Genomic DNA, 144,179 nt, shown 5'->3' on the forward strand with positions numbered 1-144,179 from the left:
GCTGCTGCTGCCGTCGCCTCCCGAGGGTCTGCTGCTGCTGCCGTCGCCCCCCGAGGGTCCGCTGCTGCTGCCGCCGTCGCCTCCCGAGGGTCCGCTGCTGCTGCCGTCGCCCTCCGAGGGTCCGCTGCTGCTGCCGTTGCCCTCCGGAGGGTCCGCTGCTGCTGCCGTCTCCTCCCGAGGGTCCTGTTTTGCCTGGGGTCGCTACCAGTCCAGCCATGAAGAAGGGGGGGGAGGTCAGGAGACCAGCTCCCCCAGCCGCACTTTCGCGGCAGGAAATACTGTGGCTGGAGACCACCCCCAAAATTTTTCGGGCCAGAGGAGCTGGCCTGTGCGTGGTCCACTGGGACCCTACAGTTGTTGGGGTGGGAGGAGGACATTCCGCCGTGGCCGCCCCCGGAGACACCTTGCTTCCCCTGTTCCTGGGCTGGGACTGCTAACCAGGACTTTGGGGACTAAGGGGGGAGGTGGCTGAAAAGGCCGTGTGTGCTGCGCACAAGGGGGGGGCATGTGTGGCGGAGTGTCCCGCCCCTATGTATTATTATTTGTATTTTTGTTTGCGGCGCGGATAAAAGCGCAGCGGCTTTTGTTATTGTTTTTATATTTATATTTAAAAACCCCGTGAGGATGCATGACTGATCAGCTACTGATTATTTAACTAGCTGACAGTCATGCATCCTTACCAAACGCGTGCAGACTGTGGCCGAGGGGTAATAAGATAATTAACAACTAGTTAACCCCTCGGCCAGAGTATAAGAACCTGCCGCTGTCCGTGCTGGAGGGTGGAGTGTACAGAGGAGAGTACGGGGAGCGGAGAGAACGAGCAAGGAGAAATAACGACATTTAAAAACAATTCCTAAAACGTGCTGGATTAGCCAGCACGACACTCACTTGTTTGTCTGTTTAGTCGTTTGGCCCTCGTGCCGTTTGGTTTCTGTTTTGTTTGTTTAAATCTTTTGTTTTGTTTTGTTTGTTAATAAATCCACGCTTAGTGCCGTTGCATTCTTCTTCACCCGCCCATCCATTGTTTTGATTCAGTTACTTCCTGGTCCGTGACGTCACCACACCTCATCACTGCGAGCCAGCCTGCCACACTGTAATGTAGGAAATAGCGTTAAAAGTTAATCATGGTGATGTTAAAATATGTATTATCTTAACTTGTTAACTCAAGAAGAACATAAAGTACTCTAAGTAAACATATAAACACATCTCTTCATAATCATACGTGAAGCACGATTTCAAAAAAAAAGAAATAAACCTAGACACTATAGTAGTGCGAAATCTTTCTTTTTAATAAGGTTGTTATCCATACATTAATAATAGCAATTTACTTTTTTTAATGAGTAGAATTAACTCTTATATATCTGTCGGCATAGGGCTACTACATAATCAACCTAAAATGTTTTTCAAAGAAATCCTTACAGATTGATTGTGCTGTAACGCTGGCGGAGTAGCAAGTTCTTACAAATTGCACCTTTTTTAGGTGGGTATACACGAATATGAATGTGTTTTAAAATGAACTGTACAGTGTAATGTGAAGCAGATGTGGAGTCAAATGTAAATGCATTTGTATTTAAATGTAAACTTCTGAACTATTTGCATTTGACTATTCTAAATACATATTTCCATTTGTATTTAAAGCTTCAAATTATTTCTAATGCATTTAAATACTTTTCAATAATATTAATGTTAATAGTTTTTCAGTATAGCTGGTAAAGTTTATTAACTTTTCCATGCAAATTGAAGTACTTTTGAGAACTTAATCTTTATTAAATGCAACAATCACCCTAATGTAGATAGACACATATATACAGTGTCTCTCTTCCTCATTATATGTCTTTTTTTATATATCCTTATCTCATTATAAATTCCTGTAGTGCAACAACCATGTAAAATCATATCACACTGGGCAGCAGTTAGGGGCTCTGGACTCTTGACCGGAGGGTCGTGGGTTCAATCCCAGGTGGGGACACTGCTGCTGTACCCTTGAGCAAGGTACTTTACCTAGATTGCTCCAGTAAAAACCCAACTGTATAAATGGGTAATTGTATGTAAAAATAATGTGATATCTTGTAACAATTGTAAGTCACCCTGGATAAGGGCGTCTACTAAGAAATAAATAATAATAATTATTATTATTATTATTATTATTATTATTATAATAATATCTACCATGGCATACGTTTTTCATTTCTGTATTTGTCCAATCAAGAGGATTTGACAGGGTCCTTTTTAACATGGTACAAATCTTATCCCTTAGTAATACTATATATTACTCCAAGGAATACAATTCATTTATGAAGAATATGGCATTTATGTTAATGTATTGTGTGCAAACAACATGAGATATTTTTTTTTAATTCCCAACCTGAGAACACGACACAATTCCTTTCTAAAAAAAAAAACTTTCGTCTGGCTATTTGTGTTTAATTTTCTTCACCCTATCCCAATTTAAAAACCACAATCCTAAACCTAGAACCTTTTTTAAATAAACATAAGACATGCAGACAAATCAAGGTCCTGTATATACTATTCATTTTTTTTAACTGGCGGTTTTGCCACCTCTAAACTGTAGTAAAGTTACAGATATACTAATATTAAAATGTAAAAATACGACCTTGTCATACTAATATGATGGATGCAGCATGTCATCAGATTATATTACTGAAACATTTTAATTTTGATTAAAGACAGACAACATTTTGATGTGTAAAATAATTTAATATACAGATGTGCTCAAATTTGTTGGTACCCTTACAGCTCATTGAAATAATGCTTCATTCCTCCTGAAAAGTGATGAAATTAAAAGCTATTTTATCATGTATACTTGCATGCCTTTGGTATGTCATAGAATAAAGCAAAGAAGCTGTGAAAGGAGATGAATTATTGCTTATTCTACAAAGATATTCTAAAATGGCCTGGACACATTTGTTGGTACCCCTTAGAAAAGATAATAAATAATTGGATTATAGTGATATTTCAAACTAATTAGTTTCTTTAATTAGTAACGCACATGTCTCCAATCTTGTAATCAGTCATTCAGCCTATTTAAATGGAGAAAAGTAGTCACTGTGCTGTTTGGTATTATTGTGTGCACCACACTGAACATGGACCAGAGAAAGCAAAGGAGAGAGTTGTCTGAGGAGATCAGAAAGAAAATAATAGACAAGCATGGTAAAGGCTACAAGACCATCTCCAAGCAGCTTGATGTTCCTGTGACAACAGTTGCAAATATTATTAAGAAGTTTAAGGTCCATGGAACTGTAGCCAACCTCACTGGGCGCGGCCGCAAGAGGAAAATCGACCCCAGATTGAACAGAAGGATAGTGCGAATGGTAGAAAAAGAACCAAGGATAACTGCCAAAGAGATACAAGCTGAACTCCAAGGTGAAGGTATGTCAGTTTCTGATCGCATCATCCGTCGCTTTTTGAGCGAAAGTGGGCTCCATGGAAGAAGACCCTGGAGGACTCCACTTTTGACAGAAAAACATAAAAAAGCCAGACTGGAATTTGCTAAAATGCATATTGACAAGCCACAATCCTTCTGGGAGAATGCCCTTTGGACAGATGAGTCAAAACTGGAGCTTTTTGGCAAGTCACATCAGCTCTATGTTCACAGACGAAAAAATGAAGCTTTCAAAGAAAAGAACACCATACCTACAGTGAAACATGGAGGAGGCTTGGTTATGTTTTGGGGCTGCTTTGCTGCGCCTGGCACAGGGTGCCTTGAATCTGTGCAGGGCACAATGAAATCTCAAGACTATCAAGGCATTCTGGAGCGAAACGTACTGCCCAGTGTCAAAAAGCTCTGTCTCAGTCGCAGGTCATGGGTCCTCCAACAGGATAATGACCCAAAACATGACCTAAAAGCACCCAAGAATGGATAAGAACAAAACATTGGACTATTCTGAAGTGGCCTTCTATGAGTCCTGATCTGAATCCTATCGAACATCTATGGAAAGAGCTGAAACTTGCAGTCTGGAGAAGGCACCCATCAAACCTGAGACAGCTGGAGCAGTTTGCTCAGGAAGAGTGGGCCAAACTACCTGTTAACAGGTGCAGAAGTCTCATTGAGAGCTACAGAAAACGTTTGATTGCAGTGATTGCTTCTAAAGGTTGTGCAACAAAATATTAGGTTAGCGGTCCCATCATTTTTGTCCATGCCATTGTCATTTGTTTTCTTATTTACAATATTATGTTGAATAAAAAATCAAAAGCAAAGTCTGATTTCTATTAAATATGGAATAAACAATGGCGGATGCCAATTACTTTTGTCACTTTCAATCTCTGTTTTGTTTTTGTTTTTTATACCTGAAAGATGTTCACATTCTGCTGATTCTAGCACAGGACTCTCCTCTTTAATGTGGACAGGTTCCAGTGCTGAGACTTCTTTCTTCATGTAGACAGGTTCTAGTGCTGGGGTCTCCTCTTTCATGGGCTCTGGCTCCAGTTCAGAGGCCTCCTTTTTAATGTGGGAAGTACCTGAAAAGCAGAACAAAATGAATCCTGAATGTCTCTGATTGAGCATAAACCCATTTTATTCAATTTTGCATTCTAACCTGGTGTGCTCATTGTAACATGACATCTAATGCAAGAGGTGCTGGAGGTTACTATGCACTCCTTAAACCAAAAAGTAAAAACTAAATAAATTAGAGAACACAAGCTTAATAAATCTGCAACACAGCTGAAGTGCCCATGGTCTGGTAGTTTTTGATAGCCTATCATTAGGGCATCTTATTTTCGGGTGACATTTTTTTCCAAATTCGGTGAATGCTTTTTAAAAAATTGGGTAGAATTATTTAATGGAACAATCTGGTGAAAATCAGGTGGATTTTTTTTTATTTATTTAGAAAGAAAAAGTTGTCGTCAACAGTTTAAATCCCCAACGTATGTATATTTCCACACATTGCAAACTTTTGACTACATCTCTCTCTCCTTCCTCTCTCTCTCTCTCTCTCTCACACACACACATACATACTGTATATGGAGGCATTTCTCTGTTCCAGTCAAGTTTTATTTTGTAGTGAGTTGTAAGTATAATTGCACACAAAACATACAGGCAAACTTTACAACGTGCTGTTTTACAAAGAGAAACGACTGACTGTTACATCTAAATGCTCTTGGCTTAAACACACACTCATAAAACAAATAACTGGGAAGAAACGTGTGCAAAAACAATTGAAAAAAATATATCTATTACACTAAGAAGCCACATTTTTCTAATCGGTAAATCAGCTTACTGTCATCGGCGCCATTTCTGCTCTGTTGCATTTGAATCACAGACAACTGCGCATGCGTTTATTCATACGCGCCTATTCGGGTTTAACCAGAATGCAGAAAAAAAAGCATTCGGGGGGGGAGAAAGCAGGTAAAACCTAGCTATAATTTAGATTAAAACACTGAGGTAAAGTGGTGTGCGGTCAAGGCTGGCCAGTGGTAGACTCGGAACTGCAGGTTTAGAGAGCGCGCATTGCCGAGCAGACGAAGTGGAAACCGGCGCCATTTCGGATCCAGCACAGTGTGAGCAGTGTGAGGTCCCGCCCCTTTGCTTGAGACAGGGAGGACAGCCAACCAGTCTCGCAAGCTGGGTTTCTGCAGCCAATAATACGCGACGGTTCCAACAGGGCACGCCTACTCCTAGTGACGCTATCATTTCGTTAGGGAAATTGAAGCGTTTGCTTTGTTTATGTTGTGGAGCGCGAAAGTTACTCCTCGCACAAATAAAAAGGACTCTGTAGTTTGTTTTCTTTCTTTATCACTTATATATTATTATATATTAATGTTACGCGAGTCTCAAGCTATAACAGTCAGTGAAGATGGACGTCAGCGTCTCCGTGTCGTTCTTTCAAGACGAGCTCGCCTCTACCATCGAGCACGCAGTGAAAGCGGCTGTAGACACCGTCTTGTGCCAAATCACAAAAGTTGTCGGCGGCAAATTCACTGAATTCCGAATGGAAATGGCTGGAAAGGAGAAAGAGAATGAAAGTCTGAAGCTGAGATTGGAAATATCAGAGAGCGAGTTGAAAGCAGTGCGGGAATGCATGAACGCTGCAGATGCAGACATTAAACAACCTCTCAGAAACATGAACCCCGACTGCAATGAACAAGACTTTCAGAGGAATGAGAACCAGGGGTTATTGCAAGGTTAGATTGATCTGTTTTGTTGACGGTATTGCTTGGTCATTCCGAGTCTTTACATAGCTTCTTAGTCGATTTTATTGGTGAGGCCTTAGTTAGAATTTATCTTGAGCCACTTTTAAATTGCTTTTTTTATGACTCCTGTTAATAACTCAGCTGTACTGTTCTAATAGTACACCAGTTTTCATAGAACATAGTGGTTTATGTTTGTAAAAACCCACCTAGGCTGGGACCAAATCAAAACTTTGACAACCCGCTAATCGCACTTAACAAAACTGTATGTAATAGCGTTTTCTTTTTATGAGTAGCAGAAATAAGATACTTACAAAAAATAAATAAATAAAACGCTATTACATACAGTTTTGTTAAGTGGGATTAGCGGGTTGTCAAGGTTTTGATTTGGTCCGGGTCTCAGTCTTATTAAAATATGGGTATTCTGCTAACTATCAGAAAGGACTACCGTATTCTTTCGAATTTAAGACGCAGCCCAAATGTACCACTCAATTTTAGAAAAAAATAAAACCTCAAGTAAATATGCATTTACAAAGATACAAACTGTTGTATCGTACAAAACTGACACAAAACAGTGTTGTTGTAGAGTAACCACAGAGCTCATTTATTGTGCTGCACACTGTATAATACTTCAGATGGCGTCTCCGTCGTACACACATAAGAACATAAGAAAGTTTACAAACGAGAGGAGGCCATTCAGCCCATCTTGCTTGTTTTGTTGTTAGTAGCTAATTGATCCCAGAATCTCATCAAGCAGCTTCTTGAAGGATCCCAGGGTGTCAGCTTCAACAACATTACTGGGGAGTTGGTTCCAGACCCTCACAATTCTCTGTGTAAAAAAGTGCCTCCTATTTTCTGTTCTGAATGCGCCTTTATCTAATCTCCATTTGTGACCCAAATTAGGTGGTGTGAAATTAGATTTTTTTTATTTAAAATATATATTTCAGTTTAATTTGATGCACCCCTCTGCCATAAATACTTCAGAAGCAATGTTGGATCCAACCTCATTCCCAGCTCACCCATCCTGTAGGATCTGGAAAAAAAGGGTACTGTAACTCGGTGCACTATATCCATTTAAAAATAAATAAATACAATAAAAAAAACTCATGATTGTTCCACCAGAATGGCCCAATGACATCACTCAGTGGAATTCTGACAAGGGGCTGGCTTTGTAGTGGAACCTGGCTGATAAGTAAGTTTATAATTTTGTACAATTTTCTTTCATACAGATCCCAAAGAGAGCCATGCTATGCCTAAATCTGAAGCAGAGGAGGGGCCAAGGATAGAAGCAGTTTATACACTAGAGGAGTCCTTTCACCAGGAGTGGTGTGCAAGTCTAAAGCAGGTTACAGAGCTGACATGTGTTAAAGATGAAGAGGTCCCTCAACTGGAATGTGTTACTATTAAAAAGGAATTCATAGAACAGGAATGTGTCCCCATCGCAGAGGAAGTTCCTACTGAAAATAATGTCTGTACACTTGAGGAGAACAACCAGCTGGGATCCAACCTGCGTGATGATTGTCCACCTCAATTTGAACTTGGATTTAGAGGTAATTATACAAAACAAGCAACATTGAGCAAACTCAATCTTGCAGAAACTGGTTACTAAGAACTGAAGTATGCTGAAGATTCATATTTTTGGTAATTCAACCTCAATTTAAGCGAGGGAGGCTGACCAACCACTATGGCAATGGCTTGCAACATAACTATCCTTGGCATCTGGTAGATGTGCACCCACTATCATGCCTCTTTCAAATGCTGTTAGATCTTTGCCTTTCCCTGTTTCTGGTAGACTGTTTGCAGTTGTGCTGCTCCCACAGCTTTATAGTGGTGCTGGGATCACATGTCTCATCACTGGGTGATGCCAAACAGTCAGGTTGCTAAGTGTACCCAGAAGAAACATTTCAATACAGCACTTATAAAACTGATCTTATACTTTTATTCCTCAAAGCGATATTAAGTGGAGTGGAAATCAGTGACTTGTAAATGTGAGTGATATTAACTGGAGTGTGTTAATAATCAAAGTGATATTCTCAAGCATTTGTCCTTATTGACACCCATTATATTATGCATGGCAAATTTCAATGTGATGATATGGCAATGTGCCCCGCCCCTGTGTGCATTTCTGTGTTTGTATGTTGCGTGTGGTGTGTAGATATGGCTGCACGGGATATAAATGGGTGTGTGCAGCACGAGTGTTTAAAATGTATAATTGTATTTAAGCACGGGGATTGCACTTCACATGCATTTAAAGTACTTTAATATGCAAACACGGGGTTTTCACAGATTAGTTCACGTGCTGGGATTCAAGTGAATAATTAATTGGTAATTGAATCCCAGCCCAATTGTATATATAGATGTACATTTCATTCACTCAGGGTTGTGTGTTCAGGGCGAAGGAACGGGAGAGAGTGAGGAGATAATTAAAGTATAAAAAGCAATTGCTACGTGGTACGTGTTTGTTTAGTATTCGTCCCAGTTTGTTAGTGTCTGTTTATTTTGGCTAAAGTGCCGTGTCCTGAGTTTTCTTCAAACCTTTTTATTTATAATAAACCGCGCAACAGCGCTTTCATTCATTATTTTCACTCGCAGTGCTGTGTGTTCATTTCTGGTCTGAGGTCATCACTAAAGCCAGCCTGTCACAAATGATAATAAAAGGAGGCTGGAATTAACAGGAGTGATATTAACCCTTTGCGGTCCATTTATTAATCGCGCGTCAGGCACGCCAGGAATAATTAATTTTCACACGCGCAGTTAATTTTATACGCGCTGTTTAAAAGTATTTTTTTTCACAGTCAAACGGGTTTAAATGGCCCTGCATATCAACAAAGCACACACTAGGCATCTCCAGCCCCTCCCCAGCCTTTTGTTTGCTATAGCGTTCAGCTGTGTAAGAAATAAATAATAATAATAATAATAGTCGTACATACCGATCGATCATCTCCGGATCACTCGTTTTATCACCAAACTCCTCAATAATGCGATCAAAGTCATTATTTTATTACTATAACATCTGAAAAAAGCTCTGCAAATATCCATGATAGTCTCAGTGCGCTGACGCACTTAGCCAGCTTGTTTATTATGGACGCCCATTATCTGATACCTGATACCATGTATGACTATTCATGAAATACGCCTTTTTTTTTTTTTTTTTTTTTTTTTCCGACTTGTCTCGGCTCCTGTCGCTACCACTCGGCAATTGAATGGTTTTCTCGGCTTTTTCCGGAGAAAAAACGACTAAACACCCGTTTATTGCGTTGCTATAATGATGTCGGACCCAGTCCGACAAAGGACCTGTGAGGAATAATTGCAATGTCGGACCCAGTCCGACAATGGACCGCAAAGGGTTAAACAGGTTTGACTGTATTCTCATCAGAGTTCACTCTGCAGAAGAGCCAGTGTGTAAGAATGTTGTACAATAACCTTTGTCTCTTCTCTTTTTTTTTTCTCTAGCTGCTAAAGGAAATCTCACAAGAGGGGCTACATTTCCCTGTGCTGACTGTGGGAAGAATTTCAGTTGTTTATCACAGCTTCAAATCCACCAGCGCGTTCACACAGGAGAGAAACCTTATCACTGCACTGAGTGCGGGAGGAGTTTCAGTCGTTTAACAGACCTGAAAATCCACCAGCGCATTCACACAGGAGAAAAACCTTATCACTGCACTGAGTGTGGGAGGAGTTTCACACAGTTAGGAAATCTTCAATCACACCAGCGCATTCACACAGGAGAGAAACCTTATCACTGCACTGAGTGCGGGAAGAGATTCAGTCGTTTAGCAGACCTGAAAAGACACCACCGCATTCACACAGGAGAAAAAGTGTGGGAGGAGTTTCACACTGTTACAAAATCTTAAAAAACACCAGCGCATTCACACAGGAGAGAAACCTCATCACTGCACAGAGTGTGGGAAGAGATTCGCACAGTTAGGACATCTTCAATCACAGCAGCGCATTCACACAGGAGAGAAACCTTATCACTGTTCTGAGTGTGGGAATAGTTTCAGCTATTCGTTCCTTGAAAATCCACCAGCGGACTCAAAACAAAGAGAAATCGGATCAATGCAGTGAATGTTTAAAGAGTTTCCATCAGTTATCAAACTTTAATTGACACCATAAAATTCACACAAGATTGAAGCCCTATCACTGTGGGAAGACGTTCAGTCAGTTCCTGGGTCTTAAAGGACACAAGAGAATTCACAGAATTTTAGGCACTTGAGGACACATTGACACCAGGAGTAAATCTGACTAAAATACAGAGATATTTACTGAAAACAAAGTAATAAAGTTACTAAATAAATAGGTTTATTCCTAATCGCTTCAGATCAAAAACTTACACTCATGGATGGAAAATATGAACTACTACATCTTGTTTGGACCATTCATCATCTTGAATCATTCTGATTTTGTTACGTCACATTAGTAATCTATGATGGAGATTGTAAATGTGTCTGCAAGATTCCACTTTCGTCTCATGCATTGCTGAGTCTCTAAATTTTAGGATTATTATATGTAACTCCTCACTAGTGACCAAGTCTCCCAAGTATACAGTTTCATAATGAAAATCAATAACAGATTTTTATCAGTAACCTGAAAATGAATGCCAAAGGTGCATACAAGGAGCTGAATTGAGTGTGGTGGTGTTGTTGAAAATGTATATTTTTGATTAAATAAATGAGCGAGCAGGGATAGCGCAGGTCTGGGGCAGAGATTAGAGGGCTAACGCAGGTCTGGGGCAAGCGTAGCGGGGTAGAGCTGGGGACTTTATACTTTAAAAAAAAAAAAAAGATATTATTTGAATTTCCCGCTGCATGCTCCGATTGGCTATTTTGTAGCGAATGGGCTTGAAACCTTGATTGATTGCTCCCCCCTTCCTCTGTCTGATTAGTTCATTATCATAATCTGGAAAGGGGAAACTTTTAAAACATGCATAACTTTTGCTAAATAATTCAGATTTTATTCCCGTTATTTTTACCCTAAGAAATTACATTTTTTTAGACACCAAACATGTCGGGTTGCGACTTTGGTTAGACATTGCAAACAGTTTAATTCTCTTAGGGATTTATTACCTGGGTTATCCTATACTTGTTAGGCAATTTAAGAATAAAAATGCTTGCATCTTGTACTCATACTGGTATTAAATCAATATGATGTGACATTTGTCTTAAATCTCTAAATCTTTAAGCTACTTTTCTCTCTTTCAGACTCCTCTGCTAAACCACCTCTCTCTCACTAGACAGGTTAATTAAATCACGGAGACGGGTTTGATTAGCCTTTTGTTTCCTGAGTGCCTGGTGCATTCAAGGTGTTACGTTGATCGTTATCTCTAGGCAAAGCTAGACAAATTAGATTAAAGTTCATTCAATGTAGATTCCTGATAATATATAATATCATAACATATAAGAAAGTCCATGACATTTGCAATATATTTGAGATGACAATGTCTATAGAACCTACAATGTTGCATCCTCAAAAAAATCAAGCAGGTTAGTTAGACACGATCTCCCTTTCCTAAAAGCATGCTGACTGTCTCCCAGGATACTGTTACCATATAGGTAATTTTCCATTTTGGATCTTATTATAGTTTCCATAAGTTTACATATAATAGAAGTCAGGCTTATTGGTCTGTAGTTACCTTGTTCGGTTAAGTCTCCCTTTTTGTGGATCGGTATTACGTTTGCTATTTTCCAGTCTGTCGGTACACCCCCTGTGTCAAGAGACTGTTGCATGATCTTGGTTAGCGGTTTGTAAATAACTTCTTTCATTTCTTTGAGTACTATTGGGAGGATCTCATCCGTCCCAGGGGATTTGTTTATTTTAAGAGCTCCTAGTCCCTTTAACACTTCTGACTCTGTTATGCTAAAGTTATTTAAAATTGGATAGGAACAGGTCGACACGTGGGGCATGTTGTCCGTATGTTATTAAGAAAAAATACATTTTCAAAAGTTTGTTAAAATACAGTACTAATACGAATTATATACAGTACTAATATGAATTAAATACAGTACTAATACGAATTATATACAGTACTAATATGAATTAAATACAGTACTAATATGAATTAAATACAGTACTAATATGAATTATATACAGTACTAATATGAATTAAATACAGTACTAATATGAATTAAATACAGTACTAATATGAATTAAATACAGTACTAATACGAATTATATACAGTACTAATATGAATTAAATACAGTACTAATACGAATTATATACAGTACTAATATGAATTAAATACAGTACTAATACGAATTATATACAGTACTAATATGAATTATATACAGTACTAATATGAATTAAATACAGTACTAATATGAATTAAATACAGTACTAATATGAATTATATACAGTACTAATACGAATTAAATACAGTACTAATACGAATTATATACAGTACTAATATGAATTAAATACAGTACTAATATGAATTATATACAGTACTAATATGAATTAAATACAGTACTAATATGAATTAAATACAGTAGTAATATGAATTATATACAGTACTAATATGAATTAAATACAGTACTAATATGAATTAAATACAGTACTAATACGAATTAAATACAGTACTAATACGAATTAAATACAGTACTAATACGAATTAAATACAGTACTAATACGAATTATATACAGTACTAATATGAATTAAATACAGTACTAATATGAATTATATACAGTACTAATATGAATTATATACAGTACTAATATGAATTATATACAGTACTAATATGAATTAAATACAGTACTAATATGAATTATATACAGTACTAATATGAATTATATACAGTACTAATATGAATTAAATACAGTACTAATATGAATTATATACAGTACTAATATGAATTATATACAGTACTAATATGAATTAAATACAGTACTAATATGAATTAAATACAGTACTAATATGAATTATATACAGTACTAATATGAATTAAATACAGTACTAATATGAATTAAATACAGTACTAATATGAATTATATACAGTACTAATATGAATTATATACAGTACTAATATGAATTAAATACAGTACTAATATGAATTAAATACAGTACTAATATGAATTATATACAGTACTAATATGAATTATATACAGTACTAATATGAATTATATACAGTACTAATATGAATTAAATACAGTACTAATATGAATTATATACAGTACTAATATGAATTATATACAGTACTAATATGAATTATATACAGTACTAATATGAATTAAATACAGTACTAATATGAATTATATACAGTACTAATATGAATTATATACAGTACTAATATGAATTAAATACAGTACTAATACGAATTATATACAGTACTAATACGAATTATATACAGTACTAATACGAATTAAATACAGTACTAATATGAATTATATACAGTACTAATATGAATTAAATACAGTACTAATACGAATTATATACAGTACTAATATGAATTAAATACAGTACTAATACGAATTATATACAGTACTAATACGAATTAAATACAGTACTAATATGAATTATATACAGTACTAATATGAATTATATACAGTACTAATATGAATTAAATACAGTACTAATATGAATTATATACAGTACTAATATGAATTAAATACAGTACTAATATGAATTATATACAGTACTAATACGAATTAAATACAGTACTAATATGAATTATATACAGTACTAATATGAATTAAATACAGTACTAATATGAATTATATACAGTATTTCTGTGTTGTTCGTATATAGACGTGTAACATATTTTGTTAAATACTCACAAAACAATGTATATGACATTTGTATCATAACTTTGTACAGGGATAAAAAAAATAAACCTTTGTTCTACAAAGTGTCAGTATCTAGAATCTATTTCCTGTAAATATGTTATAAATGATGTTTCTATGATTTCATATTAGTTCAGTAAAATAATACATGTAGTATAATGCACTCTGTTAATGGTAAAGGCATATTTTATGTAAGGACAGGGAATCACCAACCTGCTTAATTGTGTTAAACTGTATTACAGTATACTGCAGGTTTGATAGACCAAGGCTGACTGAGAAATATGTCTGGGTTTGGTCTGTGGAAAAAATGGCAGCCTTGTCCTGAATACTACTTCCTAAACATGAACACGTTACAATATACTACATTAACAGATCAAGCTTATTATAATTGTTTGCAAAATTAGATGAAAGCGTTCAATACAATCGGGGTAATATATAATCAGTATTTATAAAATCTTGTCCATCTTGTTACTTGTTATAAAAACTGTAACATTGGTTCGATTCCACTATGTAACACAATTTTTGTTCCTGGGTAGTAAGTGTTATTTCCTAAGAGTCCTGCCGACTCCTTATCTAGAGCTCTGACAAATTGTTTCATAAGGCCCAATTTGATGTGCAGTGGTGGCATCAGCACCTTCCAGGGGTCCACCAGTGGCTCCCACTTGACGTTGTTCCTCCCCACAGAGAAATCGGTCCGCTTGGAAGGGTCCACCATGCAGAAGTAGCAGTTGCTTGAGTGGTCAGTGGGTTCCCGCCAAATTCTTGGGATAGCGAACTTCATGGCTCTCTTTTCCCCTCTGTACCATCCTACAAAAATACATTTTTCACCCATGACAAATGTGCAAGAGATTCTCGCAACATTTTTCATATATGATATATTTTTTCAATAACATTGAAAATTGTAAAACATTTTCAAATTAAAAACTTTTACAATTTTACAAATTTTAACAAATTTTATAACATAAAATTCTGAGCAACAATTGTCCATCTTACCTTCCAGAGTTTTTTTTGCAGTGCTCGCAGGTGAAATGAGGTGCCCACGGTTTGTCTTGATCCCCGACAGGCATGCTGAAATATGCCTTGTAGGCCTCACACATCTTAGCAGATGCTTCCACGGAGTAATTTTTCGCTCTTGTCGTGATAAATTGGCCGCAGACATAGCAAAATGCTTCTGCCAGATGCTTGCAGCCTCTTGATGCCATCTCAGAAAAATGCAGATATATATCCACTTAGGCAGCTGGAACTAAACTGAACTGGTGGGCTTAAGGCCCCTGTATTTATACTACTATTTATATTACTGGAAAGTTCTAGAAGTTACTCCAAGTTTACTCAGCACTGAATCTATCTGGAATGTTCTGGAAAATAGGTAAATTTCAAAATATCACTGTCCTGGTCACAAAAGCAAAGTTTGTGGGGAATAATAGCCATTTTCTATACTTTTGAGGCATAAGCAATTAGGAAATAACACTACCCAGGAACCAAAAAAAAAAAAAAGAAATATGAAATGTATTTTATATATGTGTAAAAAAAAAATGTAATGTGAAAAAATGTAGTTAATATGAATGCCACTTTCATTGAACATCCATACTTTTGCACACATAACTTTAACATGCATATATATTGTTGACAGTTTCTATTGTATATTGTTGATGAAATAATATGAAATCATGATCGAAGTTGGATATGTCAATTGCATTATGCTGAATAAATTATTATATTTATTTTAAAAACAAAATCACTTTAATTTATGTGGCAGATTGCTGAATGTATGTAGCACCCGGGAGGGGCACTCGTTCTTTCTGATCAGGGTGGGATCAGCCAGGCAGAATACCAGAAGGAAAATATAAACTAGACAGCACTACTACGTCGGGCAATGAACATCGTTTTATTAAATACAGGTGGTAAACTATACTTAACAAACAGGGCAGATCTAGAATACACAGTCAGGGCAAGCGGTTTGCACTGCCCGTTAATTAAAACAATAACTAAACACAGAATTATAATTTAAAACTAAAGGGCAGTGCAGCTCAATACCTGCATGGAGACGGGGCTCACAAATAAAAAACGGCAATAAAACCAATACAGCACTCCTCTAAAACCCCAATGCCTTTTAGAATACTAGCTTAAAAACACATAGATGACAAAATGGAGACCAAAAGCGCAGGCAGGGAGCTACGCCTTTAAATTCGACAGCTCTTGCTTTCCTATTTGTCTTTCTACCATGTGCTGAAGCAGAGAGCCCCGCACCGGACGAGTGGGAGAGAGCACAGCTGGGGGTGTGATGCCAGGAGAAGCCACGGCGCTCAGAGAGAATCCTGCGCCGCAGCTGCCGCCAGAGAGCTCCACTTCACACCTGCCCCCTGAGTGTCCCGTGCCGCCCAAGAGAAAGTGCCCCACACTGCAGTGAGAGCAGGCCACGCCACCACCAGTGAGAGACTGCACAGCGACACCAGCGAAACAACACCTCCGGAAGAGACTGTCCTGCGCTACCAGAGAGAGTACCTCGTACCGCTAGAGCCCCAGAGAGCCCCGCATCACCATAGCCCCAGAGGGAGCCCTGCGTCGCCATAGCCCCAGATAGAGAGCCCCGCACCGCCGTGCGGGAGTGCTAGTGTTAGTGTATTGCTGCGAGTAGAAGCGCGTTTCGTGTCTCGGCAGTGCTGGCGCGCTGTCTGGGGTGTCAGGTGCACAGTGCAGCTGTATGTAGATGGGGTCTGTGTTGGCTGCACTGTGATTTGTGGTTTTCACTGCTTTAAACTGCATCCTGTGCCGTCTCCATTTCTTCCTGCTGCGGATCAGATACGCTGCCACTACAATATATAGCAGATTGTTAAGTATCTGGAATGTGAATTGAATGCATTGATTGCTAGATTACTATTACTATCTAATCGGATAATGCTTTTAAATGACAATGAGTACCGGGTGCATTTAATATATCTAATGAGTCCTGCTTTCAATACACTCTGATGAAGACAACACGTCGAAACACATCAGCGTACCTGTTTTTACCTTCTTTTAATGAATAAAGTATGAATAATTGACACACTTTTCGGTTGTAGACTTTTATTTAGTATCCATATTTTCTACTAATATATATATATAGAGATATATATAGATATATTTAGAGATATATAGATGCACAAAAAAACCGCATCACTCAAGTCTAATGGATTTAATCAAATATTTTAAATTTAGATCAAACAAAATCACAGATCAAAGAATCATGAAAAGTTTTCAGTATGAAACGTGACACACTGTCAAAATGAACACATTACAAAGTTAGCATTGGGTATGACCTCCCTGAGCATTAACTCAATCCTGCAGCGTTGACGCACAGACCTGATCAGCCTCTGGATAGTCTGCTGTGGGATGTTCTGACGCTCTTCCTGTGCAGCTGCAGCCAGCTGGTGAAGGTTGGCTGGTCGCGGTTGCCCCACTGTTGGCTTGAACAACGCATTAGTCAGCATAACGGTCCTGAGCCGGTGTGGTGACCCTCTGCCTTCCAGGACGTGGCCTGTCCCTCACAGAGCCGGTTTCCTGGTTTCTCTGGACTAGTCTGCTAATTGTTGAGTCCGGGCAACTTCTCTCACAGACAGGCCGCCTTCAATCATGCCGATAGAAGCCGGGCGATCTTCACTGTTCTTGCGTTTAATTAAATCTTTTCAAATGGCTATTTATACAGATTCTTAATCAACTCATTTTGGCAATTTTAACTCAACTCAAATAACAAACACTGAGCACCTGGTGTTTTTATGAAATCACATGACTTGAGCTCAGTATATTGTTATCCCAAGGAACAAATCAACAAACCTATCTGCTCACTATTTAAAATGCAAATAACATTATGTATGTGCCTTATATTGTAAAACTTAGACTGCTGCGTTTTCATTGTGCATCAGTATATATTGTTTCTTCTAACTTGTATCAAAAAAACAATTTGGGCAAAACACACATCATAGCAGATTTCAGTCTCTATTATTAATTTAATATTAATTAGTGTTAATATTTTTTTATTTCACATTTCAACCCTAGGGTGTCATAGTGTGTTGGGTGTCTCTTTCATTAGAGGTGTTCCCTCGTGCAGTTTGAGGGGCAACAGTCATAGGAAACATTGTATTGGTGTATTTTAATATCTTATTTAGTTAAATCAATTACTATACTTTTTAGGGGGGTCCGACTTGAGCCTTGCAGTCTGTGCTAGTTAAGATATTATTTAGTTAAAATCCATTACTACACTTTTTTGGGGTGGGGTGGGGTGGGGTGGGGTGGGGTGGGGGGGGGGGCAGTGTGTGCTAGTTAATGTTTTATTTAAAACACTTGAATTTGAATTGTTTGTATCTAACACAATAATTCCATAAATCTCACCGGTTGTGTATTTCCAATCATTATATAGGTATCAGATGTGCAGTTTTAAAAGAAAAACATGTTATTTTAAATCATTACATCTGTTTCTATTCTCAGTTAAAAGAAATCTGTTTGCAAGCCAGGCTTTCAGAGAGTGTTGCACTTCAACGGCTAATTTCCTGTCCTGAATTAACCAGCTGCTTCCCTTATTGACTGTTACACGCTCTGACCCAGAAGACACTGCTGAGCAGAAATGACTTTGGAAGTGTAACACATTTCAAAGTAAGGGATACAAACTGAGAACTTTCTTTAACTTAGTGTACTGCCAATGAAAATACCTGTTTACTGCAGCATTGATGTGTGTTTGCTCAGATTACAAGGTCAACAGGGAGGGACTTAGCTGCCAAAAGGGTTCAGGAGCTTGAAGATGGGGGCTCTATAGCAGCCTGTCTGAGAACAAGGTGACCAAGGAGGGGAGGATGGAAATACTGCAGACACGTGAAGAAACAGGCTTTTAGCACACTCTACTGGGGAGAAAGAGGAACTACAACTGTAACATAATTACGGCTTCTAGTTTTCAGGTTTTATTTTTGATCACATGATGTCCCTTTAAACATATTTTGAGCCGATTCACTTTCTTAATCACACACTAATTCCCAAAGGAAGTGGTTTCTTTTTACCCTTGTATCTTGATGGAGTTCACAAACGACGTGCATTGATCTCTCCTGATTGTGTTTGAACCTGCGTTTCAATCTGCCTCTAATCGCTGCATTCAGCTTATTAGTTTCCACTGCGTTAGTTTCTAGTAGTGAGTCGCTAATTTAAACAATCTGGTCTTCAGTTAAGGCTTAACAACTATTAATTAAGGTTTAAAGGGAGGGAGAGAGATGGAAAATAAAACCCAAAAACTAGAAGCCCTAATTATAATGGAATAACACATGGACCTCTTAAGAGGTGGTATCTGAGTGCTGTCTAGTGGAGAGGTAGAAGTACTGCAACAAATTATAAAGAGTGTGTGATTGTGTGATTGCTAACTGTTTTGTTCATTTCATTATAAAAATGTGATCACAAAAAAAGCACAAAGGCCAATTAAAAAAAAAAAAAAACTTGCACAAAAAAGATCTGTCTGTATATTCCCATATTGTCTTATTGGTAATCATCCTGTGCCTAACGCTTTTAGAAGAATCTAAGAATGTTCACCTACAATCCAGAATTTTCCAGACTTCTAGAATTAGGTTCTGCATCATCATATTGAAATTTCAAGCACCTTGTAGACAATACTATAATAGCATCAAAGGGTTTGAATACTTTTGAAATAGCATTCTTGGAGTTTTGCAAAAGAAAATTGCTGGAATAAATAATTGTGACTGGGTTTTTGCCTTGTGAGAATGTCCCACCAAGTTAAACCTCTCAACATTCAGCATTCAAGATTTCTCTCCTGTGTGATTTAGTTGGTGTGTTTTAAGTTTATCTGTTCGAGTGAAGCTCCTCCCACATTCATTACAGTGGTATGGTTTCTCTCCTGTGTGAATTCGTTGGTGTCTTTTAAGGTCTGATAAACGAGTGAATCTCTTCCCACACTCAGTGCAGTGATGAGGTTTCTCTCCTGTGTGAATGCGCTGGTGGATTTTAAGCCGTGATAAACGACTGAAACCCTTCCCACAATCAGCACAGGAAAATGGAGCCTTTCCTGTGAAATTTCCTTTATCGGCTAGAGGAAAAAAAAGAGAAGAGAGACAAAGGTTATTGTACAGCATTCTTACACATTCACTCTTCTGCAGGGCTTCCCCTCATAACCATGACCAACTCCTAGAGTGAACTCTGATGAGAATACAGTCAGACCCGCTTAATATCACTCCTGTTAATACCAGCCTCCTTTTATTATCATCACATTGAAATTTGCCAGGCAGAATAATTGGTGTCAAATAAGACAATGCTTGAGAATATCACTTTGATTATTGAAGCACTCCGGTTAATATCACTCGCATTTGCAAAGCCACCGATTTCCACCCCACTTAATATTGCTTTGAGGAAAAAAAGCATAAGATCAGGTTTATATTCAAGTACTGTATTGAACTGTTTCTTCTGATGACATTTAGCAACCTGACTGGATTGATGAGTAGACATGTGATCTCAGCACCACTATAAAGCTGTTGGAGCAGCACAACTGCAAACAGTCTACCAGAAACAGGAAAGGCAAAGATCTAACAGGCAAAGTGGCATGATAGTGGATGCACTCCCAGCGATGGCGCAGTAGCAAGGAAAGTTATGTTGCAAGCCATTGACAATGTAGAATGACCATAAATATGAATCTTCAGTACCCTTCTACAGTTTAGTAACTAGTTTCTGTAAGAGCAATATACAGCTCAATGTTTATTGTTTTGTATAATTACCTCTAAATCCCAGTTCACATTCAGGTGGACAGTCATCACACAGGCTGGATCCCAGCTGGTTGTTCTCCTCAAGTGTACAGACATTATTTTCAGTAGGAACTTCCTCTGCAATGGGGACACATTCCTGTTCTATGAATTCCTCTTTAATAGTAACACATTCAATTTGAAGGACCTCTTCATCTTTAACAAATCTCAGCTCTGTAACCTGCTTTAGACTTGCACACCACTCCTGGTCAAATGATTCCTCTTGTGTGTAAACTGCTTCTATCCTTGGCCCCTCCTGTGCTTCAGATTTAGGCATAGCATGGCTCTCCTTGGGATCTGTGTGAAAGAAAATTGTACAAAATTATAGCTATTACTTACCAGCCAGGCTCCTCTACAAAGCCAGCCCCTTGTCAATTCTATTGAGAGAGGTCATTGGGTCATTCCAGTGGAACCATTTATGAGGAGGTGTTTTTTTTAAATTTTAATCAATTTATTTTTAAATAGATATGCATCCAACATTGCTTCTAAAGTATTTGTGGTTGAGGGATGATTAATGCCCAACTGAAGCTGAAATATACACTACCGGTCAAAAGTTTTAGAACACCCCCATTTTTCCAGTTTTTATTGAAATTTAAGCAGTTCAAGTCCAGTGAATAACCTGAAATGGTATAAAGGTAAGCGGTAAACTGCCAGAGGTTAAAAAAAAAAGTTTAGGTTACCAAAAACTGAAAAATAATGTACATTTCAGAGTTATACAAAAATGCCTTTTTCAGGGAACAAGTAATGGGTTAACAACTTACAGCTGTTCTGCAGCAATGGAAGTAAATTAAGCCTTGAAAGTTGATGCTAACAATTCCTACAGGTGTCCCAACTTTTGTTGATTACTTACAAACCCTCTGTCTGTATAAAAGCAGTGTTGGAACAGACTGTGTTACTACACTCTCTTAAGCATTATTTGGACAGTATTGTACTGCAGGAAGTAGTATATTGCTCTCATAATGGTGAGAAAAAGGCAATTAACAAAGGAAGACAGACAGACCATTATAACCCTTAAAAGTGTAGGTCTTTCCTTTAGAGAAATTGCAAAGAAAGCCAAGGTGTCAGTGAGTACAGTTTCCTACACCATCAAAAGGCACTTGGAAACTGGAGGAAACTGACAGGAAGAGGTCTGGCAGACCCAAAGCCACAACAGAATCAGAAGACAAGTTTCTGAGAGTCAACAGCTTGCGTGATAGGCGGCTCACAGGACAACAGCTTCAAGCACAGCTTAACACTGGTCGAAGTAAGCAAGTCTCAGTTTCAACTGTGAAGAGAAAACTTCGAGCTGCAGGTTTAACAGGTCGAGTGGCAGTAAGAAAGCCATTGCTAAGATGGCAAAATAAGAAAAAGAGGCTTGCCTGGGCCATGAAGCACCGCCAGTGGACTACTGAAGACTGGAAGAAGGTCTTATGGACTGATGAATCAAAATTTGAAATCTTCGGTTCATCGCACAGGGTTTTTGTACGCCGTCGAGTAGGCGAAAGGATGGTTCCTCGGTGTGTGACACCAACTGTCAAACATGGAGGAGGAAGCGTGACGGTCTGGGGCTCTTTTGCTGGATCCAGAGTCGGCGACTTGCACAGAGTGAGTGGCACGCTGAACCAAAACTGCTACCACAGCATTTTGCAGCGCCATGCAATACCCTCTGGTATATGCCTAGTTGGTCAGGGGTTCATCCTACAGCAAGATAATGACCCAAAACATACCTCCAGGCTATGTCAGAACTACCTTAGAAGAAAAGAACAAGACGGTAGGCTTCAAATCATGGAATGGCCAGCACAGTCTCCAGACTTAAACCCCATCGAGCTGGTTTGGGATGAACTGGACAGAAGAGTGAAAGCAAAGCAACTTGCAAGTGCAACATTTGTGTGAACTTCTTTAACAGTGTTGGGAAGAACTTTCCGAACAATATTTGATTTCCATTGTAGAAAGAATGCCACGAGTGTGTTCGGCTGTTATATCTGCGAAAGGTGGCTACTTTGATGAGTCAAAAATTTAGATTAAATTTTGTTAAACAAAACGATTTCATGATTTCTTTTTTTATCTCCAATTGTTTATTTGTTCTATGCTTTAATTTCAGAGATTGCGACATTAAACTGCGTAAATTTCAATAAAAACTGGAAAAATTGAGTTGTTCTAAAACTTTATTTTAAATAAAGAACATACACATTTTCATGTATTTACATTTTTGTTTTATCAAATAAAATATGTATTACAGTCAACCATCTTTAAACTGCCTGGTAAGGGCCATGGGCAAAAACGGGTAATAAATGAGGGTGGCGTTATAGTGAGGGTCAAAAAAACACACACCCCCACACCCTTCCATGTTTGCAATAAAATCAAACGTTTTATTTTTTTAGTTGTACAATTACAGTATCTCCAGGCCATTTTAATAAAACATTAATCTTTTTTTAAAACTACAGTACTAGTTCTTAACATAACAGTAAGTATACTAGTGACGTTTTATCATCTTTTCCCATCTGTTACTTTTGAGGAACAGTTTAAGTCAGCCTTCATTTGTGCAAAACTTGCACGTAAACAACAAGCCTCTTACCGTAGTTTTTTATTTTTTTAACTGTGGTTTATAAAAGTCACTTATTTTAGACTGCGTCAAGCCTTTTATAGGTTAAACAAATCAACCCGTTCCATCAAGGTAAGCCATGGCTCAAGTTCCATGATAAAAGTGTAAGGAGAGCTTTGCTCGGGGCTCAGATTCACCTCAGTGTAGCCCAGAGCATGAGAATCTGTCCATTGAAAATGATTATTTTCTGAGCCACACAAACACATATATTTGACACTGGCATCTGCACTGCCTTCAACTGTTTATGTTTTATTTCTCCATACATGTATGTATTGGGATGGGTCAGTAGTCAAATACACGAAAATACCAAAACAACTATTTGAATAGCAGATTACATATTCGAGAACACAAATAAAAAGCCTTCTATAGTAGCTACTAATTAGAAGCAAACGCGTCTTTTTAAAATGCTGGCGCTTGACAAGTCAGTCTCAAGTCAGAAGCTGTTATTTGCATTTTAACGTAACGACCCTAATTAATCATGCAATACCTGTAACAGCAAAATCCTACAGTAAATGTATTCTGTTTGACAAAGAGACTGTACTCAATAACTGAACTTGAATCTGTGTTTTTGTAGCTTTATTACTGGGAATGTGTGGATTTTGTCAGTAAGCAGATTAGTCAACTGACAGAATGGAAACCTGTATAGTTTAGTTAGCTCTTCCAGAAGGAGTTAGGTTTCGTTTGCTTTTCCTTAAAAGTATCAAACCTACAAAACAAAGCGCAGTGTTTGACAAATAAACATACAGGTATCGCCCTGTTTAAAAATACAGGAGTATTGTTGCAGTGTGTTGTGTCCACCACCATCGGCATCAGGAACCAAAACTTAAAAAAAATCAAAAACGTATCTGAAATATATTTGCAGGCAAACTGTTTAATCAAACATGAAACCTCAATTTGCTGCTGTAGATTGATATCAAAGGTCACAGATCATTATCCTAACCAGCGCTCCTTCTAAGCTTTTTAGATACTGAGAAACTTGCCGTTTTGGCTGAGAAACAGTAAATTATCAGTGAGAAACCTTCGGCCACGCATTAACCCTTTTAATATATTTTTGTTGCATTTATACAATTTTGAAACAATATTCCAACACAAGTAACTCAACAATTTTACAATTCGTTTTAAATTTAAACCAGACATTTACTGTGGTTCTGCCTCTGATTTTGAATCATCCTCTGATATATGGATAGATAGAGACATTTATTTATTGATAGAGACAGTGCCGTGAAAAAGTATTTGCCCCCTGTCTGATTTTCTGCATTTTTGCACATTTTTCACATTGTATCTGGTCAGATTTTTTTGTGGGTTGTAGTATTATACAGAGGGAGTCAGAGAAAAAATGATACCAAAGTTTGGTGTTTCTTTCATTTGTTTGGTGTGCAAGGTAATCAAACATGCAATCTTCAGGTGTGAAAAAGTTATTGCCCCCCCTAGTTAACTCAACCCAATTAAAGGGATAATTAGGGCCAGCTGTTTGAGTACTTTGGTTAACAACCAGGCCTGATTTGGGCCAGCCCTGCCCAATATAAATCTGACTAACTTTGGTCCTTACCATCAGAGTGAAGTTGTCAGCACACAGGTTCTAGACTGAGGCACATCATGCCACGAACAAAAGAAATTCCTGAAGACCTCCGGAAAAAAGTTGTTGATGACTATCAGTCTGGAAAGGGTTACAAAGCCATTTCTAAGGCTCTGGGGCTCCACTGAACCACAGTCAGAGCCATATTCTCCAAATGGAGAAAGTTTGGGACAGTAGTGAATCTTCCCAGGAGTGGCGACTCTGCCTCGGCTAAATGAGTCAAAAGTGGAACTTTTTGGCCAACATGTGCCCCGTTATGTCTGGCGAAAACCAAACACTGCATTCCACAGTAAGAACCTCATACCAACGGTCAAGCATGGTGGTGGTAGTGTCATGGTTTGGGGATGCCTTGCCATCACTGAAGTTTTGGAATGGCCAATGGACTCAAAGTCCAGACCTAAACCCCATTGAGATGTTGTTGCAGCACCTGAAATGAGCAGTTCATGCTTGAAAACCCACAAATGTCACTGAGTTGAAGCAGTTCTGCATGGAGGAGTGGGACAAAATTCCTCAGCGGCGCTGTGAGAGACTAATCAATAACTACAGGAAGCGTTTGGTTGCAGTTATTGCTGCTAAAGGTGACATAACTAATTGAGTCTAAGGGGACGATTACTTTTTCACACGGGGGCATTGGGTGTTGCATAACTTTCTTTAATAAATAAATGAAATATGTATCAAATGTTTGTGTTATTTGTTCACTCAGGGTCCCTTTTATCTAATATTAGGTTTTGGTTGAAGATCTGATAACATTCAGTGTCAAAAATATGCAAAAATGCAGAAAATCAGACAGGGGGCAAATACTTTTTCACGGCACTGTAGATAGATAGATAGATAGATAGATGACAATAAGTGTATGATTTTTATGAAGCGTATATGTACCTTTATGAAGCCTGTCTGAGATCTTATCATGAATGCAGCCCTGTCAGTAGACTGCATGCTTAACTGGCAGCCTGCATATAATTGCTTTATAAAACACTGGCGTCTGCACTGCCTTCAATTGAAACCACGGATAGGGCTAATGATTTTCCATTTTTGGGAATAGCAAATTCTGTTTTTTCCCCACATTTATCAATGTATTAATAATTAAACATGACATTTGAACATAAATATAATTTTGATAGTTAAAATAAGTAAATTAATAAATATTACCACAATTATTTATTTTTTATTAAAGCCAAGAGTTTTTTTTTTTTTTTTAATAAGACTCTTGCTGCTGTAATAGTAAGTAATGTACCTGAAGACACCTGTCTTAATGTTCACAGACATCACTGGCTCATTGCTGGCATTAAAATAAGCATTATTTATTAGCAGACACCCTTATCCAGGGCGACTTACAACTGTTACAAAATATCACAGTACAAAGTACCGCATTATAAAATATCACATTACAAGTTATCACATTACAGAATATAATACAGGATAAGCAGTTATATGAAAGTACAATACGATCACATTCAAGTAAGAGCGAAATAAAGAATACAGTAACTTATAAGAGCGAGTTTGACTAAGAGCAGTTAAAACTTACAGTAAATATTTTCTTACATGAGTAAAGTCCAGTAAGAACACGTATGTATGATACATGGATGAGAATGGTTTCAAATAAGAGCAATTACAAAAACGTGAGTACGGTTACATAAGAGTAAAATCAAATACAAGATACAGCAAGTAGTTACAGTTTGGAGCAGTGGGTGAATACGGCAAGATCATCCGATTGTAATGTAGACGCTTTATTGCTTCTTTGCTAATTCTGCCTTGTTATTTGCTAAATTTAACTAGAGGTGTCTCCGGACAGAGAACTCTTTATGAAACGAACGGTGTGTAGTGTCGTGGCTACACTTTACACAGCAAAGCCATCAATGTGCTTTAGGAATGTATAGCTAGAAAAATAGCTTTGATCTCGTTTCTTCATCGTTAGATAATATAATTTAAGAAACGGCCAGAGTTTAAAATTCCTAATAGTAGCTTTATTAAAGGCAGGTAACATGGAAGGAAATAAGATAAACCATAACGAAAACACAACAGAAAGATTGCGCTTCACTTATTAGTATTCAATTATACGACGAGTTCAAAACTGTAAAACACCGAGCAGCACTCTCTATAGAGGCAGGATCGCCAGACGCCTGCTTCCCGACCTGAACCAGTAGATCCGCTGGCGCCCGAGCGGGCTCTGCACAGATATGACGTGCTTTAACAATCAGTGAATCAGCTACAAGACAATCTCAAATTCTTATCAAGACCTCACCAACAAAAGTGACTAAAAGTTATTCAAACAGTTGGAATGATCAATCTTACCTTGAAATAACCCCTGGTTCTCGTTCCTCTGAAAGTCTTGTTCATTGCAGTCGGGGTTCATGTTTCTGAGAGGTTGTTTAATGTCTGCATCTGCAGCGTTCATGCATTCCCGCACTGCTTTCAACTCGCTCTCTGATATTTCCAATCTCAGCTTCAGACTTTCATTCTCTTTCTCCTTTCCAGCCATTTCCATTCGGAATTCAGTGAATTTGCCGCCGACAACTTTTGTGATTTGGCACAAGACGGTGTCTACAGCCGCTTTCACTGCGTGCTCGATGGTAGAGGCGAGCTCGTCTTGAAAGAACGACACGGAGACACTGAAGTCCATCTTCACTGGTTTTTAGTCCAGCGGAATCCAGTTGCTGCAGAAACACGCGTTCTGGTTTTATGTGGTATTTGTTACTGGGGAATTCCCATTAAAATAGTCCACACTTCTTCTGGAGTGATATCTATAGACAAACAGACTCGTCTTACTTAACAAGGAGTAAACTTTCGTCTTTCAGAATCCTGCAGAGTTTTGCTAATACTTAAACGCGTTTGTTTTCTCAGTAAATAATCACATTAAAATGTTCCAGCTACGACAACACGCGCCATTCTGTTCTCAAATTAAGAACTGTATCGGAACTCCAGGCAGGTAATAAACACATGAATATATTAGAAAAACATTTCAATCCAACCTAAATATTTTAAACAAGTGATCAAATGCTATAATATCACCAGTAACTGCAACCATGTCTCTCCTGCATAAACAAAGCGAACTGTTCCTGTATTAAAATAAAAACATCACTGCTAGTGGGCGTGCCTGGTTGTAACCGTCGCCTATTGGCTGGAGAAACCGACTAGTTTGCCAAGAGTGTGGGTGCGTTCACGGAGATCATTGTGCGCAGAATCCGACCAGTTTAGCCAATGATCTTCTAAGAATGATCTCCGTGAACGCACCCATTGGCTGCGCAGAATGATCTCTGTGAACGCACCTGTATAACTGCAGGCCGGAGGCGTGCTCTGTGGGAAGCTTTGCGCACACATCTTTAAAAGGCGTTACACCCCTATCACGTGACAATTGAAAAAAACACAAGCAGCAGCTCGCTGTTGCAAATTATTCTCTTAACGATCGGGTCCGTGTAACGCTTATGATCACTTCAGTTTTGCTTTATGGTTCTGTTTGTCTGTATGCAGTCACAGTAGCCTGTCTGCACCCTTTCTAACCCATGCAGTGTGAACGGTTCTGTTTGTCTGTATGCAGCGTCACAGTAGCCTGTCTGCACCCTTTCTAACCCATGCTGTGTGAACGGTTCTGTTTGTCTGTATGCAGCGTCACAGTAGCCCGTCTGCACCCTTTCTAACCCATGCAGTGTGAACGGTTCTGTTTGTCTGTATGCAGCGTCACAGTAGCCCGTCTGCACCCTTTCTAACCCATGCAGTGTGAACGGTTCTGTTTGTCTGTATGCAGCGTCACAGTAGCCTGTCTGCACCCTTTCTAACCCATGCTGTATGAACGGTTCTGTTTGTCCTCACAGGAAAAAAGCTGATTATGAGGGTTGGGATAAACATTTTAGAAAACCCAAAGATCAGAGATGCCATTTTAGCTCAGGTGGTGTACACTGGTGCTTCCACACTGCTGTTGTGTGTCTCTTCACTTTGACCGTTTCACACGCTCGCTTCAGAGGCAGGCTGCCTGCCGTCTCTGTCTCGTGTGGTTCAATGGGATTTTCTATCTCAACACATTTTGTGTAAGTGGTCATCAGTCACAAACGCAGCGCAGGCTTTGTGTCTGTGTATGCATGTCAAAGGAAATGTATATTCCAATTAAAGCTCTTTATCATCCATCAGTAAGTAGTTTGCTTACTTATGTTTATCAGTTGTAATGCTAGTCTGTCTATTTTACAGCAATTTAGTGTGGGCAGGTGCTCCATAAAAGGGGTTATTATCTTGAGAACGAATTGAAATATGAGATGGGACATACTTTACCAGTTTTCTCCAGCAGACAGATCAATGGCCTTTTTATTGTAATTCTCTTTATACATAGGAGACCAACATGACATGAGCATTAGTCAACCAATATCACCTAACATATTAGGAAAGATATACATGCTTTTGTTAAATATCTTACAATGTCAAATTCCCCTAAAAAATACCTTTGATCACCATTAAGCAGTTTTATTTTTAATTAGCAACATGCCATGTGTCATTCAGCATCATTACATAGAACAGACATGGGTTTCCCAGCTCTGAAATGTGTGTAGATGATTTACTGGGTTTGCTATGAAGGGCTGAGAGCCTGGCTGCTCTGAACAGCCTCTTGTGGTTCCCAGCTCTCCTCCTGTTCCTGTGTTCTTGTAACATGGAGTCTGGTGCTTGTTTCAGCTTCCAGAGCACTTCTCCAAGGACACCCCGATGGAAGGCATGAAGCTGTGCTGGAGAAAGGAGGATGGGAAGATTTTCCAGAAGCAGGAGGAGGAGGAGGAGGAGACATGCTCTAAACCCTGAGGCAGCAGAACCTGACCAGTACACCAAATTCATTGGCTTAGACTAGACCTGCTTTTAGATGATTAAGCTTGCCTAAAGCGATACTTTACATCTACATTATCTGAATGGTTAATTTCGTACCTGTTTAAAATGCCATTAGGTGTGTTCTGAATCATTCTCAATTGCTGTTTCTGCTCAGATTCCCTCAGAATCTGGGATTTTGTATTGAGATTTTGCATTGACTAGCTCAGAGTTTCATAAGCAAAAACACCATTAATGGTCATTTCTAACAGAGCTCTTAAAATAAACAAATCCCCTGGACCAGATGAGATCCTCCCAATAGTACTCAAGGAAATGAAAGACGTTATTTACAAACCGCTAACCAAGATCATGCAATAGTACCGACAGACTGGAGAATTGCAAACGTAATTACAAATCCCAAATATTGTGTCTGTTTTGGCAAACACACATTTTCTCAAGTTAGCTGTCAACCGGGCTACCCTTAGAGACTGAAGGACGGACGTTATCCTGGCCAAATGCTCTCACCAGGTGGAGCTGTAAATCACCACATCGTCAATATACGCTGCCGCATATTCATGATGTGGATGTAAAACCTGGTCCATCACTCTCTGAAATTCAGCGGGCGCACCATGTAGCCCAAACGGCATGGTTGTGAACTGGAACAACCTTTCAGGAGTTGAAAATGCGGTTTTCTCTCTAGAACTGCAGGTCAAAGGGATCTGCCAGTATCCCTTCGTCAGGTCCAGAGTGGAGATAAACCCAGCAGTCCCCAGTCTATCGAGAACGTTTGGGCAGTCAGATCTGTGAAAATAAAGTCCCGGGCAATATATATAGGCTCTACATTTTAAATGAACTTTTTAATCATGTACCTTTGATACCGTTTTCAGTTTAACGGGGTGTGACTAAAACCTGTCCGGTACGGTCCGATACACTTTTAGTCACGCGCTATACTGTCTGAAGCCCCGTTAGTCCCGCCCGGTACTATCCGATACACATACTAATACATATTAATAATAGATCGCTTCTTACAGATACAGATGTATATTTACAGATTATTTGATATATTTTACATGGCCTAGTTTTTGCAGTGGCAGAACTCCAAGTAGGAACGTTGCGAACACTAGCTGTTCATGGTTCTGAATGAGAGGGAGATGAACCCACTTATCTGTTTACATAATTAATTAATTTGTATACATCTGTTATTTATTATTCATATTTATTCATATATATATATATATATATATATATATATATATATATATATATATATATATATATATATTACTAACTTTTCAGTAGGCTACAATACATAACATCTGCACAGTAAAAAAAATGTATGTGACGGGGTTGCTCACGTCAATTTAATTAGGCACGTTCTATTGTCGTTTTATTTATTGATAACGATGGTTTGTAAATCTAGTGGGTGATGCTAAACTTTTGGCAGTAGCTGCAGGTTAGTCCCCATTATTATTATTTATTTCTTAGCAGACGCCCTTATCCAGGGCGACTTACAATTGTTACAAGATATCACATTATACATTATTATACAGATATCACATTATTTTTACATACAATTCCCCATTTATACAGTTGGGTTTTTACTGGAGCAATCTAGGTAAAGTACCTTGCACAAGGGTACAGCAGCAGTATCTCCCACCTGGGATTGAACCCACGACCCTCCGGTCAAGAGTCCAGAGCCCTAACCACTACTCCACACTGCTGCCACACCATTATCGCGGTCTAACTTTTTCTGATCAGTTAAACCAATTACAGAGACCCTCTGCAACAAGATCACCTTGGTACAGATTTGCAGGATTTGTAGTCCGCATTTTACTGGTAATGCTGCAATTGACCCCTGCAGAAAACAAAACAGTCCAATCCGTTAATAAAACAAACAAAATAAAATGACCCGCACATTCGCAGCGCGACCCGCAGTTTTGGAATACAAAGCAGGGAGACGAAACTGGCGCCATTTCGGATCCACTGTACGGATATTGTGGAAAACACAACGCAGCAGTGACCAGCATGGCGAACCCTGGTGTCCAGTTTCATTACAGCCTCTTCTCGCCATCCCGCCCTGCCTAGACAGGGGGGTCAGCCAATCAGTTTCGCAAGGTGGGCTAAGACTGTTGCTGCAGCCAATAGTACGCGACAATTTCAACCAGGCACGCCCACTACCAACGCTTTCCTTGCCTTAGGAAATGGAAATGTTTGCTTCGCGTAGGCTATAGAGAGAGGGGAGTGCAGCTGCAGCTGATTGTACAGCATTTTATCACTTGCTGTTTAAAGTAATAGGTTGGGTTAAAATGTTTTCTAATTATTTATAAGTACATGCATTTTTTTGTTCGTTTATTACCTGCATTGAGTTCTGAAACTGAGTCCCTTTTTCTGAGTGGAGCGCGAAAGTCAGTGGAGCACCAGAAGTGCGGATTATATATGAATTGAAATTATTCATTAAAAAAAGACTACATTAAAATCAAACAGGATTCCGCTACTCGAGTCTCAAGCTAACAGTCAGTGAAGATGGACGTCAGCGTCTCCGTGTCGTTCTTTCAAGACGAGCTCGCCTCTACCATCGAGCACGCAGTGAAAGCGGCTGTAGACACCGTCTTGTGCCAAATCACAAAAGTTGTCGGCGGCAAATTCACTGAATTCCGAATGGAAATGGCTGGAAAGGAGAAAGAGAATGAAAGTCTGAAGCTGAGATTGGAAATATCAGAGAGCGAGTTGAAAGCAGTGCGGGAATGCATGAACGCTGCAGATGCAGACATTAAACAACCTCTCAGAAACATGAACCCCGACTGCAATGAACAAGACTTTCAGAGGAACGAGAACCAGGGGTTATTTCAAGGTAAATATATTATTATTGATTTTTATGTCTGGGTGACTGTTGGGTTCCTGATGCCAATAGACACAACACACTGCAACGATACTCCTGTATTTATAAACAGGGCAATACCCGTATGTTTATTTGTCAAACACTGCAATTTGTGCCTTAGGTTTGATACCTTTAAGTTAAATAAAATAAAACAAAACATAACTCATTCTGTGACAGCTAATTAAGATCTATAGATTAGAGGTCTGATCGGGCCAACATTTAAAACCCGATCCGAACCCTGACTCGACCAAACTAATCCCAACCTGACCCGAGCCCGAGCATTTTCAAATATTTGCATACCTGACCCGACCATCTCCACAAATATAATTCCAAATATATACGGTATTTAAACCTAGTACCTTCCGTGTAGTCTATTCCCAATTTCCCTTTAAAACGTAAATAAAGAAACAAATCCTTCTCAATTAATCATGTATTATGTACTTCCTTTCCTAATAAGGGAACACTGCATGATTTAAAAGAGTGATTGAAAACGAGACGTGTGTTTCAATTGAAAGCGATGGTCTCGAGGAGTCGAATGGGTCAAAGTGCACGTATGTTTTCCTCTAGAGGAATTCTCACTTTTTTGACTTCACTACTGTGTTGTGTCTTTTTTTCGAATAGCTCAGGATGCTCATATAGCCTTCATCCATGTATTATTCATATGGGGACGGCGATGCGTACCCCTGGGGGTACATCAAAGGGTCATAGGGGTTATGCAGGATGACTTGGAATGCAAAATTAAAATAAAAAATGAACTTGAATTGACTTTCTCTAAACCGCTGTGCATAATTATTTAAGTTTGTTCAGCAACTCAAAGGTTACAGCCCGAGTATTTCAAATTTACCATCCACCTCTACACCTGTGATTTAGATTGGGAGAATTTCCTCTCTGATTAGGTGTGGCTGTATTTTAGTGACAGAAATAGTGGCTGGTTGAATTTGTTTTTGGAGTACATACAGATATATAAAAATATATCTATCTTGCTAGAAAAAGAAATTAAGGAAGAAAACAGTCTGCAGAAAGTGCAAAGCGACACAGAGTCCCTTTGGATCATTTTTATATTGTCTTTAATAAAAAGTTTATCATTGCTAGCTCTTATAGTTTAATCTTATTGATGCTGTAAACACACAATTATGCGGAGATGGGAAGCAAATGGTAACAAGATAAACATCTACAGTGGATTATTTATAATAACTTTGCTCAGTAGAAAGCAAATCTGTGTTTCTGATGATACTGTCTTTTTATTCTGTGCATCCAAAGACTTCTTATTAAAAGTTAAGGATTACTGTTTTGATATTCTGTACTCAACCAGCAGTTGTCAGTCCCAAACTGTTGTGTCATAGATTATATGTTAAATAAACAGGAACAAGTTCTAATTAATCGGATTATTCTGCCGTTTTACTGCAGATGTGGTACCATTCAGTAGTGCGAAAATTGTAAAGGGTACATGAGCTGAAACCTACAGACAGAAGGGGTACAGTTTAAAAAAAATAAAAAAGAAAGATTGAAACAATATACTTCCCCTCTATAGCTTTTCCATCTACTTCACCACACCGGTTATACACCACCTAGTGGAGGCATTGATCACCCCTCTACCACAAATACACCCAGCTCAGGGTAATGTAACTGGGCACACTAAATAAAACTAAATAAAATAAAAAATAATAAAAAAATTGTTCCACTGGAATGACCCAATTACACCTCCCAGTAGAATTCTGACAAGGGGGCTGCCTTTGTAGAGGAACCTGACTAGTAAGTAAGAGTTATAATTTTGTACAATTTTCTTTCACACAGATCCCAAAGAGAGCCATGCTTTGCCTAAATCTGAAGCACAGGAGGGGCCAAGGATAGAAGCAGTTTACACCCTAGAGGAGTCATTTGATCAGGAGTGGTGTGCAAGTCTAAAGCAGGTTACAGAGCTGACATGTGTTAAAGATGAAGAGGTCCCTCGACTGGAATGTGTTCCTATTAAAGAGGAATTCATAGAACAGGAATGTGTCCTCATCGCAGAGGAAGTTCCTGCTGAAAATAATGTCTGTACACTTGAGGAGAACAACCAGCTGGGATCCAGCCTGTGTGATGGTTGGCCACCTGAATGTGAACTGGGATTTAGAGGTAATTATACTTTGGTCATTCTAGCTAAATCTACCCTAACCACTATGTCAGTGGCTTGCAAGTTGCAACATACCTGTCTTTGCTACTGTTGCATTTACAAGATGTGCACCCACTATCATGCCTCTTGCAAATGCTGTTAGATCTTTGCCTTTCCCTGTTTCTGGTAGACTGTTTGCAGTTGTGCTGCTCCCACAGCTTTACAGTGGTGCTGGGATCACATGTCTCATCACTGGGTGATGCCAAATCCAGTTGGGTTGCTAAGTGTCACCACTTCTCAGACTTTGTCATAGTGAGCCTCCCAACGCTAAGAACAAAAACAATTGCGCCTCCCCGTTGAACTGACAATGCTATATGTTGCAAGAAATTGAGTAATAAAGTAGAAGGGTTGTGATCAATATAGTTATAATGAGTATGCGTTTCAAAGTTTCATAGTTATGAGTATTTCATAAAGCACCTTTTCATGTTATCTTACGGTTCAAAAACAGTACAAATCGCAGCAACTAAAACAAAACTGCACAAACATTTCAGGAAATCATAACATCAAACAATATTAGATTATGTCAGTATAATATCCATCAGTCCTACCTAATCAGTGGGAATGGGTGTGTTTGTTTCCTTGCTGTACAAAGTAGTAGAATTCGGGGTTGCAGTGCAGAAAGGTGGAGCTGCAAGTCATCTTCCACTGAAAGATGGGAGCGATACTTTTGTTTTCATTGCGGTAGAACAATTGCATGCTGGATACTGTCAACTGACAGATCACCACACTGTTGCACAACGTCTTCCAGTGTTGAAAACATGCAAACAGATCACTGCTGCATACATGAAGACCACAGTTGAAGTTTGTTAATGAATGCTTCTATCCGATCATCGGCAATGAAAACATTTGCATCTCGTCCCTGAAGTGACACATTGAGAGAATTCAATCGCTAGAATATGTCGGCCAGATACGCCAACAAGGCAAGCCAACGAGTGTCACTGAAATGTTGTACAGGTGGAGTGTTACTATTGGCAAGAAAAATGTGGACTTCCTCGCGCAGTTCAGAGTTTTGTCAGTGCTTTCCCCCTGGATAGCCAGTGAAATTCTGCATGCAACAACTCTGTGCAGTTTGCCCTCATCTCTTCACATAAAATGGCAAAACCCCTTGAATTAACTGATCGTGTCGTTTATAAAGTTTCTCTGCAATGGTAAGGACATCAGCTCCTCCGGCATCATCTTGGCAGCCAGTGCCTGTCTGTGGATCATATAATGAATCCACACTGTCACGGGACCCACATCTCCCGTGTCACAAGCCCGCTGTGCCGTCCTGTCATAGAATGGGCACCATCGCTGCAAATTCCAAAACAACGTATATACGCCAATAGCTGCGCAGCATTCGATACATCGGTAGAGTGTATCTGAATGGGATAATATGAGCTCTGACTAACACACTGTAAGAGCTGCTCTTTTCCATCAGTGGCCATCTCTGCAATACAGCGTGCAACTATGTCATTAGAGAGCAGGATCACGTCTAGCTGTGCCGCTGCTTTCTCTCCTATCATCATCGCACCTATGTTGTGCAGTTTACCATCTTTAGCAAAGAAACAAGGTAAGAAGCCTCAGTAGCTTTCATGTTAACAGTGCTGTACACTTCAATGATATTTTTCTGCCGTTAACTCACTCAGCTTCCTCTGAAAAAAGTTAACAGTTTTAGATGCCTTGTTTCCAGATGCCGTCGTAGTTTACATGGCCTCTTACTGTCAATTGCCAGAACCTCTCCACATACAAATAAACTTTATCATATTTTTGGCTTCTGCATTTTGCTGGAACGTCTGCAGCTGCCGTCTGTTTATCTTGTGTTGTACGTTTTCCTCCCTTTGTCACAAAACAATCCATTTCTGCTTCTCACTGTGTGGAAGCCCTTCATATGAATTCATGTGTAAGAATGCTTTACAATAACGTGTGTCTCTCTTCTTTAGTTTCTACAGCAGGAAAACACGACTCCACTCCATCACCCCACTGCAAAAACTTTTCCAGCGGCAAACTGCAGAGCAAGAAACACAGAGAGATGACACCCCAAGAAGAACATCTTAAAACATTGAGAGTTAAAATTCCTTCTGTACAAGCACTATTTGTTCTGGAGAGTATAGAGACTTCAAATTCTGTGTGTGTGAACAATTCTGAAACCCGGTGCAACTTGAAGACCTTGCCTTGTTCTACTCAAGGGGAGAAGAGTTCCCATCAATTAGGCTCTCCTAAAACTCACAAGGGAAATCACACAGGAGGGACTCAGTTTCACTGTGCTGATTGTGGGAAGAGATTCAATTGTTTATCACTTTTGAAAACACACCAGCGTGTTCACACAGGAGAGAAACCTCATCACTGCACTCAGTGTGGGAAGAGATTCACACAGTTAGGACATCTTCAGACACACCAACGAATTCACACAGGAGAGAAACCATACCACTGTAATGACTGTGAGAAGAGTTTCAATCAGTTACAAAATTTAAAAACACACCAACGAATTCACACAGGAGAGAAACCATACCACTGTAATGAATGTGAGAAGAGTTTCAGTCAGTTACAAAGTCTCAAAAAACACCTACGAGTTCACACAGCAGGGAAATGCTGAATGTTGGGAAAAATTTCAGCTGGTGGGACACCTTAAAAACCAGAACATTTCATTAAACCCTGGCACTGAAGAGATTAATGTGAAAAAAAAAAATATGTATAGTGCACTTAAGTTAAAAATCTGCCAGGACTTTTTTGTCTTTGTTTCAATCTAGGGGAAGTTCTCGGGAAAAAAAAAAATCCGACCTGTATTTGAAAAATAAATCCTAATCGAACATTTATTCCATCTGCTGGTAATAAAAGCCATGCATCTTCCACAGAGAAGGGTGAATCTTAAAGATAAATACGGGTCACTGAAAGTTCACCATTTCCTGTCTGCTGAACACAGTAACTAATGCCTATACTTGACACAACTGCTGAACCAAGGTGTAAATGCTGGGCTTCTCTTTACATCCCTTCAGGCTGGACCACAGAGCAACGACCATCACAGGATTGTTAATCTTCTTCATAAGAGTGCTTTATTATTTCAAAAGAGACTTTTGCACATCCCTCGAAGTCATAAAGGAAGGTAACTGTGATTTTGTGCTGCATAGCTTAGAATTAGGATGCTGTTTATTATTTATTTCTTAGCAGACTATAATTGTCTGTTTAAATGCTTGTAATGATAGTTGTGTTCTAAATATGTGTAGGTGATATTTGATGTAGGTGTTTCTGAATTAGGGGTGTTAATTGATTAATCACACCTGTGGGCTTTGATGGATCAATCTGGTCTACATAAGTGCAGTATCCAAAAATGGGTTGCGAAAATGAAATTTTGAAATCTGGTGAAGGGTACTTCTAAAGCCCTTGGCAAAACTGCAACTGGAAGGTATCCTCAGTACTTCGCTATCTCAGAATGAAGGTAGTGCTTTTCTTTCATGGCAGTACTACAAGTGTATTGTATCATCTTAGCCACAAGTAAGTTGATTTTCCATTTTATTCAACGTATTTCTTTCAAATGGTATCAGACAATTAACAGCTCTATCGTACTGATTTAACTACAGTGTATATCTACGGTCCAAAAATGCAATTAATCAGTCATGTAAACAAGAGTGAGTCAAGTGAACAAATACATCTTGACATTCCAAACAATCAGACCTACCTTCTCCTCCTTTTTTGCTTTTAAAAACACTATACACCTTTTAAACCATCCATTTGCAGTTATCCCTCCTTCCTCTTCCAATGAAACATTGAAATTAAAGAGCCAGGTGTGAGCCTCTCAACCCATGAACCAACACAAAAATTGTTAGATTCGGCCATTCTAATATTAGAATATCTTATGTGTTTAAGTACAAATATATGTTCCCAACTGGGCAAGAACCTGATCCTGCGAAAATAAGAAATGGATTTTTACTTGCAATACCTGCATATGTGGTGGACCAACTAAACCCCAGACTAACAACTTAATTAATACATTTCCATCACATTAATATATTATAATCAAGTGAAAAATTGTGAATGCAATATTTTAAAATGTGGAGATTGAAACATACAGAATGTTTTTACAGTAATTTGGTTTGGATTGCAAACTGGTAAGCTGTATGTATCCCAAGTTCTTACGCATCCTGTATTTTGGACCATTTTATTAAAAGGTTGAAAAATTGTTTGACTTAATAAATGTGAAAAATGTTGGAATGGCTCCAAAGAGACCTATTGGATTTCACAATTACAGTTTTAAATGAGTTGTTACCTTCCTTTTCTTATGATTTTACAAATGAAAATTGAAATTAAACACATTGCATTTAAATATCTCAGCTAGTTTAGGTGGTCAAATAAATGAGAAAACAGTAAATCAATATAAATTGATGTCTGCCAACAAAAATATGCAAGTCATTATATATAAGAACATAAGAACATAAGAAAGTTTACAAACGAGAGGAGGCCATTCAGCCCATCTTGCTCGTTTGGTTGTTAGTAGCTGATTGATCCCAGAATCTCTTCAAGCAGCTTCTTGAAGGATCCCAGGGTGTCAGCTTCAACAACATTACTGGGGAGTTGGTTCCAGACCCTCACAATTCTCTGTGTAAAAAAGTGCCTCCTATTTTCTGTTCTGAATGTCCCATGATTAAGCCTGCTTCTGAGGGCACAAATGCTATTGGAATGTGGATACGTTACAAATTAAATAAATAAAAAAAAATGATAGTATTTTTCGTGATTTTGTCAAGAACTAGGTTTTGTTGCGGCTGATTACATTTTGTTATGCAGTCTGTTTAGAATTACGCCAGCCTGCTGCATTCTGCTTAATGTGACTGGAGTTTGCAAAACAATGCGCTACCGGTAATATAAACCATAATGTACAAACTGACTTGATCAGAAGAGTTAAAAAATGAGCTCTTTGTAAAATGTTATTAAATGTTTCTTTGTCCTTGAAAACGATGTCTCCTTGCTGTAGATAAGTCTCCCACATCACCTTGCCTTTAACGCCTGCTTTTCAGAGTTCTTAAAATAATCACACAAATAGGAGGCCCGCAATTACCGGCACCTTTAATAAATTAGATGGAATATTTAATAGACCTCATTTGCAAAATCCCATCCCAATTTTAGCGGTTTCGTTCAGAAACGCCCCAGAATTACATATGCATCAAGGGCTCAAGCGCACAGAGACATTGCCCCTGCAAATCATGTATTAATTGTGTGTTTATGCCATTGCATGTGTTTTATAAATCCCATCCAAGAATTCAGAACCCCCAGCGCCTGTTTTACGGTCGTAAAACATGCGCAATCCTTTTATAAATCTGGGCCTCAGTGTTTCAGGTCCCAAAACACGGTTCTCCAGATAAAGGAATGTCCCACGAGAGATACAGGAGTAATCTGTCTCCATATGAAGACCTTTATTCCCCCCCAGTAACTATTTACATGATCTGGAACACGCTGAAATATAAAAAAAGGCACATAAATTACAAAGTAAAATCCCAAACATTTTTCAAAAACTATTTATGTATTAACTTTGCCATGAAGTGTATACCTATGACTTTAAATAACTATTGACCTTGTGGTGTGGTGTTAATGTAAAAGTCCAAATTTGAGGAGAAATAAATACAGTTCTCCAATAATAGACCATAAACAGAATGAGCATTTGCCTCTTGAGGTCAAATAAATAAATCAAATAGTGAATAAATAAATACATAACATATTACATAAATACACACACAATGGTAAAAGTGAGTAAATAAAACAGTAAAGAAATAAGACCAATAAATAGATTTCCTTCCTTCCTTCCATCCACCCACCCACCCACCCAACCACCCATCCATCCATCCACCCACCCATCCATCCATCCATCCAACCATCCATCCACCCACCCACCCATCCATCCATCCACCCACCCAACCACCCAACCATCCATCCATCCACCCACCCACCCACCCACCCATCCATCCATCCACCCACCCATCCATCCATCCATCCAACCATCCATCCACCCACCCATCCATCCATCCACCCACCCAACCACCCAACCATCCATCCACCCACCCACCCACCCACCCATCCATCCATCCATCCACCCACCCATCCATCCATCCATCCAACCATCCATCCACCCACCCACCCATCCATCCATCCACCCACCCAACCACCCATCCATCCATCCACCCACCCATCCATCCATCCATCCATCCACCCACCCATCCATCCATCCATCCATCCAACCACCCATCCATCCATCCATCCATCCATCCATTAATTAAAATTGGAGTTTTAAAGAATGGTTCTAGTTTACTTTTCATTAACATGAATTTATAGAGAGGGAAAAAACATTTTTAAATAGATAATTACAGTAGAAATTGATTTCTGTGAAGTTACACCCATGAGGTGCCAGCACAGTCAGAGCCATTTAATCTCCAGTTGAAATCTCTATTTATAAAACAGAATGTTGGGATGGTGCACGCTGATTGGCTGTTGAGGGTTTCTTACCATACAATTCTATAGTACTGTACGATGCACGCCGGATCTTAGATTTAACTAGTCAACAACTTAATGACATCGAAGAAAATAAAAGTTCTTGGGCAGCTGGTATTTTTATTGATTGGATGAAACATAAAGAAATGATAATCGACTTCAACAGTAAGTCTTAAAAATGTAAACGGTCTGGTATGATAATTCTATGCTTCAGTGAGTAATTTGGCTGGTCAAGAGTATTCAATTTTGTTATAGCCTCCGTGCTGCTCGTCTCAATCGCTCCTAAACAATGCTGACATAAACCGCAATGACAGCCTGTTAGCGACCAAGTATTTAAAAATGGCCATAAGCTTCTTCAGGTCAGTGGTAGTAATGCGTGGATCGGGAACTTTGTCTTTGCCGCCTTTTCTGTATCTCTTCATTATCAATAAAAATACATGATTGGCATTTTTAAATGCTTGGTCACTAACACTAACATTGCGGGTTATGTCAGCTCTGTTTACAGAGTGATTGAGACCAGCACTTAGAAACTTTGAAAACCTCCAGTTTAATGTTTACAATAAATAAAACCGTTTGAAGCACTATTTTGTCTCCAAAGAGGAAGGAATATATTAAAAACATTTTGAAAAATAAAAGCACTTTTTTATTGTATCCATTTTTAGAAGCGGGATAACACTCCAGGGCTTGCGTGTTGTGTTGCTTCACTTCGTGCCTCCAACCAAACTACAGCAGTATGTTAATGCAACACAACACACGCCCTGTCTGTGGTGTATTATGCCACAAGGGTTAATAAATGTTGTTGTATTCTTTAAGAATACGTAAGCCGCTGTTTGGCTTCGTGTGATTGGCTCATGGACTCATCTAAAGGTATGTTCCCGTGCTTAGCGGTAGTCTGAGCTTGACTATTGAAATAGTGAGGTCTGTAATGGAGTAAATAAAGTAATTACATTTTGGTGAAACACATCTCTGGACTTTGTTGTTGTTTTTTTGTGCACATAGATGAACCCAAGATACTAGACTGTCATGTTTCATCCCTTAACTTTACAAGTTGCTGTGTTGAGTGCATGTGAGCACAATACACGAAACCTTCAGTAAAGAATACACTGTAGACACTCCAGATATATGACAGAGTTTTTTTTTTTAACTTGGAGATATTCTCCATGTATGCATTTTCTTTCTGCTCTTGTGCTGAGTTTTTAAGGTCTCAAATTTTGGGTTTGCAATGGGATCTATAAACTATGTTGCACTTCCTTTCCCTAATTATGTAACCTTTCCACGGACCACTTGAAGGGAGTCGGTGGAATACTAGTGATCCGCGGACCACAGATTGAAAACCACTGATCAAGATCAGTTTCTATAAGGGTAACGTTATTTGCTTCTTTGTAAAACAAAACATACTACAAATAAGCTGCAAATAAAATGTCTCTTGCTCAAACATTCTAACTTGACTATAAACACCTGAGCGTACTCCACAATGTTTTCAAATTATTATTATTTATTTATTAGCAGACGCCCTTATCCAGGGCAACTTACAATTGTTACAAGATATCACATTATTTTTGCATACAAATACCCATTTATACAGTTGAGTTTTTACTGGAGCAATCTAGGTAAAGTACCTTGTTCAAGGGTACAGCAGCAGTGTCCCCCACCTGAGATTGAACCCACGACCCTCTGGTCAAGAGTCCAGAGCCCTGACCACTACTCCAGTAGAATCATGTAGAATCTACACAAGCTACTCCATATTGATAAATTACAAAATTTCATATATAATATAAGTAAGATTTACAGGGAAAAGCAGATTAATCTCAGTTGCATAAGTATTCAAACCCTACTGCAGCCCTAAATCAGCTCATGTGCAAATGATTTGTTTGGAAGGTCACAAAATTAGTGAAATGGTTTCAACCTGTGTGTACTCAAAGGGGTTTAACTTGCAGATAATTTCCCTCAAGTATATAAAGATTTTCAAGCTGCAACTCACATAGTGATCCAACAAAGCAACCATGAAGACCAAGGAGCTTTCAATATAAGTCAGATACAAAGTGGTAGAAGGGTACAAGAAAATTTCAAAGGCGCTGATTATCCCTCTCAGCACAGTCCATCAATTAAGAAGTGTAAGATGCATCATACCACCCAGACACAACCCAGATCAGGCCGCCCTCCCAAACTGAGCAGTCGGGCAAGCAGGAAACTGGTTCGGGATGTCACTCTGAAGCCAACAATGACCGTGAGAGATCTGCAAAGTTCTGTGTCTGAGATGGGAGTCAGTGTTCACACATCAACAATAAGCTGGTCCCTACACAAAGCTGGCCTGTATGGATGGGTGGCAAGAAAAAAGCCATTACTCAAAAAGCCTCATCTTAAAGAACATATGGCGTTTGTGAAAAAGCATGTAGATGATACAGCAGACATGTGGAAAAAGGTTTTGTGGTCAGACGAGACAAAAATTGAACTTTTCAGTCTAAATTCCAAGCGTTACGTCTGGCGCAATCCCAACCCTGCATCACCCAGTCAACACCATCCCAGCTGTCAAGCATGGTGGTGGCAGCATCATGTTATGGGGATGCTTCTCTTCAGCAGGGACTGGGAAGCTTGTCAGGATAGAGGGGAGAATGGATGGTGCAAAGTACAGGCGAATCCTTAAGGAAAACTTGTTTGAGTCAGCCAAGACACTGAAACTGGGGAGGAAATTCACATTTCAGCAGGACAATGACCTGAAGCACAAAGCCAAAGCCACAGTGGAGTGGTTGAACAAGATGAGAATTAATGTTCTTGAGCGGCCCTGTCAAAGTCCTCACTTGAATCCAATCGAAAATTTATGGCGAGACTTGAAGATTGCAGTCCATCGACAATCCCCAACAAACTTATCAGAACTGGAGCAATTTTCCTGTGAAGAATGGGCAAACATGTCACCATCCTACTGTACAAAGCTAGTAGAGACCTATCGACTCATAGCAGTAATTGCTGCAAAAGGTGCTTCTACCAAGTACTGACTTAAGGGGCTGAATACTTATGCAACCAGTAAATTTCATTTTGTACATTTTCTTTACAAGTTTTGCTGACATTTAACCTCCTCCTCATATGACAGTGTTCAGTTTAACCACTACAGCTTTGAATAAAAAAGGTTGTTTGAAAAACTGTGCATAAATTATTTGTAATTCAACAAAATGTGATATTATTGGTAGGGGGTGAATACTTCTGCAAACCACTGTATAGAAACACAGTAAATAAACCAACTTGCACGAAAACTGGCAAACACAATAGTGCATCCTAAATATATTACCAATGTAATATGTCATGGCGTAAGGGATATGTGAGCAAGAACATGAATAAAAGAACACATACAAAATAAAATCATGAATCATCTTACCTTCCGTGCCTAGAGCAAAAACAGGATCCAAAAGCTCTTCATCCTCTAAATCGGGATCCTCGCCCCGCTGGCGTAATCACAATCACTCCCATTCTCCAAAACTGAAACAAAGCGAGATCGTTTGCCGAATTCCATTTTACAAAATTAGCTCTCTCTGTTTTTACTCCTAACGACAAATACATCCAGGTTCAAAGTTCATCGAGCATTGCCTTCAGTCCAAAGTATGCAATTGAAAAACAAACGAGACAGCACTGTGAAACGACGTGGCCCGAAATATTCAGGCCGGTCTTGAAAGTGTTAAAGATCGATTAAAGGTTGAGGGGTCCAAAATCAACCAAGTTTTGACCATATAGCCTTTAAGAACATAAGAACATAAGAAATTTTACAAACGAGAGGAGGCCCCATTCAGCCCATCTTGCTCGTTTGGTTGTTAGTAGCTTATTGATCCCAGAATCTCATCAAGCAGCTTCTTGAAGGATCCCAGGGTGTCAGCTTCAACAACATTACTGGGGAGTTGGTTCCATACCCTCACAATTCTCTGTGTAAAAAGTGCCTCCTATTTTCTGTTCTGAATGCCCCTTTATCTAATCTCCATTTGTGACCCCTGGTCCTTGTTTCTTTTTTCAGGTCAAAAAAGTCCCCTGGGTCGACATTGTCAATACCTTTTAGGATTTTGAATGCTTGAATCAGATCGCCGTGTAGTCTTCTTTTTTCAAGAGTGAATAGATTCAGTTCTTTTAGTCTGTCTGCATACGACATGCCTTTTAAACCCGGGATAATTCTGGTCGCTCTTCTTTGCACTCTTTCTAAAGCAGCAATATCCTTTTTGTAACGAGGTGACCAGAACTGAACACAATATTCTAGGTGAGGTCTTACTAATGCATTGTAAAGTTTTAACATTACTTCCCTTGATTTAAATTCAACACGTCTCACAATATATCCGAGCATCTTGTTGGCCTTTTTTTATAGCTTCCCCACATTGTCTAGATGAAGACATTTCTGAGTCAACATAAAATCCTAGGTCTTTTTCATAGATTCCTTCTTCAATTTCAGTATCTCGCATATGATATTTATAATGCACATTTTTATTGCCTGCGTGCAGTGCCTTACACTTTTCTCTATTAAATGTCATTTGCCATGTGTCTGCCCAATTCTGAATGCTGTCTAGATCATTTTGAATGACCTTTGCTGCTGCAACAGTGTTTGCCACTCCTCCTATTTTTGTGTCGTCTGCAAATTTAATAAGTTTGCTTACTATGCCAGAATCTAAATTATTAATGTAGATTACGAATAGAGAGGACCTAATACTGATCCCTGTGGTACACCACTGGTTACCTCACTCCATTTCGAGGTTTCTCCTCTAATCAGTACTTTCTGTTTTCTACATGTTAACCACTCCCTAATCCATGTGCATGCATTTCCTTGAATCCCTAGTGCGTTCAGTTAGAGAATTAATCTTTTATGCGGGACTTTGTCAAAAGCTTTCTGGAAATCTAAATAAACCATGTTGTATGCTTGGCAATTATCCAGTGTCGATGTTGCATCCTCGAAAAAATCAAGCAGGTTAGTTAGACATGATCTCCCTTTCCTAAAACCATGCTGACTGTCTCCCAGGATATTGTTCCCATATAGATAATTTTCCATTTCTTATCTTACTATTTATGATCTTATTATAGTTTCCATAAGTTTACATATAATAGGTCAGGCTTATTGGTCTGTAGTTACCTGGTTCGGTTTTGTCTCCCTTTTTGTGGATCGGTATTACGTTTGCTATTTTCCAGTCTGTCGGTACAACCCCTGTGTTAAGAGACTGTGACATGATCTTGGTTAGTGGTCTGTAAATAACATCTTTCAATTCTTTTAGTACTATTGGGAGGATCTCATCTGGCCCAGGGGATTTGATTATTTTAAGAGCTCCTAGTCCCTTTAACACTTCTGCCTCTGTTATGCTAAAGTTATTTAAAACTGGATAGGAACAGGTCAACATGTGGGGCATGTTGTCCGCGTCCTTCTTTGTAAAAACCTGTGAAAAGTAATCATTTAATATATTTGCTATTTTTTTTTCTTCATCTATGATTTTTCCATTTGTGACTCTTTGACATTTAACCTCCTCTTTGAATGTTCTCTTGCTGTTATAATATTGGGAAAACATTTTGGAATTGGTTTTAGCCCCCTTAGCAATATTGATTTCTATCTCTCTCTCTTGGCCTTTCTAACTTCCTTTTTGACTTGTGTTTGCAGTTCCAAGTACTCTTTCTGTGTGCTTTGTTTTTGGTCCCTTTTAAACGCTCTATAAAGTGCCTTTTTTTACTGAATATTTTTTTTAAATGTTAACCTTTAGGTGTAATTCGGTGGACGCTGTAGAGGGCGCTCTCTCACTGAGCTTCCAAGTATTATGTTTGTATTTGGCTTCTCTAGCTTCCCTGGCAGCTCTCAGTGGGGGCGGGATTAGCCACACAAATTACTTCCAGGTGAGGGGGGGGGGGGGGGTGCAGTTCAGTTTCAATCAAGTCCCAGTCTCTCTGCCAATAGCTCGCACCGCTCTAATTGGTCAGGTAAATAGAAAGGGCGTGACCAGAGCAGTATGGGCAATCCCATTAGGTAGCTTGCATGTCAATCTCTCTTTCTTTTCTTATTTATACACCCAGCACTGCTTCCACCCTTTGTCTGTGTTTGTTTTTTGTCCTCCTCCACTTTCTCTTATTTCTAATACCGCTCCGTCCGCACAGGGATCCCTCTGGGGGGGGACGTGATTTTCACTGCCCCGACCGACCGGGTCGGCCTCCTGCCGTCACTGCCGTCCCTGCGGTTCCTCGTCGGCTAGAGGGGACCCCCGGCCACAACTGTTCTGTCGCAGCTCATGCGCTAGCCTCACCAAGGCCACAGCCTTGCTATCCCATCTACCTCGTTTCTTTTCAGGTCCGAGCACCTTTCTGCCCCTTCTGGTTGGCCGAGTCCCCACCTGCCGAGCCGGGCCCTGCCAAGGGAGGGGGTGGGGGGGGTTCTCTATTTTCGTCTTTCTAACGCGGACCCGAGACTCTTTATCCTAACTGTCCACGCCGCCCAGCTGCCAGCCACGCTGCCTGGGGATGCTGCACTGAGTAGTGACGGATCTATCCCTTTGTCTTTTATGTCTCTCATCGAGAGTGTCTTTTATGTTTGTCCTCTTATTCTCCTTGTTCGTCCAGCAGCTAAGAGACTCCGCCTGGTTCCGACCTGGACTGAGAGCTTTGTCCTTATTTTGTTCTGTCTCTCATTCTCAATAGCCGGCCAGCAGCCAGAGGGCGCTGCCTGACCCGGTGAGACGTGAGAGGTCAGAGTGTTATATGTCGTTGTCTTGTCCAGCTCTTCTCACCTCAAGCTATCCAGCTTTATGTCTCTAATTCCGTGTTACAAAAGCACCCCTGTTCCTCAAATTTAAACCCCCCTTATTCTGCACTAATCAAGCCCTTGTAAGTGACCAGTGAATTGATCTATTAAACCATTTTGGCCATTTTGTTTTAGATTTAGATTTGTCTACTTTTGGGATGTAATTGTTTTGCACCTCTAGTACTACACTTTTAAAAAACAGCCATCCTTTTTCTGCAGATGTTTTCTCTATTTTACTCCAAGCTACTTCTGTTAGTCTCTGTTTCATACCTTCGTAGTTTGCTTTTCTAAAACTGTAAACCTTAGCTTTAGTCATAACTTTGGGGGTTTTAAAAATCACTTCAAATGAGACCATGTTGTGGTCTGAGTTTGCCAATGGTTCTCTGACCTCTGTTTTAGTTATTCTGTCTTCATTATTTGAAGAGACTAAATCAAGGCATGCCTCCCCTCTAGTCGGTGCCTTGACAAATTGCGTTAGGAAGCAGTCATTTGTCATTTCCACCATTTCAATTTCGTCTGTCGTGCTCCACACCAGGTTCTCCCATTTCATACGGGGGAAGTTGAAATCCCCCATTAGTATGGCTTCTCCTTTTCTACATGCATTTCTATTGTCATTGTATAACAGATTATTTTGCTCAGCGTCTGAATTTGGCGGTCTATAGCATGATCCTATTATTATGCCCTTTGAATTTTTGTCCATTATTCTGACCCATATTGATTTGGCGTTGTTTTCTTTGTCCTGATTTAACACCTGGGCTTCAAGACAATTTCTTATGTATAGCGCTACCCCTCTGCCTCTTCTGTCCTGCCTGTCTTTCCTATACAGTGTGTACCCACTAATATTATATTCGTCTCCATCACTCTCAGACAACCAATTTTCTGTAACACCTATCACATCGTAGTTACTTGTTAGATCAGCCTGAAAATTTTAATTTGTCATGAACCCTAAGCTGAGTTTGGTGTGAATTGTAAATGATAGGGTGTTGATGCAAATATTTTTCAGGTTGATTTGTCATGGAATGCCCTATTTACCATGTCAACACGTAATCGTAATATTTACATAATTTATTTTGTAAATAATTGTATACTGTCATTTGTATTTGTTTTGTGTTATGAATAATTCTACCTCATCTGAGGAAGGTTACACAGAACCCATCCAGTGTTCCTTCAAACTGAAAAAGGCAAGGGTGGTACAGTAGAATGCAGCAGGCAAGAAATGGAAAGGGGGTTTTAAATGAGCAATTAAAGTGCTGTAGCCCAGAGTAGTAATGACTTGAGTCCCTGCAAGAAAAGTCTTGACTTAAGTCCCGGCTGAAAAGACTGGACTCAACTCGAGTCATACATGGGGTTTCCATGCGGTTCAATTTACACGTGAAATGGAGATGCGTGTGCACGTTTGGGAGAATTACTCGGGTAAATCAGGTTTTTGGCTGAAAAAAATGGCCAGACGGATAGGGTAAATCTCATTTACTCGTGTAAATGACAAAACACACGGGAAAACCACGCCCAGTTTCGCATGGAAACCCTCATTTCACGTGTAAATGTTTATGAGCATGTTTAACCTTAACTGTAAATACTCCAAGGGAGCAGGTCAGTTGTTACTGTGAATTCCAAGACGGCAGAAAGTAGTGGGTGATGGGTGATTTTATGGTTAGCAGGGGTGTCGTTCACATTAATGAATGTGGCGGTCTTTTTTTATTATTGTTTTTTGCTGTGTCTGGTATAGGGCTCTGGACTCTTGACCAGAGGGTTGTGGGTTCAATCCCCAGTGGGGGACACTGCTGTTGTACCCTTGAGCAAGGTACTTTACCTAGATTGCTCCAGTAAAAACCCAACTGTATAAATGGGTAATTGTATGTAAAAATAATGTGATATCTGTATAATGTGAAATAACGTATAATGTGATATGTTGTAACAACTGTAAGTCGCCCTGGATAAGGGCGTCTGCTAAGAAATAAATAATAATAATAATAATAATATATCTTGTGGGTTTACAGTTCTGTATAAAACCACTTGCCACGAACTGCGTTATGCATTTGTTACAGTATTAAAGCAGCTGTTAGAGAATACCCTTGCTGTAAAAACTACGGTAAAGTTAAACACGAAGAGCAAGTGAGCTGCATAACTGAATTAATTCCTGTCCTTTTTTGATCCCAGCTATGTCCAAAGACAACGTGTGTCTGCCCTACACGTTAATAAATCTAGTTTGTGAACTGGATCTTATAAGCCAGCTCGATCGCCCAAAACAGCGCAACATACAAGTTGTCCTCACAGAACTGACCAAATAAAATTGCAAATAAACGTATTGATTGTGTTTTATTTGTTTGCATCATTAATATTTAACAAAGCAGTAAATCCAACATGACTTAAAAGAAAGAGCATCTCTGACAGCACGAGCCTCCTCAATTTGAAAAACAATTTGGTTAAGAGCAGTAAAGGAGGCTGTGTGGTCCAGTGGTTACAGAAAAGAGCTTGTAACCATGAGGTCCCCGGATCAAATCCCACCTCAGACACTGACTCATTGTGTGACTCTGAGCAAGTCACTTAACCTCCTTGTGCTCCGTCTTTCGCGTGAGACGTAGTTGTAAGTGACTGTGCAGCTGATGCATAGTTCACACACCCTAGTCTCTGTAAGTCGCCTTGAATAAAGGCGTCTGCTAAATAAACTAATAATAATAATAATAAAGCACATTATTAACCAAGCAGGCACAGGGTATTTTGCTTCATTACAGCAGCTTAGATTCACTCGTGTACCAGTTCTCTGCACATGGAAACCACATTTTCACAAAATGTCACTAGTAATCTTCAAAAACAGCACGAGTTCTTTACGCATGGTTAATTTACATATCAACCCCCACCTTTCCCATTGATTTGCATGACATCGGGTGAAAAGCCCGGTTTACGCGAGTAAAATAAACTGAGCGAATGCAAACCCAGAAAAGCATTTCACACGGGACGTTTTTCTATGGAGTAGACAGAGAGAAGAACGGCAGCAGAACTATGGAGTAGACAGGGAAAGAAATAAGCAGTCTGCATCCTGCCAGCACTGAGAAATGCCAATCAATAATTATTTGGTATTTCTTATCAATCAATAATTGTTTTTTGGGTCAATCAACAGATTTTTATTTACGTAAGCTTAAAACTTCAATGCCATAGAACAGGGGGTTAGTGTTTGCTGTCTGGTTTAATGTACATTGATCTATAGATATACTATGTTTTTAAAAATAAATAAATAATTGAAAACAAAAACAATTTGCGAATCCAAACTCATGTACAAGCTTATAAACTTAAATGCTTTGCACACAAAATTAAACGTAATAATGCACTGTACAAGAAATGAACACAACCCTCTGGAGCTTTAATAATTGTATTTATTTTTTTACATTCCGTATCCTTCTACAACCACTAGCATGGCAGCACATGTACAGATGATCATGAAGCTGTGCACAATCATCTTTGTTTTCCAGAATTCCCAAATTGAGTTAATCAGCTCTAGACATGTTTGATTAATTTAAGGATTCAGGACAGATGGTTTAGAGTTAGTTTGGTTAAAACACTTTGCTTTTTTTAAAGAATAAATTCATAAAAACAAAAATGGGCAGACCAAACCACAGCAGCATGATTTTGGGAATAGGCACAATAAACATTGCCAGACAAATGGAGGTTGAGGACGGAACTGCATTGTTTTCAAAGATTTTTTTTTAAGAAGTGGTCTGTGGATTTTGACATAGTGGGTGAACAGATCAATTATTACATCAGCAATGTGTTAGTTTGTGCTGCTGGGTTATGTTGCATGTGTTTATGAAACAGCAGCTACAATACCAGTCTTTTACGTTAGCAAATTGTACGTTGATGATTTTATTTGGACAAACAACTGGGATTTTATTGTGCTAAGTATAGGTGGTTAAAGGGCTTATGGTGTGATGTGTTTTGTGTGAAATATTTTAGCTATTTTTTTTTTTTTTAAATGTATTTGTGAAAAACCCTTTATCTGAAAATAATGAAAAATACTTCTTTTCTAACACACATTACAATGCTAAACTCTTAGCCTTTCAAAATATATTTCTTTCTGTCATATTAATCAAGTTAGGTTGAGTTTATTGATTTTGAACTGGAGCATAGATGTGCGAGGATGCAATGATTTTAAACTCTGATTTGACCTCAGTTGCATTACTTGGACTGTTTTCCTTTGTAACTGATGTGTTTTAAGGCCAAGAAGGAAGATCTCTATATGAATTATAAAATTTAATGACACAATTTCCTTTCACATGGTAAAGGTGTCTGAAAAAAAAAAAAACTATCAGGGAGTTTCACTATTGAGAAAGTGAAAAATTGTAAAATTGTAAATACAGGGTTAAATGCATTCTTTTGTTTTGTGGTATCCATTACTGTACATTCAACCCAATTAAGCAGAGGTAACAGGGCCTCTGTACGGTCACTAACAAAATCTGCTTATAAATAGGCCAAGGAATCGTGAATTCACTGAAATTGAGACAAAACACAAGGACCTTTAACAGTGAACATCAGTCAGGCAAGTATGACCACATTACTGTGCATCTCAATTTTGTATTTTTAATTGAAATGTTCTTTTCTTTTTACTTGTAGATTGCTGATCTCCTGTAAAATGAATCTGATTAAATCAAACTGTCTTGAACTGTCAGAACTAATGACTTGAATTGATTTGAGCCAGATAGGTGACTCGACTCGAGCAAACTCTCTGACTCGATTCAAGCTTGGCATGTCAAAGACTTGACTCTACCCCGTGACTCGACTCCCAATTTTTATGACTCGATTACAACACTGCTGTAGCCTAACGTATCATAAAGGTATTAATTGGCTGTCCCAGTTAAACGAGAGGCAGTTGAGACGACCTTAGTCACACTTTCTTGATTCTTATTGAAAAGAAAAAGAATGAAATCGCATCACATTGTGATGAAATGTTAAATACATAATTTGAAATACAAGTCGCTGTTTTTTTTTTATTCTTAAACAAAATTAAATAGCACCTGTGATGTTGACACGCAACTTTCTTTGCAACAGCAGCCTGAGAAACCACAGGAGACTCCTCCTTCTTCAAGAGTTCAATGTGGTTAACGCAATTTACACAAATCACAGCGTAATCACGTACTCACTGCACTGTGCTATGCGACCTGTCTTGCTCTGAAAAGCGATCTCCATTCATCATTTGAAAATACTGTATCCCAATTAAATGACAGAAATAGCATTGGGATCTAATTTAAGCAGCAATCCTGACTATCGGTATCCCGATTGGGTGGCGCAGACTGTACACAACAATTTAAGATGGTGTCCCTTTCTGTGTCCCCTAGATGTTTTTTGATTTCCATTGAGAAAATACATATGGGGGGAGGGGGGTTATATTGCAGTCAGGGTCTGGCAACAACAAAACTGTTTGAGGTGTGAAGTTCAGAATTGACCAAAGCTTAGCACTGACTTGAAAGAGCTGGAGACTTGGTCACAAGTAGGGAGTTACATAAAATAATCCTAATGTTCAAACTAGGAAACTCAGCATCTTGCAGACACAATTGCAATCTATTCCATAGATTACTAATGGGACGTAACAAAATCAGAATGGTCTACAAGATGATGAATGTTCCAAACAAGATGTAGTAGTTCATATTTTCCATCTTTGAGTTTTTGACCTCAAGTGATTAGGAGTAACATCATTTATCAAGCATGTTTATTCTTTTGTTTTCAATCAATATTTCTGTATTAGTCAAATTTCGACCTGGTGTTTAGGTCCTCAAGTGGTTGAAATGCTGGTGAACTCTCTTGTGTCCTTCAAGACCCAGTAACTGGCTGAAATTCTTCCCTCATTCAGTGGAGGGATAGGGCTTCACTCTCGTGTGAATTGTACAGTGTCTTTTAAGGTCTGATAAGTGACAACCTCTTCAGACATTCATTACATCGATAAGACTAATTTTTGTGAGACTGCTGGTTGATTTTCAAAGAACTTAAATATGTGAGATCACATTGAGATCAGTCATAAGGTTTCTCTCCTGTGAGAATGCACTGATGTGATTGAAGACTCCCAAATCGTGTGAAACTCTTCCCACACTCACTGCAGTGATAAGGTTTCTCTCCTGTGTGAGTGCGCTGATGTGACTGAAGACTCCCTAATCGCGTGAAACTCTTCCCACACTGAGTGCAGTAATAAGGTTTCTCTCCTGTGTGACTGCGCACATGTCTTTTAAGGTTTGATAAACGACTGAATCTCGTCCCACACTCAATGCAGTGATAAGGTTTCTCTCCTGTGTGAACATGCTGGTGTCTTTTAAGATTTTGTAACTTTGTGAAACTCTTCCCACACTCAGTGCAGCGATAAGGTTTCTCTCCTTTGTCAGCGCGCTGGTCGATTTTAAGGTGTGATGAATGACAATCAGCATAGGGAAATGGAGTCTCTCCTATGAGAATAAGAGGAAAAAAGAGAATAGGCAAAGGTTACTGTATAGCATTCTTACACATTCACTCTTCTGCAGGGCTTCCCTCATAACCATGACCAACTCCTAGAGTGAACTGTGATGAGAATACAGTCAAACCTGTTTAACCCTTTGCAGTCCATTTATTAAGTGCATGTCAGACACGTCAGGTCCAATTTATTTTCATACGCACAGTTAATTTTAGACGCGCTGTTTAAAAGTGTTTTTTCCACAGTCAAATGGGTTTAAGAGGCCCTGCATATCAACAAAGCACTCACTAGGCATCTCCAGCCCCGCCCCACCCTTTCGTTCGCTATAGCTTTCACCTATGTAAGAAATAAATAATAATAATAATAATAATAATAATAATAATAATAATAATAGTCGTACATACCGATCAATCATCTCCTGATCACTCGTTTTATCACCAAACTCCTCAAAAAAGCTCTGCAAATGTCCGTGTTCACTGTGCGCTGACGCACTATCAGCCAGCTTGTTTACTTATGACTGCCCCGTTATCTGATACCAGGGCCATGTATGACTATTCATGAGATACGCCTTTATTTTTTTTAATTTTTTTTCGGCTTGTCTCGGCTCCTGTCGTTCCCACTAGGCCATTGAATGGTTCTCTTGGCTTTTTCCGGAGAAAAAACGACTAGAAACCCGTTTTTTGCGTTTCTATAATGATGTCGGACAGTCTGACAATGGACCTGATAGGAATAATTGCAATGTCGGACCAGGTCCGACAATAGACCGCAAAGGGTTAATATCACTCCTGTTAATACCAGATGCCAGGCTGAATATAGTGGGTGTCATTAAGGACTAATGCTTGAGACTATCACTTTGATCATTAACACACTCCAGTAAATACCACTCACATGTACCAGTCACTGATTTCCACCCCACTTAATATAGCTTTGAGGCATAAAAGTATAAGATCAGGTTTATATGCAAGTGCTGTATTGAAATGTTTCTTCTGGTGACACTTAGGAACCCGACTGGATTTGGCAACACCCAGTGATGAGACATGTGATCCCAGCACCACTATAAAGCTGTGGGAGCAGCACAACTGCAAACACTCTACCAGAAACAGGGAAAGGCAAAGATCTAACAGCATTCAAAACAGACATGATAATGGGTGCACATCAAGCAGATGCCACAGTAGCAAGGAAAGTTATGTTGCAACTTGCAAGCCATTGACATTCAGTTTAGTAACTCATTTCTGCACGGTTAACAGGCAGCTCAATGTTTCTTGTTTTGTATGATTACCTCTAAATCCCAGTTCACATTCAGGTGGACAATCATCACACAGGCTGGATCCCAGCTGGTTGTTCTCCTCAAGTGTACAGACATTATTTTCAGTAGGAACTTCCTCTGCAATGGAGACACATTCATGTTCTATGAATTCCTCTTTAATAGGAACACATTCCAGTCGAGGGACCTCTTCATCTTTAACAAATGTCAGCTTTGCAACCTGCTTTAGACTTGCACACCACTCCTGGTCAAAGGACTCCTCTTGTGTGTGAACTGATTCTATCCTTGGCCCCTCCTGTGCTTCAGGTTTAGAAATAGCACGGCTCTCTTTGGGATCTGTGTGAAAGAAAATTGCACAAAATTATAGCTATTACTTACTAGCCAGGTTCCTCTACAAAGCCAGCCCCTTGTCAGAATTCTACTGAGAGACGTCACTGGGTCATTCTGCTGGAACAATCTATGAGGTGTTTTTTTATTGTATTTTTTTTTTTTAATGTACAGTATATAGTGTGCCCAGTTACATTGCACTGCTTTAAATTCCCCAATAAAAATAATGTACCCTCACTAGAGCAAACCTCACAACAGCTAACGAATACAGTGAGTGTCCTCTAATAACAGAACCAAGTCAATAAACTGTTTACACGCAAGAGCTTGACAGTGGAAGTGAACAGCGAGCTACCAGGAAGACAAAGGCCAGACCTGCAGGTGTCTGCTTGAGCTCACTTGGCACCTGGCCAATAGATACAAATCATGAATGATGGCCTCTAGACTTCTACCTTTCTAGACACTACAGGATGGGGAGCTGGGAATGAGGTTTGATCACTGTGTCTAAAGTATGTGTGGTAGAGAGGTGATCAATGCCTCAAATTGAAGCTAAAATTATTTTATGTAATTTAGAAAAATAAATATCATCCACATTTCCATGTTTTATATTTTTGTGTTATCAAATAAAATACGTATTACAACTCCTAATGACCTTCTGTGTTATTTGCCTTGACTCACGGATTGTATCAAAGTAAACCTCTCAATTATTTGTATGTGTTAGACTGGAATTAGAAGTGCATTTTCTGTACAACTGACCCTTAAACTTATCATTAAAAACAGTATTCTAAATACCTATGGCTAAAGGGATGATGTATTTTCAGGGTATGTATCAAGTTAAAAATAAATTATTTATTAAAATACTGTAACAAAATCTAATACAGTAAGTGGTGTATAACCGGTGTGATAAAGTACATGGAAAAGTGAGAGGGGAAGTATATTGGACCCTGCATAACCCAGTCTATACTTCAATGCCTTAATAGTTACAGAGCTTATAGTTTAAGTCTTCAGCGAACCAAAGACAGCTTTGCGTAATTTACTGGGAGAAGGTCAATATAAAAGGCCTGTGTGGCTGTCCTGACAGGGAGACTGTATTACTGAATCACTGAACTTGAATCTGTGCTTTTGTAACTTTATTATTTGTGAATGTTTGAATTTTGTCAGTAAGCAGATTAGTCAACTGGGTCATTTTCCATGACAAATCACCCCAGAAAAGTTGGATTTTAAACCCTACGTCTCCAATTTACACCAAACTTGGTTCTTAGGGATGTTTCAGGCAAACAAGCTCAAATTTACATTTCTAGACTGATCAGGACAAGGGGTCAACAGTTATAGAGGGGTGAGAATGTGGTTGATGGGAACCCCCCTTAACGTTGACCAACCTTTTACTCAAAAACAGTTAGTGCTACCGACTTGTGGGAAGTGTCATTTTATTGGAACTTGCATGGTAAATTCAGGTATAAAAATACATTTAAAAGAAAAGAAAATGAAGTTACACCTTGTAACAGGGGATGTGTTACGTGTGTGGGTAGTCACTGGAAAACACTGACACAGACAGAGCATTGGTGTTGATACGCCATGAATTTCAACACAGTGCTGACACTAGGGTACCAGCAACGGCAGCCCTAATGTCACATTTAATAAAAAAAAATAAAGAAGCCAAAACAAAGTTGAAAATAAAAGTTTGCCACACAAAATGATGAACGCTAGTCCCAGGAACCTACTACTCTACAGTAACCCTCTCTATACCGTTTTGGGTTCCACATTCCCTAAACTGACCTAGTTCTGTTCTGTTGCTTCCGAAGTACCGGCCTCCCCGTGTCTCCGGGCTGTTCCGACGGTCCTGGCTGGGCAGCGCCTCCACAGGCACCGTCTTGCAGTTAAAGAGTTCTGTGGTATTTCCTGCGAGCGGACGCTCCCCTCCTTGATGTAAATAAACACACTTCTTTCCGCGCCCGTCTGTGTATCAGATGGCATTGCAAGTGCCCCGAGCTGTGGCACAGCCGCTTTTTGAGCTCTGTGCAGCATCCCTGGGCACACCTCTCAGCAAATTCGGACCTCCCGATCAGCACAGGTCTGGGTGAGCCAACTGCTCAGCTGGCCACTTCGCAGCTGATTTCTCCATGGCACACACACTTGCGCAGGAGCCAGCGACGCAGATCCCTATCAATCACCTTAACAAACTTTTTGACCTTTGACCTTGGGGTGAAACCCCAAAAATAAATATTACCAAGAAAAGGTCAAGGTCTCAGCTTCACCTGTGCAAAATTTCACAACGGTAATATTTTTGGTTTGCTTTGAAAAAATTAAAACCTAACCTGCCCCCACTCCCCCATTTCTAAGAAACCTGAGGGCCAGATTGTAACCCCTGAGGACATGTAATCATTCTGGAAGACAGCCTTCGACAGCATAACCTCCATCTTTGTATCCAGAAAAGGCATCCGGAAAAAATGACAAATTGAAAAAAGTGACATTTTGAAATCTTACTGCATGACTGTCATGGCTTCGGGTAGACTTTTCCGATATAATTTTGTTGTTTCTTTTATCACATGATGTTAAATACAAACTCTAAATTGTGTTCATATATGTTTTTTTATCCTAAAATTCTAGGTGATGCAAAACTTTTGGTCACAGTTGTAGGCTGCTGGTTGACAATAAAAAAATAGAAATTATGAATAAATTAATAGTTATTATTAGGTTAAACTGTGCTGTTTCTTCTGTGGCCAGTAATTAGCATTATATATGAATCCTAAGCAAACTTACACAGCATCCTACACTTTGGCCTTGACTTAAGTTTTGTGGCCTTAGTGCCCTCTACACATGTAGTTAACTGAAGGCCATTTTGGCCTTGCCGTTTTTGTTGCCAATTTAGAGTCTTGCAATAGGACTATAGGTTTGTTTAATTTACTAGCCACATTGTACTCTTTACAATGCATCACTGTACCAGAAGGAGAGGCATTTAAGGCTGCATTCATACTGGTATCAATGTGTTTGCTGTTCACACGCATCTGTGAGCAAAGGGACCAAGTTAATTTGGTTGCAAGCTGAAGTTTGTGTTTTTGGTACTTTTCCATTTTTTTCAGGACTGAGTTCGTTTGTGTTCACAATGTAGTTTGCAAGTGCACTCGGCTCGTTTATATGGTCTGTGAACCAGATGTTTACAACATCCTGCAAGGTATCTTTAAAGATAGCAGCTATTGAAGTATTGATTCATTTTTAATACCATGTTTTAGATTCTTACCTATTGCTGTGGAAGAAAGCAGGGGAAAAGGGGGAGTACTTCACTAATTTAATTAATACATTTGTTGAATGACGTGCAGTAGGAGAATAGTGCAGTATTCAGTTTCGCAGCACTGCACTGTTCTCCAACTGTAGGAATTCACTTGAGAAAAGACTGAATATATTGTACTATTTTTACTGAGTTTTGTCCAGTTGTTTGGCTTAGATTTTGGCATCTGACAATTTATAAATTGGTGCTTTAGTTTCTCACACTGTGCATGTATTATATGGAGAATAATTTGTGACAAAATTCAAAAATAAACAAAATAGACAAACTAAATAAATACATCCATAAATAAAAAATGAAATAAATAAATCTAAATACATTACATAGAAAAATACATTAAATAAAGAAATATTTATTTAGTTTATGTATTTATTTAGTTTATGTCTATTTGTTTATTTTTGAATTTTGTTCAAACCTTTCATAATGGACCACCATCACAAAGCGCTTTAAAAGATGCAGTAACAAGAAAATCCATAATACTTTGAAATAGAGAAATGCATAATACATGCTATACAGTAAAAAACAATGCATAATACATTAAATACAGTGGAATTTATGCATGCTAGTAGCATAATACATGAAATAGTAGCAGCAACACAGCAGCTAATAGCAGATATCAGGCTTAAAGAGCATGGAAAGCAAGAGAGAACAGGTGGGTCTTGAGAGCGGATTTAAAGCGAGCGACGGTGGGAGCATCACCCACCAAAGCTGAGAGAGAGCTCCAAAGAGTCAGAGCTATGAACCTAAATGAGCGTTCTCCAAGTGTGGTGCACTTTTGCTTGGGGGCCAGAGTCGGAGGACCTCAGCTTGCGGGCAGGGACATAGAGGGGTCAGCAGGTTGAGGAGGTACTCCGGACTTGTGTGATGAAGGGCATTGTGGGGGAGTATGACCAGTTTTCAAAGTAATCCTGAACTTTACAGGTAGCCAGTGCAGCTGGGCAAGATGGGGGGTGATGTGTTCACATTTTTTGCATCTGTCAAGGATCCTGGCAGCGGTACTCTGAACTAAATGCATGACAAAGTATCTCCACATCCGTGAGGGAAAGGTAGGGACGGACTTTGGATATGTTTCGAAGATGGTAGAAGGAAGATAGGTCAAGAAGTAGGACACCACAAGTGACTGGGTTTGCGACACCACTGCATCCAGCATAGAAAACAGACTGCATGCATCCGGATAGGCAAGAGGACATCCAGGAGAGACAGGTTCGAGATGCCAGCATACCTGCGAGATGCCAGCGTAACTCGGGCAAGCTTAAGGGCAGCAGGGACCAAGCCTGAGTCCAGGAACAGGTTGAGAGTGTGCATAATGGAGGGAGCAAGATCAGAAGATCAGAAGCACAGAAACTGACAAGGTTAGTTGGCCAGGGGTCCAGGGGGCATGTGGCAGTAGTTGATTTCAATAGTAAGCCGAAGACATCAGCAATGGAGAGAGGAGAGAAAAAGAGGAGAGGGCAGGAGGGGCAACCAAAGGAGAGTCAAGGTGGTCAAGTAGTAAACTGGGTTTGAGGTGGGCGAGCGTAGAATAGATGCTGTCAATTTTGTTCCGAAAGAGTAGAAATCATAACAGATAAGACAGGAGGATGAACGGGAGATGGATCTGTTGGTGGCTGGATGTAGGATTTGGTTAATGATCTTAAAAAGAGAACATTGGGTTTACCGCGTCCCATAGTTATGATTTCAGAGAAGTACTTCACCCTGGGCGCGGCAAGCGCATGCCTGTAGCTCGCGAGATGGTCGGTCCAGATCTCTGTGAACTGTTAGTACAGACACCCTCCACTTGCGCTCAAGCTTGTGGCAGGCAGACTTAAGCAATCGAAGTTCGAGGGTGTACCATGGGCAGTTTCAATCTTTCTTGACTGTTTTGGTTGTAAGCGGGGCAACAGTGTCGATGATCTGAGTAAGGGTGCATTGTAGAGGGTCACCGCATCGTCAACTGAGGATGGGAGAGTACCAGTTAGAGGGAATGCAGAGACACATTCTGAGAATTTCAGAGGATTCAGCAGATTCTTTGGGACGGAAGGTGAGAACAGTATCAGTAGCGGAGGAAGGAGCAGGGAGATTAATATTAGCAGTGATTAAGAAATGGTCAGAGAGAGAGAGAGAGATTTGAGGAGTCAAGGCCCTTGGTGATGAGCATACCCAAGGTGTGTCCTCGGGTGTGAGTGGGGACGTTGACAGATTGAGAGAGCCCAAGACAGTCCAGAAGACTGTTGGTCGGTTACTAGGGGGGAGGAAGGCAAGTCAACATGGATGTTGACGTCACCTAGGAGTAGGATTGTCAGTAAAAGTGCAGAGGAGGAAGAGGAATTCTGAAAACTCTGCAATAAAAGGCAGAGTTACTCTTAGGTGGACGGTAGACAACAGCAAGGGTGAGGGACATGGGAGAGGGGAGCTTGATGCTCAAATGAAGAAAAGGCAGGCAAAGATAGAACTGAGGAAGCGAGCACATAATTATCAATAAAAGCAATGCCCCCGCCTCGGCCAGTGAGGCGAGGTTTGTCAAAGAGGGAATAGCCCTTTGAGGTGGCTAGATGCACGGAGTGCATGTCGTTTACAGAGTGCCAGGTTTCAGCAAGACAGAGAAGATCAAGACTGGTATCAGTTATAAGTTCGCTGAGCAGAGATTTGTTACTCAGGGAATGAAAATTGAATGCAACGTCTGTGTTCTACTTATATTCTATTCATGTCTAGTGTTTTATTTTTTTTTTAGTATTACTGTGCAGGACCCGTTTTAAGACTGTTACCTTTATTTTAAAATGTGCACTGATTAATCAACTAATGCCCATAAATTAACCAATCAAATATTTTAATCGAGTGACAGCCCATATATATATATATTATATATATATATGGGCTGTCACTCGATTTCCAAGCAGGTAACATTTATGTTTTATCTATGCCAGAATGTGGTATGGATGGCTTGTGGGTGATGCACAGGTTTAATAATTAAAATAAAAGGTTTGAACAAAACACTACACACAAACAAACAAAACGGCACGTTGGCCAAAACAAAACAGATAAACAATAAATGAACACAAAACACCAACCCCAAACAAGTACTGTGCAGGTCCTTCCAGCACGAGTAGCAATTATTATCTTTATTTATTTCTCCTTCTCTTTCTCCAGTTCTCCACTCTGAACACACCCCACCCCAAGTGCGAGAACGATGACTGTTATGCAGCTGTGCCCCCGGCACAGTCTGCACGTGAACTACTTTGTGACACACCCGTGCCCAACTACAAATATACTCTTCAAATCACCCGTACTAGGTAACCCAAACAATACAAAATACACACAGGGGAGGAGGGTACCCCACCACACAAAAACAAACAGTCTAAACATCAGCTCAACGCAAGTAAAATATTCCAAAAATGGGGCAGACAGCAGGCAAAACAAACAGCACGGTTTTGTCTTTGTTGCGTTTAGCCTGGGCAAAAAAGGATTGTGATCTCTCCCGTTAACCTGTAACAACCCCTAAGACACATTTGACCCTAGAATCACTGTAGTGCTGTGTATGTTTACCGAAGCATGATTACTGTTAGCAGACACAGTATCCTGCTTTCAAGAGAGAACAGTAAAGCTTGTATGTATTTATCTACAAAAACATTTTTCTAAATTTAGTCGTTGCCAATTATTAGTTTTTTTTTATTATTTTCTCCCCAATTTGGAATGGCCTAACCGCCACCACTCCTGCGCTGACTTGGGAGGGCGAAGACGAACACATGCGGTGCTCCGAAGCGTGTGCCGTCAGCCGACCACTTTTTTTTCACACTGCGGACTCACCATGCAGCCACCCAAGAGCTACAGCGTCAGAGGACAATGCTGATCTCGGGCAGCTTACAGGCAAGCCCGCAGGCGCCGGGCAGGCTACAGGGGTCGCTGGTGCGTGATGAGCTGAGGACACCCTGGCTGACCTAACCCTCCCATCCCGCGGGCGGTGCTCGGCCAATTGAGCGCCGCCCCCTGGAAACTCCCGTCCTCAACTCGCAACGTCCAGACTATAGGGCACATCCTGCACTCCACGCGGAGCGCCTTTACTGGATGCGCCACTCGGGAGCCCTTGCATGTTTTATCTACAAGAAAGAGAAACAGCTTCTATAAAAGTCGTACATTATCATTTAAAAAAAAAAAAAAAAGTAATGTGAAACTCTACCTGTAGAGTGCTGTTCCTTCGTGAGGTTCTCCACACAGGAACTATTCAAAAGACCCTGCAGCTCACTCATGGGCCGGCACCCTAAAACACTGTGCATTTGTTCATAAAACAATTTTTTTTTGTCTGTTCCCGCTCCGATTGTTGCCATCTTTACTTTTTCTGTGGTCAACCCACAGTTTTTTTTTTGTCCCAGCACAGTTGTGTGTTCATGTGAATCTGTTTATCTGCAAGGGCTTTTTCTACTTTTTCATAGACTCGAATATTCCGCACAGCGCCCATTAATTGATTTTGTATTTCTGAGTCCACTCGCGGCCAGCCATGGCTGTTAAAACAGTGTTTCCACTGCTGGCCGCAACAGCCCTGGCCGGCCTCGGCAGGTTTTTCTGGCACGCTTTGCTTTATCGTACCTGATGTGGCCAGGCTGATGACAAAGGAACTAGGTATGTCATCATGTAGCAGGAAGGCGTGTCCTTATATGAACCAGAAACTTATAGAACAGAACATGTGGTGGCATGTGGGAAAATGAGGAGACAACATTTTTGTAATCCGTATGGGCTGACTCGGAAATCAAAAATAATTAATGGGCGCTGTGTGGAACATTTGAGTCCATGAAAAAATAGCAAAAGTCCTTGCAGATAACAGATTCACACGAACACCACAACAGTGCCGGGACAAACAAAACTATGGGTTGACTACAGACAAATTAAAGACAGCAACAAATGGAGCGGGAACAGCCGAAAAACATTTTTTTGTTTTATGAACAAATACACAGTGTTTTAGGGTTTCCCTGCCTTGAATAGTTCCTCTGTGGAGAACCTCACGAAGGAACAGCACTCTACAGGTAGGGCTTCACATATTATCATTTAAAAAAAAATGTCATTTATATAAAGCTTTTAGTAAACCAGAAGCTTATAGAAGCTATTTTTCCTTTCTTAGATAAAACATGCATGTGACATTTTTGTAGATAAATATGTAAGCTTTAATGTTCTCTCTTGAAAGCAGGAAACGGTGTCTGCTAACAGTAATCATGCTTCGGTAAATATTCAGAGCTCTACAGTGATTCTAGAGTAAAATGTGTCTTGGGGGTTGTTACAGATTAACAGAAAAGATCACAATATTTTTTTGCCCAGGCTAAATACAACGACAAAACCGTGCTGTTTATTTTGGCTGCTGACTGCCCCCTTCTGGAATATTTTATTTGCATTGATCCGATGTTAAACATGTTTGTTTCTGGCATCGATAAAAACACTAATGCTACCTGCTTGGAAATCCTGCATGCTTAAGATGCGTTCCTTGCTAGTGGTGCTTGATTTATGTATTGTTTTTAATGGGATGTTTTTAACATGGGAGTGTCACAGGATGTCTTTAGTGGTGATGTCAGACCCGGAAGAACACAGCACACAGACAGGACTGGCGAGTGATGAAATCGCGCCGATGTGTCGGTTTATTGTAAAATAAACAGATTTAACAAGACAAAAACACTTTGTAAAACAAAACGGCGCGGTGGCCACAACAAACAAAAACAAGTAATATGCTGGTGGCAAAACCAGCATACGTAGCAATTGTTATTTTAATTACTTCTAGTTTTTACCCTCCTCTCCTGACCACACAACCCTGAGTGAGTGAAACTGATCCTTTTTATACAGCTGCACCGAGACTCGATTGCTAATCAATCATTCAATTGGAATCTTGGTACATCTGCACATGAACTAATTGTGCTCCCTGTGCTAACATCCTAATACCGACTTTAATCTGCACGTGGAGTGATTGTACATTTCCCCATGCCTAAATACAAATATACACTTTACATTACCTGTGCTCCATAACCCACACTCTGTGCACCACTTCAATAATACATATAACAGACAACATTAACACGCCACATACAACATATAACACAAACTAACACACAGGGGTGGGGCACCCTGCCACAGGGAGCTCTCAGATTCACTTTCAATCCGTCTTCTTTTTGGTTTGGAAAATTGGGTCTTGAGAATGCTGTATGCAACAGTGTATAGCTCGGGCAGTTTTTATTTTCCTAAACTTCTACTACTACGGGTTTCTTTAAAATGCTGCACAATTAATTCCCATAATCCCCCAGTGACCTGATGATGCAGGACAATAACTTCTAGGTAAGATTTACAAACATAACTAGTAATTTCTTATAGTCTGGAAAATTAATTACACTGGTGCAATATTAGGACAGTGAATCGAGTTATTAACAGCACTCATAATAAGCACTTTAAAAGTGTCTTAAGGGAAATTCTAACTAAGACCTCACCAATACCGACTAAAAGTTATTTAAAGAGTTGGAATTATCAAGCAATACCATAAAAAAAAAAATCTTACCTTGAAATAATCCCTGGTTCTCGTTCCTCTGAAAGTCTTGTTCATTGCAGTCGGGGTTCATGTTTCTGAGAGGTTGTTTAATGTCTGCATCTGCAGCGTTCATGCATTCCCGCACTGCTTTCAACTCGCTCTCTGATATTTCCAATCTCAGCTTCAGACTTTCATTCTCTTTCTCCTTTCCAGCCATTTCCATTCGGAATTCAGTGAATTTGCCGCCGACAACTTTTGTGATTTGGCACAAGACGGTGTCTACAGCCGCTTTCACTGCGTGCTCGATGGTAGAGGCGAGCTCGTCTTGAAAGAACGACACGGAGACGCTGACGTCCATCTTCACTGACTGTTAGCTTGAGACTCGAGTAGCGGAATTCTCTTTGACTTTATTGTATTTGTATTTACTTTTTTACTAGAGAATTAACATTCATATAAAATCATGAATTATTCTGGTGTGATAAATAAGGAGTAACTTTCGTCTTTACGAACCCAGCAGATGTCTGCTTGAACTTAACGCGTTTGTTTTCTCAGTAAAAAGTCATATCGACCAGGTATTAAACATCTCTGTAAATATGACTCACACGCTCCTCTCTGTCTGAGTTCTTAAATAAAACAGAAAATGACCGTCTCGGAACACCGTAAAGATTATACATTAACAAAAAAATAATAATAAATCAGCAGAAAACATTTAAACCCAACCCAATACTTTAAACACCAGAAGCTACAGCCACCTCTCTCTCCCACAACAGCATATAAACAACGCAAACGTTTCAATTTCCTGCACCAAATGAAAGCGTCACTAGCAGCGTGCGTGAACGTCGCGTATTATTGGCTACAGAATAAACCCAAAACCCAGCTTGCGAGTCTGATTGGCTGACCTCCCTGTCGAAGCACGGGCGGGATCGCGGTGAGGAGGTATGAAGCAGGATACTAGAGGTCGCCATGGTGGCTCTTACTACGGTGTGTTTTATTATACAATATCCTGTGTCGATTCACAACGGCGCCAGTTTCGTCACTCTGCTTTGTTGTACTGCGCTTGTTCAATGTGCTTTGTATTCCAAAGCGGCTGCGAGTGTGGGGTTATTGTATTGTATCTGACTTATTAACACATTGGACTTTGTTTTCTTTTTTAAAATCGGAATGTTTTACAAAGTGACGGTTTGTATGTGAAACGGAAGTCTTGAGATAGACTGAACAAAAGAGGCAACAGCAACTTACACCGATGCAGAGCGATATACAGCGAGAGAGGTAAGCAACACTTTTTCAGTCATGCTACAGCACCGTGTACCAGTGCTTCCCAACCCCGGTCCTGGGGACCACCTGTGTCTGCTGGTTTTCATTTCAACTGAGCTCTATTACTTAACTAGAACCTTAATTGAAATGATAATTAGCTTAATCAGACCGTTTTAATTGTTTTCAGCTCTTAACAGTTCAAGCATAGTTCAAGATACTTATAAAATGTTACAGCTAACTTGAAATCTGGAACTGTTCAAGAGCTGAAAACAAGTAGAAAGGTCCAATTAAGCACATTATCATTTCAATTAAGGGTCTAGTTTAGTAATTGAGAGCTCAGTTGGAATGCAAACCAGCAGAGACAGGGGGTCCCCAGGACCGGTGTAGGGTTATTTTCAGGTACCTTGTAAAACGTGGCTAAATAACTTCCACTAAGAAAGCAGGGGAGTGCCCATTCAAATCGGGTACGTTTTGCTGTTTTCTGTCTTTTACATCTTTTTAAATTGAATGATGTATCATATTTTCCAGTCTTTTGCATCATTGTTAATTATTATTATTATTATTATTATTATTATTATTATTATTATTATTATTATTATTATTAGTTTATTTAGCAGACGCCTTTATCCAAGGCGACTTACAGAGACAAGGGTGTGTGAACTATGCATCAGTTGCAGAGTCACTTACAACTACGTCTCACCCGAAAGACGGAGCACAAGGAGGTTAAGTGACTTGCTCAGGGTCACACAATGAGTCAGTGGCTGAGGTGGGATTTGAACCGGGTACCTCCTGGTTACAAGCCCTGTTCTTTAACCACTGGACCACACAGCCTCCTATAATAATGTAATTTATCATATTTTTCCACCATTAAGAAAACAGTATGTAAATATTTATCATGTACAATACATTGGATCTTGTACATTTTTTTAGTTGTGCAATGCGATGGACTCATTTTGTCTTGCTCATTGTGAATATTTTTTTCTTTTTATAGAAATTGATTGTCTGTTTCCAGTGTAAGTTTGCAAAAAATAAAGTATAATTAATGGTAAATGTACCACTGTTTGACAATAGGAAAACACCCATCAGATCGCAATTGATTGCACCTGTACCAAAATCTGACAGCGTATCACTTTCAATGTGACAACTTATTGCTTTCTGACATTACATGGGTCGAGTTTTGGTATGCATAACACATTCTTCCGATGTACCACGTTCTTACACTACACCAGGGTTGAAAACCACAGCAGTATACTTAGTGTTCCACATTAAGTTTTTATCTTTAAAAACATTTCCCAGGAATTTGTCAGTTTATTTTACATATATTAAAATAGGGATACAATAATTAAAATAATTGTTTTTAATTGAAACATCAGTACAAATTGGGGACACAAATCTCAGTATACACACTTTACATGTGGAATATGATGCGTAGCAGTTCTGGTTTCTGATTTAAGTTTAATGTCCCTCTACCTGGCATGTATGATGAAGCAAAATCTGTGCAAATTGAAGCCACATTGTCCCAAGTTGGTGCTTTGTGAACATTTAGGCAATCGCTGTGCTGAAAGAACTAGTACCTGCAGAAGGTATGAACATGACATCAGCACAAAACAAGCCAGGTTTATTCGCTTTGAAATCATAAAAAGAAAAGGAACTGGACGGTGGCAGCCATCGGGAGACACGTCAAAAATCACACTAGACATTTTGTCAATGCGTTCCATAAGTTTACCAACTAAAGCATCACCATTTTCTGTCAAATATTTACAATTAAGATTGTCACCGTTAGGTAGTGTTTTAGCGGATGGACAGTACTGTCGCTCGAAGACACCAATATACCTCTCTGCAATAAACAGTGGCTGTCCAGCAAAGCACAGCACTCTAACTCATTAACAGTCATTCTGCGCTCTCTTTTATTAAAGCGCATGTAAAAGCAGCAGAAATGGATTTCTTGTCTCTCAGTTCACTTTCTTTTTTTAGTTTAATGTGTTGCTTATATTTCAGTATGTTCTTTCATTGTCAGCACGAACATGCACCTCACTGAAGCAGTATTTTGTGTCCTCTGCCTCATCTGACCCACTTCTGCTATTTTTGCTTCTTGTATACTTCAGAACATTTGTTTTCTTTTGTATATTCATAAACTGATTTACATTTTCACCCAATTCCTCAGCCACTAAAAACGATAGGTTACGAATGTAACCACGGTTCCCTGAAAGAAAAGATGACCACCAAAACAATACTTTTGGGATATGCCTGCTTGTCAGGTATTTACTGAGCATTTTATATCAAAGCTGCTGATAGGCCCCTCCGTGGAGTGACGTCCTTGGTCCCGCCTCCTGGGGTAATAAATAGTCACTGCACGGAGACTTCAGTCTCTTTTGCATTGAACCCACGAATGCGAGTGATGCGACTTCGCAAGATGGCGGTCATCTTCTCTTTCAGGGAACTGTGGTTACATCCGTAACCTATCATTCCCTTTTAATTCGAAGATGACCGCCAAAACAATACTTTTGGGAAAGTATACCAAAGCCATTGCGAGGGAGAATGAGCGGACAGCACATGAGGGACGTCTTGCTACCACCATCTAGTGTTGGTGGTGTGAGTGTGCAACCTCAAGGACCCTTGTGCCTAATGAAGGCATAGAGGGATCTACCACATTAAGTTGGTAGAATCTGGTGGATGTACGTGGAGTAGCCCAGCTAGCCGCAGTACATATATCGGTCAATGAGGCACCTCTAAAGTGGGCCCATGACGTAGCCACACCTCTGGTAGAGTGAGCGGCCACCCTCCCAGGTGGGGGTAGGCTGGCATTAGTATACGCAGTCGAAACCGTGTCTACAATCCAGTGAGACAGTCGCTGCTTAGAGAGGGCTTGACCTCGGGTCCTTTCACCGTGACAGACCAAGAGCTGGTCAGACTGACGCAGCGCTCTCGTTCTATCCATATAGCATCTCAATGCCCGAACCGGGCAAAGGGAATTCAATCTCTGATCCGTCTCCTCAGCAAAGGGAGGGGGGTGGAAAGCCTGTAGTTCCACTGACTGATTCAAGTGAAAAGCTGTAATCGCGTTAGGGAAGACAGCAGGGTTTGTGCGCAACGATACTCTGTTTCTATTGTCCGAAATACGCATACAGGAACTGTGCATTCACAATGCCTGTAGCTCATTGACCGGCTTAGCGGAGGTGATTGCTAATAGAAAGGCTGTCTTCACAGAGAGATATTTCAGCTCTATGGAATGTATAGGCTCAAACGGGGCCTTAGTGAGAGCCTCCAATACCACGTCTAGACTCCATTCTGGGAGGGCGTCCTTCCTAGAGGGATGTAACCGCCGAGCACCCTTTAGAAAATGGGTCGCTAGTATATGGGCACCCGGGGATACTGAGTCAATGGGGACATGGCATGCTGATATGGCTGCTAGGTACACTTTCAATGTAGAGGGGGATTTACCTGCCTCTAACAGATCTTGCAGAAAGTGTAAAATAATTGCTATAAGGCAATAGATGGGATCATGACCTCATTCTAAATTGGTCATGCACCAATTTAGAAAATACATCCACTTGTAGGCAGAACCTGAGAACCTGAATCTCCTGGGCCATCTAGGGGCCACCAGGAGAACTGTCGACTTGTGCTCCGGAATAGGTATAGACGGGAAAGCGTACAAAAGCGCTTTGGGCCATTCGTGCGCTAGGACATCGACGCCTAGTGGATCTCCACAGCTGCGGAGGGAGAACCACAGGGGGAAATGGGTCGTCTCTGCCGTGGCAAAGAAATCGACCTGGGCTTCCCCAAAGCATTCCCAAATGCGCTGCACCACCTGAGGATGCAGTCGCCATTCTGATGGGTGAGGACCCTCCCTCGTGAGGAGGTCAGCTGCCCAGTTCACCACTCTTGAGAGATGGACTGCCCGGAGGGACAGGAAGTGCTTCTGTGCCCAGATCAAGAGCCGAGAGACTATGCGAAGCCTTCCCTGGTGGTTCACGTACGCAACTACCGACATGTTGTCCATGTAGACAAGGACATGTTTGTCCTGGAGCAAAGGGAGGAAATGTTGCAGCGTGAGGTGAACCCCTTTCAGCTCTCGCGCATTCATGTGCAGGGATGTCCAGTGACCCGACCAGGGTCCACGGACTCTGCCTTCCCAGACCACCCCCCAACCGAAGTTGAATGCGTCTGTTGTCACCATTGACGGTTGTGTAACACTCCCATCCTTACGCCTTCGCTCAGGTGAGAGGCTTGCCTCCACCAGCGTAGTGCTTCCCAGCATTGGCGAGACATGGTCAGACAACGTTGTCTGTCGCGCTTGGGGTGTAGCCGAAAGGCATTGAGCCATGCTTGGAGTGGGCGCATGTGAAGTAACCCCATCAGACCCATCAGACCCAGTAGTTTTTGGCACAACACCAACTGTACTGTGGACCCTTGTTGAAACAGGGCCAGACAATTGCAAATGGCAGCTACTCTGTCGCCTGACAGGTAGGCTTGCATCGTAAGGGAATCTAGCCAGAGACCCAAGTTGGCATCGTTGAGGGTGAGACCCAGCCTCGACAGATGCTGTGTCACAATCGCTGTGTGGGCAACTGCTCCTTCCTGGGACTGGGAACAGATCAACCAGTCATTCAGGTAATTCATCACCCTGATTCCTTGCAGCCGCAAGGAAGCTAGGATGGCATACATGCACTTTGAAAATGTGTGGGGGGCTAAGAAGAGGCCGAATGGCAGCACAGAAAACTCGAAGATGCTCCCCTGAAAGGCGAAGTGGAGATATTTCCTGTGCGCTGGATGGATAGGAACATGAAAATACACGTCCTTCAGGTCCACTGTTGTAAATCAGTCGCCTGGCCGGACAAACTGGAGGATGTGGAGATGTGTGACCTTCTGGAACCTCCTCTCCCTCAAGAACCTGCTGAGGTGTCTCAGGTCTAGGATGGGGCGAAGGCCGTCGTCCTCTTTTGGCACCAAGAAGTATCTCAAGTAGAACCTCTCTCTTTGAGAGGTGTGTTCTACGAGACGGATGGCTTGTTTTAGAAGTAGTGTTTCTACTTTTCTCTTTAATTTAAATTACTCCCCTCTCCACATCTGTTCTCCAGTCAACGAGCACACAACCAGAGGGAGTGCTTCATGCTTCTATATATACAGTTATGCTAGGATTCAATTACTTATTAATTATTCACTTGAATCCCAGCACATGAACCAATTTGTGTAATCCCCGTGCTCACATACTATTACATACTTTATCTGCACAGACCCATTTATATCCTGGGCACCAATATACACCAACATTAACACACCACACACACACGGGCAGGGCACACTGCCACACACACACAGACACTCAACAGCATGCTGGAGTGTAAGGGTCTTTTTCTATTTAATTTTTTACTGTAAGCAGTAATGAAGAAACAACAGTAACTAACAACCTGTAGGGACATGAGGGCCGCGCGCAGCGAGAGGGTGTGCCGAGGTCGCCCAGAGTCCTCGAGTTAAGAGCGGTGCTCAGCCGGGCTGGGTCTCACTGGAGGATCCCAAGCACTTCTGTGTTTTCTGCTTTCACTGTGCTTCTTCAGAGACTCTCTTAAAATCAGTTTTCCCTGCAACAACTGGCCGTGCTTTAGTGCAAAACTCACAATACATGTTTTAACGTAACCAGGGAATTTCATGAAGCACACTTGCTTTTTCTGCTGTGAAGGTGCACTTTCCGTCGGTTCATTGTCTGAATCGTCTATAAGCTGCCGGGCAATAGAATCATCATCAACAAATTCTCGTCTCTCACTCATGCACGGCACTTTAAAAGACGTTGGTGTGTTTACGTGTTACGTATGAGTGTAATGAGTGTAATGAATGAAAAAAAAAACAAAAAACACACGGCTCTGCTTGTTGGTGTTTTCAAGTTTTTTTTTTAAAGGTCAATGTTGGTTTAGGAGCCAGCGGCGCCTAACATAGAAAATACTGTCGCCGAAAATATTTTTAAGTGGCGTTGCTGCAGTCTGGAGCCCTGTTGGGATTACCTTTTGAAACATTAAAATAAAAACCACACAAAGGAAAACAGGCTTTATATTGCACAGAATAAATTATGATTTATTTATAAACTATGATTTCCCAGTGTTATGTCCGTATGACCAGTCTTCGGGGAGAATTTGTCATGTGCTTAGTGATGTCATTGATGTCATAACAAGTAACGGGAAACATGCACATAAGGGTGCAGAGTTAAGGTTGCGTGGCTACCTTAACATGCAATTTCCTTTTGGACTTTTGCAATCAAACCTTAACGTTACTTTTAACTCAATTTTTGCCATTGAATATGTATATAATCTTTTAATTATAATTATTTTAAGTAACAGATATGATAACAGTTATAACAATAACATTTTGAGAAACTAAAAGCAATTATGAATCATCAAGCTTGTAGCAACATAAGTAGGCTAGCAGACTTCGCCCCTCCAAATAAACTCGCCCATGATTGACATGAAACAAAGAGCATATCAAAACCATTACAATATTAGTATCGGGCAACAAAAACGTTATTATTATTATTAGTTTACCTGATGCCTTCATCCAAGGCGACTTATCAGTATTACAATAGAAAATACAATATTCAGAAATATTCAAAAGTTTTTAGTGGTGGTAGTGGTAGTGGTAATGCTACCAACCATCCCAATTTTCCCGGGACAGGCCTCATTTTAGTGAGTATGGCCCGGTGTCCCCACAAGTTTAGTAAAATCGTAGCCCCACATGCATGTCTTTTGCAAGTTTCTTCAGTCTGTTGCAGCACACAGAGGAATTCATATTACAAAGGTGCAGCAGATATCAAGAACATTTCAAATAAGGCTTTATATTGATTTTAAATATGATTGGATTAAAATATAATATTGATTTCTAAAGTGCGAGTTCTGTGGAAATTCAAATAATAATGCTTAATATGCAGTCTGAAATACAAACAAAGTCTTGTCTCCTTTTCTTCAGTGAGAACGGATTAGCCTTGCTCAAAGGAAGTTTCTGAGATGGAAGCAGCTCACATCAGCCCAGAGCTTCCTATTCGATGGGTTGTTTCTGCAGACAGGACTGTTGAGATCAAGGAGGAAGTGACTGAGCTGGGGTGTGACCAGGCCAATGAATGGATCCTGCAAGAGGAAACACCACCTTCTAGTATCACTGAGAGAGGTGAGGGAAACTGGAATGCTAGAAATACAGGAAACCAGTACATTATTTCTGTTTTTGCTTCATTTTATAGAAGAACTACATTCCTCTATAGTTTAACCTTCTGTGCATTTTACTTTAAGAAAGCAGTTGCCATTCCAGTTTGTTTACATTTGCATTCAGATTAATATAGGGTTTAATGTTTAGGCCTACATGACCAAATGAATGTAAACACCCTCGAACATACTCTCTTGCTTATTTTAATCAGTTTAAATGAAGTCTTATCTCAGCATGATAAAACCATGTTTTGCTTCTCAAAAATAGCCTGCGTCTTAAATTCAAGTAAAGTATAGTGATGCATGTATTACAATCGGCAACAAAAGATGTGACTACCCGAGTACACAAGCAGCAACGTGACTTACTGACAAGAAAAGATGAACCAAAACATTAATGCCTGATCTTGAATCGTCCATGACATACAGGTAGCCATTTTCAAAGAAGAGTCATTAGCTTCATGAGGAATTCAAAAGATAATAGTTTACAACTTCAGCGTTTCTAACAAACACTAGCAACTTGGACAGATCGGACATGCTGATCAGACCCCTGTATTTTTCGACATGCCAAGCCATACCACAGTTCACAAATTGGGAGAAAAACAGGTCTCCATATGCGTATGTTATGTTGTGTTAGTTGGTATAGTTCTGACTGTTGTGTTTGCGATCAGTGCTGCTGTGGTTGCTGTGTTACATGCCGTCTGATGTTGTTGTGGAGTGTTGTGTTGTGCTTGCTGTTGCCAGGATGCGTGATGCTGTAAGTGAGTGAGGGGTGGGTGTACGACAGAGACACCATCATAAGTACTATAGTACACAGCACAATAAACAAGCTCCATGGTTAATCTAAAACAACACCGTTTTGTACGATACAACAGCATAACTGAGGTTGTAGCTTTGTAAATGCATATTTTATTTGATGTTTTATTTTTTCTTCAAATTGAGGGTAGTAAATTTGGGCTGCGTCCTTAAATTCGAAAGAATACAGTATGTTTAGACTGATTGCAGGTGTCGGCAACTTGTCCATACATGGACATGCATGTCCCTGGCAGTGAATACGTCTAACACACACACACGCATGTAATTGTATATAACTTCCATTATGTTTGTCCGTGGACAATATATATATATATATATATATATATATACAAAATAATAGTTACTAAATAATAGTAATTATTTTAATAGTTTAAAATAATTTTGCACAGGACAATTTTTCAAAGGTAGATATCAATGTTAGACAGCTCAGTCAGTTTCCAGCCATTAATTTCCAATTTCCAACCATTAATATCTCGACAATGGTAGGGGGTAGACTGATGTCATTTGGAACATAAATACTTTGTGACATTTTGAATTTACTTGTGCTAATGAATGCCCATACCAATTTTCAAGACATCCGAATGAGCAATTCTCAGGATATACTGCAGTCAATACAAACATACAGGCATCTCTTCTGTATCCCTGTAACCGGAGAGAAGTGTAAATGGAAATTTTACAGAAGCTAATGAGGTAGTAAAATAAATTTTAAAACCACTGTTAATAAAACATATTAACAACATTCAACAGCAGATGATGAGGGGAGCAGTGAAAATGTAATTGAAAATTGATTTCACACCTCTCTATTATCATTGCTTAGTGGAAATTGTCCTTGTTAAGATGTTGTTGCTAAGGTTTTAAATGAATTTTCTTACTTATCTTGCCATTTTCACTGCTCCCCTTATCCCTTCATTCTACCCTGCCCATCACATCGCAGTATCTCTGCTAAAAGCCTGACCTGGATGCAGCTGAGTTATGGGTGGTTTGGCATTTCCTGATTTTCACTGCTCCTCTTTCATTGTTCACTTTTCCTTGGTAAAGGTGTTACAAGGCTCACCTTTGACCTCATGGTAGTTGAAATAGGAGTAGACTGTTGTGGATATGGCTGCAATGAGGGAGCATAATTCTAAAAATGTGGGTAAAATAAATGGGCACACTCAATATTAAAAATGTAAAATAAATAAATACACAGGCCATCTCCCTGTGAATTGTTCCATCAGAATGACCCAATGACAAAGGGCAGGCTTTGTAGAGGAGCCTGGCTAGTACGCTTAGAGTTAAAAACGTGTAAAATTCTTTCACACAGATGCCAAAGAGAGCCATGCTATACTTAAATGTGAAGCACAGGAGGGGCCAAGGATAGAAGCAGTTTACACACTACAGGAGTCATTTGATCAGGAGTGGTGTGCAAGTCTAAAGCAGGTTACAGAGCTGACATGTGTTAAAGATGAAGAGGTCCCTCGACTGGAATGTGTTCCTATTAAAGAGGAATTCATAGAACAGGAATGTGTCCCCATCGCAGAGGAAGTTCCTACTGAAAATAATGTCTGTACTCTTGAGGAGAACAATAAGCCTGGATCCAGCCTGTGTGATGATTGTCCACCTGAATGTGAACTGGGATTTAGAGGTAATTATACAAAACAAGAAACATTGAGCTGCCTGTTAACCTTGCAGAAATGAGTTACTAAACTGTAGAAGTGTGCTGAAGATTGACATTTTTGGTCATTCCAGCTCAATTTAACCTGACCACTATGCCTATGGCTTGCATCTGCTAGATGTGTACACACTAACATACCACTTTTGAATGCTGTTAGATTTTTGTCTTTCCCTGTTTCTAGTAGACTGTTTGCAGTTGTGCTGCTCCCACAGCTTTATAGTGTTGCTGGGATCACATCTCTCATCACTGGGTGATGCCTATCCAGTCGGGTTGCTAAGTGTCACCAGAAGAAACATTTCAATAAAGCACTTGCATATAAACCTGATCTTATACTTTTATTCCTCAAAGTGATATTAAGTGGGGTGGAAATCAGTGACTGGTAAATGTGAGTGATATTAACTGGAGTGTGTTAATAATCAAAGTGATATTCTCAGGAATTTCTGCCTATATGACACCCATTATATTCTGCCTGGGGAAATTCAATGTGATGATAGAAAGGAGGCTGGTATGAACAGGAGTGATATTAAGCGGGTTTGACTGGATTCTCATCAGAGTTCACTCTCGGAGTTGGTCATGGTTATGAGGGGAAGCTCTGCAGAAGAGCGAATGTGTAAGAATGTTGTACAATAACCTTGGTCTCTTCTGTTGTTTTTTTTTTCCTCTAGCTGCTAAAGGAAATCTCACAGGAGGGACCCCATTTCCCTGTGCTGATTGTGGGAAGAGTTTCAGTCATTTATCACAGCTTAAAATCCACCAGCGGGTTCACACAGGAGAAAAACCTTATCCCTGCATTGAGTGTGGGAAAAGATTCAGTCGTTTTTCAGACCTTAAAAGACACCAACGGGTTCACACAGGAGATAAACCACATCCCTGCACTGAGTGTGAGAAGAGATTCAGTCGTTTATCAGACCTTAAAAGACACCAACGAATTCACACAGGAGAGAAACCTCAACACTGCACTGAGTGTGGGAAGAGATTAGGTTCTTTATCACAGTTTACAATCCACCAGCGCATTCACACAGGAGAGAAACCTCATCACTGTACTAAGTGTGGGAAGAGTTTCAGTCATTTATCACAGCTTAAAATCCACCGGCGTGTTCACACAGGAGAGAAACCTTATAACTGCACAGAGTGTGGGAAGTGTTTCACTCGTTTGTCAGACCTTAAAAGACACCAGCGGGTTCACACAGGAGAGAAACCTTATCACTGCACTGAGTGTGGGAAGAGTTTCACACGATTAGCAAGTCTTCAATCACACCAGCACATTCACACAGGAGAGAAACCTTATCACTGTACCGAGTGTGGCAAGAGTTTCACGCGATTGGCAAGTCTTCAATCACACCAGCGCATTCACACAGGATAGAAACCTTATCACTGTGCTGAATGTGGCAAGAGTTTCACATATTTAAATTCCTTGAAAATACACCAGCTGACTCACCAAAATGCGAAATCTTATCAATGTAGTGAATGTCTGAAGAGTTTCAGTCACTTACCAAACCTTAAAAAACACCATGAAATTTACACAAGAGTGGAGCCCTATCCCTGCATTTAATGTGGGAAGAAGTTCAGTCAGTTACTGGGTCTTGAAGGACACAAGAGAATCCACAGAATTTTAGACACTTGAGGACACATTGAAACCAGGAGTAAATCTGACTAAAATACAGAGATATTTACTGAAAAGAAAATAATAAAGTTGCTTGATAAATAGGGTAATTCCTAATCACTTCAGATCAAAAATGTACACTCACGGATTGAAAATATGAACTACTACATCTTGTTTGGACCATTGATCATCTTCTTGACCATACTGTTTTTGTTACGACACATTAGTAGTCTATGAAATAGATTGTAATTGTGTGAGCAAGATTCCACTTTTGTCACTTGCATTGCTGAGTCTCTTCAAGAACATTAAGAACATAAGAAAGTTTACAAACGAGAGGAGGCTATTTGACCCATTTTGCTAATTTGGTTGTTAGTAGCTTATTGATCCTCACCAAACAGCTTCTTGAAGGATCCCAGGGTGTCAGCTTCAACAACATTACTGGGGAGTTGGTTCCAGACCCTCACAATTCTCTGTGTAAAAAAGTGCCTCCTATTTTCTGTTCTGAATGCCCCTTTATCTAATCTCCATTTGTGACCCCTGGTCCTTGTTTCTTTTTTCAGGTTGACATTGTCCATACCTTTTAGGAATTTGAATGCTTGAATCAGATCACCGTGTAATCTTCTTTGTTCAAGACTGAATAGATTCAATTATTTTAGCCTGTCTGCATACGACATGCCTTTTAAGCCTGGGATAATTCTGGTTGCTCTTCTTTGCACTCTTTCTAGAGCAGCAATATCCTTTTTGTAACGAGGTGACCAGAACTGAACACAATATTTTAGGTGAGGTCTTACTAATTCATTGTAAAGTTTTAACATTACTTCCCTTGATTTCAATTCAACACTTCTCACAATATATCCGAGCATCTTGTTGGCCTTTTTTATAGCTTCCCCACATTGTCTAGATGAAGACATTTCTGAGTCAACATAAACTCCTAGGTCTTTTTCATAGTTCCCTTCTTCAATTTCAGCATCTCCCATATGATATTTATAATGCACATTTTTATTGCCTACATGCAATACTTTACATTGTTCTCTATTAAATTTTATTTGCCATGTGTCTGCCCAGTTCTGAATGCTGTCTAGATCATTTTGAATGACCTTTGCTGCTGCAACAGTGTTTGCCACTCCTCCTATTTTTGTGTCGTCTGCAAATTTAAGGAGTTTGCTTACTATACCAGAATCTAAATCGTTAATGTAGATTAGGAATAGCAGAGGACCTAATACTGATCCCTGTGGTACACCACTGGTTATCTCGCTCCATTTTGAGGTTTCTCCTCTAATCAGTACTTTCTGTTTTCTACATGTTAACCACTCCCTAATCCATGTGCATGCATTTCCTTGAATCCCTACTGCGTTCAGTTTGAGAATTAATCTTTTATGCGGGACTTTGTCAAAAGCTTTCTGGAAATCTAAATAAACCATGTTGTATGCTTTGCAATTATCCATTTTCAATGTTGCATCCGCAAAAAAGTTAAGTAGTTTAGTTAGACACAATCTCCCTTTCCTAAAACCATGCTGACTGTCTCCCAGGATATTGTTACCATATAGGTAATTTTCCATTTTGGATCTTATTATAGTTTCCATAAGTTTACATATAATAGAAGTCAGGCTTATTGGTCTGTAGTTACCTGGTTCGGTTTTGTCTCCATTTTTGTGGATCGGAATTACGTTTGCTATTTTCCATTCTGTCGGTACAACCCCTGTGTCAATAGACTGTTGCATGACCTTGGTTAGCGGTTTGTAAATAACTTCTTTCATTTCTTTGAATACTAGTGGGAGGATCTTATCCGACCCAGGGGATTTGTTTATTTTAAGAGCTCCTAGTCCCTTTAACACTTCTGCCTCTGTTATGCTAAAGTTATTTAAAATTGGATTGGAACAGGTCGACATGTGGGGCAGGTTGTCCGTGACCTCCTTTGTAAAAACCTGTGAAAAGTAATCATTTAATATATTTGCTATTTTTTTTCTTTATCTGTGATTTTGCCATTTGTGTCTCTTAGACATTTAACCTCCTCTTTGAATGTTCTCTTGCTGTTATAATATTGGAAAAACATTTTGGAATTGGTTTTAGCCCCCTTAGCAATATTGATTTCTCTCTTGGCCTTTCTAACTTCCTTTTTGACTTGTGTTTGCAGTTCCAAGTACTCTTTCTGTGTACTTTGTTTTTGGTCCCTTTTAAACGCTCTGTAAAGTGCCTTTTTTCGCTGAATATTTTTCTTAATTGATCTATTAAACCATTTTGGCCATTTTGTTTTAGATTGAGATTTGTCTACTTTTTTGATGTAATTGTTTTGTGCCTCTAGTACTACATTTTTAAAAAACAGCCATCCTTTTTCTGTGGATGTTTACTCTATTTTACTCTAATCTACTTCTGTTAGTTTCTGTTTCATACCTTCATAGTTTGCTTTTCTAAAACTGTAAACCTTAGCTTTAGTCATTACTTTTGGGGGTTTAAAAAATATTTCAAATGAGACCATGTTGTGGTCTGAGTTTGCCAATCGCACTCTGACTTCTGTTTTAGTTATTCTGTCTTCGCTATTTGAAAAGACTAAATCAAGGCATGCCTCCCCTCTAGTCGGTGCCTTGACAAATTGCATTAGAAAACAGTCATTTGTCATTTCCACCATTTCAGTTTTGTCCGTCGTGCCCCCCATCGGGTTTTCCCATTTTATATGGGGGAAGTTGAAATCCCCCATTAGTATGGCTTCTCCTTTTCTACACGCATTATGAATGCCATTGTATAACAGATTATTTTGCTCAGCGTCTGAATTTGGCGGTCTATAGCATGCTCCTATTATTATGCCCTTTAAATTTGTGTCCATTATTCTGACCCATATTTGTTTTCTTTGTCCTGATTTAACACCTGGGCTTCAAGACTATTTCTTATGATAGTGCTACCCCTCCGCCTCTTTTGTCCTGCCTGTCTTTCCTATACATTGTGTACCCACTAATATTATATTCGTCTCCATCACTCTCAGACAACCAAGTTTCTGTAACACCTATTACATCGTAGTTACTTGTTAGTGCAGTGGCTTCAAGTTTTAACATTTTGTTTCTGAGACTTCTAGCATTTAGATAAATACATGTAATAGTTGTCTTACCTGAGTTGTTGCCCTTGTTTTGATGTGGTCTCCCTTCTGTTTTTTTGTTTTCTCCCCCCTTTCTAGCTTAAATGCTTCTGTACCGCCTGAAGGATCCTTTCTCCGAGTAGATTGGTTCCCTTTCTGTTTAAGTGCAGTCCGTCCCACCTATATAAATAGTCCTTGTTGTAGAATATGCTCCAATGTTTAAGAAAGGTGAAACCTTCCTGTGTGCACCACGATTTCAGCCATGCATTTTGATTTTGTATTTCCAGCTGTCCATATGGTCCTTTGCAAGGTGTCGGCAGTATCCCAGAAAATACCATCTTGTCTTTTAATTTCCTTCCTCGCTCTCTGAATTTGTTTTGCAGGGTTCTTGGTCTGTCTTTTACAATGTTGTTTGTACCGATGTGGACGACTACTACCGGGTCGTCTCCTGTTCATTCTAGGAGCCTGTCCACATTCTCAGTGATGTGCTTGACAGAGGCTCCTGGAAGGCAGCACACTGTTGTAGTAAGGGGGTCCAAACTGCGAACTGAACTTGCTGTGTTTCTCAGTATGGAGTCTCCAACGATCATGACCTCCCCTTTTGCTGCCTGGCCAGCACTGTTTATAGGGTCCTGGATGTTGTTTTTTTCATTCTCTTGATGTTGGTTTTGGTCATCTGAATGTTGAAGTGGCTCAAAATTGTTGGATGTCTGGATTTCTCGTGGTTGTGTTTGACGACGTTTGTCTTTTTCCCTGCTTCTGCCTATCTGAACCCAGCTGTTTCGACTTTCTTCCACCTCCGTGGTGGCTTTCAGTCTGCTAGGGGTGCAGACTTCCATGAATTGTGGGTGTGTCAGCTCCTCAAGCTCCTGTTGCTGTCTCATTTCCTCCAGCTCCTTTTCTAGCAGGCTTAATCGCTGAAGCAAGTCCTGGATGGTGCGGCACTTTACACAAACTTGGTTTTCTCGGATTTCCCACATCATGCAGTTGTCACAGATTACTGGCTTGAAGACCTTTTTTTTTTTTTTTTTTTTTGGAAGTTTAGTTTAGCTTCTACAGCTGTCAACCTGCTTTCAACTGCTCCTAACTGCGTTGTACTTGTCCACGACTGTACTTCTCCCACGCTGTCGCTGGGAACACTGCCTGCCTTTTGTTTGTTTGTGTTTGTGCTGCGGGCTCCGCCCCTCCCCCGTGTCTCAGAACAACACATAATTTGAATAAGCTGCTCCGAGTTTCAGAAAAATACATTCAGAAAAATACATGCAGCTGTAAGGCTTTAAGCTGCAATGTTTTCTGATTAAAGCAACTCCAGATTTAATTTAAAGATGCAATTCCTCCTTTCTGCTTCTAACTGCGTTGTACTTGTCCACGACTGTACTTCTCCCTGATATAAGTTACAAATAGAAACAGTCCCAATGGTGTATATACAGTTATGGGTAATGGGGATTCTCCAGGTGTAAATGTTTGCCAGTCCATGTTGAAGCCTGGCAGGTTCCATATGCGTGCTTCTGTTTGTCTTGTTGCTCTACAGTAATACATTATTGATAAGTTAGGCTACAGCACTTTAATTGCTCATTTTAAAACTTATTTCCATTTCACATCTGCTACATTCTGCTGTACCACTCTTTATTTCGTCTGTTTGCTCGTGTTCTGTATTTGTGCTGTTGATTGAGTTGGACAAGAGGCGTCTTTGTGTTTGAAGGAACAATGGATGGGTTCTGTGTAACCTTCCTCAGATGAGGTAGAATCATTCCCAACACAAAACACAAAGACAACAGTATACAATTATTTATAAAATAAATTATGTCAATATTATTAAGTGTTGACATGATAAATGACAGATAACTCAAAAAATACTGGCTTTAACACCCTACCATCTCTGATTTACGCCAAACTCAGTGCTCAGGGTTCATGGCAAAACAAAAAAAGCACATTCACGTTTTCAGCCTGATCAGGTCAAGGGGTCATAGTTGGTTGATTTTGAACCCTCCAACTTTAAATCGATCTTAAACTCAAAAACTGTTTGAGCTGTGTTAGGTGTCCTTTTTATTGGAAATTGCATGAGCAATCCAGAAACTCATTTAAAATCGATCATATGTGATTGATGACCTTTCATGTCATATCTCGGCCATCAATCACCGATCTTTTTTTTTTTTTTTTGCGTGGGTCATAGCCATGACTACGGGCCATGTCTCCATATAATTGGTTTAGGGCTCGGATGGGTGGGGCGTGCAATATTATAATTACGAGGACGCATCGCAGGCGCCACCATTTCAGGTGAGTTCACTGCAGATTAATTTTGTTATTATTAGTTTACTTTTTCCATGTTCTCGTTGTTTCTGTGTGTATATGTGTGTAAAAGGATGCAGAGACATTATTTAGCTGTAGTCATTTATTATTATTATTATTATTATTATTATTATTATTATTACGCTATTTGTTTTTTTATTATTAGTTTACTTTTTCTTTGTTTCTGTGTGTGATTTATTTATTCTAGTTTTGAAAATAAAATGTCGACCCAGGGGACTTTTTCAACCTGAAAAAATAAACAAGGACCAGGGGTCACAAATGGAGATTAGATGTGGCATTCAGAACAGAAAATAGGAGGCACTTTTCTACACAGAGAATTGAGGGTCTGGAACCTGCTCCCCAGTAATGTTGTTGAAGCTGACACCCTGGGATCCTTCAAGAAGCTGCTTGATGAGATTCTGGGATCAATAAGCTACTAACAACCAAACGAGCAAGATGGGCTGAATGCCCTCCTCTCGTTTGTAAACTTTCTTATGTTCTTATATTGAAAGTTTTCATCTGATTTTGCTAACTATCATAATAAGCTTGATCTGTTCATTTAGTATAGTGTAATGTTTTCATGTTTAGGAAGTAGTACTCAGGGTCGGGTTGCCACCTTTTCCACAGACCAAACCCGGACATACCGTATTACTTTGAATTAATGCCTCACTCAGATATCAGCTTTTTAATAGAGGCCGTCCTCAAATAAATGCCGCTCTCAATAAAGAAATGTAAAGGTATTTTTTTCTACTCCTGCTCAAAAAATGAAAAGAAACTCTGTCTATGTACATGACACCCCCGAAGAGACTGCAACCTCAATCCAGCATGTAATACAAACTAATGTACACCTGCCTTAGTAAGCAAATGTTATTTTATAGTACAGTCCCGACAGACAACCCAAGATGAACTACTTACAGCACAGCAGTCCTTCACATCCCTTTTTTTCCAGCAGAGTTCAGTGCCAACACAGCAGGGGATAAAACAAGGGCTGTCTGTTTACCTCATCGTCAGCTTGGATGGTGAAAACTTAAACTCAGAGGAACTTAGAGCTTTGCTGTCTATCTATTACTCATGTAACAGATAGACTTAACATTGTGTCAATGTGTTGATAGTAGAAATAGCCAGAGTAGAAGGGTCTTATGGAACAGACAATGTAAGGCACATGGCTGTGCTTGTGACCTAACTCCACCTGAAAGAAATCCAGCAGTGTAATTTTCACAACCATTTAGTCCTGCCTTAATAATATCATAGTCCGAGAAGTTGCTCCTCTCGGTGTCGTTATCTACTGTGTTCAATGCCATTTAAAGCATCCCGACTCTGTCTAAACACAGAATATTGTATTTATATTTATCTAGGTTAGGTTGAGTGGAAAATCCTAGGGATGAAGAATCCAGTCACTTATTTAGCAGTTACAAACACGCATTGCAAATGAGTGAGTGGATTCAACTGTATTCCGTATGTATTTTATTTTGTATTGAAAAAATCAGAGTGGGGCCAGAACGTGGCACATCGTCAGAATGTGGAATGCGTACCAAAACGCGACCCGTGTAAGGTCAGAAAATTGTATGCCGTCAAAGTGGTATGTTTGTATTTCAAGTACTTAATGCGTGTGCCAGTTTACGCACCAGTACCGTTTTTCAATATATACCCTGTGCACTAGCTTTTCTGTTCCGTACCACACCATGGATAGTTATTGCTGTGTTACCTGTTTGACAATGTGGGCAATAAATAATCCTTACACTATCGGTGCCAGTGACGTAGCCAGTGGGTGGTTTTAGGAGTTTGATCTCCACATACATACAGCGCTTGTTAATTTATTTTATTTTATTTTTGTGTGAAAAAGTGGCCTTGCATCTTCAAAAAATATTAATACTTACATTTCTGTAAACTTTTTTTCATACAATGTAGTATGTTGAAAAGAAACTCACTTTCTCTAAAACTAAACATTTCTAAACAAAATACTTCAGACTGACGTGAACATCTTTTTTAAAAAAAAATACAATGTCATTTTGAACACGGTAATAAAAACAATTATTTGACATGCTGATGTTTATATATTGTTGTTCACACACACACTCTGCTTTGCTACGCGGCCGGTGTGAAAGCATGCATAGTACAGTATTAACTAAGTTTTGTACTCTAAAGTAACATTTAAATGTGTCAGTTGTCAATAGTCTTTATATTACTGGTTTTTGTGTGCTATTTGCTCTTGTGTATGTTGATGTTGCTAAAACTACATTATTTGGTGACCTTTCCTTGAATTTTTTTTCTGCAACTCGCCCGTGAAATGTGCTGTAGCCTACTGAAAATAACCGTGCCAAAATCATAGCCTTACCTAGAAGTACTCGACAAGTTTGCAATGAAAAACAGGAGATGATTTGGGGATCTAAACATCAGACAAGGTAGGTTATTCTTTATGTTATTTCATTTGTATGTTTGATAACTGCAGAGTAGTGATGAAAGTGATTGTGAGGTGAAATATCACGGTTCTTAATAGGGCGATTATGAGAAACAAAATCCTGGCTACACCAGTGATCCGTGCACTAGAGCGGATATTTTGAAAAGAGCTTTGAAATAGACTTTAAAGTTAAAGTCATTTAGCAGACGCGTTTATCCAAAGCGACTTAGAGACTAGCGGGTGAACTATGCATCATGTGGTCATTTACAACAGGACTGAGTACAAGGAAGTTAAATGACTTGCTCAGGGTCACGCAGTGTGTCAGTGGCTGAACTGGGATTTGAACCCAGAACCTCCTGGCATCAAGCCCTTTTCTTTAACCACTGGACCACCAGCCTACCTTTTTGAAATTGATTTAAAATGTTGTTATTTATGAAAATGTGCTAATGTTTGTATATTTGGGCTTGCTTGAGTTAACATGGACATTTCTGAATCTATTAGTTTTTGGCAGGGGCTACCTGAGCAGGTATAAAGGCCAGAGCATTGAGTATGGAGAGAGGGAGAGAGGGTTATGCTATTGAAACCTGACAGTGAAAAGCTTGGTTGCTTTTAGGCAAGACTGTTTCTTCAGTCCTGCATTACGAGGTTTATTTTTCATTTGTAAATAGTTATAATGTTTGTGTTTACTGATTTATTTGCTTAATAATAAAATCATTTTGGATTGCAATCTACAGCTTCTGTTCCTGTGTACTTCCTGCTAACACCTAAGATCAGACCCTGGGCATCGCCACATTGTGCGTGTGAAATGCTGTCAGGATGTTAGCAATGAAAATAAAAACTTCAGGTGCATTATTTAAATAGTTGCACCAACACGTGGGGACGTGCAACGTTATAATTTTTGGAACCTCACTACTTACTCTTGTGATGTAGAAAGTACAATTTATATTTGCTTAAATTAATATATAACTATTGAATCTTTATTTCTAAGACATCTCTGACAAGAGATCTGGATAAACTCGTTTAGGAAAAATAATGCCATTTGGTAAGCGAAATCGCCTTAACTTTGTTAAGATGATTTAGATTGTCAACATAATTAAGTATCGACAATAAAATCCTAGATATGAAGCATCGTGTCTCCGCATACGTCAAAAATAATAGAGTAATACTGCCATCTAGTGGATGATGGAGATGGTTGTATTCAATGGTGAATTATGTTGACTGTTATAAGAACGATATTCTTGTTAACTCTTAAATTTAGAAACCTAGAAAATAGTGTATTACAATCCTTACTTAATCACTAAAAATAGTTTATCTTTCTGGAAATTAATTAAAATTTAATTAAAACATTATGTGACTTGTAGGATATACAGTATTTTACTGTGTGAAAATACGTAAGGGAAATAGAAATGTAATTATTAAGTAAACATGAATAACTTAAAGTTATTTCACAAAATAGTATTTTTAACTGAATGTATTTTCTGTGATTTTACAATCTTTTGTTCAAATGAAGAGGGGGAAGGTATTTGTTTGATGAAGTTATGATGTCATTTGCTTGCATTACCTGATGGAGAGTTTACCAATGGAATGACTAGCAGAGTCAGCCAATTGACTGAAAATAATCCGAGATACACCTATTCTCAAATGTTATAAAAATGCTTGCAGTGTAGGATCTCTATCAAGAACTCTCAATGAAAAACAACATCAACTTCACAGACTCTCTTCCATCCAGACGTGACCTCTTCCTTCTTGAATGTTCTCTCTTATCCATCCAAGTCTTGGAGACCCTTGTAGGTCAGGAGGATTTTAAAATCCACTTGAAGCCTAACAGACAGCCAATGCAAGGCTTCCAACACAGGTGTAACGTGATCCCTAGAGCGGGAGTGCATCTTCCTAGATCCATCAGAATTGGGTACTCGTGGTCTTGTATCTGCAAATGAATGCACATCAACTGTATCCTGTTCTTGCTCACAAGATTTTGCTTCTGTTTGAACATCCCCTACTGATGTCACCTCAAGACATCCAGCTGCAACTACCTACTGAGACCAGATCCCTTCTGCCTGCAACATGGGAACCTTGTTGCATAAACATTAAATATAAACTCTACTTTTCATATTACTTCAATAGGTGCACAGATTAAGCATATGATTCCTCATCTAAATAATGTTTGTTGAAATGTATATTAATCCAAGTTATTTGGAATTCAAAAGGCTATATGAAAGCATTTCTGACTTCTGTAACGTATGGTACGAATTGAGGAGTGATGCAATATTGACCGTTAAATATAATTTCTTCTCACATAAAGCTATTTTGACCAGCTCTTTAAAATTCATTTCTTCTCACATACAGCTATTTAGAATTCTATTTTGTGTTGTTTGTCTGTGCTATAATTGAATTGATGTAGTTACACTTTTAAACCAGTGTCTGCGTTTGTTTCTGATCTGTTACTACACACTGTACTAATTAATAATCCAGTCTAATATTTTATCGATGTTCCATTTTCTCTAGGATTGACAGATCTTAACTCAATGGACATTTCAAAAGCAGCGTTCTACGGGCCAAAACCTTTATTTAAACGACTATCAGCTGCAGTGCTGCCAACTGGGCGGTTTTTCTGCAAGACGTGGCTGTTTTTAATGACGTTTTGGGGGAAAATAACTTTAATTTATGGGGTTTAAATGTGAAACAACTAAATAGGCTTTTAAATTGTACAAGTCTTTACTTTATCATTAAACGCAGAATGAAGATCGCTAAAATGAGCGCACAACATTTTAATAAATGACTAGTCTGTATTAATGTTAATACAATTACGAATATTGATTATATTGCATTTATTCTTTTTTAAATTAATCGCTTATTAAAATGTTGCAGCCTCATTTGCATGCAGTTTCTGCGTTCTGCATACAAAACATTATTTGAGAAGTAAAAAATAAATAAAAAGTAATTAACTAAATGCAATCTTACCGCTATTACTACTTCTTCTTCTTCACTTTCTGCAGTGCTTTCTGGATCACTGTCAGAAAATTCTGATTTAGCAGAATCGGACTCCAGTGTTTCTATCAACAATCCATCTAATCGTCTTGCCATCTCGAAATGAAATTCTGTAGAGTGGAAACTATCATTATTGTGTGCACATCAATTTCAGTACATAAACAGGAAACATACACAGCATATTCTATTATCAAAGCAGTATTTTACAAACAGTAAGAACAGATTAAACAGTGTTAAATAAAACTACAAAATGCTAACTATAAGCAAACATAGTAAAATTGCAATGCCATAATAAAAGTTTATTCTCAGGATCTGTATAAGCAATAATGGACACGATTCTCAATTATTTTCTTAAAATAAATAAAATAGTTCACTTCATTATTATCAGTAATCATAAAAAAACATAAATGATATAAATGAATCAATTAAAACATTACCTGCTTATCCACTCATTCCGTGTATTTATAAATGCTGTAAAAACATTTATAATACAACACAAGACAGAATCAATGTTCTATATAAATTATAAGTCAAATACATCAGATTCATAGTGTTTTTCCACTTTTCTAACAAGTTCCTCTGATGTCTTCTCTCTGCGCGCTGCTGAAAATGTTCTACGGTCTTCACAATTTAAATGCCCCCCTCAGGGAATGCAATTCAACCCCTCCCCCTATCCAATGATATATGTTTCCAACCTGTACAGCAAAGTATGGTGGCCCATTAAGCCAATAGAATGAAGCACTTTTTTTTTTTTTTTTTACTGTGTTTACCCAACCACGGGCCCAGAAAGGCACTGCAGTATGACTGTGTATACACAATCACAGGCCTTAAAGAGGACGTTTTAACCAGAACTATGTTTTAAAAAGTTTTTTGTAATGAATTATCGCAACATAGAAATCCTCAGGTCAGAATATGATGGGTGTCAATAATAGGGACAAGTGCCCAGGTATAGCACTTTGATTATTAACATGTGGATTAATATCATTAACTGATTTCCACCCCACTTAATATAGCTTTGAGGCATAAAAGTATAAGATCAGGTTTACATGCAAGTGCTGTATTGAAATGTTTCTTCTGGTGACACTTAGCAACCCGACTGGATTTGGCATCACCCATTGATGAGTCATGTGATCCCAGCACCACTATAAAGCTGTGGGAGCAGCACAACTGCAAACAGTCTACCAGAAACAGGGAAAGGCAAAGACCTAACAGCATTCAAAACAGACATGATAGTGGGTGCACATCTAGTAGATGCCACAGTAGCAAGGACAGTTACATTGCAACTTCCAGGCCATTGACAGTGGCTGGGCAGCCTCCCTTGGTTAAATTGAGGTGGAATTACCAAAAATACCAAGTGAACTTAGCGCTTTTCAGGGGAAACGTCCTCCAATTGTTTCTCTTTCACACTGGATGTGTGCGGAGTACACTTGGAAATGTACCGAGTACACTCCCATCTTTTCAAGTGTACCGAGAACACTTGCCTTTCACATTACACATCTGCAATAGTACTGAGAACACAAGAAAATCACATGATCTCCTTGAAGTGAATGCTGGGAAGTTCTACAGCCATGGAGATAGTCCTGATTTTGTGTGCTGCCCTTCTGTGGTGTTTTGTAATAATATCAAGTTGGTCATAATAAGGACATTTTGAATTAATTTCTGGTGACTCCCCACTCCTTCGCAGTATGTCCCTGGTTTTAATGTAGGAACAGCGTGGTTTTTAAAATTTTGCTCTGCATTGTTCAGCAGTGTGGTTAAAGCCCCGTTCTTTCAGTCGACTGGAAAACTCTTTGAACACTTAGGTGTTTTTATGGGTATTGTCAAGCAGCATTTGTATATGGGTATCTACCCAAATTTTAAGAGCTTCGACTCTTCGGAACTCCACAACATCCCCCTGTAGGTTTTCAAACTGGGGTACGCGTATTAAAAAGGATTTATAAAAAATTAAATAAATAAATAAAATAAATAAATATCAATCCCTAACTCCTGGGATTGGATTCCCTACTCCTCCAGACCTATTGAGTGTGTTCATATCATACAGCGAGTGCCCATCAACAAGCTGTCTGGCAGCTGATTCGCATGCACTAAACACTAACATGGAAGCATTTTGCTAAAAGTCATTTTTGACTGCATGATATAAATGTGACCTTTCTACTTTCATCAAATTTAGCTTTTGGAAATATTCACTTCAAAACAATGTGCTTATTCTGGCTGGATTCGATACTGCACAAGACACACACAGCATTTTAAATGCCCAGCTCAAGTGTTAAACGATAACACTCGAGTTACATAAATAAATTTAAAAAAAAAACACACCACACACATTTTCGATATTCACAGCTCCGCATGCTACCTGATTTAAAACAAAAAAAAAAGCCTGCATTTGTAAATTTTAAATTGTTTTTATGCAAAATGCCCCGTCTGTTTTCTCTCTACACTTCTGCATTTGTTGGAAGAAATGCACGACTTTTGTTCAGAATTGTTTTCTGATTTTGTTTTAAATTAGAACTCTAGGTTTTGTTTTTCAAAAGCATACCCTGTTTTTGGACTCGTGTTGCCGTACTTACTTACTGGTCTGGATTTTGAAATCATTTTACATGCATTTTTAGTTTTAATTTCATTTTATTAGTTTAACAGTTTTCCCTGAACAGTAATTGGCTGAACTCCAGCCCCTCCCCCTGCCCCGTGTGCCTTCTGAGACAGCAAATCGAGGCTTGTTTATTTTATTTTTTAATGATCCTCTTAGATTTTCTTGTAACTTGAAGTCCTATTCGTTCATTTTAAAATACAGAATAACATACCCTTGTGTGTGGGCTGCATTGTTTACTAATCAGGATGTAGTTTTACTGAAATCTGATAAAAAGCAGGCACGTCCATCATATTGGTAGGTAAGCATTTAAAAAAAATATATTTTCAGTTAATATCAACAAGTACTTAAGCCTAGTAATTTCAGAAAATATAATTTTCTGTTTTCATAGGTATATTATGACCCTATCTCAGATGGGGGCACGTGGTAGACTAGATTTTTTGGAAAGGGGTACGGGGCCGAAAAAGTTTGAAAACCACTGCAATAGGCTATACAGCATGGTAGCTTTCTCTGGTGGTCTGCATATATTTTACTCTACTTATTTTACCATAAAATACCTGTCTATTCCTTTCGTGCCACCAGTCTAAATGGAGCTACACCTGTGCTTTTGCAGAGATGTACCGTTCTAAGATGTAACATTCCCAGGAACGTTTAGAGCGTTCACACTGAAGGGCAAACGCTCCGAACTCAAAACATCCTGTACCGGGAAACGGAATATCAGCCCAGTGTTAATGCGCCTTTAACACTAGAACCACCATGACAGTGTTTTGAAGCGTTTTAACAATGAATTAAAATTTCTCTACGTTTGTGAATTTCTCGCACATGTCCGTTCTTAAGTGTTCTAAATATTAAACACACATGGTTTGCTGCAGAATCATAAACATGAATAAATTATAAAACACCAGAGCAGCTTTAACTGCACATTGAAATCAAAATATAGCCGACAATTTAGTCTGGCCTTTGTAATACAAAGTCATTATGAAAGAACATATTATAATCCGGTTGAGTGCTTGAAACACTGATGAAAGTCATTCTACACATCAATCATATATTATTATTCTAAGCTCACTGCACAGATCAATTGGGACTGATGCTAAACGAAAGCCAGAGACTGTTGCATTTTACAACGCAATGAAGTACGGTGTGGATATACTGGATCAAATGACACGGCAGTATTCTGTCAAAGGTGGTACTCGCAGGTGGCCTGTGGCTGTTTTTTTTTATAATGTTTTGGACCTGGCTTTTGTTTTGTATAAGGAGTGCACCGGGAACACAATCTCCCAGATGGACTTCATTCTGCAGCTAGCCCTGGAACTACGACAGAAACATTCTGATCAGAGAAATGCAAACGCCCCTCAACCTTCAGCCACAGCTGCACCCACTGGCACATGGAAGAAAAGACAAGGCCAGGCTGCTAAATGCAACAGAAACAAAACACTGGAAGCCTGCGCCCGTTGAGAACAGGCAGTCTGTGGCACATGCACTGGTAAAGTTGAAAAGCGTGTTTTCTATGTGGATTGTACTAATCAGCTGTAATAGGTGTGCCTTTGAACTGCGTTCCCCTCAAAGCGCACTCATGTCGCTTGTTATTTTTATTTTACAGTACTTTTTATTTTACGCTATTTTTATAACTAGTATATTTGTAATAATTTTGTATATACAGTTTTACACCTGTTTACACAGTAGTTTATTTTGTAATGTTTATTTTATATGTAATGTAACATTTTTAATGTTTTTTATATTTATGTATATGTGCTCTTTGTGAAAAAAAAGTTTAATTTTCAATGTATATACAGTGTTTTTGCTGTGCAAATGTTATATAGGATGTTCATAAATAAAAATATTAAGTTGTATCTGATTGTTTGTTTTTTATATCGAAGCTGTTTTAAAATAGACGCCAAATGAACCGCTGCGGCGGTTGTAACTAGTCAAAAATGTTGGCGATTCTAGTGTTAAGCAAACTTCTAGAGTTTAATAACCAGTTTCTAAAAGATTAATAGTCAGCTCAATAGTTTTTGTTTTGTATAATTACCTCCAAATCCCAGTTCATATTCAGGTGGACAATCATCACACAGGCTGGATCCCAACTTGTTGTTCTCCTCAAGTGTACAGACATTATTTTCAGTAGGAACTTCCTCTGCAATGGGGACACATTCCTGTTCTGTGAATTCCTCTTTAATAGGGACACATTCCAGTCGAGGGACCTCTTCATCTTTAATAACTGTCAGCTCTGTAACCTGCTTTAGACTTCCACACCACTCCTGGTCAAAGGACTCCTCTTGCTTGTAAACTGCTTCTATTTTTGCCCCGTCCTGTGCCTCAGATTCAGAGATACAATGGCTCTCTTTGGGATCTATGTGAAACAAAATTGTACAAGATTTAAACTATGACTTTACTAACCAAATTCCTCAAAAAAGCCAGCCCCTTGTCATTGGGTCATTCCGGTGAGAAAAAAAATGAGGGGGAGGTGGTCTTTGTATTTATTTAGTTAATGCAAATTTTAAATATAGTGTGTCTGTTTATTTTACCAGCGTTTTTAGAATTGTATTCCCTTCTCACAGCAATACCAACAACAGTCTACTACTATTTCAACTACAGGAGGTCAAAGATCAGCCATGCTGGTGTCCACTTGAGCTTATCGGGCACCTGGCCAATAGATACAAATTAAGCAACAGAGAACAATGGAGTGTACATTACGTGTGCTTTGAGGATTGCGAAAAGGATTGTGGGACGAGACTGGAGTCCTTCAATTTACTTTTGCTGTCCTCAAATCACACCTGGGATCCTTCAAGAAGCTGCTTGATGAGATTCTGGGATCAATAAGCTACTAACAACCAAACAAGCAAGATGGGCTGAATGGCCTCCTCTTGTTTGTAAGCTTTCTTATGTTCTACACCCCAGTGATATTTATTGATATTCAATCATTTGAACCTAAGCTACACAAAATTACCTTTAAAAAAATAACAAAACCCACCCATCTAATTTTTGTTGTGGAATTTTGACTCTACTGAAAGAGCTAGCAGTTAAATTCAAAAGCACCTGAGGCACCAGTTCCAAAGAACAATCAAAACATAATGTCTGTCTGCTATGCGGATTTTCATGACAAGTATAGAATGTAGTGGTACACTGTTTAATGAGAGGGGATTGAGGCTACTTAAATATAAACATGGACACCTGTAAGGGTTAGTGTAACAGGGAGAGATCTGGACTGGCCGTCTGACGCATGCACGATGCTGCAGGAAGGGGGGCGGCAGTCCCGTGGGATCTGCCTGCCAGTCATGGCGGTGACACGGAGAGGTGGGGAAGAGGGTGTGTGCGCTTTCCCCCTCTCTGAGTGGCTGGGAGGTGGGCTTTAGTGGGATTGCTGATCTTATAAATTAATACTCTGCTGTTTCCTCAGATCTGCCCCTTTAGACCGGAACGACGAGCAAGCGGTCTCGTTTGATCAAAGAAGGACGGGAGGGAAAAAACCTTCCGGACAGAAAATTAAAGACAATAATTTAAAGCCAGAGAGAGAAAGTGGGGAATCCTTGGGCAGCCCCTGACACTGTTAAAGAGTGAGCTGAGGAATGGCCGAGAGTAGGACGGAGACCCGGGTCGTACGAATAGCGGCGACTGGGGGAAAATCACGCTGCGAAGTGCAGTACATTTATTTTGTAGTTTTCATTACTGTGTTTTATTTTCCCTGTTTCTTTTTTTCATTATTTTTGAGCACCTGCGAGTGCCCTGAACTGTACTGATTACCCTGCCGTGGTATTCCCGTTGGTTCTGGATACCATAGTTGGTAGCCAGACCACGGACAACAGCGCCCTCTACGGGCTCAAGTCAATTAGTGCAACTCACAGGAGTGAAAATAAATCTGAGCACCTGTGTGGTGTTTCCACTATAGTTTCTGTCTCCCGTGTCATTGAATACCGACCCCTTCCACAGTTAGCTAGACATATTTCTAGTGGAGTGTCTGAGTATTTAAAAACTCCTTAGAAAAAAAAAACTGTTAAATTGTTATGGTTTAGAACATTCATTACAAATAAGTACACTAAAATTAACTTTAATGGTGCAGCTTGAAGCAACAAATCCAATCCTCATTTTTGCACTGTGCAGCTGGTACAGTACATCTGTGTGCGATGGAAACACAGGCGGGCTCAATGGTGGTTTGAAAACCTACATGTGTGTTTTGTGAAGTTAAAATGGGGTATAAAACAAAATCAGTTAGCCTGAATGGGCGCGTTCACCGTTTGCTCACCTGGCGACACTGTGGTCACTGAACTGTTAAAATCAACAGGTGACACTCAACAAACTGTTGTTAAACTCAACAAGGAGCCACCACTCACCAGGCTAGAAAGCTGGGGAGATTCACCAAAAACAACATGGAGACTGTCAATTCCAATTAAACATTTTAGTCGACTGACGGCAAATCATCAAGAAATGGTAAATAACAGAAGTCCTCCATTAACTTATGAACTTTTTTTTATTTCAATTTAAGTAGTCAAATCCAAAGCAAAGAAATCTGAGTTTAAGTTCATGGAGTTTGTAAATCACACTATTTTTTATTATCTAACCCTTTGCATTTAATGTCATAGCAATTAAAAAACATAAAAAAAAATCATCACAATATTTGTATGAAATGTACTATTAAGTTTCATTTAGCATTTTACGGACGGACTGCACTTAAACAGAAAGGGAACCAATCTACTCGGAGAAAGGATCCTTGAGGAGGTACAGAAGCATTTAAACTAGAAAGGGGGGAGAAAACAAAAAAACAGAAGGTAGACCACATCAAAACAAGGACAACAATTCAGGTAAGACAACTATTAAATGTATTTATCTTAATGCTAGAAGTCTCAGAAACAAAATGTAGCTACTGCACTAACAAGTAACTATGATGTGATAGGTGTTACAGAAACTTGGTTGTCTGAGAGTGATGGAGACGAATATAATTTTAGTGGGTACACACTGTATAGGAAAGACAGGCAGGGCAGAAGAGGCGGAGGGGTAGCGCTATACATAAGAAATAGTCTTGAAGCCCAGGTGTTAAATCTGGACAAAGAAAACAACGCCGAATCAATATGGGTCAGAATAATGGACAAAAATTCAAAGGGCATAATAATAGGAGCATGCTATAGACCGCCAAATTCAGACGCTGAGAAAAATAATCTGTTATACAATGACATACGAAATGTGTGTAGAAAAGGAGAAGCCATACTAATGGGGGATTTCAACTTCCCCCATATAAAATGGGAAAACCCGATGGGGGGCACGACGGACGAAATTGAAATGGTGGAAATGACAAATGACTGCTTCCTAACGCAATTTGTCAAGGCACCGACTAGAGGGGAGGCATGCCTTGATTTAGTCTTTTCAAATAATGATGAAGACAGAAAAACTAAAACAGAGGTCAGAGCGCCATTGGCAAACTCAGACCACAACATGGTCTAATTTGAAGTATTTTTGAAAACCCCAAAAGTAATGAATAAAGCTAAGGTTTACAATTTTAGAAAAGCAAACTACGAAGGTATGAAACAGAGACTAACAGAAGTAGATTGGAGTAAAATAGAGAAAACATCCACAGAAAAAGGATGGCTGTTTTTTTAAAAATGTAGTACTAGAGGCGCAAAACAATTACATCCCAAAAGTAGACAAATCTAAATCTGAAACAAAATGGCCAAAATGGTTTAATAGATCAATTAAAAAATATTCAGCGAAAAAAGGCACTTTACAGAGAGTTTAAAAAGGACCAAAAACAAAGCACACAGAAAGAGTACTTGGAACTGCAAACACAAGTCAAAAAGGAAGTTAGAAAGGCCAAGAGAGAGAGAGAAATCAATATTGCTAAGGGGGCTAAAACCAATTCCAAAATGTTTTTCCAATATTATAACAGCAAGAGAACATTCAAAGAGCAGGTTAAATGTCTAAGAGACACAAATGGCAAAATCATAGATGAAGAAAAGAAAATAGCAAATATATTAAATGATTACTTTCACAGGTTTTTACAAAGGAGGACACGGACAACATGCCCCACATGTCGACCTGTTCCTATCCAGTTTTAAATAACTTTAGCATAACAGAGGCATAAGTGTTAAAGGGACAAGGAGCTCTTAAAATAAACAAATCCCCTGGGCCGGATGAGATCCTCCCAATAGTACTTAAAGAAATGAGAAGTTATTTACAAACTGTTAACTAAGATCATGTAACAGTCTCTTGACACAGGGGTTGTACCGACAGACTGGAAAATTGCAAACGTAATACCGATCCACAGAAAGGGAGACAAAACCGAACCAGGTAACTACAGACCAATAATCCTGACTTCTATTATATGTAAACTTATGGAAACTATAATAAGATCTAAAATGGAAAATTACCTATATGGTAACAATATCCTGGGAGATAGCATGGTTTTAGAAAAGGGAGATCGTGTGAATGGATAATTGCAAAGCATACGACATGGTTTATTTAGATTTCCAGAAAGCTTTTGACAAAGTCCCGCATAAAAGATTAATTCTCAAACTGAACGCAGTAGGGATTCAAGGAAATGCATGCACATGGATTAGGGAGTGGTTAACAGGTAGAAAACAGAAAGTACTGATTAGAGGAGAAACCTCAAAATGGAGCAAGGTAACCAGTGGTGTACCACAGGGATCAGTATTAGGTCCTCTGCTATTCCTAATCTACATTAATGATTTAGATTCTGGTATAGTAAGCAAACTTGTTAAATTTGCAGATGACATAAAAATAGGAGGAGTGGCAAACACTGTTGAAGCAGCAAAGGTCATTCAAAATGATCTAGACAACATTCAGAACTGGGCAGACACATGGTATTACATGCAGGCAATAAAAATGTGCATCATAAATATCATATGGGAGATAGTGAAATTGAAGAAGGGAACTATGAAAAAGACCTAGGAGTTTATGTTGACTCAGAAATGTCTTCATCTAGACAATGTGGGGAAGCTATAAAAAGGCCAACAAGATGCTTGGATATATTGTGAGAAGTGTTGAATTTAAATCAAGGGAAGTAATGTTAAAACTTTACAATGCATTTGTAAGACCTCACCTAGAATATTGTGTTCAGTTCTGGTCACCTCGTTACAAAAAGGATATTGCTGCTCTAGAAAGAGTGCAAAGAAGAGCAACCAGAACTATCCCGGGTTTAAAAGGCCTGTCATATGCAGACAGGCTAAAAGAATTGAATCTATTCATTCTTGAACAAAGAAGACTACGTGGCGATCTGAACAGAAAAGCCAGAGCACATTTTATATGTTTCCTTTAAAATCACTCTTCCTCCAGCGAGTTAGAGGACAGATATCAAACTCCAGTGCACTAGAGTGGCCATTTTGCAAATAGCTTTGAAACAGATTTTAAAATTGAAGTGTAAAAAGTTGTTAACAATGAAAAGAGAAATTACAGGCAGATTATTTAAACAGTTGTAGCAACACATGGGGAAGTATAATGCTATATTTTTCGGAACCCCGCTACTTACTCTAATGTACTGTATTCCCATATTTTCAGCATTCCAGTTTCACTCACCTCTCCCAGCGATACTAGAAGGTGGGGTTTCCTCCTGCAGGATCCGCTCATTGGCCTGGTCACACCCCAGCTCAGTCACTTCCTCCTTGATCTCAACAGTTCTGTCTGCAGAAACAACCCATCGAATTGAAAGCTCTGGGCGGATGTGAGCTGCTTCCATCTCAGAATCTTCCTTTGAGTGTGGCTGATCCGTTCTCACTGAAGAAAAGACGACAAGACTTTTAGCCAGAAAGTTTGTAACTTCACACTGCAGATAACGTGCTGCCGAACTCACACTTTAGAAAATTGTATTATGTATGAATCCCATTTTATTAAACTTCACATATCAAGCATCATTTTTAATTATCCTGATATTTACTGCACCTTTGTAATATAGATTCACTGCAACAGGCTGACCTAACTCACACCATAGTAATCTACTATGAAAATGTTTGTTACATTGGGTAAACCTTTAATATCAGACAAATGGTTAAAATGTATGAGGAGTTATGTTAAATATTCCGGGTGAAATAGTCCTCCTAACTCTACACTGCCTGCCTCTGTTTCTATAGCACCACAGCGCTGTGCTGTGGATATTACTGTAAAGAGCTATTCACACCATAGCATTAATTTACTGCAGTTTTTTACATTTGACGTTTCGCTACTATTCTTGTATTCAGACTTGTGAGTCAAATATCACAGGCAAGGGGAACGTCTTGTTTTGGAGGACACCAAAACATGTCCTGCCAAGCCATCTTTTGTGTCTGCCGCCATTTCCCGAGTCGGAGTTGCAGCGGTGATCTGGGATAAAAATAATAATTAGGCATTCCAAATTGGGGCAGAAACAGGGGTAAAAATCATTGGCGATGACCAAATAAAAAAAATAAAATAATAATTATGGGAAAATATGAGAATTGTAAAGTAAGCACTATTGGTATGTTAAAATAAACACACCGTTTTGACTACAAGTTTTTGTTAAATGTCCGGGTGTGGCTTCTATAAAGTGCATGCCATAAGATGTACGCTACGGTTGTGAAGGACTCGCTGGTGACAAGGTATCTGTGACAAATTAAAAACAAAAATCAGAATGCATGGAAATGAATGCGTTCGGTAGTCCTATCAGTGCTTCTAATTTTGTTGCCAATAACATTGTTGAGATCATTTTTTACCAATACAGCAGCCGATCTGACACACAGTCTCCCAGTCGCTCTCACATGCTCCATTATGCTCCCTTTTTTATTGGCAACCCGGGCTCAGGGTGCCCATTCACGCCACACACACCCAACCTCTGCCTGTGAGAAGCACCTGCTTGCAGGAACCGAGGTTCACCACAATACGTTGTGTAGGCCTTACTTTACCCCAGTGAATTAACTACAAACAAACAGATGCTAAACAGCAGTTCAAGTTAAACGTTGTTTTGTTTATTCCCGAAATAAATAGTACATGAAGTTGACACCACATTATTTTCTTTGTACTTTTTTCCCTACACCACTACTTGCCATTACCATTTCTCCACAGTAAACAGTGGCTATAGACATGTTTTCATAAAGTAATAACATGAGGTTTACTTATGCCTTTTTGTAGTTGAACAAGCAAACGAAAAGTGAAACTTTATACACTTTAAATAGAACAAATGTGGAAATGCCGTTGTAGATAGTGAACAATCCTTGACGCATTCCATGTGAAAAAATAAAAGGATTTTTGATAACAGTACCAGTGTTTACAGAAGCTGTAGGACTGTTGAAAAAGTGGAAATGCAATTTATAAAATTGTTTTTTAAATCCATGAGACGTAACACTACAGATAAGAAAGACCACTCCACCCTATCAAAATCTTTGTCTACATCCACGTATATTACTAAAGCTTGCTGCCCTTTACCTCTAAAAGCATCTAAAACTGTGGTCTGGTCTGGATAAATGATCCCTTCCATTACACTGGACAAACGATCAGCTAGAATGCAGACTAATAGTTTCCAATCTGTTTGGATAAGTGCTATTGGACAATAATTACAACAGCACAGGGGGTCCTTTCCTTCCTTATGAATTGAAGTGATGCGATGCGAGAGAAGTTCAAAGTCTGGTAATTGTTGGTTATCAAAAGCATATTGAAAAACACTGACTAAATGGGGAGCCAATATTTCCTTGTTAAGTTTATAATATTATGCTGAAATTCCATCTGCTTTAGGAGTTTTATGGCACAGGAGTTTATCAATAGCCTTCAACCCTTCTGACAAAGAAACAGACTTTCAAGACAACTTGCTTGGACTTCTGTAATCTGGCTTTATTTAAAAATAAATCAATCCGCATTTTACTCTTCAGATAACCTTCATGGTAGAGTTTCTTGTAAAAGCATTTAAATTCTTTATTAAAGAAGAGAAAGAACTATATCCATTAAGGGTTTCCAATACATAAACACCCAGCCAGAAATACCCAACACACTGCAAGTCTTGCAGTCAGACAAAAACCAATTCCTACTCAGGAAGTAAATATGAAGCTAACTAGTGTGTGTGTGTGTGTGTGTGTGTGTGTGTGTGTGTGTGTGTGTGTGTGTGTGTGTGTGTGTGTACATATACACACACACATATATATATATATATATATATATATATATATATATATATATACACACACACACACACACATATATATATATATATATATATATATATATATATATATATATATACACACACACACACACACATATATATATATATATATATATATATATATATATATATATATATATATATATATTATACACACACACACACACACACATATATACATATATATACTAGTGACAATATTAAATTAATTTTAAAAAAAATAACAGTCCTTGCTATTATTTTTGTTTGTCTAGATTGCCTATTATTTTAAACGATTAACTAACAGAGTTATCTTTTATACTTTTGAAGATACCTTTCTCACAACTTATGAAGTATACACCCTGAACATTTTCAGTTTTAGAGCTACACATTGAGGCTGTTTGACCCCAGCTTCATTTTCAGCTCACAGAATTAACTTGTAATAATTTGGACACACTTCAAATCTGGAATATTATTATTTATTTCTTAGCAGACACCCTTATCCAGGGCAACTTACAATTGTTACAAGATATCACATCAGCAGCAGTGTCCCCCACCTGGGATTGACCACACGACCCTCCGGTCAAGAGTCCAGAGCCCTAACCACTACTCCACACTGCTGCCCATATAATATAAAAGTCAGTCTCTAGCTGTGGTTTTCAGCTTGTTTTTAAACTGTACACCACCTATGGAGGTTCCAGTCAGGTACCCCTTTAAAATGTGTGTATCACAGTTGCAATAAAAGGCAGAATAATGTATTTAATTAATATAATTGTTTCTGTGTATTAAATGTATTTATATATAACGTATGCCACAACAGTTTGGGACTGACAAACTGTTGGTTAAGGATAGGATATCAAACAGTAATTCTTAAAGCCTTTCGTTACAAGTCTTTGGATAAGCAGTAAGACAGTATTTGGGAATTTCTTCGGAAACACGTGTATTCGCTTTCTATTCAGCAAAGATAAATACCGGCGTTGTAACCAATTCTGAATCCTGTATCCGCTGACACACAATGCACATGCGTAAAATGAGAGCGGCCTCCACTCCTGTCTGAGGTGACTCACGGGCGGTGGACACCGCAGCAGTTGTCTGCTGCATTTTGCAATCTGAAACAAAAACGCAACAAATGTGAAAAAACGCCAAGTTATCAAAAGTGCCCAGCTATTTAAAGTGGAGATATCAAAAACACAAGCCAAGTTTCAAGAAACCATTGGGGCAACCTTGCCCAGCACAAAGCAAATAGGCACAACTGTCCAAGCGGTGGGTGTCAAGGTTTCCCCAGTTGTTTCTACTAACTTGGTTTGAGTTTTCCATGCAAGTTCGATCCACTTTTATTGTTTGGGTGAAAAGAAACCAAGCATGTCATTTAGCAATCTTTAATTCACATTGACCAGAATCTTCAAAAACTTGTGATCACAACAACTCAAAGTAAACTATACATGAGCAGCTAATATGAAGTGTTTTAGTAGCAAATCCATCACATATACCCAGTGGTTCCCAAAATGGGAGGTGTGAAGCAATCCAAGGGGAGGAGGCACGAGAAACATCCAAAAAAACACTTTCTTTTATTTAAAATGTATACGTGACATGACGTTCTGTAGATGGCACGGGTTGATTCTATGGTAGTATAACGCTCCCAAAATTTCGAGGACCTTTGCACAGCCTCAGTAAAAATGCCTATTGGCTCACACACACAAGGGTACATTTAAATAACACACTGTCCAATCACTCAGACCCTCAGTCCCGCGCAAGCAGCTGACTGGCGAAACCGAACACAAATCACAGAGTAGCCACGTGACACCCTAGGCAGCACGCCAGCACTGCCTAGGCACAAAACGTTAGGTTACTTACCATAACCCTGGTTCCATGAAAGAGAAGACGACCACCAAAGACATTACGTATGGAATATGCCTGCCCATTGGGAAGGTATCGCTGAGCTCTCTATACCAGATAGGCCCCTTCCTGGGATGATGCGCTCGGTCCCGTCCACCGAGGGTATAAAACTACTATCCAAAGGAAGCCATTTCTCTTTTTCCTTCTCAAGACGGTACATTAAGACCTCTGTGTTTAGCTGAGCGTATTGAAAGAAAAGAGCTTCTCGAGTCGAATCGGGTCGATTGTATTTCCCTTGCATTCGTGCTGAAAGCTGGCTCGCCGCTTTACCAGACTCAATGACTTTGAAAAGACAGATTATTTTTGCCTTTCTGTCTTTCAGTGTGATCTCACCTATACTATCTTTCCAGGTGTTGCTGTCTGCTTCAACTCGCCCACCACGGCTTCGGCTTTGTGTCCTGCTGGTATGGGCAGGCATATCCCATACGTAATGTCTTTGGTAGTCCTCTTTGAATTGAAAGGGAACGCGCTTTCACTCACAGTCTCACGCAGAGTGACACGCACAAACGGCAGGGGAAGACAGGCCAGCGCACAAACACACACACACACACACACACACACAATACCTATACTAACACTCCCACTCCCCTCCCAGCGTCCAGTCCCAAGCAGTCCAAACTGACCCGCCGTTACAATACGTTTTCATAAATCGGTGTTTTTCTTGCGCAATGGCAATGGCAACACCTTTCCGAACCCCCGATGTAACGATTCATAGCTGCAGTACTTTTCATGTATTTGATGTCATGGGCTAGAAGAATTGGAGATACTTCTGTTTATACATTCACTGTTTGGCAACAGCAAAGTTATTTTCCTAATGTTTTCGTTAGAGAAAAAAATCCAATGTAGTACTGTTTTAATGCCAGTACCATATTTATCCAATAAGTTTGATCCTATAAGCCACCCGTAGATGGCAACATTTAGCAAAATAAGAACATAAGAAAGTTTACAAACGAGGGGAGACCATTCAGCCCATCTTGCTCATTTGGTTGTTAGTAGCTTATTGATCCCAGAATCTCATCAAGAAGCTTCCTGAAGGATCCCAGGGTGTCAGCTTCAACAACATCACTGGGGAGTTGGTTCCAGACCCTCACAATTCTCTGTGTAAAAAAGTGCCTCCTATTTTCTGTTCTGAATGCCCCTTTATCTAATCTCCATTTGTGACCCCTGGTCCTTGTTTCTTTTTTTAGGTCAAAGAAGTGGGTTGACATTGTCTATACCTTTTAAGATTTTGAATGTTTGAATCAGATCACCGCGTAGTCTTCTTTGTTCAAGACTGAATAGATTCAATTCTTTTAGCCTGTCTGCATACGACATGCCTTTTAAACCCGGGATAATTCTGGTTGCTCTTCTTTGCACTCGTTCTACAGCAGCAATATCCTTTATTTAACAAGGTGACCAGAACTGAACACAGTATTCTAGATGAGGTCTTCCTAATGCATTGCAAAGTTTTAACATTACTTCCCTTGATTTAAATTCAACACTTCTCACAATATATCTGAGCATCTTGTTGGCCTTTTGTATAGCTTCCTAGGTCTTTTTCATAGTTCCCTTCTTCAATTTCAGTATCTCCCATATGATATTTATAATGCACATTTTTATTGCCTGCAGTACCTTACACTTTTCTCTATTAAATGTCATTTGCCATGTGTCTGCCCAGTTCTGAATGCTGTCTAGATCATTTTGAATGACCTTTGCTGCTGCAACAGTGTTTGCCAGTCCTCCTATTTTTGTGTCGTCTGCAAATTTAACAAGTTTGCTTACTATATTATTATTATTATTATTTATTTCTTAGCTGACGCCCTTATCCAGGGCGACTTACAATTGTTACAAGATATCACATTATTTTTACATACAATTACCCATTTGTACAGTTGGTTTTTTTTTACTGGAGCAATCTAGGTAAAGTACCTTGCTCAAGGGTACCGCAGCAGTGTCCCCACCAGGGATTGAACCCACGACCCTCCAGTCAAGAGTCCAGAGCCCTAACCACTACTCCACACTGCTGCACTATACCAGAATCTAAATCATTAATGTAGATTAGGAATAGCAGAGGACCTAATACTGATCACTGTGGTACACCACTGGTACCTCGCTCCATTTTGAGGTCTCTCCTCTAATCAATACTTTCTGTTTTCTACATGTTAACCACTCCCTAACCCATGTGCATTCATTTCCTTGAATCCCTACTGCATTCAGTTTGAGAATTAATCTTTTACACGGGACTTTGTCAAAAGCTTTCTGGAAATCTAAATAAACCATGTAGTATGCTTTGCAATTATCTATTGTCGATGTTGCATCCTGAAAAAAATCAAGCAGGTTAGTTAGACAAGATCTCCCTTTCCTAAAACCTTGTTTTGTGTATGATTGTGCCTACGTTGGCACGTATGCCAAGAAGCATGATAGCTACATATTTGCTGTTTTCAACTTGTCGTTTTAGTGAATACTAAATCAGTGAAGCCCAATATTTCAGCATTTTTGAGAAGTAAAAATGCTCTGGTAAACATAACAATCACACTATGATGGTCGTTGCCTGTTGAGTTGGGGGGGGAGACGTCTATTATATATACGGGCAGCAGTGTGGAGTAGTGGTTGGGGCTCTGGACTCCTGACTGGAGGGTCGTGGGTTCAATCTCCAGTGGGGGACACTGCTGCGGTACCCTTGAGCAAGGTACTTTACCTAGATTGCTCCAGTAAAAACCCAGCTGTATAAATGGGTAATTGTATGTAACAATTGTAAGTCGCCCTGGATAAGGGTGTCTGCTAAGAAATGTAGTAATAATAATAATAATAATAATAATAATAATAATAATAATAATAATATGACGATGAGTGGTTTTTGTGTATGATGCGTATGACTCCTCCCATGTGTATGATGCGATGACTCCACCCAAGTGTATGATGCATAAGACTCCTCCCATGTGTATGATGCATATGACTCCTCCCATGTGTATGATGCGATGACTCCTCCCATGTGTATGATGCATATGACTCCACCCATGTGTATGATGCGATGACTCCTCCCATGTGTATGATGCGATGACTCCACCCAAGTGTATGATGCATAAGACTCCTCCCATGTGTATGATGCATATGACTCCTCCCATGTGTATGATGCGATGACTCCTCCCATGTGTATGATGCATATGACTCCACCCATGTGTATGATGCGATGACTCCTCCCATGTGTATGATGCGATGACTCCTCCCATGTGTATGATGCGATGACTCCACCCATGTGTATGATGCATAAGACTCCTCCCATGTGTATGATGCGATGACTCCTCCCATGTGTATGATGCATATGACTCCTCCCATGTGTATGATGCGATGACTCCTCCCATGTGTATGATGCATATGACTCCTCCCATGTGTATGATGTGTATGACCCTCTCTCTTTGGAAACACTCTATTCCAGGGGTGCCCAATCCTGGTCTTGGAGGGCTGATGTCCCTCCTGGCTTTTGTTGCAACTGTGCCCTAAATTACTCAATTGGACCAATCAAGCCCTTATTAGAAGCTTAATTGGTCCAATTAATCAATTTAGTATACAGTTTGAACAAAAACCAGGAGGGCATCGGCCCTCCAGTACCAGGATTGGGCACCCCTGCTCTATTCACTTTCTATTCAGCAAAGTTATTATAAATAATACAAAACAGTCTGCACTGTAAATGTTTATCACATTTACTTACCATCTCAGCATAATTATGTGTCATTTCATATATTTAAAATATCAACAAAATTAACCAAGATACAACTATAATAATAACATTGATAAACTCCTTTATTTGTATTTATTTATTTATTTATTTATTATTAAATTCAACATAAAAATGATCCAAACAGATTTGGTATAACTTTCTGTCGCTTTGCACTTTCTGTGCTCTTGTGCTTTCTTCCTTCGTTTTTCTTTTGCAAGTAAGAAATGTATCCATTTCAACCAGCCGCTATTGCTGTTACTAAAAATGCAGGCACGCCTAATAATAAAACAAAAAATGTTAAAGTATGAATATTGTGATTGTTATTTATGTTTACCAGAGCATTTATACTTCTAAAAAATGCTGAAATATTGGGCTTCACAGATTTAGTATTCACTAAAACGACAAGTTGAAAACGGCAAATCTGTGCTGGACTGTAGCTATCATGCTTCTTGGCGTATGTGCCAACATAGACACAATCATCGACAAAACAAGAACACTTTCACTACTGAAAATACTTTTCGCTGTACTTTCTAATCATATATTTAAATCGTGATCATAGATTAAAAAAGATTCATTTTATAAGCTAAGCGGCTCAATACAGCATACATTTCTCAAATAATTTGCTTGTTAATAACTTAACAATATCTACAATTTCCAAGCTTACTACATTTATATTACATTCAGGGCAGCAGTGTGGAGTAGTGGTTAGGGCTCTGGACTCTTGACTGGAGGGTCGTGGGTTCAATCACAGCTGGGGGACACTGCTGCTGCACCCGTGAGCAAGGTACTTTACCTAGATTGCTCCAGTAAAAACCCAACTGTATAAATGGATAAATGAATAATGTGATGTCTTGTAACAATTGTAAGTCGCCCTGGATAAGGGCGTTTGCTAAGAAATTAATAATAATTTATGTACAGCCTCATCTGCCATATTTGAACATTCTTCCCACTTTTTGTTCCGCCTTTAACGTAGAGAGTTCTGGGACTTCAGCACAAAAACACTTCCGCAGAAGTCAGCTGTTTTGTACACTCAGTCGAAGGGTGCAGTGAAGGGTGCATAAAGCTCCCTTCACTCGTTCCCTAAGGAATTGGGCCACCCCTTAAGATGGTGAACATAGTACTTCCCTCAAGGGAAGGTAATGAGTGAGCAAGGGTGCGGTTTGGGACAGCGCCGCTGTGTCCCAAATCGCATCCTGTGCAAAGTTTAGTGCACTACTTTGTCCATTGGCCATCTTGTAGAGTGTCCCAATGCTTAGGGAGCACGCAAAGTGGACTTTGATGCAGCCTAAAATGTCCATCTCGGCACATGTACAAGTGATGTGTACTCGAGGTGCAGATTAAACCAGAATGCATTGTTTTTATTTTCATTACCATTAGAAAAATGGTGGACAGACGTGTACAAAGGAAGTAGATTTATTTTATATGAAGCATTATATTTTTCGAAATTATAAACAATTATAAACAATGTCTTCTGTAAGAGCGTCAGCCCAAATAAATAAATTATTTTAAAGGTGAACTATTAGGTACTTAAAATGTTATTATTAATATTATTAATATTATTATTATTATTATTATTATTATTATTATTATTATTATTATTATTATTATTATTATTATTTATTTCTTAGCAGACGCCCTTACCCAGGGCGACTTACAATCGTAAGCAAATACATTTCAAGTGTTACAATACAAGTAATACAATAAGAGCAAGAAATACAATAACTTTTGTTCAAGTGTGACAAACCAAAATTCATTATTATTATTATTATTATTATTATTATTATTATTATTATTATTATTAATAGTCCGTACTTCTATTCATCCAGCGGGAGAAAAAAAAGTTTTGAAAGGTTACGCTGTTGTTTAATATGGGGACAATGATAAAGGGACCGGCGATGACTTTGAAAGGCTCATAAAAATGAAGATCTTAAATGGGCATATGTTCTCGGGGGGAAAGAAATGCGGCAAAACACGGATAGAAGGAAGAAAAACGTTTTGTTTTGATTTATGCATTTATCATTTTTATAGTAGAACCTACTGCTTAACAATACAGTAATAATGTAGAAACTGTTAATTCAATGTAATTCATGTTAGGCTATAAAGCTACGTTTTTAACAGATGTATGTTATTTTTTTATTATTATTTTCCCCCTTGTGATTGATGGAACTCTCAATTACCCCTCCTGTTCTATTTGGTTCATTCATTATGGAGGAATCTCCTCAAGCTCAAATTCAGGTATTCAGACCAGCTCAACAGAAACCCTAAATCCACCTCCTAAAAGGAGAAGGACAGATGTTTGGGATTTTTTTAATGGCAGAGGCAGAAAAGGAGGAAAAAGAGTGGCCAGCTGAGGAGAGGAGTGAGATTTTTAAATTTGTTTGCTCAATTAAGTGTGATTTTTTTAAAATTAAAAAATGTAAAGAAAATACATTTCTTTGTATTTTTTTTAGTTACATTTATGAAATCTTGCATCTTTAATTCCATTTTTATGTTATGGTAAAGGTAAAGATTATAAGATATTAGGGTACAGAGTCAAATTGATTTTATTTGACCAAAATTAATATTTTGATGAACAGGTTTTCATCAGAAAAAAGATGAAATAACTGCCTTTAATCAAACACAATTAAAAACAAATAAACAACAGGGAGCAGTGAGCACCAGGGAACAGCACAGGGATCTTTTTAATATAGAATGAACACTGATACCAGGATCTGTTCCATGTCAAACTTATTTTTTATACAAATACTTTCATTACTTAAGTTTTTTTTAACACATTTATATTATAATAAGAACATAAGAAAGTTTACAAACGAGAGGAGGCCATTCAGCCCATCTTTCTCGTTTGGTTGTTAGTAGCTTATTGATCTATTTTTTTAGCCTATTTTCTGTTCTGAATGCCCCTTTATCTAATCTCCATTTGTGACCCCTGGTCCTTGTTTCTTTTTTCAGGTCAAAGAAGTCCCCAGGGTCGACATTGTCTATACCTTTTAGGATTTTGAATGTTTGAATCAGATCGCCGCATAGTCTTCTCTGTTCAAGACTGAATAGATTCAGTTCTTTTAGCCTGTCTGCATACGACATGCCTTTTAAACCCGGGATAATTCTGGTTGCTCTTCTTTGCACTCTTTCTAGAGCAGCAATATCCTTTTTGTAACGAGGTGACCAGAACTGAACACAATATTCTAGGTGAGGTCTTACTAATGCGTTGTAAAGTTTTAACATTACTTCCCTTGATTTAAATGCAACACTTCTCACAATATATCCGAGCATCTTGTTGGCCTTTTTTATAGCGACCCCACATTGTCTAGATGAAGACATTTCTGAGTCAACATAAACTCCTAGGTCTATCTCCCATATGATATTTATAATGCACATTTTTATTGCCTGCATGCAATACTTTACACTTTTCTCTATTAAATTTCATTTGCCATGTGTCTGCCCAATTCTGAATGCTGTCTAGATCATTTTGAATGACCTTTGCTGCTTCAACAGTGTTTGCCACTCCTCCTATTTTTGTGTTGTCTGCAAATTTAACGAGTTTGCTTACTATACCTGAATCTAAATCATTAATGTAGATTAGGAATAGCAGAGGACCTAATACTGATCCCTGTGGTACACCACTGGTTACCTCGCTCCATTTTGAGGTTCCTCCTCTAATCAGTACTTTCTGTTTCCTACATGTTAACCACTCCCTAATCCATGTGCATGCATTTCCTTGAATAAATGTCAGTTTTCAGACAACAATCCATTATTTTAAAAAAGTGACTCCTGTAAATGACACAAAGTGTAACTGCAAATAAAGCATCTTGATAAAAAGTAGAATTTGAGTATACAGTGTCTCTTTACAATGTATTTTATTTTCTTATCCATCCACATGAGGGCACAATGCCTTAAATATTTAGAAAGACAGGCTGTGCAGATATACGTATGTATTACATACACAAATATATATGACTTATTTTATTTTACTATATTTTCATAATAGAGACTATTTGGTTTACTGTCTAAGCTAAGTACATTATCCGACATTAACGATACCTACGTGGCACACTTTACAACCCGGTTTCTCAGAGACGTTGGATTCAGTGGCCAAGAGTTGAGTCGCACAGTGAAGAACTTATCTGAAGCAGCAGAGAGGAGCAGCAACTGGCTGTGGTTGAGACAGAAAGATATACGGGTAAGTAAGCTGGGCTGAGTTGAGTGGAGGATGGTGGGGGGTGATGCTGGGACGCCAGAATCTCCGTCGAGCCCTCTTGAGGTGTCGTGGGCTAGTCAACGAAACACCGAGGATGGAAGGTGCTCACTTGAAGACCCCAGAGATGTACCCTACTTAGCTCAATCCAGACGGTTGTCATGCTGATGCTCTGGGGTGACCGCACTGTGGTTGATCCCCGGAGCCAGCATTGCAGCCGTTGTGTGTGCTGATGCGCTAGGGAGGCAATAAGCTCATCCTTGGAGCCAGCATTACACTTCAGCCATCAACACCAGGCAGAAGGATATCTATTATTATTATTTGTTTATTTAGTAGACGCCTTTATCCAAGGCGACTTACAGAGACTAGGGTGTGTGAACTATGCATCAGCTGCAGAGTCACTTAAAATTACGTCTCACCCGAAAGACAGAGCACAAGGAGGTTAAGTGACTTGCTCAGGATCACAATGAGTCAGTGGCTGAAGTGGGATTTGAACCGGGGATCTCCTGGTTACAAGCCCTTTTCTTTAATCACTGGACCACACAGCCTATACATATCTACATCATCATATGGAAGAAAATGCACATGGATGGAGACACAGATGGATCACAGTTTACTGTAAAGCTAAGTCTTAGTTGGTGCTTATCTTGGCGAGAGCCAAGTTCAAACCAGTTTTAACATCTACTCTCATGTAATGGAAATCAGCGTTAGTCCATTTTGTTTGTCTTTTTATTTTGGCTCAAAGTGGTGTGTGCTGTTTTGTTCAATTGTTTTATTTTATGTGTGTTATTAAAACACGCAAGCAAGCACATTCACATTTCACTCGCAGTGCTGTGTGTGTTTCTTCTGGGTCTGACATCACCCCTACAGCCAGCCTTTTCACACAGGTTGTGGAAGGGTGGTGGGCAATTCACTGACAGAGAGACAGAACTTTATTTGTAACGCCGCTCAGGTGCACTGATTTATTTTTTACCCGCAGAGGGTGCTGTTGTCCGTGGCCTGAATACTGGTAAACAGGACCACAGGGTTCCCAATAGTAATATACAGTCCAGTGCACATACAAATGCTCAAAAATAATAATGAAAACCAAAGGCGAAAGAAAAAGGGAAAAATAAAACACAGTAATAAAATGACATAATAAAGGTGATGCACTCGACAGCATTACCCCGACCATCGCTATCCGCACGGTCCACGGTCCTATGCTCACCTGTTCCCTCAACCTGTGGATACTGTTCAGGTTCTACCAAATTTTCCCCGCTCCTAAAAATTCATTTTCTTTTCTTTTCAATTAATTTACTGTTGTGCTCGTTCTTCTTCGGCCGTGCTCGCGCTCACGCATGCGCCAGACAGTCAGCACAGATCTCCCCTGTTACACAGGCATTGAGCCAATACCCTGTTTGGGGAAGCAGATTCTGAACTTTAGAAGCCCCAGTGCCTGAGGTTGCAGATGCTGCTATTGCACCGCAGGTCAGACAAAGCCTTATAGATGTTTTTATTTCCTTAGTATTCACTCTCCACCAGGCTGCTAAAAAGCCTGAGGGGTTTGGTCATCCTCCTCACTTGGGCTGCTGGACATTTTACATTTTTGTGTGCTTTTGTCTCGTTCTTTTTTTGTGTTTCAAAATGCCATGCGTTCACTATCACAGATGCACAGGTCCTCTTTAAGGGAATGTTGAATCTTTATTGGTTGTAACCTTACTACCCCACTGTGCTTTGATTGTCTGGGCACACGATTCATTATTTGATATGCGTTAGCCCACTCTAAATCATGTTTTCTTGTGCTATCACAGCGGTTTTTGCCCTTGCGAAAGTGGCTGCGAACATATTTGCTAAATAAGGACCATAGTTTGTTGTGTAATGTCATGTCATGAAGATTTGGAAAGCCAGCACCTGTTTGACTGTTGGGAGGTGAAACTGCATGCAAAGAGGAAAACAAAATAAACTTTAGTTTTGATATTAAAGTAATATAAAAATAACTGTCAGGTTATTTTTATATTACTTTAATATCAAAACTAAACAATAAGAGGGCTACACAATAATAAAATAACACAGCGCAGATCCACTGTGCAAATGAAGGCTTGAATACTATTCTAAAAGGAAAGGATTAGACCTGTTCCTAGTTTAATTTCTGTTAATAACTGTCAATGTCTTCACTGACGCGGAGAGGCAGAGTTAAAGTGCCTCTTGTTTTAGTAAGGCTACCTAGCCCGGTCTTACATTTACGTATGCAGAGCAGCATGTTAAACACAGATAATGAGCTGCCATAAATTCAGGAGCTATTCACGAACGAAGGACAAGGATTTTGCCTATGCAAAAATGACCCAAAAATTCTGCCGACTGAATGCTGCCGCAAAGCGGAGAGCACAGGCAACAGAAGCTGTGTACCGATTTACACTGGCAGATATTTAAGGTCCTGTATATCCAGAACGTGTTAATGCAACGCTATGATTTATTTTGGGCATAATTGTAAGTAGACTAAGATAAAAAATAAAATATGCTGAAATAATTTAGTTTCAATTTAAAATAATAGTTTATACGTGTCCTACAACAAATGTAAAGCCTACAACAGCATGGTTTGTTTTGCATTACATCTAGGATAGGCTAAAAAAGATTGCTAGGGATTCATTTGATTTTACTGCTGTACTGTTTAAGACTATTGAACATATCTATATTTTTACATAATGTGTACAGAGAACACAATGTTATTTTAATATGCCCTCGTATTTATTAGGCTATTAATGTTTTTACTAAACAAACATACATCAATTGAAAACATACACATTCATATATAGTACTTTAATTAATTAATGTCAAAATAAATATACATCGAAATATATTAATAACGAACTAACAAATAAATAAATAAATACAGAAATAAAACCTCTTTAGACAAAGAAACACCTTCCCAAAACATGAATAAAAAATTGTGAAAAATGTAAATATATTCTTAACCTCAAACAAAAAAACAAATTGAACAATTGAACTCGGATCTGGAGTTGTAGTCCTGAGAGCTATGAGTTATTCAGGTACGCTGGAGTAGTGGTTCGGGCCCTGGACTGTTGACCAGAGGGTCCTGGGTTCATACAGTAAAAACTCAGCTGTATAAATGGGTACCAGAATTTGTATGTAAAATAACTCATTGTAACTCGCTTTGGAAAACAGCGTCAGCCAAATAAATGCATGTTACAGAGAGCGAATGAATCCTAGTCAACAATCTCACTCCCAAACTGTGAGGGCGCTGTATAACAGGAACAGTGTGCCCCGGACTGGATGGTTTGGCAGTTCATTCCAGGGTCAGTCGGAAGCCGGCCATCCAGGAAGGGGGAGGAGTCCTAATACCAGAAGTCATTGCCTTAATACGGTAAGCGATGTGTCAGTCATGGTTTGGAGGATACGTGATTGCACTAGCTATCGAAGGGGGCGTGACTACGGGTATTTCAGGGGATGTGACGAAGCAATCTGTTCCTTTGTTATGGTTACTGCAAGGACCTGTTAAGGAGACCAAGTGTAAACGTACCGTGAGTGTTTCGTGTTTTGTTTGTTTGTTCTAACTGTTGTTATTTGTCATTGTTAGACGGCTAACACTAACCGGGAGCTGTCGCTACGAGCCAGCACCAAACCCGGACTGCACTGTGTCACGATCGTTGTCTTGCACCACACCTGCACAAAGAACACTCACTGTCTGGAGAAGTGACCGTGTCTGTGTTGTGCGTTATTATTAAAAGTGTCCTATTATTTCGGGACTGAAACTCTTGTTTTGCACAGAGCGATCCACATGGCTGTGTAGAGCCTGTGCGTATTATTTAAGTGTTGACATGCAACCCAGCCAAATAAAGAGCTGTTTGATTGTGAACTATCTGTGATTTCCGGAGCACTGCATCACTACTGCAAACCAGCCGTTCACAATGCATTATTATTTTTATTATAAATAAGCAAGATCACCATAGTGCTGATAAAAAACCCACCCGAACTGACCTTTATATCACATACCTTACGATAAATACATACCTTTATTCATAAAACTGCCCATTTGGGATGAAAAGGATGCCTGGAATAAAACTACGTATAACAATACTACTGAAAAGCCAACCCAAACGACCTTCAAATACCTTTATTGATCAAACAGTGTTAGAAGCAAATTTTAACTGTTTGACACAATGTTACAAGATTCATCACCACTGTAATTAAACATAGTTACTCAAATTGTAACTAAACCTAAACAGTAGAGTTAATATTACAACGTATTGGAATCTGTGCATTTGATAGATTATGTAACATATGTAAGCTGTGTTTTTTAGCACATCTCTTCCTCGGATTCTGAGGTTTTGGAAGGTAACTTCTTGTCTGTATCAGAACATTCTCTGACAGCTTCAACTCAGCTTCTCTCTATCAGGCATCTCTGTAAGATCCAAACAGGTGCTTCCCGAGCAAGACAGCATTATATGGGGCAGTGTGGAGTAGTGGTTAGGGCTCTGGACTCTTGACCAGAGGGTTGTGGGTTCAATCCCAGGTGGGAGACACTGCTGTTGTACCCTTGAGCAAGGTACGTTACCTAGATTGCTCCAGTAAAAACCCAACTGTATAAATGGGTAACTGTATGTAAAAAAATAATGTGATATCTATCTATCTGCGTCTGCTAAGAAATAAATAATAATAATATAATGTGAAATAATGTGATATCTTGTAACAATTGTAAGTCGTCCGTGGATAAGGGCTTCTGCTAATAAATAATAATAATAATAATAATACCACTACCCACCATCCTGTTGATCTAAGCAGCCAGAAGATACCTCTCTTGAGCAACCGTATTTTAAGGACTGCACTCTCAACAAGCTGATAAAGACCATCCTTAAAAACGTCAGTGAGATAAGAACATAAGAAAGTTTACAAACGAGAGGAGGCCATTCAGCCCATCTTGCTCGTTTGGTTGTTAGTAGCTTATTGATCCCAGAATCTCATCAAGCAGCTTCTTGAAGGATCCCAAGGGGAGTTGGTTCCAGACCCTCACAATTCTCTGTGTAAAAAAGTGCCTCCTATTTTCTGTTCTAAATGCCCCTACAGCCTTTAGGTAGGAGCATTCAGAGCCTTTCAAAATGTCAAAAAGGACTTTTACAACTGGAAATTTTCAGCTAAGAGATCACCAGTCACCGCTGACTGAAACAAACAAAGCCTTTCTGAAACAGTTAATCAAGCCTTACTTAAAGATGTATTAGTTGTAAATTACTATAAACAATGCAACTAAATACTATGTGTATTTTTGTTAACCCTTTGAGGACTGTAAGAATTCTAACATTCTGAGGGCCGACTGAGAAGACTTTACTGTAGAGCATGTATCAGACCAAGCATCTACTTAAAGTGTACAGTGTGATACATTTCTAAAAAGCTGCTGCTCTGCAGATTACTATATAAATAATTTGCATTTTTACCTTTTTGAGATGTCATTGGCAGGGTTTTAGCTTATTATGCAAGTTAATGTATATATCTATTTAAAACAGAGTGTGAGATACATTTTTGAAAAGCTGAGTGTTTGTGTTACCCAACTAGAAAGCAAAACAAAAAGTAGAAAAAACATGCACATCTTTGTCTTTTTTTAATTGCTTTAAAAATATTGAATTCCTAACACATTTTCTGTATACTTATGTACATCCATAATAATACCTGAGCAACAGCAAACATAAAACAAATATTCTGATTAACAACTTTTGTTTCAGAAAAATACTTAAAAGTGCACTTTGTAAAATATTTTAAAAAACACACACACCACATTTTCAATATAAATAAATAAATACTAAATTATAATAACTTATAGCTATACAAGTAATATACTACATTGTACCAAATTCATAAATGGCAAAATGAAAAAGGAACCAATAAGGTTAAATAAATAAAATAAATGGTAACACCGACAACAGCAAAGTCTGATGCAATAGTGTAAGCGTAACACATTAGCCTACACTAAACAATTGGACAATGTACTATCCTTATACATATTAGTCTATTTATAACCAGGGCTTATTTCACATAACTAACATCTACTGAAAACTAAGCAAGCAAAAGAGGAGCGTTCACGGGCTCATCTACTTCAGAATCTTCATATCAGTGTGTGACAGGATGAGTGGTGCTGTGCGGAAGATATATAATGTCCAGACTGTTTCTCCCAAAGAAATACTCTTATTTTTACAAACAAAAATAAGAGTAACAAACAAACCCAGTCTCCAAAAACTAAACAATAAGTCACTCCACAACCACAATCCTCCGTGCACGAAAATGTGCTCTTCTTCTCTGGGGATCGTGGTGCGTGCGCTGTGCTGTGTTGTGTTGTTCTGTGCGATGAGGGGCGTGCTCTGGGGTTAGTGCTGGCTGGTTTAGTGGCCACAGCCTCCCGTCCTCCTGCTCCTCTGCGAAAACACAAACAAACACGTAACAAAACAAAGACATATACCAGCTCCGGCTGGTCGCTTTAGTTTCTCAGCGCAAGGGGAGGTACTGAGGTAGCTGCTTCCCCTTTGTACCCAGAAAACTCCTCCCTGCAATTAACGTGATGCCATGGTTTCTCCAATAGAGGGCTGCCCCGCAGCTGACTGCAATGGAATCGTCCTGAGTACTCGCAGCTACGCGCCCCTCCTAATATGGTTACCTTCCGGTTTCCACCTACCACCGAGGTGGCAGATCTAGGAGGCAGCTTACCTTCCCCCTTACACAGCGCCCTTTCTAGTTGGGAGGGAGATTTACAGCATTGACCCTTTCTCTCTGAAGAAGTTAGTAATTCTGGAGATATTCTTCTCCTTCTGGCATTCATTCCATCGATATCTTCTATACAAATGTCTCCTACTGTATTTCTTTTGGATCAGTAAGTGCTCTGGGTCTTGCAAAATGATTTAGAAACCTCTCCAGTAAAGCATTGCACTTTGATGCCATGGTCTACGGTAATCGCGAGTAAACACTGCAACTGTAGATACTGAAATGCTGCACTGCATCCAAAAACTCTATTGGTTAGGAGCTTTAGTGAAATACATTGTGGTTGGTTTGTCATGCCTGAAGTTTGTCAAACAGATATTTCATGACAGTAAATGTTTTGTTTGTTTTATAAACATTTTAGGCGATCTAGTATGCTGTCAGGTAATTCCTTGTACTCGTAGAACGCATTGTGGTCGCTGAATTGCTCGGCAGAAAAAAAAAGTTGCTAAAAAATGAAATAAAAAAATTGATCTTGAACTACAGACCGGACTAACTTTTGTTTGTTTGATTGTCTGAAGTCTGACGAAGGTTTTTATGCTAATTTGAAAAAGAAAATAACACAATTGTCACCGCGTAGAAAGTAATTATGTCATTGATCGAATTCGATCAAAATTATAATGGGCCATCTTCAAAGGGTTAAGGGATGTGCTGAAAACTAAAGGCTTGTAATTTATGTTATGAAGATTCTTAGTTTATGTACTTTTCACGCCAAAGGATAAAAGAGTGAGTTGTGATTTTATGTACAATGGCTTAGTGATACACTGTAACAGAAAGCTGTGATTTGCCAATTCTTTAAAACAATCAGATAAACATTATTCCTATGGCAGTTCTAGTGTTGAATGTGAGTTACTGAATGGTTTGTAAAACCCAACTCTCTTGGTAAGCTCGCTCCCTATAGTTCGGTGTACTGGCAAAAGCAAAGCGCTACCGTTATATTCAGGTGACACCACTCACACTCAGGGTGTGGCAGGTAGTGCCACGGGTTCACGCATATTCCTGCAATGCAGGGTCCATCACAAATTCTGGTGGCAGCAGTGGGATAGTTAAAAAAAACTATAAAGTATAAGTTACAGTATAAAAAGAATACATAAATAAATAAAGGGTGTGCTAATCTTGCATAAGTGTAAGCATTGTACAGGCTTTTGGCACTGTTGAAGGTGATCACTCTCCTGTTCAAGAGTGTAGGGGAGGTGGAGGTCTCTCGGGTCCTGTCATCATGCCTGATGCGTTCACCGAAGTTGATCAGGAATGTGGGGAGACTGGGTAGAACATTTTGAAATGGTTGCTGAGATTAGTGGGTGGGACAACCCTAAAAAATTAAATTCAAGTCATTACTACTAAAGGAAAGGTCTGTGAAATGAATAGCAGACTACCAGCTGGTGTTAAAGATTTTGAATCACTCACAGAAACCATGAAAGAAGTGCTGGAGCCGCTTGCATGTGCTGACTGGAGCAGTAAAGTGCTAGAGATTATGATATGCTCTTCAACGTCTTGTTTTAAAAGCTTTTCCAATGCAGATTCTCAGATGCAGGACACCCTGGCGAGGGAGCAGTTCATCACTAATATCGGAGGAGGAGAGCTGAGGATCCAACTCAGGACTGCCAAACCGAAGGACCTAGTGGAGGCAATAACCCAGGCAACAGCTTGGCGTGCATAGGGGTAGAAGCCCAAAGGTCCAAACCGGACCTGTCAGTCAGTCTTCTGGACAGAAACTGAGCTCCAGGTTTGCTGGCTATGTGGTAGCTATGAACACCTTAAAAGGGAGTGTCCTCAATGTGAACACCAAATGAAGCAGGGAAACTAGCACTGGCAGACACTGCGGGCCAGGAGCGTGCCAGCAATTGTAAGGCCCAGCCTAAAGAAGTTATACTTGCTGAGGTATTATCTGAGCGGGTAAATTGAAGACATACCCTGTATGTTTTTATCGATTCTGGTGCTCGAGTGTCCGTTGTCCACCCTCATCTGTGGAAGAACACCACCAAAGATAATGAATGCTCTTTGATGCCATTCAGTGGGACAATCAAAGTTGCAAATGGTGAAAAGCTGAATGTGCTAGGGACCGGGAAGGCTTTCATTAACATTGACAATCTGCAGTTTTAAGCACTGTTGCCCGCTTTTATTTACAAATAAACACAAAACAAGACAGACAAAATACACATTAACAAAATAAAAAGGCACAAGGACCAAATCAAAAGGTCTATACAAAAACCCTCACAAACGTAAACACACAGGACACAGACACAGCCACACGAACATCCACCAACACCGACATTAACTCCAACACTAACCAAGCTAACACCCGTGATCACCCTATTTATATAACTGTGGCTGGAGCCGTAAATAATTAATTAATTAATTAATTAATTAATTAATTAAACAATTCACGGCTCTAGCCACATTCGCACATGATTTTAACTCCCTCCCTGCCCCCCAATATCCTCCCCCCCCCTCAACACACACACACCCATGCACACTGCCACCAGGCGTTACTAGGAACTGGTATTTTAATGCAGTAGGGCACTGTATTGAATTTTAAAGACTGCACTTGTACTCTTGTTGGCAAGAAATTCCCTCTCCTGAAAAAGAGAAAGATGTATGTAAAGTGTTTGCAGGTCAGGATGTAACCATACCGCCCCGTGAAATAATTGCCTGGAATAAAAGATGACTCCAGTGTCTTGGTTTCATGGACCATTGGGAAAAGCCAACATGGATGTGTACCAGTGAGGTTTATGAATCTGACTTCCGAGCCTCAGGAAATATTTGCGCTTCACTTTTCAAGGCACCACGTACGAGTTCTGGGTTGAGACCGTTGCGACTGGGTGTGCAGTGGGTAGCACACTTTGGGTGGCTTCTTGGAGTGTGTCTCTATTTCAGAGTTGTGCCACTTTCCCTGCTATGTCGGCTTTCTGTTTCTTTTCGGCTCTCAGCCTCAGGATTGTTCATGATTGGATTGGTTGTTTCACCTCTTGGTGGCTGTCTTTGCGCTGATGTTTGATTCAGCATTCTCTGGATTATTTGTAGGTATTCTAGTGGAAAGTCTGAGTTGAAATCTGCCGTGTTAATATCTGCTGCCTTGTCTTTTGGAGGTTGTGAGGCTCTGTGTTTCACTTTCTCAAGAGCCTCTGTTCTTTGTTCTAATTTTGCATGGAGCCTGTTCATTGTAATGTTAAAACTTTACAATGCATTAGTAAGACCTCATCTAGAATATTGTGTTCTGTTCTGGTCACCTCGTTACAACAAGGATATTGCTGCTCTAGAAAGAGTGCAAAGAAGAGCAACCAGAATTATCTCAGGTTTAAAAGGCATGTCGTATGCAGACAGGCTAAAATAATTTAATTTATTCAGTCTTGAACAAAGAAGACTACACGGCGATCTGATTTAAGCATTCAAAATTCTAAAAGGTATAGACAATGTCGACCCAGGAGACTTTTTCGACCTGAAAAAAGAAACAAGGACCAGGGGTCACAAATGGAGATAAAGGGGCATTCAGAACAGAAAATAGGAGGCACCTTTTTATACAGAGAATTGTGAGGGTCTGGAACCAATTCCCCAGTAATGTTGTTGAAGCTGACACCCTAGGATCCTTCAAGAAGGTGCTTGATGAGATTCTGGGATCAATAAGCTACTAACAACCAAACGAGCAAGATGGGCTGAATGGCCTCCTCTCGTTTGTAAACTTTCTTATGTTCTTATGTTCTTATTTCCTTGGCTTGTTGTTGCAACAATGCGATTAGTCTATGTATTTTTAGACCAGGAGACAGCCCTAGTTATAGCTTAATTCTCACGTCGATTTAGCACTGTGACCATGCCAAGCTGTTTCATAGAATTCATTATATTTTTCTATTTAAGTTTTATTTATTATCTTGGTTTGTTTGTACACTCCACAGTAATTGAGGCAGGCAACCTATTTTACATGCCTTGGCACTCTGTCCTGCAGTTCAGTTAAGAATATGTTTGGATTGCTGTACGGGTGCCAACCTAACTCAAGCCAATTTAAGTCTGGGCTATGAGACAAGAGCCATGAAGTTTCCACCCACAGGTGTTAAAACATTTAATCAAATTTTATTTCATGGTACTTAGAGGAGTAATATTGGAATAAATAGAAGGTGTCAATGCTTATTGTCAACAATCTATGCAATGTTGCAGCTTTTTAGATTAAGCATTATTATTATTATTATTATTATTATTATTATTATTATTATTATTATTATTATTATTATTATTATTATTATCATAGCTGCAAGAAAACAGAGCTGCTATCTCACAGCTGAGGGTCAATGGTATTGATCGGGCTAATTTACCATTTCAAGTGAAACAAGTGAAGAAACACTGCTTTATTTTTCTGAAATGTATTTTGCAGTAGCACTGTGATCGCAGAATCTGCCTGCAAGACTCTCCTTACTTGTGTACCACTTGACATTCTTGTAATAAAAACTCCTGAAACTGAATTCTGCTTGTGACTGAATTCTGCTTGTAACTGTATTCTGTACACATAATGTTTCCTGTGTTGTGTGCTGATGTGAGTAGGTGTGTTATGTGAGTCTGCTTCGCCGGCTAACCTCTCTCCATAGCAGCCTGCCTGCATGTCCGTTTTGCGTGTGTGTGTGTGTGTATGAATGTGAGTAGATATCGATGGGCCAATGGGCGATGAGTAGGCAGAGAAAGAGAATTTTTTTTTATAAAAATCAAAAAAGCAGTTTTACTGCTTTCGCTGCACCCTGTTGTCTGTCTCTTCATTGACCGCCAGAACCCCCCGCACATAGCCGGCCACTACAATATATTTCTTGCCACTAAGCACAAAATGAAGTGTTTTGCAATATTGATTCCAAAGTGCTTGTATATCAGGTTTTGCATGCAATGACATGTTGTGTTGCATTTCAGGGTTGAGGGTGGGGGTGTAAGTGGCCCGCAGGTCATTTGGCTCACCATGAAATTGAATTGCCGACCCCTGGCCTAGATTGTTCTGCAATTCATTCATGGGTACCTAAAAAGCCACGCTTGTATTAAAATATGTATTAAATTAGCGTCACTCTATTATTGCTGCCATCTATTATTATTATTTATTTCTTAGCAGACGTCCTTATCCAGGGTGACTTACAATTGTTACAAGTTATCACATTATTTTTTATATTCAATTCCCCATTTATACAGTTGGGTTTTTACTGGAGCAATCTAGGTAAAGTACCTTGCTCAAGGGTACAGCAGGAGCAGTGTCCCCCACCAGGGATTGAACCCACGACCCTCGGGTCAAGAGTCCAGAGCCCTAACCGCTACTCCACACTGCTGCATCTACTGACAACCCTAGGCTTGAGCAAATTCACTGACAGGATTTGTTTTAAAGTATGAAAACATGAAAAAGAAAAATAAATTGGTTCCATGAATTTGTTAAAAAAAGACAAATACAATTCTTAAAAGCAGTTTACTGCAAGACTAATATAATAGATCAGGGGTGGCCAACCCTGGTCCAGGAGAGCAGGTTTTATAGGTAACCCTTAAATCATCAATTTCTGAAGAATGTAAGTTGTTGATCAATTTAGCAAGTTAATTTGTTCAATTCAACCAAGAGTTGTCAACTCTGTCCATGAGAGCTGCAGGGTGCTCAGGTTTTTGTTCCAAATTATCTCTAAATTACTTAATTGAACAAATTACTACTTAAATTGAAACAAATACTACTTAACTAGTCAAAATGCAATTGTTCCAAGTCTTTAGAAATTGATGATTAAGGTTTACCTATAAAACCTGCTGGATTGAGTCTCTCCACGACCAGGGTTGACCATCCCTGTACTAGATAACGATGTTCCAGACGTCCCAGTGGACAGCACTGAGAAATGTGTTCAACTCATGGACTTCCGATAGACTGGTTCATCAATAACAACAAGAACATTATAACCACATTCTACTGGTGAGAGCCTTGCACTGTCACTGCAGGATTTGGATTCAGGTATTAATTATAATAATTATTATTATTATTATTATTATTATTATTATTATAACAACAATAATATGTATTGAGAAAAGTAGCCTGATTTGCTACCAATATTTAAAACATGTATGTACAAAACATTTTGAAGGAATCATTTTTATATTTAAAACATGTATGTACAGAACATTTTGAAGGAATCATTTTTATATCATTAACCTAAAGTGCTGGTATTTTAGCTCCTTTAGTAGACTATAAGGATCAGATTTGCTGAAGCTATGGTTCTGTAGGAAAACCTGTACATGTATGTATATACGTGTGTATATATCCTTCAGATGAGACGTGTGACTCTGCAGCTGCAGTTGCAAGATGGTCTGCTAAATGACTAATTATTATTAATAATAATAATAATAATAATAATAATAATAATAATAATAATAATAATAAGTTTATAGTATATATACAGTCAAAAATGTTTAATGAATAATACATTCCGTTCGAAAGTGCTGTGTATTATCCTTGTATAATACAGTGCTGATGCAGTGCAGGTGCTCCAGTGCAGGGACAGGTTGTGGGCGTGTGCAGGGGTAGGTGCTCCAGGGGTAGTGCTGTCTCCATAGCTTCATCTCCCAGGATAGTACTCATCTGCAACACAGAAATCAAAACAAAAACACAGCAGCGTTCCTGCTACTTTAACGATTCAGCGTAAGGGTTAGGGTAACAGCGTCCCCTTTGTGCTGCTAAACTCCTTCCTGTGATCAGTGTGGCGCTACACTCTGTCCAAATGGCACCCACACCACAGCTGATCACAATAGAGTCATGTAGCAGTCTTACAGCTACACCCTTTTCCCAAGATGTCCGACTTCCGGTTCTGTCCTACCATCGAGTCGGCCCAGCCCTGAGAAGGCGTACCACCAACCTTACTTGGTGCCCTTCCTGGTTGGGAGGTAGAGTTGCAGCTCAGATTCCTTCTCTCCCGTTCACACCCCCCATGATTTTTTGGTAACATTTCTTTGGTGGCCATATAAAGCAGGCTGCACTTTCAGTGTTTTAACCTAAGAACTTTGGGACCAAGGGATTAGTTAGTCTTTAGACCCCCAAATCTCTTATCTGAGAGAGAGCATTCACTTTTAAATAAAAAGGCTTTTTAGTTAAGCCGTACCTTGCTCACTAATTGCTATTTCTCATATATATTTATCCATCTTGGGTGTAATTGAGTGTAATCTTAAAATACATCCCTGTAGGAAATATGTTAAGTGTCCAATGCAGGGCAGTATATTAAGGAGAAACCTATATCCTATTACAGAATATTAAGCCCTTGACGCCAGATAGTAAGTAATATTAATAATATCGGTTTACTTAGCCTGGAGTCACCTCTCAAAAGTCCAGCATCATCACATTGCAGTGGCCTGGAAGAAACCCAATTTGAAGTATTGCAACTACATGGAAACATTCAAACCCTTGAAGGCAAGATTTGCTTAACTGCAACAAGGGCTGTGCTTCTCTCTGAGGTTTACAAGCTAACTGTACACAGCAGAAGGGAGAATGTTTCCCAAGAGGAGTTCCAGCAGACCAGCAGCCCATGAGAGGAGACCTTTGCTCAGTGAGTAGTGACTTCACAGCGTCTTTGTGTTTTGTTTTACTGTATTTTGGTCTTTGTTTCTGCTGAAATTGATTTATACTTTTAGAAAAGATCATATTTAATTGATACATTTTTTATTAATTGTACATATTTGTTCTTCCAAAGAGTCTGATCTTGCTGGGATAGTGTGGTTTTGAACAATGCATCTTGGGTAGGGACACAATCAAATCAAATCAAAGTTTATTTATATAGCACCCTTCATACAGGTGTGTCTCAAAGCACCTTACAGGACATAAATAGTCAAATTTATAAAAACAAAACAACAAACAAACATGTCAGATGAAAAAATTTTAAGAAATATATAATGTAAACATCAGTATATATATATATAAACAGTACTGTGCAAAAGTTTTAGGCAGGTGTGAAAAAATGCTGTAAAGTAAGAATGCTTTCAAAAATAGACATGTTAATAGAATATATTTATCAATTAACTAAATGCAAAGTGAGTGAACAGAAGAAAAATCTAAATCAAATCCATATTTGGTGCGACCACGCTTTGCCTTCAAAACAGCATCAATTCTTCTAGGTACACTTGCACAAAGTCAGGGATTTTGTAGGTATATAGTCAGGTGTATGATTAAACAATTATACCAAACAGGTTCTAATGATCATCAATTCAATATGTAGGTTGAAACACAATCATTAACTGAAACAGAAACAGCTGTGTAGGAGGAATAAAACTGGGTGAGGAACAGCCAAACTCATCTAACAAGGTGAGGTGGCTGAAGACAGTTTACTGTCAAAAGCCATACACCATGGCAAGACTGAGCACAGCAACAAGACACAAGGTAGTTATACTGCATCAGCAAGGTCTCTCCCAGGCAGAAATTTCAAGGCAGACAGGGGTTTCCAGATGTGCTGTCCAAGCTCTTTTGAAGAAGCACAAAGAAATTAAAAATAGCGCGTTAGCGCATAAAAATCCATTCCTGTGTGTGTTGGGTCAGTTTTTAAAGGGGCAACGAACACGAGTGAGTTGCAGCTCGGTTACAATATATATATATATATATATATATATATATATAAATAAATAAATAATACAGATAAACAAACAGATACGACAATAAAAACTAAAACAGATATATACATACATACACACACATACATATATACATATACATATACCTACAAATACATATTATAAAAATGCCAGCTCAAACAAATATGTTTTTAGTCTTGTTTTATAAACAGATGAAGTCTCAGCCTCCTTTACATGCGCTGGTAGCTCATTCAAAGTTTGGGGTCTCTAACAAAAAGCCCTTCCTCCTCATTTAACGCACTTTATTTTAGGGATTACCAGCAATCCCATATTCAGGGATTGATGTTATGATCTTTTCAACTCTTTCAGCAGTTTAACATCCAACTGGTTTTCGATAAAACACAAAATGAAAGTTTAAAACTGGCAAACCGAATTGCATTTGTGCAGTCAAGAGAATGGGACTGTGACAGGATTGACCGAGGTTTGAGACTCAGAGACAGTATAAAATTTCAAAAATAAAGTTTTTAATAAACAAAAATACAAAATAAACCAGCACGAGGGCCAAACAAAAAGATTTCAAACACAAAATACCAACACAAATCAAAAACTTACAAAATAAAGTTTCCAGGCTGGGCGTTGCCTTCACTGGAACAGAAAAACAGCACATACAAACACACTCTTGCTTCTAGAACTCTCCTTCAACTCTCTCTCCTAGCCAGGGCCTCTCCCCTGGCTTTTATCCCCTGTGGCTGGAGCCCAATTAATCAATAATTGCTAATTAGTCAATTAGGGCTCCAGCCACATTCTCACATGTTTTCCTGGCAGGGAGGAATTTTAACCCCCTCCCTGCCAGTCCCAACCATGATCATGAAGACGGGGCAGTACCCCGTCACATATCCCCCCCTTGTGCCAAGCACAACATGGCCTAAATGGCCACCTCCCCCCTCAGTCCCGGAAGAGGGGGAAGCACAGTGTCCATGGGGGTGGCCATGGTGGGACGCCCGGCACCACCCAATTCTTCGTGGCCAGCAGCTCCCTCTTCCGGGGCTCCGGCCACACACTATCTTGCCGCGAAAGTGCAGCTGGGGGAGCTGGTCTCCTGACCTCCCTCCCCCTCTTCATGGTCAGCAACTCCCCTCCGTGAGACTCCGGCCACAGTGTAGCGACCCCAGGCGAAGCAGGATCCCCGAAGACCCCAAGCGACGGCAGCAGCAGCGGACCCTCGGGAGGCGATGGCAGCAGCAGCGGACCCTCGGGAGGCGACGGCAGCAGCAGCGGACCCTCGGGAGGCGACGGCAGCAGCAGCGGACCCTCGGGAGGCGACGGCAGCAGCAGCGGACCCTCGGGAGGCGACGGCAGCAGCAGCGGACCCTCGGGAGGCGACGGCAGCAGCAGCGGACCCTCGGGAGGCGACGGCAGCAGCAGCGGACCCTCGGGAGGCGGAGACGGGAACGGCGGCCCGGCTCCCTCTGGTGGCGGAGACGGGAACGGCGGCCCGGCTCCCTCTGGTGGCGGAGACAGGAACGGCGGCCCGGCTCCCTCTGCTGGCGGAGACGGGAACGGCGGCCCGGCTCCCTCTGCTGGCGGAGACGGGAACGGCAGCCCGGCTCCCTCTGCTGGCGGAGGCGGGAACAGCAACTTGTCTCCCTCTGCTGGCGGAGGCGGGAACAGCAGCTCATCTCCCTCTGCTGGCGGTGGAGGGAGAAACAGCTCTGGTTGTTCCCCATCTGCTGGCGGTGGAGGGATAGACAGCTCCGACTGTTTCCCCTCTGCTGGCGGTGGAGGGATAGACAGCTCCGACTGTTGCCCCTCTGCTGGCGGTGGAGGTGGAAACAGCCTGTATTCTTCCCCTGCGGGTCCCTTCAGCCCTGGGCCTGTGGGCTTCCCCTTCTCGGGCCGTGGACGCACCGACTCCTCCCGCTCGGGCCGTGGACGCACCGACTCCTCCCGCTCGGGCCGTGGACGCACCGACTCCTCCCGCTCGGGCTCCTCCCCCTCGGGCTGTGGACGTTCGGGCTCCTTCCTCTCGGGCTGTGGACGTTCGGGCTCCTCCCTCTCGGGCTGTGGACGTTCGGGCTCCTCCCTCTCGGGCTCTGGACGTTCGGGCTCCCCCTCTCTGGGCGACGGCAGCTTCTCCCCTCTCTGGCTCTCGGGACGGCAGCTCCTCCCCTTCTGGCTCTCGGGACGGCAGCTCCTCCCCTTCTGGCTCTCGGGACGGCAGCTCCTCCCCTTCTGGCTCTCGGGACGGCAGCTCACCCCTCTCTGGCTCTCGGGACGACAACTCACCCCTCTCTGGCTCTCGGGACGGCGGCTCCTCCCCTTCTGGCTCTCGGGACGGCGGCTCCTCCCCTTCTGGCTCTCGGGACGGCGACTCACCCCTCTCTGGCTCTCGGGGCGACAGCTCACCCCTCTCTGGCTCTCGGGGCGACAGCTCACCCCTCTCTGGCTCTCGGGAAGACAGCTCCACCTTCTTTATTGGAATGACTGGGGCATCTCCCATATCTACCGCCAGGTAGTTAACAACCATCAGGGCAAGCTCTGCGAAGGACGCCGGGTGATGCTGTTCCTCCCACTTTTCCCACCTCCCCCCATCTCGACGCCACAGCGTGTTGATAACTATGGGGAGGTCGTGGAAGAGGTCCGCTTCAGGGTGCATCAACCAGTCCCATATTTCTGGCTCTCAGGACAGCGGCTCCTCCCCTTCTGGCTCACGGGACGGCGGCTCCTCCCCTTCTGGCTCTCGGGACGGCGGCTCCTCCCCTTCAGGCTCCTCCCCTTCTGGCTCTCGGGACGGCGGCTCCTCCCCTTCTGGCTCTCGGGACGGCGGCTCCTCCCCTTCTGGCTCTCGGGACGGCAGCTCCTCCCCTTCTGGCTCTCGGGACGGCGGCTCCTCCCCTTCTGGCTCTCGGGACGGCAGCTCCTCCCCTTCTGGCTCTCGGGACGGCAGCTCCTCCCCTTCTGGCTCTCGGGACGGCAGCTCACCCCTCTCTGGCTCTCGGGACGACAACTCACCCCTTCTGGCTCTCGGGACGGCGACTCACCCCTCTCTGGCTCTCGGGGCGACAGCTCACCCCTCTCTGGCTCTCGGGAAGACAGCTCCACCTTTATTGGAATGACTGGGGCATCTCCCATATCTACCGCCAGGTAGTTAACAACCATCAGGGCAAGCTCTGCGAAGGACGCCGGGTGATGCTGTTCCTCCCACTTTTCCCACCTCCCCCCCATCTCGACGCCACAGCGTGTTGATAACTATGGGGAGGTCGTGGAAGAGGTCCGCCTCAGGGTGCATCAACCAGTCCCATATTTCCTGGGATGGTGGTGAAGGCGGTGATGTAGGAAGTGGTGGGGTGGCTGCCGAGGACGGGGTTTGCAGCTGCTCCTGGTCCAGATTGTGGGGGCATCCTGCCCAGCTGTGGCCATCCGCCTCACAGCGCCCACACCAGTCAGCTGGTGGCCCATCTGGACAGGACCTCCACCTTCCCGCACCAAGAGCACCAGGGAAAAAGGCTGGCTGGGTCCTCCAGCTGGGGTGGCTGTTGTTGCAGCAGCCTACATTTCTTCGGCAGGTGCATCTCCTGCCTTTGCCGCTGTCTGCTCTTCTTGCCCATTTAAAATAAAGGTTTCCAAAAAAAACTCCCAAAATTCAAGAGAAAAAAAAAAAAAAAATTACTGCTCTGAGCCTCCAGGTGGCGCTATCCCACTCTGACACCAACTGTGACAGGATTGACCGAGGTTTGAGACTCAGAGACAGTATCAATTTCAAAAATAAAGTTTTTAATAAACAAAAATACAAAATAAACCAGCACGAGGGCCAAACAAAAAGATTTCAAACACAAAATACCAACACAAATCAAAAACTTACAAAATAAAGTTTCCAGGCTGGGCGTTGCCTTCACTGGAACAGAAAAACAGCACATACAAACACACTCTTGCTTCTAGAACTCTCCTTCAACTCTCTCTCCTAGCCAGGGCCTCTCCCCTGGCTTTTATTCCCTGTGGCTGGAGCCCAATTAATCAATAATTGCTAATTAGTCAATTAGGGCTCCAGCCACATTCTCACATGTTTCCCTGGCAGGGAGGAATTTTAACCCCCTCCCTGCCAGTCCCAACCATGATCATGAAGACGGGGCAGTACCCCGTCACAGGGACACACCTTTATTACACTACTGTTTGTTTTTAAACTGATAAATAAGCTCAATACAGTGTTATTGCATCACCCACACCAAAGCATTATACAATTAGATACAGTGTAGAATGAATCAAATAATGTTCTTCCTTAACATTATTAGTGTGGCAGGATTTAAAAATAGTTTCTGATGAAAAAACACTGCTAATTTAAAATGTCTCTTAGATTTATATCAGCAAAACAATTGAGGTTGGCATTCAGGCCAGCCACCAGCCCTCCAAAAAACAAACACAAAGTTCTCGTGTAGCAGTATGCTGGTTTATTATAGCCCATTACTATAACGCCTATGACTCTGTGGTAAAGCCATCACACTTAAATTCAATCAATATGCTTACAGAATCAGGGTGCGATTTGATTTGGGGGGGGGGTCCTGTCTCTGTTATTCCAGGCTGCACTTTCAATTTTCATCCCCTGCAGGGAAAACAGATTTTGCACTTACAATGTCTTTCTGCAGATAATATTTGTACCCAGATACGTACAATGTATGACATTTATGTATGTGATACAGGAAGTGTGAGCGAGAGAGAAATGTGGGTTGGACTTGTACACAAGATTAAACAGCTGCACTCCATCCTCATATCGTGTGCTCTCCCAATAAAGCCTTTAGAACCCACTTGTCAACCTTTGAAATGGTAAATCTATAAACTAATGTTATAATTTATTGACCTTTGTATTTTATTGTTTTTTGTTTTACACAGGTAATTTTGGATTCCAGGGTACCACAAATGATCACACACAAAGGTAGGCAGACCAGATAATGCAATAATACAAGTTTTATATTCACACAGGAGCAGTGTGGAGTAGCGGTTAGGGCTCTGGACTCTGGACTCTTGACCAGAGGGTTGTGGGTTCAATCCCAGGTGGGGGACACTGCTGCTGTACCCTTGAGCAAGGTGCTTTACCTAGATTGCTCCAGTAAAAACCCAACTGTATAAAGGGGTAATTGTATGTAAAAATGAAGTGATATCTTGTAACAATTGTAAGTCGCCCTGGATAAGGGCGTCTGCTAAGAAATAAATAAATAATAATAACACAGGAACGTATTGTATACAGTTAACATTTCCCATTGCAACCAAGGTTTCAACTGTGCAAATACTATTTATAAAAGCCATAACACCACAAGCCAATCAATAAAACGTGATGTCTTAAACAGTAACAACAATAAAGATATCCCATTTTAAGGATAGTTGTCTTTTTTCTAGAGTTGTTTTTTGTTTAGGTGCTTAAAAAAAAGAAGCTGGGCGAGAGCATCGAGAGGCGTAGTTGTGTGTCTGGTACAGCTGTGTTTTGTATGTACGGTACAGCTGTGTTTTGTTTTACTATATTTTTGTAAATAAATTTATATATTTTTTTTATTTTCCACATTTCTTTTTTCTTTATATTAATATATAAAGGTCAAGGATGAGAAATTTAGTAGAATTTTGTATTTTTGTGTGAGTTAAGTGTACCTTACCTACGGTTTATGCCCATTTGCTTCAAATCGTCGCAAATTTGGGCATAAACGTTCTCATTTCTGACGCACGACTGCAGATTTTCCTGAACACTTCTATCTGCCCACAGAGATATTAGAGCCTCCCTTCCTCAGTGTCCCTGTTATATACTCTGCAGCAGTGAAACTGCAGAGCTGAAACGAAAGTTAGTTCATTGTTGAGTTAGCATATTGGAATCTGCGCACCCTGTTCATGGGGAGAGTTTTACTTGCAGCGAGTTTTGATAAGAACAGCATATTAATCAGCACACTAATCTCTGTCTCCGTCTTTAAAAATAATGCCCTCAGAATGTCCACACAGCCATCACCGATAGAGTACAGTAAGGTATCAATCCCCCCAAAAGAACATCTAGTATAACTGTCAGAACCACAAGCAGCCCATGAAATAATGGCTGTAACAGGTCACAGAAACGAGTCCTCTATAAAACATTATAGACTCCATCTCTATCCAACAAACGAGAATGGTCTTCACATCTTTCTAATGTCTTAACTCCTGCAATTATTGACATTCACCAGCCGTCAATAGTTGAAAATCAGCAGCAAACCTGCAAAAGCACATTCAACATTGAACCATTGAGGGTTTCACAGGAAACCTGCAATTCAACTTGAAATAAGTAAACTTAAAAAACAAACCAAAAAAAAAAACTATGAATTTTACAAAATAAATAATTAAAATATTTCAATTACTAATTGAATTCCTTTCTTTTAAGAATAAATTCATTTGTTTAATGATATTGTTAGTTATAGAATCAGTTTGTTATATTTACCTATTTTAAACTAACTTTTCTTTTTGAAAAAAACAGATGAAACAGAACGGTCGTAAATATTTTCCGTCTTAAATAAATTAAAAACGAAACTGTATTTTGATTTAATTTTTGGTTTGTTTGTTAAGAAAAAATAGTTCCCATCGCTGTTCACAGGTGGAATTATACTGTCGAAGAACCGCTGCAGCAGCACAGGACGAGCACCGCAGGACATACAGAAACAAATAAATAAAAGTTATAAATCTTAATGTTATTGCTGTTAAAACCATTAAGATGGTTATAACAGTAAAATATGGCGGGCCTTTTCCTGACCGTTAATGCCACAGCTTGTACCTCATCGATGTGTCTTACTGGGCCTGGTGCAGGCAACAGGGCCGCAGCTTGATTGGTGCCGTGTCCCCTGTGTCAATGTCATGCTGCACCAGGTAAGTCCAGCCCACTCCCTCTGGCTTTGTTGTGAAGCAGTGTTAAAACTCCAGCAACAGCTCCCGCAGCTGACCCTGTTGTTCCCTGCTAACCCCCTCACAAATGCGGCGCTTACTGCTGCTGGACTGATGGTCTGCTGGGTCGCTGGTCTGCGACAGGCTGGCGGTGGAGCTCACAGGCCTCTGCGAGGGGTTGGCTGGTCCGCCTAACTTCTGCAGATTTAGAATCCTACTGCTTGTTGCTATGTGAAGTATGCAGACAGATGTAGGGTTAAGAACCAATACTGGAATCTAAAACAGTGCACGTCATCCATAAGAGCGTGTAATACAACAAACTAATTATAGGAATGACAAAAAGTGCGTGGAATGCATCAGAGTGCGTTTTACACCGGTACGCAGTTATATCCAAATATTACGGTATTCAGTGGTGAATATGCTTCCAAAGCTATTGATAAGAGTGATTTATTCTTTAGAGGTTATGTGTCCTCCCGGATCCTTACCCGTGGTGTGCTGGGATAACACCGTCATACAAACAGAACTGTAATCAGTGATACAGTTTTTACAGACACTGTAAAGAATGCCAACATCATTATTTGGCTTGGTTAAAGCAGGCTCAGCACCTGATAAAATCATATTAAGTTCTGGCAGCAGACATCAGCTGACACGCATTACCCAGTGTCATCGCAAACAAAGAATCCTGTCGGCCTCCACAAACAGAATTGTTTTCATATTTTTATTTGAATAGCATTGCTCAGTACTTTAACTATTCCCTCAATGATCTGTCTGTTTCCTGTTTATTCCAGCTCAGTTAGTAAAGCTAAGGACCAAGGAGACATTTCTAGAGCCGTTTGTATTACTAATATGCTTAGCTTTTTACCAATGTTGATAATATAAAACACAAAAGAGGTTGTCTGTTTTAATGCAATGTTACACATTGAAATACCGCCATAAAACTCTGTTTATTCAGCTTGTTCATGTAACGGTCTTTGGGGGTAAAATGTATTTTAAAATGCTCTAGATTATCTTAAAGGAAAGGAATTTCACTATCACATTTCTTGGCTTGCATTACTGAAATAAAATGGATCAAATAACCCCTGTAGTTCTGTTTAGATTTTTACAGTTTTCTTGTGTCACACGGCAATCGTAAAGAGTGAAGCGCTCCGCCATCCCCTGGCGCGAGTTGATTTCCAAGGGAGGTTGAGCAGAATACCGTCAGCCAATGAGCAGTGAAGAAAGAAATACCGTCAGCCAGTGAGCAATGAAGAAAGAAATACCGTCAGCCAATGAGCAGTGAAGAAAGAGTGGGAGGCAAAAGAGGCTTGCAAATCAGCAGCAATTGGTATTACCTTTAAGAAAACTAATGGCTTGTAAAAAGTTGCTCTTTATTCCCATATCACCCCATTTGCCACTGCAGTATTTAGAAATATTTACCTTCATTGATTTTTCAGTTCATAATTGTTCATTCTTTTTCTAATACATACTTCCAGCCTTTTGTAATATACAGATTATTTGGGATTTATATTGGAACTGTGCTTTAAAAAAGTGACTTAATTACTTTAGGTGCTGCTCTGAAAAATATAGATTTGTATGAAATATATATATATATATATATATTTTTAAATACATAGGCCTACACCTTATACTTTGTAATTTCTGGATCTAATTTAGTCAAAAGTGTTTTAAATTTGAATATACAATTATTATTATTGTCCTGTCGGTCTTCAGAATTTCTGTGTATGTGTTGCAAACCTGACACACAACGTAGAAGCGTTTGTCATTGAGTTTCACAATTGGACGATGGCTCGCAGTTCATTATTCAATGAGGATGTTTTAATGGAGGAATTTTTCAATCATAGTATATAACACATCTTTATATGGCAGGTCCCTTTATTACAACGTGACTTTTTTTGTATATGTAAAATGTTTTTGAACTGATATCACTTTTTTTTTAGTTTTCATTTTGTTTTTTTATTTACCTTGGTTTACCCATTCATCATATCTGAGTTATAACCCTTCCTGTATGTCAAAACGTGTCCAAAAAACTTCACATAATGATATACAAAAACTGCCAACTCAGAATAAAGGGATCGGCCATGTAAGGATGTGATGTCTACAAACGTTATTTACACAAAAGGTTCACCCCTGCTAATATGTAATATTGAAGAACTGAATTATCTTATGTGCTTATGTAAAGGATGGCTAAATGTAAATATTTGTTAAAAGTTTCCATTGAGATTCCCTCACAGCACATGTGTTAATGTGTTGTGGTAAAGTTGTGCCATTAGGCTCTCACAAGGTATTCCATTTTTTAATTACGTTCTATTAATATGTGTTTTACGCGATTACCCGACCCCCACTCAGCAATGCGATCATCACTATCAATAGCTTCACTGTAACATGAATTTCATGTGAAAACAAAATATGTCTAGTAAAAGATGATTCTTGACTTTACATTTCAAAGATAGATGATTCTTAACTTTACATTTCAGAGAGGTTATAATAGCTACTGTAAGAAGTATCTTATTGGTAATAAAGTACTTTTCAACAGCGGGATTTAATGCTATGATCTCAAGGACCTTAAACAAAGGTTGTATTGATTGCACAACACAGAATTCAGGTACTGCAGCTGGTGAGATTTCAGTGGTTTATCAATGACAGTCTGGAGGTGTGCATACCTCGACTATATAATTATATTTGCAATGTATATTTATAAAACAAATGACAGTATAAACAGATTAACCTGCTTTGACATTACTCAGAAGTATGTTATGTTGTAAGATTCGCGGGGAAGCTCTGATGTAGCTCTGTTCCCTTTCCCTGATTCTCATTTTTGTTACCGAGTTTCATTGGCCCTTACGTTATTTGTTATTTGTTTTAATGTAGTGAGATATGCATTTCTTTATGGGATATTGGCAATGGGATTACAGAAGATAAGGAAGTATATATGTGTCTCAGTAAATAATGATTTCTCAGTGTGACTCTTGAATTGGATGCATTTTGACACATGCACGACGTTAATCAAACCAAATTGACATTGGCACACCCCCTCTAGGCATTCCACCTGGAGCGCATTTCCAAAATCTATAAAACGAAAGCATGATGACATCAACATTCTAGAAAAAGAACATAGTGTCACTGTAATATGAACTTCAAATTAAAATAAAATGTCTGGTAAAAAATGGACAATTCTAAACACCAAAACAATTCAGTTGTCAGAAGTCTTCAGTTTGTCCATGGAATTCGACGCCTTTTGACCCATAGAATGATCAAGCAAGAGTGACACTGGCCTTATTCCTGATTGGCTGAGACAATCTGTGAGGTTTATAATAATAATAATAATAATAATAATAATAATAATAATAATAATAATAATAATAATACCTTATTTTCTCTTGTAAAACTAACACTTTAGAGGCTAATATTTATTAATTTAGAACATTTTTAGAGCCTGTGGCAATGTGCCCCGCCCCTGTGTGCATTTGTGTGTTATATGTTGTATGTTGCGTGCGTGTGTTAATGTTGGTGTATAGTCATTGGTACACGGGATATAAACGGGTCTGTGTTTCACGTGTGATTTAAAAAGTGTAGATTTGTATTTAGGCACGAGGAGAGCACAAATCACTTCACGTGCTGGTTAAAAGTAATATGTGAGCACGGGGTTGCACAGAATTAATTCACGTGCTGGGATTCAAGTGAATAATTAATTAGTAATTGAATCCCAGCACAACAGTATATATAGATGCACATTTTCATTCAGTCGGGGTTGGGTGTTCGGTGAGTGGAGAACGGGATTGGAGACGGAGGTAATTGTAAATTGTAAAAGTAAATAGTTAGAGTATCTGCTCACCGTGTTTGTTTGTCTGTGTAGTCCGTTTTGTTTGTCTGTTTATTTTGGCGTCAAGTGCCGTGTCCTGTTTTGTATTCCGTTGTTTAAACCTTTTATTTTGTTATTAAACGCTGAGTGCAGCCATTGCACTCGGCTCATCATCACAACCACCGTCTCTGTGTATTCCTTTCTGGTCTGACGCCACCCACTCTGGCAGTCTTTGTGACACGTGGTGTCATCGTGGGATAGCCGCGCCTCCAAGCGTCAGACCAGGAGGGGTTTTGTTTAAAAAAAAAAAAAAAATATATATATATATATATATATATATATATATATATATATATATATATATATATATATATATAATGGCAGAAGACGCCACAAAATGGCGGGACTGGTTCCTGGAGAATGCTGGGCTGGAGGCCCAGTCTCTGCCCATAGTCGTCCAGGCCCTGTGGATGATGGACAGTGAGATATGGGAGGCCTATCAGCAGGAACACACCCCAAACACCTTGGAGGAAGGTGTGGAGTTTCTCCTCAGCTACCTGGAGGCAACGATAAACGGAACAGCAGCCCAGGTAGCAGGACCACCAGCAGAGGAGTACCTGCTGTCCCCATCTCCACCAGCAGAGGGTGAATGCCTGCTGGTTTTGCCTCCACAGCCCAAGCGGGAGGCAGAGACAGATAAAGAGGTGAAGGACAGGGAGGAGGAGTGCCGCCTAAGGGCCAGGCATCCACGGCGATGTAACAAGCCATCGCCGGGGTGCCTCCTCTGCGACCAGGATCACCTGTTCGCCCACTGTCCCTTCCGCAGTTATGGGGAGGAGCCTGAGCGTCCACAGCCCAAGCGGGAGGAGCCTGAGCATCCACAGCCCGAGCGGGAGGAGCCTGAGCGTCCACAGCCCAAACGGGAGGAGCCTGAGCGTCCACAGCCCAAGCGGAAGGAGCCTGAATGTCCTACGCCTGAGTGGAAGGAGCCCGAACATCCTACGCCTGAGTGGGAGGAGCCCGAACGTCCTACGCCTGAGTGGGAGGAGCCCGAACGTCCTACGCCTGAGTGGGGGGAGCCCGAACGTCCACAGCCCAAGAGGGGGGAGTCGGTGCGTCCACAGCCCAAAAGGGAGGAGTCGGTGCGTCCACAGCCCAAAAGGGAGGAGTCGGTGCGTCCACAGCCCAAAGGGAGGCAAGTCAGGGCTTCCACAGCTCTGGGACCCAAGCCACCAGCAGAGGGAAAATGCCTGCTGGTTTAGCCCCAAGAGCCGGAAGGGGAGGAGTTACAGGCCCAACCCCCTGAAAATTTTTTGGGGGGAGAGGGGCAGGAGGCTGGTGTCCCCCAGCAGCCTCTATTCATGCTGCTGAAGGCAGCACGGCGCGCACCAGCCCAGCCGCCACAGCGGAGGGAGCCAGCGCCGCCAAGAGCAGAGGAGCTGCCTCTGCCTCCGCCACCTCCACCGGCAGGAACAGAGCAGCAGGAGCTGCCTCTGCCTCCGCCACCTCCACCGGACGGAGCAGAGCAGCAGGAGCTGCCTCTGCCTCCGCCACCTCCACCGCTTCCTCCACTAGGAGCAGAGCAGCAGGAGCTGCCTCTGCCTCCACCACCGCCAGGAGCAGAGGAGCTGGAGCTGCCTCTGCCTCCACCACCGCCAGGAGCAGAGGAGCTGGAGCTGCCTCTGCCTCCACCACCGCCAGGAGCAGAGGAGCTGGAGCTGCCTCTGCCTCCACCACCGCCAGGAGCAGAGGAGCAGGAGCTGCCTCTGCCTCCACCACCACCAGGAGCAGAGGAGCAGGAGCTGCCTCTGCCTCCACCACCGCCAAGAGCAGAGGAGCAGGAGCTGCCTCTGCCTCCGCCATGACCACCAGCAGAGGGTGAATGCCTGCTGGGTCCCTGTCCACCAGCAGAGGGTGAATGCCTGCTGGTATCACTTCCCCCACCAGCAGAGGATGAATGCCTGCTGGTATCACTTCCCCCACCAGCAGAGGATGAATGCCTGCTGGTATCACTTCCCCCACCAGCAGAGGATGAATGCCTGCTGGTATCACTTTCCCCACCATCACGAGGAGAGGAGCGGGAGCTGCCTCTGCCTCCATCACCATCAGGGGGAGAGAAGCAGGAGCTGCCTCTCCCTTCACCAGAAAGACCAGGACGTGAAGCTGGCGGCCCTCAGCAGCCCTTGCAAAGGCTGCTGAGGGAAGCATGGGGAAGAACCGCCCGGCCGCAGAGGCCGAGAAGAGGGCCAACACCCGCACCCCGGCTGGTCCTGACTCCCTGCCACGCTTCACCCAAGGATGCCTGTCTGGCATCACCTGGGGCTGCCTGCCGCGCCGCATCACCTGGGGTGGCCAGCCGCGCCGCATCGCCTGGGGTTGCCAGCCGCTCTGCATCGCCTGGGGCTGCCTTTTGCTCCACACAGGGTGCAGGGTGCGAGGGAGAAGTGGAGCTCCCGCTGCCGCCTCTATGGCCAGGGGCTCCCCTCCCAAGTTCGCCTTCCGAGGGTCCACTGCTGCTGCCGTCGCCTCCTGAGGGTCCGCTGCTGCTGCCGTCGCCTCCCGAGAGTTTGCTGCTGCTGCCGTCGCCTCCCAAGGGTCCGCTGCTGCTGCCGTCGCCTCCCGAGAGTTTGCTGCTGCTGCCGTCGCCTCCCAAGGGTCCGCTGCTGCTGCCGTCGCCTGGGGTCGCCAGGGATCCTGCTTCGCCTGGGGTCGTCGAGGGTCCTGCGTCGCCTGGGGTCGCCGGGGCTTCTGCTTTGCCTCGGGTCGCTACACTGTGGCCAGTGCTCCATGAAGGGGAGCTGCTGGCTATGAAGAAAGGGGGGGAGGTCAGGAGACCAGCTCCCCCAGCTGCATTTCCGTGGCAGGAAACATGGTGGCCGGAGCCCCACGGAGGGGAGCTGGCGGCCACAAAGAAGTTGGGGGAGGTCAAGAGACCAGCTTCCCCAGCCGCACTTTCGCTGCCGGAGATCGGGGGAGAGGTCAGGAGACCACTTTCCCCAGCAGCAGTTTTGCTGCAGGAGTGGACCAGCATGCTGTCAGCCGTGCCACTACCAGCAGGGGTGCTGACAGCATTGCCAGCCATGGGCCCACTGAAGCCTCCCTTCCCAGCCCGAGACTTTGTCCTGGACTGCTGGGTTTTTAAGGGGGGAGGTGGCCGTTGAGGCCATGTGTGCTGCGCACAAGGGGGGGTATATGTGGCAATGTGCCCCGCCCCTGTGTGCATTTGTGTGTTATATGTTGTATATTGCGTGCATGTGTTAATGTTGGTGTATAGTCATTGGTACACGGGATATAAATGGGTCTGTGTTTCACGTGTGATTTAAAAAGTGTAGATTTGTATTTAGGCACGAGGAGAGCACAAATCACTTCACGTGCTGGTTAAATGTAATATGTGAGCACGGGGTTGCACAGAATTAATTCACGTGCTGGGATTCAAGTGAATAATTAATTAGTAATTGAATCCCAGCACAACAGTATATATAGATGCACATTTTCATTCAGTCGGGGTTGGGTGTTCGGTGAGTGGAGAACGGGATTGGAGACGGAGGTAATTGTAAATTGTAAAAGTAAATAGTTAGAGTATCTGCTCACCGTGTTTGTTTGTCTGTGTAGTCCGTTTTGTTTGTCTGTTTATTTTGGCGTCAAGTGCCGTGCCCTGTGTTTTTGTCTGTTCAAACCTTTTATTTTCTGTTCTGTTATTAAATGCTGAGCGCGGTCACGCGCTCAGCTTAACCAAAACCCCAAATCTCTGTCTGTGTATTTCCTGCATCTGGTCTGACGCCACCCACTCCGGCCGTCTTTGTGACAGAGCCATATAAGTTGCTATGAGAAAACGTACATCATCGAGATTGAAATGAATTGCATAATTGTAACTTTTTTAGTTCAAATGCATTGATAAAATGCTATCCTAGTGATGCTAAACGGCATATAAAATAAAACCAAATGTACTGAACTTCAATCCACAGTCAACAAAATAGTAATTATATTTTAAAATAGTAAGCTGTAATAGTACCAGTGCTGAGTCAAGAGTTAATTGAAAGTTCAACGGCATGTTTTATGGTTTTTATGACCTCAGATTGGCAGTAAACGTACATTTCATGGGGCTCAGCTTTCCACTGCCATAGATGTTCTGTGTGTAAATATTGGCCATGAAATGTTCATTTGACACTGATCTACAACTGGATGTGCGACAACATTTTAGAATATTTTTTGACATTCTATCTGGTTTGCACAATAAAAAGTGTATTTAGCTTTGAAAGTGTTTAGCAGAATTTAAGACATAAAACATAAAACATTATAAACAAAAGGCGTCCATTTGGTCAGTCAGTGCTTGTCCAGTTCTGGTTAATTTCCCCACAAGCCTGATGGTGGTCTGCACATGCTAAGATTTTGGTCTGAAAAAGTCAAAAACATTCTCTGCTCTGAGAATACTACTTGCAGAAATTACTGCCTCAAAAACTATACTATTGTCTTGGTTTGCTTCAGATCTTGGATACTGCCTACTGTGACAATGTGCTCACTTGTAAAAATACTTTTTAGTTAGACCTACCTCAATAATTGGTATTTTCCATGTATATTTACCATCTTAGGTCTAACTGAGTATAATCTTAAATCTCAACTTCAAGCCCAGTGTTCGCCACTCCAATCATGACCGCTGTCTTTCCAGGTTAAGCACTTCCAGTCCCCACAGCTGACATTCCGACCTACAACTGGGCATCAGCCGCCCTCAATGGTCCACAGCAAGCGCCTGTAGTCAGAAATCAAGTCCAGCCACCACATATGGTTTCTACTTTTGATATTTGTGCAACATTGAGGGCTAGATTCTCAAAGCTATTTTCCAAGCTCATATAATTTTATTTTTCGAATAGGCACATTTTCAAATTCAGTTCTAATTTGGACTGCTTGCAAGTACTAAGAAATGGCTGAGTTGTTGTTTCTGTCAAGTAAAATTTTTTGAAACAGGCTTCATACTGCTATTTTACCGGACTTTCCCGTCCTGTACACTTCCAGTTTTCAATGCTACTGAATCATGTGCCAATCTCCGCCCCTCATTCATTACGTCTTCTGTTTCAGCGGCTCCATTGCTCGCACCAGCCCAGGCAGCTCCGGCCCCGCCCCCATCTATTAGCATTCCAGAGTATAACCTAGTTACAGCATCTGCTTCAGGCTCCCAATCAGCAGCCGCCATCCGACGTCACGCCATCTCCCCATTGATCCAAAGGCAAGTAATAGAAGAAAGCCAAGTTCCACACACGAGACGCACCCCCTCGCGGTTACTGACACACATACGCTAAGCAGTCACAGACACATATACGTTCTGCACCAACCCACAGTCACAGAAACACATATGCTCTACAGTGTCGCACAGTGACAAACTCATCCTACTTTAAAAGCCTTGGTTGGCCCCCTTCGTAATCTCCCTCTGTCACATTCATATGCAAAAATCTTTGTTCTGCTTTCTTCTAACCCAAATTTCGGGGAAAGCCCTTATCATCGATTTTTCCGCCCCAAGAGGCATTTCCACTCCAGTCTCAACGCCCTATTTCTCCCTTCGTTACATTACAGCTTCCGACGCTATTAAATCCATTAAAGCAGCAGACCACGGTGCCTGGCTCGCAAAAGCGGATATTTTATACGCTTCTAAATCATGCCCATTCATCCCTCCCTCTACCACCTGTTCGGGATCTGCGGGGAAGACAACTTTCTCCTTATATCCTCACCTTCGGACCCCCCCCCCCCCCCCCCCGCCGCTCAAGCAATCTTCAATCTGTGATCCCTGTTTTCTTCAGTAGGCGTCCCACTCTCAAGATAAACCATCGGCCCGACTAGAATTCCTCGGAATCTCCGAAGCCAGCCTCCCACTTGACAATCCTGGAACGCATTAACAACTTCCAACTATCAAAATCAATCTCTAAACGCAACCCGTTATCTCCCTTCGGCCACTTCAATTTCGCAATTTGCATTATTCCCAAGGCAGAACATTCATATCGTGCCTTCTCGCTCTCGCCTCAACTGCAAAAACCTGGATTCTCACATAAAAATATCTTTCAGAAGCAAAAAACCCTCCTCCAGAGCTTCCAACTCTCCAGCTTTCCTCCAAGGTAGCCATTTCCAGTCAAGGCTAATGCTAAATCTAATATGTCCATTCATCCTCTCAAATACTACAAGCATTAATATATGGTGAGAGACGTGGTACGAGACTGGAAATCTGTCTTGATTATGAGTTAAGGAGTTCCACTATTAGGAGAATGACTGGAGTTGTGAAACGCAAATCTCTGAATGTGAGTTCATCTTTTGCATTCCAAGCAGACATGATAGTAGCAAACCGCTGATCGATCCTGTATTAACTAACACATAGGGTGGTCGGCATCTCATCTCTCTAGACATCAGTGGTACACCTTGCTGCAACACTGGAACAATTAACGAATGAAGTTCCAGCAGCTCATCTTCAATTGTTTGGATATCAGTTTTCCACAATGTCATTATTCAAGCTCGCCATCTTCCAAGCATCTACAATAATGCAGCCATCGTCTGACTCTCCGAGGAATCACCAAGAACACCCCTGCATCTCCTTCCAGACTTCCTATAATTGCTCCAAAAGCATCATTGCCAGACACTGGTTCTCTTCTCACCTCACCGCTCTTGTCATCAGAGCAGGTCTTTCTCTCCAATTCCACACCACACACTCCTTTAGGATTGGTACAGCCTTTTCAGCAGTCAGAGCCCACCTCAGCCATCGCCTGATCAAAACCATGAGGCGTTGGTCCTCTTCAGCAGTCAACTCCTACATCCGATCACTGCCATCCGATATCACTGCAGCACATCAGTCTATAGCTAGTACGCCCAGAGTGGGGGCGCCCTCTCTGCCAGGACCACCAGAGGTTTTCCTCCTAACAGAGGGTTTTT

General features: G+C 40.3%; 5 protein-coding genes across 5 annotated transcripts; 3 read left to right on the forward strand and 2 right to left on the reverse strand.

Moving 5' to 3' along the window:
* The first annotated feature begins 5,407 nt into the window (after positions 1 to 5,407).
* On the forward strand, positions 5,408 to 12,321 carry LOC117407608 (zinc finger protein 239-like). Its single transcript, XM_059018223.1, has 3 exons — positions 5,408 to 6,141; positions 7,377 to 7,697; positions 9,601 to 12,321. Exons 1-3 carry the CDS (start codon positions 5,814 to 5,816, stop codon positions 9,999 to 10,001), a joined length of 1,050 nt encoding a protein of 349 aa, XP_058874206.1. The 5' UTR covers positions 5,408 to 5,813; the 3' UTR covers positions 10,002 to 12,321.
* Positions 12,322 to 16,675: 4,354 nt separating this feature from the next.
* Positions 16,676 to 27,982, reverse strand: LOC131724992 (zinc finger protein 239-like). Its single transcript, XM_059018226.1, has 3 exons — positions 27,135 to 27,982; positions 20,662 to 20,982; positions 16,676 to 19,979 (listed from the first exon to the last, which is right to left on the reverse strand). Exons 1-3 carry the CDS (start codon positions 27,460 to 27,462, stop codon positions 19,693 to 19,695), a joined length of 936 nt encoding a protein of 311 aa, XP_058874209.1. The 5' UTR covers positions 27,463 to 27,982; the 3' UTR covers positions 16,676 to 19,692.
* A 3,701-nt stretch (positions 27,983 to 31,683) lies between these two features.
* LOC117971177 (zinc finger protein 251-like) lies at positions 31,684 to 38,832 on the forward strand. Its single transcript, XM_034919208.2, has 3 exons — positions 31,684 to 32,472; positions 34,294 to 34,614; positions 36,571 to 38,832. Exons 1-3 carry the CDS (start codon positions 32,145 to 32,147, stop codon positions 37,221 to 37,223), a joined length of 1,302 nt encoding a protein of 433 aa, XP_034775099.2. The 5' UTR covers positions 31,684 to 32,144; the 3' UTR covers positions 37,224 to 38,832.
* An 11,311-nt stretch (positions 38,833 to 50,143) lies between these two features.
* Positions 50,144 to 66,791, reverse strand: LOC117407561 (zinc finger protein 852-like). The gene is made up of 3 exons (XM_059018222.1): positions 65,641 to 66,791; positions 55,547 to 55,867; positions 50,144 to 54,262 (listed from the first exon to the last, which is right to left on the reverse strand). Exons 1-3 carry the CDS (start codon positions 65,966 to 65,968, stop codon positions 53,838 to 53,840), a joined length of 1,074 nt encoding a protein of 357 aa, XP_058874205.1. The 5' UTR covers positions 65,969 to 66,791; the 3' UTR covers positions 50,144 to 53,837.
* Positions 66,791 to 83,757, forward strand: LOC117407620 (zinc finger protein 184-like). Its single transcript, XM_059018215.1, has 4 exons — positions 66,791 to 66,879; positions 73,816 to 74,013; positions 76,162 to 76,482; positions 77,178 to 83,757. Exons 2-4 carry the CDS (start codon positions 73,854 to 73,856, stop codon positions 77,873 to 77,875), a joined length of 1,179 nt encoding a protein of 392 aa, XP_058874198.1. The 5' UTR covers positions 66,791 to 66,879; positions 73,816 to 73,853; the 3' UTR covers positions 77,876 to 83,757.
* The last annotated feature ends 60,422 nt before the right edge of the window (positions 83,758 to 144,179 follow it).

This window comes from Acipenser ruthenus, chromosome 58, assembly GCF_902713425.1.
Source record: "Acipenser ruthenus chromosome 58, fAciRut3.2 maternal haplotype, whole genome shotgun sequence".
Taxonomy (NCBI): Eukaryota; Metazoa; Chordata; class Actinopteri; order Acipenseriformes; family Acipenseridae; genus Acipenser; species Acipenser ruthenus.

Excerpts from the sequence above, each read along its gene's own strand:
- LOC117971177 (XM_034919208.2), top strand. The coding sequence starts at position 32,145 with ATGGACGTCAGCGTCTCCGTGTCGTTCTTTCAAGACGAGCTCGCCTCT. Across the intron at positions 32,473-34,293 it reads GAACCAGGGGTTATTTCAAG|ATCCCAAAGAGAGCCATGCT; the intron begins GTAAATATATTA and ends TCTTTCACACAG. Across the intron at positions 34,615-36,570 it reads ATGTGAACTGGGATTTAGAG|TTTCTACAGCAGGAAAACAC; the intron begins GTAATTATACTT and ends TCTCTTCTTTAG.
- LOC117407561 (XM_059018222.1), bottom strand. The coding sequence starts at position 65,968 with ATGGACGTCAGCGTCTCCGTGTCGTTCTTTCAAGACGAGCTCGCCTCT. Across the intron at positions 55,868-65,640 it reads GAACCAGGGATTATTTCAAG|ATCCCAAAGAGAGCCGTGCT; the intron begins GTAAGATTTTTT and ends TCTTTCACACAG. Across the intron at positions 54,263-55,546 it reads ATGTGAACTGGGATTTAGAG|GAGAGACTCCATTTCCCTAT; the intron begins GTAATCATACAA and ends TTATTCTCATAG.
- LOC131724992 (XM_059018226.1), bottom strand. The coding sequence starts at position 27,462 with ATGGACTTCAGTGTCTCCGTGTCGTTCTTTCAAGACGAGCTCGCCTCT. Across the intron at positions 20,983-27,134 it reads GAACCAGGGGTTATTTCAAG|ATCCCAAGGAGAGCCATGCT; the intron begins GTAAGATTGATC and ends TCTTTCACACAG. Across the intron at positions 19,980-20,661 it reads ATGTGAACTGGGATTTAGAG|CCGATAAAGGAAATTTCACA; the intron begins GTAATTATACAA and ends TTTTTCCTCTAG.
- LOC117407608 (XM_059018223.1), top strand. The coding sequence starts at position 5,814 with ATGGACGTCAGCGTCTCCGTGTCGTTCTTTCAAGACGAGCTCGCCTCT. Across the intron at positions 6,142-7,376 it reads GAACCAGGGGTTATTGCAAG|ATCCCAAAGAGAGCCATGCT; the intron begins GTTAGATTGATC and ends TCTTTCATACAG. Across the intron at positions 7,698-9,600 it reads ATTTGAACTTGGATTTAGAG|CTGCTAAAGGAAATCTCACA; the intron begins GTAATTATACAA and ends TTTTTTCTCTAG.
- LOC117407620 (XM_059018215.1), top strand. The coding sequence starts at position 73,854 with ATGGAAGCAGCTCACATCAGCCCAGAGCTTCCTATTCGATGGGTTGTT. Across the intron at positions 74,014-76,161 it reads TTCTAGTATCACTGAGAGAG|ATGCCAAAGAGAGCCATGCT; the intron begins GTGAGGGAAACT and ends TCTTTCACACAG. Across the intron at positions 76,483-77,177 it reads ATGTGAACTGGGATTTAGAG|CTGCTAAAGGAAATCTCACA; the intron begins GTAATTATACAA and ends TTTTTCCTCTAG.